Source organism: Papio anubis, chromosome 3 (genome assembly GCF_008728515.1).
Source record: "Papio anubis isolate 15944 chromosome 3, Panubis1.0, whole genome shotgun sequence".
NCBI classification, from domain to species: Eukaryota; Metazoa; Chordata; class Mammalia; order Primates; family Cercopithecidae; genus Papio; species Papio anubis.
The window spans coordinates 72,444,503-72,588,681 of record NC_044978.1 but is presented as its reverse complement, the minus strand read 5'-3'; positions in this window follow the sequence as shown (position 1 = coordinate 72,588,681).

Sequence of the window (144,179 nt, the reverse complement as noted above, 5' to 3'; positions counted from 1 at the left end):
CTAGGTGAGGTGGTGAGCAACTGTAGTCCCAGGTACTTGGGAGGCTGAGGCAGGAGGATCTCTTGAGGCCAGGAATTTGAGGCTGCAATGAGCTATGATAGTGCCACTGCACGGCAGCCTGGGGAAAAGAGTCAGACCCTGTCTCTTAAAAAAATAAAACTAAAAGAAAGGAAAAAGAAAACATTCTAGGACTAATCAGAATCTGGAACTGTTTTGTTTCACTTAGTTTCAGATTAACATTTTCATGATCAAATAAAATTCAGCATCAGAAAATGTTTTGTATAATTTTCAAACAGAAATTTCAACACTACTGCAACAAACGTTTACCTACTGTATGTAATACTGATAAATATCAACGTATATTCATTTTAGCTGTAGTATTTTAGAAAATCAAAAGAACTGTCCATGTACAATTTTAATAATATAAAATATAGAAATTCTACCCATTTGCTTTGATTCTTTAGAGGGAATTATAATTTTTATGATAAAATACAAATAAGAATATTTTTATTACAATGCCATCGTAACAGTATGCTATTCTATTTCATTATTTCCTTGGATGATCACTTTTCAAATACATTAATCACCTCGTAGCCCAAATCACAAAAAGGATTTTTACTCTCAACATTAAATAAAACTTTACCATAGTCTCGCTTCTATGTTGGATGTAGTAGGATGTCTAAAATCATCTTGAAATGAGAGCAGAGAATTATATAACTGAGTTTGGTAGACTGACAAGCTCAGTACAAATGATATTAGATGGACCATCTGGGAAGATCCGATAGTTGTTTTGGTTATGAATTTGGCAGATGATGGGCAAGAAGCAGTAATACAGAGTTCACTGGATGAGTGTGGGGAATGATGCAAGGGCTGTCAGTTCTAACTGTTGTTATTACATGTCAGAGACAGAATTTTAATCCCAGTTTAATAAATTGTACCAAATACAATACTAATAATATGCAGACTGCTTTCATGAGAAGGTCATGGTCCTTAGTGTGATATTAAGGCACAGTGTAGGAAATTTTTCTTCTTCCAACATTTTTTTTTTCCCAGCTTGTGGTGTGTGTTTGTGTGTGTATGTGTGTGTGTGTGTGTGTGTGTGTGTGTGTGTATTTCAAGTTGGTTAGAAAAGGCAAAAAGAAACATACTAACAATTGATTTAGCCCTATGCCAATAATTTCAATTTTTTTCTTTGTATGTGAACATTGAAAATAATGAGGCAAATAAATGGACAGCAACACTACTCACCTATCTGTATTTTTCTGCAATTATTTTTTTTTTAAATTCGACTTTTAAATTAGTATTCTATGAGGATTTGAGATATCTGGATAATTTCCAGTCTCTGCCACATATTATTTCCAGCCATTTTTTATTGATGTTAAATATCTCTAATACAAAAATAAAAGGCAATTAAATTTTAATTCTGTTTAAATTCTTCTCCAATCAGTTCTTTTGTTTCAATTACAGTACGATATAGAAACAGTTACTTGCCTATAGGACATCTCTACTTGTATACCCATAGACACTTAAAATCACACTTAATATATTCAAATTGAGTTTATCCCACTGAAATAGGCCCATCCCACTGAATGCTGCCTCACTCTTCCCATTTGCTTATCCTGAAACCTGGGAGTTAGAATTCATTCCTTCTTTCATATACCCCATAAGCAATCAAACTCTTAGTCACATATGTTATGTCGTTAAAATCTCTTTCAAATACATCTCATTTTATACAACCTGCCATTGTCTTGTTTAGGAAAGACTGAACTCTTCCTATGTAACTAGTCTCCCTGACTCCAGACTGTCTCCCCACTTCTCAACCCATTCTCATCTCTTCAGCCAGGGTGACTTTTTGAAAGCAATTTTTAAAATGATGTCCTTTAAAAAAAATCAGTCATCATTGCCCTTAGAATAATGTGTAAAATTTCATGTAGACCTGTTTACTTCTCCAGCTTGATCTCTGCTATCGCTTCCCTTATTATCTTTGTTTTCACTTTATAAATGTTTAAGTCATAGAAAAATGCTTTCGTATCTCTTACACTAGAGTGCTTCTTTTTCTCTCCTTCCTTCCTTCCTTCATTCCTTCCTTCCTTCCTCCTAAAAGAAAAACACATTTTAAAAATAATATCATTATTGTTTTTAACTATCTTTCTGTCAATTTCTTAGTTGAAATCTCTTCCTTCTGGAACTCTCTTCTATAAGAAGATGACCTATTTTGGGCTGAGTTCGGTTCTCCCCTAAAAGATATATTGAAGTCCCAACCCTCAGTTCCTCAGAATGTGCTTATTTAGAAATAAGGTTGTTACAAATGTAACTCATTAAGACAAGGTTATACTGGAGATGAGTAGGCTCTTAATCCAATTTGACTAGTGTCCCTATCAGAAGAGAAGAGAGACACACAGAGAGAGCACTGGTGAAGACATGTTCGGAGATTGAACTTCTGCATGGGCAAGTCAAGGAAAGCCTGGGACTATCACAAGCTGGGAGAGGCAAGAAAGCACGGTCTCACTGAGCTCACTGTGGCTTGAGAAGGGAGCATGACCTCATTAGCCGGTTATGGTGGCCTAGGAAACTAATGCATCTCTATCTTAGATCCTCTTTTGGCACTTGCCTTTAATTTTTTAACCTCTACCAGATTATAATTTCAGTTTAGAAGAGTTAGAATTTCTTTTTTAGTTATTCAATATAACTAGGGTAAAGACAGTATTTGCCAATCCCAAATAATAATTAAATAAAGATTCAAATATGATTCATTAAGACACAAACATTGGTACTGGTATTTTTGATTATATGAATGAATAACAGCATTACTAAGAATACATATCTATGAGTGTGTTTACTATGTGTATATGTATGTACCCGTGTTTGTATACATACATTTTTCACACTAGGTAACACATCATACATCCTGCAAGTAGAAATCAATTGTTATTTTCTCTCAGGAAATAAAAAGAAGGATATAAAAACAGTCACAAAACAAAATAGCTATTTAAAATTATTGGTCCCATAATATTGATGTTTCTAAATTCATTATAATATGATGGACAAACATAGTCTCATGTGGGGGGAAAAACAAGGTGAAAATAAGTAAAAAGTGAAAATGAAGCACCACTAAATGTTCTCCCAGAATAGCTAAAAATTGCAAAATCCAAGGAAGCTGAATGCTAGTAAGGATGCAGCAAAGTCACTTTCTTATGAGGCAACTACTCTGGAAAAGTTTAGTATTATGTTATACACATAGACTGTGACCCAGCCTTTTTACTCCTAGAAATATAATTTGGAGAGATGTATATATATTTTCACCAGGATATATATTCAAATATGTTTATAATAGCATTCTTTATAACAACTAAATAATGACCAATCTTGTCAGGGGTTTACTCATGTACCTGTAGTCAACGTTTAGGCAGTTGGGGACTCGCAGATGGGCCATTGGAATACACAATTTTCCACATGACCCCTCATCCCTGTGTGGACTGGCTCAAGTCTACTCACATGGTGGCCATGGGATTCTTAGGGTCAAGAGAAATCGGGCAAATCCTCTCCAGGCACAGGTCTCTGCCACTTCCACATTCAGGATATAAATAATTTTCTCACAGTGAAAAACATGTTTAATTTCATCATTTTATGTTGTTAAATTTTTTAAAATTATGGATGAGTACAAAATATTTTAAAATTTACTGGACTGTTTTAAGAGTAAGCATGTTTGTTGTCTTAGAACATTGTTAAACTTTTTAATTCTAGAAGACATTTTAAAATTACTTATAGCAATATCTTAGCATATGGAAATGTTATGCTAGATGAACAATTTTACTAGAATGTGTGATTTGATGTCACATATTAGATGAATAATATGTCTGCTGATAATTGTGTTCATTAATTCATTGTATAAGACACTTCTAATAGGAAGCAAAGCAAACATATATTATGAAAATTATTGTAGTTTTGTTTATTAAAAATACCAAAATAATAGTCAACATACATTTTGTCTACATTATAATTTCAATTAAAAATGATGTTTTTATTTTTAAAATTTATAAAATCATCTATTATTCAAAAACGAATGCTTATCCATGAGAAACAGGGTAGAACAATCTAAAAAAGCATATCCATGGATGTCCCATATTTAGCCATATTTGGTTTATTGGTCAGAGTTTGTTGATTTAGAAGAGAACCAATTGTTTTTTTATGGAGACAATTTATTTGTAAACAAAATTAGAGTGTACATAAATGTAAGAGGAGCTGGGGAAATTAAGTCCTGTGGAATAAAAGGAGTTTGGAGGATCAGAGAAAGTCATCAATGATGATATGCTAAAGCATCTGTGTGCATAGTTGGTTGGAGCTTACAGGAAAATTTTAGAACCTTTGCATTTTGGACCACAAAAGAGGTTACAACACTGGGGGAGCTCATGAAGATACGTGAGGAAACTGCCATCTCTGAGAAAACTGCAGCAAAATATTTGGGGAAAAAGTATCTGAGACAGGTCCCAATCAACATACAAATTTATTTTGCCAAGGTCAAAGAAATCTCCAGGAGACATTTTGAGGGTTTCATCAAAAAAGATGATTTTGAGAGCTTCAATATTTAGAGAAAAGCAAGTTAGATCAGAAATGGGGAAGGTATGGTCACATCACTGAATCTACATGTTGCAAGAGAAAAGGAGTGGGTAGGGGAATAGTAAATTATGTTTTCATCAGGTGTTCAGTAAATCGGTACTTCATATAAGATAAAGTAAATATTGAGTAGCTACATACTTCTCAGTCTTAGCCAAGTTGACATACACAATTCAACGCAAATGAGAGGGATACAGTTTCCAGTCTCTACAACACTCAGTATTGGAATTTGAGAATTTTTTTCATGAATAAGGCTCACAAAATATCATAAAACTCAGCATTCCTTGGACATAATATAGGTAATTCATTAAGCATTTTATTATTTGTTGCACTTTTAGCTATTCAACAAATATCTATTGAGCAGCCCAATGCCCCAGAAATGGTTTGACCTACTGGAAATACAACAATGAATGAAATAAGCAAAGTCCTCAAAGGCTAGTAAGATCTTCTTTTCTAGGAATTAAAGGGTGGTGAGTAGGGAACAAAGAGAAGGAAAATGTAGTAGTTTACTAGGACTGCCCTAACAAAGTACCATGAACTGGGAGGCTTAAACAACAGAAATTTATTTTCTCATTGTCTTGAAGGCTAGAAATCACAGATCAAAGTGTCAGCAGTGAACCAAACCAATCTTCAGAGGCCTCCCTCTTTGGCTGGTAGATGGCCATTTTCTCTGTGAGTCTTTACATGGTCTTCCCTCTATATGTGAGTCTGTGTCCTAATCTCCTCGTCTTATTGGAACATCGGTTATATTGAATTAGGTCCCATCCTAATGACCTCGTTTTAATTTAATTGCCTATTTGAAGACCCTGTCTCCAAATACAGTCACATTCTGAAGTACTAAGGATTACAACTTCAACATATACATTTTTTCAGGGGGTAGGGAAATAAATTTCAGCCCACGACACATGGCAAACCAAAGTTAAGTACATAATATAATATCAATTATATTGATAAGAGAAAAAATAAGTATGGAGAAAGCAATTTATCAATTATAAAAAGTGATCCAAAAAAGTTTCTAAACTAAGGGGCTGTTTAATAAGACACTTGAGGAAAGTAAAGGACTGAGCTCTGTGGATATTTGGTGATGAAGCATTTCAGGCAAAGGAGTAAGTGTGAAAGTAGAGGCAGGAGTTCGCTTATTGCTTTTAAGGAAAAACAAGTCCAGGGTAGCCAGACTGCAGTGTGTAGAAGACAAAGTGACTTCAGAGGCTTCAGATGACTGAAAGGGTTTCCATAACTAGATAATGCAGAGGGTGAAGTACAGAGCGTTTTAATCGGGGAAGTGGAGTTTTCAGGTTGCTTGGTTTTTGGCTACTGGGTGGGGAGCAAAATGAGATGGAGCATGCTGCTTCAGGGAGGCCAGTTAAAAGTATCTTAGATGAGTTCCATTTCTGAAGAAATGTGAAAAGGCCACGTTTTACAGATGCTTTATTTATCAGCATTGCATGAATAAAACACTTTCAATGAAAACTTGAAATCAGACATTAAAGGATCAAAATTATTTTTAAAAGATTCCAAACTTAAACTTCTATAAATGTCCGACAGTGTACATGATGAGGCTTTTCAATCCAGGGTTTTATTTCATTTCAATTTTTAAATGATGTAGCTACTCCTCTTTTTCTCTCCAAACTGAAGATAATAAAATACAAAAAGAAATAATTATATTGAAAAAATTCATGAATACTGTCACTTGTTATATAAATGATAGTATAAATACATAAACAAACTTGCAAATAAAGATACACATTAAAATATATGTTCTATTACTTTGTATATCAATCAATATAATATGAGCATAAAAGGACATTTTTTCTGTTGTACTTTTTAACATTAGTTAAAGTTTAGTACTAATAATTCAAGAAAACACAGTCTACATTTATTACTCATTTTTCTTTTGGAGTTGAAAATAAAGTGTGTGTGTGTGTGTGTGTGTGTGTGTGTGCGCGCGCGTGTAGATATACATTCTTGCTGGGGTTTTTGCTGTTGTTGTTATTTACTAATAACAGACCAATGTAGATTACTTACATCTTCATGAGTCTTTTCTGTATCTACTTATATCTGAGCTGCATATAACAATTTTTACAACAGCATACGATACAAATTCCTGAAGGTAAAATCCAATATTTTTATATTCTATTTTAAATATTCTGTAAATAATAGAAAAGCATGCAACTGTAATTTTCAATTCATTGCAGTCATAATAAAGTTTTATAAGTTTATGGCCAATTATGAGATAATATCCTTGCTTTGAATATATTTTCTGTAGTTCATTCAAGTACAATAAATTTGTGTAGTACTATAAGTTTGTTTGTAGATTAACATCATCACGTAATTAAAAATTATAAAATTCTGAAATACTGTATCAGATTGTTTGATCATTTAAAATTTATTACTTGAATTTAAAAAAACATAACAAGTATATCAGCTTATCACTAATGCTTATTAAAAGAAAGTAAGCAGCCTTATTCTATTCAGAATATGATGCTAATGAGGCATACTGAATGTGTTCCTCATCTGAGCGCACACTAGAGTTCACCCACCACCCACCTCATTAAGCTCAATATGCCATCAATATGAGAAATATGAGAAATAGAGTGGTGGATATATAAAATAAATATGAAGCGAAAATTGCCATATGAAGTCAATCTCATGTTTAACTCAAGGCTGTATTTCTTACTGTGCTTATCTTTTGTGATAAATTTCTCTACCCAAAGTCAAATTCTCAATAATAGTTCATTGAATCCACCTATTATTTTTGGACGTATCAGACCAATTAATTTAAATAAAAATTGTTTATTGCTCTTGCAAACACACACAAATAAAAGAGAAAAATTTGTAAAGGTGTGACAACTAATCATATCACTTAGAGTTCAAGAAAGAAAATCAAATTTAATGTGATTTCCTAATGGAAATTGGATGTAGATGGTGTTAACTATGCCCACTTCATTAATAATCTCCAAATGTAATTTACACTTCTGAAATATAATAAAAATCACACAGAAACAAATAAGAGATTGCTATTAAGTAGCTGTTAACAGTTAAGCTTTGAAATGAATCAGAAATTCAGAGAAAAGCTCAGGAATAGAGATACGAAATTTGAGGGTCATTGGATTGTAGACAGTTTCCTATACAAATGATTAAAGAAGATAATCTTAATAGCAAAATACTGTACTAAAAAAGAAGAAGAAAAAGACTCAGATGAAATATCATAAAACATCTCTCGATTTATTGGTTAGAAAAATTATACATATTTAACTTTTGAGACTTATAAGTAATAGTCATTTAGATGAGACAACTCCTGCAGGGTGTGATGCATCAAAAGTTGGGAAAGTAAGTGCAGAAAACGGGGTAGTCAGCTGGAACAAACATCGCTTAAAGGTCAACTTATATACGAACAAGAACTGACATTTGAATTTGGAAATGGAAGGTCATTGTTGACCTTGGCAGTAGAAATTCTCATTCAAGAGACAGATGTGAGAGCTCTTTTGAAATGTTGATTCCAGAGATGACAGGAGAAAAGGAAGTGGAGATACCAAATATAGACAACACTAGTGACATATTTATAATATGAGGTAAAAAATGAACCAGTACCTGGAGATGCCTGTTCTGTCAAGAGAATTTTGTTGTTGTTTTAAGATGGAATGTATTTTATCATATTTACATTCTAATTGGAAGAGCCCAGGAAACAAAGGAATATAGACAATGTAGAAGAAAGAAAGGGTGAGTATATAAGAAATGGCCTGAATTGGGAGAGTTTATAACTCTGGTGAACAAATGGAAAGACTGATTATAGACAGAGAGATCCAAGAAATATTCACTCTAATAGAGTTAGGTAGAAAGGCAGACTTTTTGGTCAAGGAATCTGTGACTAGTTTTCACATTTTCCTCATTTTCTTATAATAAATGTAAATGTCAGTTGAGAATGGGAGGAAAAGAAAGGGTAGTATATCTTCATTTGAAGGGTAGTAAAATAACTTGAGCAGTAAAGCATATTAGGAATTGTTGGAACCACTTAGGGTCCACTGAGGTTGAGCTATTGTATTCAGAATGAGACCATGCTGTGTGATTGAGTGCGTGCAATGACAATCAAGTGTTCACTTGCAGATACCGAAAGAGAGTTACACATAAACAGACTTGAGACTTTGAAAAGCAACAGATTATTGTGGGAGAGAGAGGCAGGGGAAATAGCTAGGTGAGCAAGCAGAGACTGTAATTGTGGATTAATATGGAGGAAAGTGAGAACATGACAGAAATAGATGGGCACTGGAAAGATGGTAAGCTCAACTAATTAAAAATACGTATATCAGATTATTTTTTAAATAATATATATTTGAACTGTTTTATCTACTCACCAATGATCTAACCCTGACATAGACATGCAACCTAGATTTAACCATTGACCTGAATTTTATGCTAATGATTTCTGAGTGTGTCTATGTAAGTTTACTAAACATACATATCCTTGTTTTTAGCCTTTTTACAAATATGTGTTATAGTATTTTTTGTATCCTTCTGCAGCTACTTGATTTTAAGCTCAGCTGTATAACAATTTTGGTTGGTGTTACTTTATTTAGTATTCCTAAATTTGAGAGTCTGATAAATATTTTTCTATATCATTCAGTCTACCATATTGACTTAATTATGATAAAAAATTATTTTAAAATTAGTACTCAACCATCAATTCCTAATTTAAATAATATTTCTTTCCTAGGAATCTTCTCAAATCCTTTGTCCAGGACTTCTGGCTACTTTTTATATCTATAGCATGTGGTTAATATCTCTCCTCCAGAATTTATGGTATTTTTTATTGTGGTATTTATGTGTATATATATATATATACACACAGAATGATTGCTTGCACTTGTATTCATAATATAAATTCTTATTCCAATTCTTATTCTTATCTCTAATATAGAATAATGCCACCATTGAACTGGATTCAGCTTTGTAACTGCAAAAGACAAAAGTCTAGGGGCCTATTGTCAAAGGGTGATTCTTGATCGTTGAGAGAATGGTATCTGTCGCTGAGGATTATCTGAAACTTGATGGCCTGAAGGTGAGAGGAGACAAATCAGGTTCTTAGATTTAGAACAATGTCAAAAGCAACTGTCAAAGTCTTACAGTTGATTATAAACCACGTTTTGAAGAGGATCAAAACAAAATAACAATTGTCTGTGGATGACAAAACATAGTACAACAGCTACAGTTAGACATAAGTGGCAGGAAATTTGTTACCTCTGTGGAACAAAATAATTTAACATAACAATAATAATGATTACTGATAATGTATACTAAGTTATATAAGAATTATAGGAGTTTCACATCATTTTGGAACATGTACCAATGACACATTTATAATGAACAGATTAATGCTTTAATAAAGTTCTAGTGTACTATTACTCCAGTGTTCAATTTACAAAATCCTGAATAATACCCCTTTGACTTTAGCTGATATGATTACACACAGAATTTCTTTTATGAGATAAACTTTTCACAAACCTTCCACAATGTGCTTAAAACTTCAGCTTTATCCTATCTAACTTATAACAATCCTTTAACCCTCTAAACTAGGCAAAAATATCTACATTCTCATGCCTTCTTAGAACCTTTTACCAAAAGCACATTTCACTTTCTGTACACATCTTCCATTTAAAACTACTTTTCCAGTAGTCTCAAGTACATGTTACACTGTTAATTCTTAGCAACTGTTACTTTTGGTGAAAAACCTGGTAAGTAAGTGATTCTAATTACATACTAGGTGTGAAGCCTAGGACACCAGACAGAAGTTCAGATAAGGTGTGAGTCTTTCCAGCATAGCTAGAGAGCATGGGTAGCTCTGTATGTCCCCAGTCCTCACTTAGAATTTGATGGCTTTAAAGAAGGAAACTTGTGCTGTTAAGAGTCATAGTAGCAGTTTATGACCTTAAAATATTTAGTAGACCTAATACGCTTTAAATTTGTATTACATTTCTTTCCTAAATTCACTTTCACAATTTTTTTACGATATAAACAGACCATCAACAACATGCTTGAACTTTCTTTTCAAACAACCAGTCATTTTACTTTAGGACAAGAGTTTATCATACAAGATTATTTTTTCATACAAAATATCTTTTCTTTATAAAATTCCTTATCCAAAATCCCTCTTTACCTATGCTTTTGATTAAAGAAGTCATTTTCCTTCTGTTAGAAAGTTAGGGCTTGTTGCCATGTGAGTCCTGTGAATGGGGAGCAGATAAGGAGGTCTATACACTGTAGGAGTTATCCCCCCTCAAGAGATTCCTTGGTTAGATTTTTGCTAGGGCTTGTTCAAATAAGTATGGGCTATTTCTAAACCTCTGAGGTAGGACTGTCCAGATTAAAGTCATTCACTAAAGATTTAAGTAGTTTTCCCAGGAGAAATAGGGCTGTTAGAGGGAAAGATGAATTTAGAGGTTGGATAAATATTATGTAAGCACCCATTTAAAAAGTATATTTTTGGCCCAAAGCAGTGTGAATCTTTTCTCTGGAGAGAGGGGGTGCCATTTGCCTCCATTACCCAACAGGATTTGGAGGAGAGTTGCTCAGGAAAGGAAATTAGCACAGAGTAGGTAGGTCTTGAAACGAAAAGGTAAAATTATACTTTTACCTGCTGCCTCCGAAGTTGCCCTTGGATTTGTACTTTTAATGACAATGTTTAATTTGGAAGCCACCAAGGGCAGAGAGTCCTTTCAGCTCAAGGCCATCAAGGGTTGGGATTCTATCCCAAAGGCCCTTCAGTTCTCAGGGCAGCCTTTTTTTTCCAGTGGCTGAGCTTGTGACAGAAGGGCAAGCCATGTGTGACTTCCTCTTATTAGTCTGCATTCTGCATTCCAGAAGTCTGGCTTCCCACATCAATTGTAATTACCTGAAGAAGTCTTCTTAGGGCAACATGGAGGGGGCTGGAGAGCTTGCAGAGCAGCCAGTAGGTGAGCCTGCCTCTTGTTGCAGCATTTTTATTCTCCTTAGCCCTGTCGTCTTTATTCTGCCCTCAGATAAAAAGGACTGAGAAGGCTAATTTGAGGATTTCCTGCATAAGCGCATTGGGTTCTAAGGCTGACTTTTGCATTTCCTCCCAGTTTATGTTTAGACCAAAGAGTATTACAAGGGAAAACTAGTTTGTGTTTTAAGCCTGGGGATTAAACTTCTCCCTGCTCTTGGGAATGCATCTGAGGGGTATGTTCTGTGCAATATGAAGACACAAGTACCCATTTGTGAAGAGAGAGCAGAGGAGAAAAACATGAAAAGGAAAAGGAAGGATTCTCTTCTTACTTTCCTGTTATCCTAAATAGGGCATCCTCCACTTATCCTTAGGGTTTCAAAATGAATAGTCTTACTGTGTACCTTTAACCTTGGTACCATCTGGTCACAATTACCCACTGGAGAACACAGGTGACACTAGAGTGAACAGGGGGTCCCTAGTTTGCCCTTGGAACTCTGGAATGAACCAGTCGTACTGGGTACCCTAGTCTTGCCTTCATCTCTATTCTGTGGTAATCTATTAGCCTGAAACCAATCTTCCTCTCTATCCTATGGGTCTTTTGCAGCTGCGGCCTTGGGCCAGCCTACAGTCTTGTCTCCATGACCTTATAGTGACTCTTACTTGGAGCATTCTAGCAAAAAAATGATTATCTCCTTTCTCAAATTTCCATTTCTCATGTTTTTTAAGTAGACAAGAAGCCAGTTTTTCAGCTAATGGCCACAAGGTGGCTGGACTTTCCTCCCATTGAATCTGACCTTGAAGGTCTTGATGCATAATGAGAAGGGTGTGGAAGTGATTAGAGAAATGGAGGCTACTGCAGGAAGTGGGAGGATGCAAGAAGAATAGTCATGGAAGCCCTCAGACGCTTGCAAAAACAGTAGCCTTGGATTCCAGAGGGCAAAATTTATTTGATCTCTCAACATAAAGGGGACTTGGGGCTTGGGGTAAGATCTCACAAATGGCAAAAGAAGAAGTTTCCTTTTCCCATAAGAGTGCTAACTCAAAAAAAGCAATTAAGTAGTGTATTAGTCCATTTTCATGCTGCTGATGAAAACATATCCAGGACTGGGTAATTTATAAAGAAAAAGAGGTTTAATGGACTCAGAGTTCCATGAGGGTGGGGAGGCCTCACAATCATGCCAGAAGGTAAAAGGTACATCATACACGGCAGCAGACAAGAGAGAATGAAAGCCATGCAAAAGGTGTTTCCCCTTATAAAACCATCAGATCTCAGGAGACTTATTCACTACAGTGAGAACAGTATGGGAGAAACTGCCCCCCTGAATCAATTTTCTCCCACTGTACCCCTCCCACAACATGTAGGAATTATGGAAGCTACCATTCAAGATGAGATTTGGGTGGGGAACAGCCAAACCAAATCATTCTGCCCCTGGTCCCTCCCAAATCTCATGTCCTCACATTTCAAAACTAATCATGCCTTCTGAACAGTCCCCCAAAGTCTTAAGTCCTTTCAGCATTAACTCAAAAGTCCACCATCCAATGTCTTATCCAAGACGAAGCAAGTCCTTTCTACCTATGATTCCAGTAAAATCAAAAGCAAGTTAGTTACTTCCTAGATACAATGAGGGTATAGGCATTAGATAAATACACCCATTCCAAATGGGAGAAATGGGCCAAAATGAAGGGGTCTAAAGGCCCCATGCAAATCCAAAACCCAGCGGCTTTTCCAGGTGTGCAGTGCAAGCTGTCTGTCAGTCTACCATTCCGGGGTCTGGAGTATGGTGACCCTCTTCTGACAGCTCCACTAGGCAGTGCCCCAGTGGGGACTCTATGTGGGGCCTTCAACCCCACATTTTCCTTCCCTACTACCCTAACAGAGGCTCTCCATGAGGGTCCTGTCCCTGCAGCAAACTTCTGCCTGGACATGCAGGCATTTCTAATTCTTGACTTCTGAGTAACCACAGGCTCAACACCAAGTGGAAGCTACCACAACTTGGGACTTGCACCCTCTGAGGCTATGTCCTGAGCTGTACCTTGGCTCTTTTTAGTTAGAAAGGCTGGGATGCAGGTCACCAAGTCCCTAGGCTGCACATAGAAGGGGGACCCTGGAACCTGCCCATGAAATCAAAGGTCTCTGACATGCCCTGGGAGACATTTTCCGCATTGTCTTGAGGATTAACATTTTGACTCCTCGTTATTTATGCAAATTTATGCAGTTGGCTTGAATTTCTTCTCAGAAAATGGGTTTTTCTTTTCTATTGCTTCATCATGCTGCAAATTGTCTGAAATGTTATATTCTATTTCCCTTTTAAAACTGAATGCTTTTAACAGCACCCAAGTCACCTCTTGACTGCTCTGCTGATTAGAAATTTCTTCTGCTGGATACCCTAAATCATCTCCTTCAAGTTCAAAGTTCCACAAATCTCTAGGACAGGGGCAAAATGCTACCAGTCTCTTTGCTAAAACATAGAGTCACCTTTACTCCAGTTTCCAACAAGTTCCTCATCTCCATCTGAAACCACTCAATTTGGATTTCATTGTCCATATCATTACCAGCATTTTGGTCAAAGGCATTCAACAAGTCTCTAGGAAGTTCCAAACTTTCCCACATTTTCCTATTTTCTGCTGAGCCCTCTAAACTCTTCCAACTTCTTTCTGTTGTCCAGTTCCAAAGTTGTTTCCACATGTTTGGGTATCTTTATAGCAGTGCCCCAGTTTACCGGTACCAATTTACTGTATTAGTCCATTTTCACACTGTTGATAAAGACATACCCAAGATTGGGTAATTTATAAAGAAAAAGGTTTAATGGACTCACAGTTCCATGAGGCTGGAGAGGCCCAACAATCAAGGTGGAAGGCAAAAGGCACATCCTACATGATGGCAGACAATAGAGAATGAAAGCTAAGTGAAGGGGGTTTCCCCTTATTAAACTATCATATTTCATGAGGCTTATTTACTACTATGAGAACCATATGGGGGAAACTGCACCCATGATTCAATTATCTCCCATTGGATCCCTCCCACAACATATGGGAATTATGGGAGCTACAATTAAAGATAAGATTTGGGAGCTACAATTCAAGATAAGATATGACAACCAAATCATATCAGGTGGAGTTCTTAAAGGGCCAGAGAGAGGTCCTATGGCAGGAGGACAAACTGCTTCAAAAACTTCCAAAACATATTTCCCTGGGACTTAACGAGATGAAAAGTGAAAAGCATATGGTAAGTCATAAGGAGTCGGCAGAGCCGGGATTCCAATTAGTGTCTGTCCCAGCAATAAACCAGCAGACAGGGGAAAGTTTTAGACATCATCACAGCCGGTAAGGTAGAAACACATATAAACCTCGGGAGATACCCGCAAGGGAGCCTGTGTCTTGGCTCCTGAAAAAATGCAGCAAGAGCTGTGGGTACACGAATAACAGGGAGTGTATGTATTCAAGGCAGGGAAGGAAGAGAAAAGGCATGTTAAGTGCAACCAGAGAAGAGACCGACTTGCCTCCGAGATGGATGGTCCAGCAGATGCACAAGGGTATTTCAGAATACACACAAAAGAAACAGGAGGATAAGTGTGCAGGTTTTGGAGAAAGAGCTGATTTTATTTGAAAAAGCAGAGGAAACCCTAGATATTGCATGGATTTAGGCTTTAGCCCTATCACTCTGACGAGCCTCCTGTCCAGGAGGGCCTTAAATGTCTCAGGTCATCTTGTCATGGACTCCAAGGTCCTATCCAACCCCAGCAAGCCACCTGTCAGTGTGAACTGAGAGATCAGCTTGGGGGAGTAGAGCCACTGTGGCTGAGAAGGATTGTTCTGATGTTCTGAGTGTTGGTTAGTAAGCAGGAGAATGAAAGAGAAGAAGGAATGTGCACATAGGGATTGAATGTCTCCAGCTGAAGAACGCAAAGCGTAGAGGTGTCTTACCTCTAGGGAACATATCCTAGTCACACTGTATGGCAAATCCATACAGGTCTGCAGCTACTTCATTTCTGGCCTCTTCAAAATAAAGAACTTTACTGAGGGGCGTAAGGCAGAGGGAGAGACTGAAGCAAGTTTTAGAGCAGGACTGAACATTAAAAAGTTTTAGGGCAGGGATAAAAGGAAGCAAACTACACTTGGAAAAGGGACAAGCAGGTGACTTGAGGGAGTCACATGTGTGTGATTTGACCTTTGACATGGGGTTTTATATGTTGGCATGCTTCCTTGGGGGTTGTGTCCCTTCTTCCCTGATTATTTTCTTGGTGTATGCTGCCTGCATGTGCGGTGGCCTGCTGGCACCGAGGAGGGGACACATGAGCAATGTGTTTATTGAAGTTGTACCCATGCTCTTCCTTTACCAATCAAGCGTTTCCATAAGATTAATATCAGTAAACTCCACCATTTTGCCTCTTAGTGAGCATGTTTGAATCTACTTTCCCAGCTCCTGAGATCTTATTGGGAAGCTGATCACCAGTTTCAGGTTTTTCTATTTATTGGGAGACTGCCTTTTCCCTAGTGCCAGTTGTGACCAATTATTATTTTAGAGAGACAGTTTAACAACCACCTGAACATCACTTGATGGTCGGCTGACATTCCTGGTTTGGGAGCCCTCTCCTGCCTGCTCATGTCTGCCTGCCTACTTACTGTAGCATTCTGATGCTGGAGCTTGAAGGCCAGATAACAGGAGACAGTCAGGAGAGGGAAACGGATGTAAGGTGGGGAAGGATAAACAAGTTTGTACCCACCAGCATCAACTGCCGTCAAAGAAGACAGAAATCTGTTTTACTTATTTCTGCCTCTGATGTTGATGGAAGGCAAGGAGGCCCTTCATTATAAAGGAAAACACATACACCTGGTTCAGGAGTCAGAGAAGCTGTAGGAGAACCCAACGGAATGTGGAGCCGTGGTATGACCATCTACTGTTTCACCACAGTGAGGTGCAGAAAGTTGCTGCTGTCTCACTTTTGCCCTCCAACTCTCAAATAAGTATCTCTCTCAAGTCCCATATGGAAAGAAATTCTGGAAAATGTAGTTTATAAGCTGACACACTGGAAAGCCCTCACAAATACAGATATCGCATTTCCTTTACTATTTTTCTAGATAAATTATTTTGCATACCAAGTTTCTAGGCTATGTCTACAAATAATTTTCATAACACTAGAGTCTAAAATGTTTTGTTGTTTTTCACTACATAGGGGTGATTCACTTCTATAAATGAATGCTTCAGTTTTAAATACATTGGAATATTGAAGAGGGAACATTTCTTGTGTTAACTCATTCAAATATTTATATTAGAAATTTTCAGTTATGATACAATGACAGAAACAAAAAAATAAAATCTCATAAAATAAAGATTATGATTTCTGTATATTTTCATCCAAGCTCCAAAAAGGTAAATTGGCTCATGTTTCCACTCTCTTTGTCACTTGGCCAGTGATTTATATTACAACGAGTGAAGATTTTAGAAGGCCCTTCTAGGACAGCACATTTCCTGCCTCTCTGGAGACAATATCCAACATGCCTGTTAAGTTACCAAAATGAGTTACTTATTTAATAATTCAGACCGAAACAAATACTGTCATCTTTTAACAGCACCACAATTTCCTCTGAAAACTTATGTTTTCTGTATTGAATGGAATTCACAAGAAAATCTGCCTTTTCCTATCAGACGGGAAGGTGTGTAGTTCAAGCTAAGCCAATCACATTCATATAATAATTCAAAAAACAATTAATGGTCATGAAAACTGCACTTATTTTTAATTCATAATAACTGGCAAAATAATAATATTAATATTCAAATAAAGCTTTATCAGGACAAGGTCTCCCAGGCCTTTGTATTAACTGATACTCTGCAGAAAATTTATTTTTACCCTGCCAATTCCAGCATTGTTACTGATAACAAAAGGCCAGTGCTGTAAAATAACTATGGTTGCACAAAAAAAATGAGCCAGAAAAAAATACATCCAAAGTGGCATAACATATTCTCAGAGATAGACAATAATCAAAACCAGTCTAATCTGGTCAAGAGGCTGAAAGCAATGCTATTTATCATTTAATTTCTTTCACAAATTTAAGTATGCCACATATTGTTTTGTTTTGTATGTAGTAATAGAGTTTGGCAGTTATATACAGTTAGAAGAATTAACAATATCATATAGGAAAAATAGATTCAGAAACTATTTCTATAGGACTGTATTTTGGAGAAAATGAAACTGAATATAAGAGCCTTGTAGAGCAGCTGTTTTCAAAGTGTGATCTGCAGACTTGCATGGGGATGCCACAAGGTTTTCAGGGGTCTATGAGAGCAGAATTGTTTTCATATTAATATTAGGATATCTTGTTTTTGTGTTAACATTTGCATTAATATGTTAAACTCAATGATGAGTGAAACTACTATTGGCTTAGCTTGAACCAAAATGGTGGTACCAAACCCTTCTAGTAGTCACTGTAGTTTTCACCAGGAAGTGCTTCTTGTAAGAAAACAGAAAGAAATAGAAGCCAGTTTTCATGGTCCATGAAGATATGAAGATTAATATTAATAAATATTGGCAATGGTATTCATACATTTAATATTATGTTTGAAAAATATAAGTATTAATAAAGTACTCATGGTACATAACAAAGTACAATTTTTGCCTTAAGTGAAAGCACTTGTGTGATGGATTTGATAATTGAACTAGTTACCTTTGTAAATGAACAACAACTTTTACTTGAGAGAATGAGATGACCTGCAGTTATGTAGATTTGTGTACTTGGTGGACATTTTCTTAAATACGAACTAAGTTAGTTTGACATTGTAAGGAAAACAACTTAAAATTTGAACTTAGGGCAAACATTAGAATTATGAAAACTTGTATCTGCCATTTTGAGCTTGACAATGTCCAATAAATTAGCATACTTTCTGATGAGAAAACTACTGAATGCAAATATCTTTATATTGTATGGTGCAATATGTCAACATTTGGATGCATTTTTATGATTCAAAGAACCAAACCCATAGTTTCCAAATGACCAATGTATTATGTTACAAAATCATGCATGGGTAAAATATTAATTTAAAATGCATATAAGTGCAGTGGACTTTAATGTGAAACACTGCAAAAAGCTCAATGATATGGTTTCAGATGCTACATTAAAATTAGCTTTTATGATACCATCATTGTTATGTTTAGTTGTAGTATCAAAGAAGAACATTCACAATTATCCAGAAAGACATACTTTAAAGATATCAAGAACTATTCTGTGTTTTTCACTAGTTTTTATGTTAAAAACATTTTTCACAAAAACATTAGTTTTGTTCACATGTAATAGGTTTCTCATTGTTCTAAAGATTACAGTAAATATGTATATTTTTAATATTATCCTTTACATTACAAATATTACATATGATCCACATAAATATAAATTTATTCAGGTCCTCAACAATTTTTTAAAGTTTAAAATATTAATAAGCCTAAAAAGTTTGAGAACCATTTTTTCTAGAAGGTAGAAATATACAACATATACATTCTTTGTGTTTGTAAAACTCCTCTACAATTCCATGCAATCTTTCATTTATTTTTTCAGTAAAGGTTTATTGAACAGCTACACTGTAGTAACCATTTTTGCAGGTGGTGAGATTAGAGAAGTAAAAAAAAATAAACTCTTCTGTTTTTAAGGATTTTATATATTGCTGCCTTTTTGTCTCTCCCGCATAGCTACAGTGACCACCATAACTGAGTCCCTTCCTCCTTCATCTGCTAATGTCTCATTTACTTTGTTTTCATTGTTTTAGAATTTTGAAAATGTATTTTTAAAATCCTTGGAAAAAATCTTGACTAGGCATAATGACCACGCTTGTAATCCCAGTGTTTGGGAGGCTGTGGAGAGAGGATCGTTTGAGTCCAGGAGTTTAAGACCAGCCTGGTTAACACAGAAAGATCCCTTCTCTACAAGAATTTTTAAAAATTAGCCAAGTGCTGTAGCCCATGCTTGTAGTCTTAGCTACTTGGGAGGCTGAGCTGGGAGGATTGCTTGAACCTAGGAGGTAGAAGCTGCAGTGAGCTATAATCATGACACTGCAATCCAACCAGGGTGACAGGAGATTCTGTCCCAAAAAACAAAAACAAAAACAAAACAAACAAACAAAAAACTTGAAATAAAATAAAATCTTGAAATTAAGAAAAATTAAAAAAAGACTGATCAAATTTATTTCATAGCCATAGTAGTTAAACAGAATCAGTCCTTCAATTCTGATAAACTTTATTTTTATTCAAATACATCTGACTTTATATATGCTCTCAAATTTTTATTACAAATATTTCCAGAGTTCTCTGCATATCTACATATGCCTTAGCAGGAGACCTGTCTTGTTTAGACTAAAGTCTGAATTGTGGAAAGTAGGTCAGTTAGGCAAATGGATACTGGAGAGTTTTTCGTAACCAATTTTGATTTCACATAGATGTATGCATTGTATTAAAAGTATATTGACATTTATCAAGAAGTAAGCCCATGATTCTCTAATTGGAGAGTAAAATGATAAAATTGTAAAAGGAACTGGGAAAAATATCAGCAGAATTATTAAATATCTAGAATTTAGAAACTTGTGAGAGAACATAGTGTCAGACACAAGAGAAAGTTCGTTTGTTTGTTTTGTTTTTGTTTTTGTTTTGAGACAGAGTCTGGCTCTGTCGCCCAGGCTGGAGTGCAGTGGCGAGATCCGGGTTCACTGCAAGCTCCGCCTCCCGGCTTCAGGCTATTATCCTGGCTCAGCCTCCCGAGTAGCTGGGACTGTGAGTAGCTGGGACTACAGGTGCCCGCCACCACGCCCGGCTAATTTTTTGTATTTTTAGTAGAGACTGGGTTGCACCATGTTAGCCAGGATGGTCTCGATCTCCTGACCTCGTGATCCGCCCGCCTCAGCCTCCCAAAGTGCTGGGATTACAGGCGCGAGCCACCGCGCCCGGCAGATACAAGAGAAAGTTTAAATGATATAATGCTGCTACAATTTGAGGGAAATATAGTTGCTCATATATATTAGCATAATTGTATCTAATTTGTAAGACTTTTTAATTGTTATTAATTGGACAGTTTCTTCAAGTTGGCTGTAAAACCCTTCCAGGAAAAGTGGTTCTGTAAAAGTAAAAATAACTCTAAGCTAGGAGAAGATCTGAGATAGCAATTCCTACTCTTCCACTCAACTTTCAGAAGTTGTACAGTATCTATTGATGTGTTTTGAATTTTTCAAAATTTTTGTAATGATACTCTATATACAAATTTGTGAAAGACAAATTGGTATTATATTAAATATACATTGTGAAATATTACACAATTTTAGGTAGACACTGTGTTTTTGAAAAATATAACCTTTTATATTTCTTTTATTCTGATTTTCTCTCCCCAGCTTATCTAGCCAATTTAAATGCAATTCTCATCAAATGATAATGACCTAATTTGCATCTTTAGTATGTTCCTTATCACAAATTTATAACCAAGAAAACGATCAACTATGTTGTAAAAATGTGACGGATATCTACACAAGGAAATAATCCTAAAGTAATCTGCTAAAAACTTGAGACTGAAAAAATAAATAAATAAATAATAGAAAGTTATAGGACAGGATAATATAACTAGAGAGTCAATTAAGAAAAAGCAGTGATGAACTTATAAGCATAATTTGACAAATTGTAATACAGATAACTTGTCTTTGAATTGGCAGCCCAAATTTTTACAGTATTTTGTGTTAAGGTCAATGAAGACCTACTGATATTTGTGAATATGAACTTGGATCACAATAATTTTTCCCAAAGGGGTGTGGAGAAACATTTCTTAGTCATTCCATTTAACTTTCAATCAAACCAAGTATTACTGTTTATTGAAAATAATGTATTTTGGAAATGAATCTGAAGAAGCAGTTTTTCTTATTAAACCAACATTTAGTAAATCAGCGTTAATTAATTTGAAAGAAAACAAGTTTTATAATCAACCATTGTATATATGTCTGTAATTGACTGGGATGCTTATTTGACAAAATAATTCTAAAAGCCCAAATAAATTCAAAATCTACTTGTTGACACATACATATTATATAAACAGTATATTTTGCATGTATAACATTTTGCTTTTGTTATTTCTCTGTTCTCAGCTTAGCCTCAAGTCTTTGCAGTTGCTATTCCCTTATCCTGCAGTGCCTGGATCGCCTAGATTTTTATATGGTTCACTACCTCACATTATATGTCTCTGATAAAAGGTCATTTTCTCAATCATTTCTTCTCTGACTGTCCTAGCAAAATCTCAAGTCAGCTTCCTCATGACAATTACTCACTTGATTAAAGACAACCATGAGTTATATCTTGTACCAGGTAAATATCCTTAATTCTATTACTCAGTCTTTGATGGTTTTGAATATTCTCACCATTCCTTGTTCTTCAAATTGTCATTGTGCCTCTTAAAATAAATATCTAAAATTGAATAAAGTATCATGTATGGCATGGCCAGCAAAGACAACTGTCACCTTCCTCATTTTAAATGCTTGACTTCTTTACTATATCTTGACATTTCATTAGCATGTTTGTCAAATATATCTTCTTGTCAAATATATCTTCTTGTTGACTCACACTCACTTAGAATATTGAAAATTATGTACCTAACTAATGCTATAATAATAAGCCACATTTTCCTATCTTGATTTACAATTTTAACTAAATTTTATTTTTTCTTTCAATGACTATTTTACATGTTGGTCAATGTATATAAAATAAAATAATATATAATTTGACATCAAATTAACAAGGAACATTAACTTTATCCTAATAACTAAGAACCCCTATCACATTTATTGTTTCCTTTGGTTCCTCAAGTGACATTTCTATATTCTCTTATCATAACAATTGTTTTATGACCTAATGAATAGAATAAATTTGCCAGAAACATTAGTTAAAAACTGAAATTAGTTAACAAATCTTGAATTATATGGTAACCAAGCTGTTGGAATAATGAGCTTTTCACACCCCAAAGCTCAGTGGGGAGTTTGGCTGCAGAGGAAAATAAATTCAGTACAAAATTATCTTCTAAGCATCTAGAAGCTGTTAAAAAACAAATCGTCATAGTATTTTCAGAACCATGAAGCTGCTCATGTAGTAGTGATGAAGTGAAAAATAATTGGCATTTATGCATGTTTCATACTCAAATGGGCTTTACCTGCTGTTTCAATTTTGATGTTAGAGAAACAAAAAATAATAATCAAAACAGCATAGTTTAACTATTGGAAACCACTTCGAGATGTTCTAAATATCCTAAAGAAAAGGTAACTCCTTAGTGAATTAAGGAGTTTTTGTTTTCCTTAGTGAAAAGTTAACTCCTTAGCTAAAATCTTAATCAATTCTAGGTTTATTTTTTAGATGCTAGGTTCCAATAGGTACACTCAGGTAAACAATTACATTAATATTGTTATGGAGAAATGACATTTGATGTCTTTACTGTCCACCTTGATTCCAGGACTCCGCATGCTTAACAGAATCTGTGTATTCGCTATCTCTCTTTCCTCTTTTTCAAAGTTCATTTGTTTCATACTCCACTTTCATGGTAATGGAGAAGAAAAAAACTTTATGACTCACAGCATGGTAGATAACATAAGCTTCATATTTACATCAATCCTCCTTCTTCTTCAAATATCAGAAAGGTAATATGTAGGCAGGCCCAGCTGAATGCTGCATACACACTAGGTCTATGGCACAGCTGAAGAAATTCGAGCTTAGGTAACTTTGATCTTTTAATGGGGGTTGCTAGCGAAACTGACCAATTATTTACCCTAGAGGAAGACTTGGTACAGCTGTTTAATTCACAAACATCCTTGAAAAGATAGTCTGGATATCTGACATAAGACTTGCAGCAACTGGAGGCACCTATTGAAAATTGTGTCCCAACACTCTTAGGAGTTAAGATTTAGCCAGAGACCTGAATGGCAAAAAAGATCCAGCCACTGATAATCAGAGAAAGCCTCATGGGGAATGAATGCAACTGTTGCAAAGATCCTATGAGAAAAACAAAACAAAACAAAACAAAACCCTGATGATTTAGGGAAACGGAAAGATATCATAGGCCACAGGTGAAGTCTAATACGTGAGTTCAAAGTGGTTGATAGGGGTCAGATTTTATACAAGACTTCTCAAATTTTAGTATGCACAATAATCACATGGGAAGAGATCTTGTTAAAATTCCGATTCTAATTAAGTAGATCTGGGACAGGGTCTAAAATTCTGCATTCTAACAATGTCTGATGAGAAATGATTGTGGTGTATGTTAGTAATCCAGGCACAGAATACTGGGCTGATACAATTTAGCACATATTACACAAACAGATATAATGAATGGAATACATATAGAAGGTAATGAATGAAATAGACAAAGATTGTGAAGGAACAAAATGGATATAGGGGATAAAGGAAAGAGAATCATAAAGGCGAATTCCTAGGTATTTTGATTTTAAAATTGTGTATATAATAGCATAATTCTTTGAGATAGGAAAAACAGGAAAAAAAGCATCCTGAGTGTATGTGGGTGAAGATGAGAATTAAGTGTTCTATTTTAAGAAGAAATTTGAACCTAGAAGAAATTCAAGTGTGTAGGTCAAGTAATCAAGTAGATGGTATACACATTTACAGTGATAAAGGTCATTAACATATAGGTACCTATAGATATTACATAAATGATAGAATTAAGTTAATCTAGGAAATTGAGGAGTAAAGAAGATCTAAACAATACTCAGAACTTTTAAAGTTTTAACAAAGAAGAAACCAGCAAAGGGGTCCCATATGAAGCAGAAAACAGTCTTCTTTGATGGCATTAACGAGAGCACTTGGTGCACTTTTTGAAGTAGGAAATTCAATGAAGTTAGTTAAGGAGAAAACAGGAGGGACACAAGAAGGAACAACAAGATATAGTTTTTTTCTTCAAGTTTTGTTCTAAAGGTTCACTGTAAGAAAATAATTGTAGTTAAAAGGGGATATGAACAAAAGTGAGAACTTCTTTACTCTTGTTTTATGATAGAAGACACTAAAGCATACTGGCACATGAGGGGATTGATCAAGAACCATGAGAGTATCTGATGCTCTTCAGAGGAGATAATAAGATTTAGGAAGTTTCTAGCATAGCAAAAGGGAATATGATGCTGATAAGGAGCATAGATTTGAAAGCAGAGGCAAAGGATTCGTTAGAAAGGAGGGCAAACCTTGATTGTTGTCACTTAAATGAGACATTGGTTTCTTGTGATTTTTCCTATCTTATTGAAGTATAGGGCAATTCCATCATTTGAGTAGAAGAATGGGGGCTATTTAATGGTTAAGGAAATACAAAACAGCTGCTTTGGAGACTGAGGAAGCAAAGTCATGAAAAAATATGTGATACCACTGGGTAACGTTTATTGATTTGACATTTTTGGTTGTTAATTTCAAGTAAGCCTGGTCAACTTTTGGTGTATCTGATTGTTTATTTTCCCAGAAATGTTGCTGCATGCATACATGAAGAAGGAAGTTAGAGGGGTTTTTACCAGGAGGAAGGTTACTGGATGAGAGAAAAGCAAAGGAATGAACACATTCACAAGATTCACTTTTGATAATAAACTATGGAGGCCATGGACTCCAAAGGGTGTAAGGGCAGAAGTTAGAACTTGAGAGAATTAAATTTACTGAGGGTGTTGAGTTGGAGAAATTAAAAGCAATGGAATTTGTTTAGTCAGTTAACTGTTACTTATGTCATTTCGTACTATTCCAGCTATGATAGATTAAACACTTGTCTTCTAACAGGAAAACATATAGCTACTTTTTTACAAGACTGTTGAGAAGATTCACTTTAAGTTAAAAGTCTATTATTTCTTATGTAATTTAGGACTACTGAAGGTCGTAAAGTTACCATGAGGAATTAGCATAATATCCAAATAATTTGTTAAAACTATACATTACTTTAATAGTATTGCCTTTATACTCAAGCAAGAAAGACCTGGAATTTTTGAGGACATAATTCATAAGCATAAACCAAAAATGTACTTATTAAGGAGGATAAAGGAATTTCTTTCATAGTTATGGCACTCAGTGCTTGGCAGAGCAACATCTATAAAATCTATACATCTACTGTAGTGATAACACCTTTCAGTCTCTAAGGAGACAGTCTTCCATATAGGACAAGAGTCCTATGACCTCATAACAAAATGCAACTGCTTCTGACTGTCATGAAGTTTGTGTATTGCATTCCTGCCAATGTTAGAGATAGATATTGATTCAGAGTGTATGTAGGATTTGAGTGATGGATGTGCTTAGATAGGAGGAAAGACAAATTAATTAACTTGTCAAATCCTTCTTCTCAGACGGCAAGAGTGCAATAGATTCTTGCATAATTAGGTATTGATTCCCAGTAGTTCCAAACATCTGTTTCCTTGCTTATCTTGATGTTCCCATTTGTGATTTCAGAGGAACTCATAAATTAGAAATGGTTTTCACAGCAATGGCAAATGGAGGCTGATGTACATTTGTAGTATTAAACAATTTATCTTACTCTTGAAATTGTCTATGCTCTTTAGACATAACATGCATGAAGTGCATCACCATTCTTTATACTGTCAGGTAGATGACTTTGAAACTTAGAATTGGAAGCAGTTTTACTTTAAAATGCTGTTGATGACATTTAAATGAATGTATACAGTAAAATTAATTTTATGTAAAAAATTTTCACATTTTAATTGTATTATATGGTCTTTTAATTTTAACAGATACATTTTACCAATTTCAAAGAAAAATGCCAATTAAAAGTACAAACAAAATACTCTTTATTAATGCAAACACTTGTAGTTAATTTACATATTTACAAAAGTAATTAAAAGTTGAAACATTGGACATACACTTTATTTTTAAGCATTCAGAAAATTGAGAGTAAGTCATGATAGAATACAGCTCATGATAGAATTGGAAAATACAAAAATGTACCTCAGGCAGGGGAAAATAAAGTTGAAATTAAAAAGTGAGATAATCTTTAAAGAGCAAGACATAAAAATTTGTGAACGAAATTAACAATTTCTCACTCTGTTACAAGCACTTTATCATTATCAGCAGAGCAACGTCTACAGATACCATATTGTCTTAGTTCATTTTGTGCTGCACTAACAGAGTATCAGAAACTGGGTAATTTATAGTGAATAACAATTTATTGGCTCACAGTTCTGGATGCTGTGAAGTCCAAGATCGAGGGACTGACATCTGGTGAAGGCCTTCCTGCTGCATCATCCCATAGTGGAATGGCAAGAGAGGGAAGGAGAAAGCAAGAGAGGGAAGGAGAAAGCAAGAGAGGGAAGGAGAAAGCAAGAGAGTGAACTCACAGCCTCAAGGCATTTTATAATTGTTATTAATTCATTCATAAGTGTAGAGGTTTCATGACCAAAATACTTCCCATTAGGCCCCATTTCCCAATACTGTTACATTAGAAATTAAGTTTCCAGCCCATGCTTCCTGGAGGACACATTCAAATCACAGAAATGGCATTGAATTCTCAGTATTAGGATTTTGTGGAATCATAAAAAAAAAAAAAAAAAAAAAAAGTGGGTTGGTTATCCAAGGAAATAAACAGTCCCTGAAGAAGAACCTACATTTATCTCACATTCAGAGAATGCAGCTAAATGTTTATCTTTTATTAAAGTTTATTTTTAAACTCATAAGAATCTAACACATTTTATAAAAATAATATCTATAATACTGAGGAGAAATATTTGACATAATTTACATCATGTAGTAACTTTGACTAGAAGTAAGAATAGACACTGTATCCTTTACACTAAAACATGGTAAGTAAAAGCTCTTTTTTATACTATTATTCTTGTTTTATTATACTTTAAATTTTAGGGCACATGTGCACAACGTGCAGGTTGTTACATATGTATACATGTGCCTTGTTGGTGTGCTGCACCCATTAACTCGTCATTACATTAGGTATATCTTCTAATGCTATCCCTCCTCCCTCCCACCACCCCATGACAGGTCCCAGTGTGTGATATTCCCCTTCCTGTGTCAAAGTGTTCTCATTGTTCAATTCCCACCTATAAGTGAGAATATGTGGTGTTCGGTTTTTTGTCCGTGTGATAGTTTGCTGAGAATGATGGTTTCTAGCTTCATCTATGTCCCTACAAAGGGCATGAACTCATCCTTTTTTATGACTGCATAGTATTCCATGGCGAATATATGCCACATTTTTTTAATCCAGTCTATGATTGATGAACATTTGGGTTCATTCCAAGTCTTTGCTATTGTGAATACTGCTGCAGTAAACATACGTGTGCATGTGTCTTTATAGCAGCATGATTTGTAATCCTTTGGGTATATACCCAGTAATGGGATGGTTGGGTCAAACGGTATTTCTAGTTCTAGGTCCTTGAGGAATCACCACAATGTCTTCCACAATGGTTGAACTAGTTTACAGTCCCACCAACAGTGTAAAATTCTTCTTATTTCTCCACATCCTCTCCAGCATCTATTGTTTCCTGACTTTTTGACGATCACCATTCTAACTGGTGTGAGATGGTATCTCATTGTGGTGAACAGGCAGCCTACAGAATGGGAGAAAATTTTTGCAATCTACTCATCTGACCTAGGGCTAATATCCAGAATCTACAAGGAACTCAAACAAATTTACAAGAAAAAAACAAACAACCCCATCAAAAACTGGGTGAAAGTTGTGAACAGACACTTCTCAAAAGAAGACATTTAAGCAGCCAACAGACACATGAAAAAATGCTCATCATCACTGGCCATCAGACAAATGCAAGTAAAAGCTTTTTTAAGCAAACACAATTTATTATTTGACTTAACAATATTGGTTTATTGGCAGGCATATGTAAAGTAGGCTCACTGTGTGCTGATAACCAACTTGTCTGAGTCTGCTGAAAAAGAAAACCCACCTATACGAGTTATATGAGGTAGGTCTATTACTTAGAGATAGACAGAAAGGGAAACAGAAGCCTCGGATTTGTTATGAGCTGGTCCTGCAAGTTTCCGGGAAGCCATATGAGGTGGCTGGAGTCTTCACTTGTGTATACCTCTCTTTCATCACAGTTGACGGTCCCCAGGAAACAGCCCATCCTGAGTTTTATACCCCGGGGACAGATCACAGAAATCAGCTTGCTCTGGGTTTTGTCCTCATAGGGCAACATGAGACACAGGATAGAGGGTTAAAGGACATTCTGTTTTTAGGGGAGGACTGAAACAGAGCTGAAATGATTTCAGCTGTTAATTTCCTATCTCAGGGTGTTGCATTCCAAGCACATCCTACAGTTATTCTTGAGAACTAAAAGTGAGAAAGGAGAAATAACTGGATTAGTCCAAGACTATTCAAAGAACTGACCTGCAGTACACCAACAGAAACACATTCTGGCCGGGCGTGGTGGCTCACACTTGTAATCCCAGCATTTTGGGAGGCCGAGGCAGATGGATCACCTGAAGTCAGGAGTTTGAGACCAGCCTGGTCAACATGGTGAAACACCAACTCTACTGAAAATACAAAAATTAGCTGGGCATGGTGGCAGGTGTCTCTAATCCCAGCTTCTTGGGAGACTGAGGCAGGAGAATCACTGAACCTGCAAGGCAGAAGTTGCAATGAGCAGAGATCACGCCGTTACACTTCAACCTGGGTGACAAGAGCAAAACTCAGTGTTAAAAATAAAATAAAATAAAATAAAATAAAATAAAATAAAATAAAATAAAATAAAAATGCATTCTAAAAAATGCTACTTTTTTGTTGAAACTCACCGCAGTTGAATAAATTCCCAGGTGGCAACACAGACTCTTGAGGCTAATTCCCTGCTCTTTCATAACTAATTGTATTGATAGGTGTTAGTTTCTACTTTACGACAATTTAAATCTTCCCAAATATTTATGGAGTTGACCTCACACCTTGAAGAAGCTTGAATGTTATCAAAATCCGTTGGGTCCTAACAGATGACTTTACTGTATGGCTTTGATATCAGCATTGTAGGGCAATATATGCAAAACAAAGGAACATTAGCCTGTGAAGTGAAGATGCAATGCCATTTGAATTAAGAGGCAGCGTGATTTGCAGACAAGCAACGCGTCAAATCCTGGATTTAAGCAGGAATATATTTTCAAACAAAAGTTATCTTTTTAAGACAAAGAATTTAAAAAATGCTAAACATATATACTGCAGATTTCCGCTGTCAGATTAAACCATATGTAACTTAAAAGATACCTATTTCTAAGCTCACTTGTTAATGCATAAAATCTTAAAAAGAAGCCATAACGTTTTACTTTAATGTATGATAAATAATATATTAATATGTATATGTTTTCGAAATATTATTACAGGCATTATTATCTATCTTATTGCACATGCAATCCTCAATAAAACAATGTATTTTTAATGTATAGTCAACTTTCTGTAAATTGTGAACATGTAAAATTAAATTCTAAAATAAGATGTACCAATGAAGGTCACAACTATCTGTGACAGGTGTATGCATTCATGCTGATATGGCCATTTCAGCACAAATTAGAATTAAACTTTCAAGTAAATAATACTGATCCTTTTTGATTTAATAGTTCATTCTTACCTTACTGATTTCTTAATCGTTTTACACAATACTGTGACACTATTTTAATTTACTTCCAGGTCTCCCTTTCTTCTCTCTTTAATCCTTCTCTTACTTTTTTTTTTTTTGTCAGAATTTCCTTCCCTAACACGGATCTGATTTTGTCATTTAACTTTTTAAAAATCCCCCATGATTCTCAACTGCTTAGAAGAGAGGTCAAATTTCCTAGCAAACAATTTAAAAACTTCCATAATTTGAACCTGATACTTTTTCCAGGATTATAACCAATTCAGTCCTCAAATATTGGATTTAAACTGCTCATCATCTACTGAAAGTGCCATGTATTTTTATAACTATATATATTGCTCTTGCTGTTATTTAATCCTTCTCACCTTGCTCAGGTTGATGATATCTTATTCCTGATTCAAATTTCAATTCAAATGTTACATCATATACAAATACTTCTCTGACCCTAACATTTAGAATAAAACTCTCCCACTGTTGTTCTTTGATGGAAACCTTCTGAGGTAAGTACTCCACTCACTTCTGCACTTCACCTTCTGTGTTCTCTCATTTTCTATTGTCCTCTTCACCAATGAGCACATAACTTTACAGGTACGCACATGGGAACCAACATAAAATGCAAATGTTATCTTATGATATTCTGCAGCAAAAAAAATTACTCTTATTTATTTTTCTTTCCACAGAAGCAAGCATAGTTCTCAGCCATGTTTACTGTATTTCTGAATCACTTGAATAGAAGAGAGAGGATGAAGAGGCCCAGGTCACAATAAGAATAGAAATATGGAAAAAATTTTGTTTATGATTGGAAATATAAACTTTATGATACAACAAAAGATATTTATCTCTGCATTTTTAACTGTCGGTAAAATCTTTAAAGATATTTTCATAATATTTTGGAAAATAGTATCTATAGATACTATAATAGCATGTAGTCAACCAAATAGTATCATTATCATTTGAATAATAGATCCATGAAAAATTATACACACTTCAATCCACCGATAAAATGTGACATTCTAATCTTATTAAAGATTTTCATTAAGGAAGACATTTCAAAACTAAAAGCAGGACGGGAAGAAAGGCATGGAGTAATGGTTAATACCAAGTGTCAACTTGATTCTATTGAAGTATTGGATTGCTAAGTATTGATCATGGTTGTATCTGTGAGGGTGTTGCCAAAGGAGATTAACATTTGAGTCAGTGGCCTGAGGAAGGCAGATCTATCCTTAATTTGGGTGGCGACCATCTAATCAGCTGCCAGCGAATATAAAGCAGGCTGAAAAATATTTAAAAAAGTAAGACTGGCTTAGCCTCCCAGCCTACATCTTTCTCCCATACTGGATGCTTCCTGCTGTCCAACATCAGACTCCAAGTTCTTCAGCTTTGAGACTTGGACTGGCTTCCTTGCTCCTCACCTTGCAGATGGCCTATTGTGGGACCTGTGGTCTTGTGATTTAATACTAGTTAATAAATTTCCCTTTATGTATATATCTATCTTTATATCCTATTAGTTCTGTTCCTCTGGAGAACTCTGACTCATACACATGGCCTTTATAATTTAAAGACTATCACAGACATTTTACATTTTAAATTTTAAATGCTTCATTGGAAACTGTTTTTTTTTTTTTTTTTTTTTTTCCTGTTGGTACTCCAACTATTCTCTTCACAATAAAATTAGAAAGATAGTATCAATAAATCATTTTAGTTGCACATAATACATGAATTGTTTTAAGGAATCATCCATTGTGTCTATCAATAAGCATATTTGCTTGTTAAAAGTTTTAAAAACTCATTGCCTGATTTAGAAGCATCAATATTTGCAATTGAGGAAGTCATATAGTTAGCATCAGAAATCCTACTTCAAGTCTGTATACCTATTACCATTATTATCTTTGTTTCTGCTCAGGCTTGTTTTATTTAACAGTTGATTTTATTGTTATAGTTTAGTAAAGTCAATTGTTTAGCCCACTCCCAAATTTCATATTTTAACTCTCTTTTGTATAATTCAGTCCACATTTTCATTACAATTTTTCAGTGCAAATAGAACATCAAACAGGCTAAAGAAAATCTAACAGTTTAGGTAAGATTTCCCAATCCTAGACAGTAACTAAAATTGAGCTTCTTAGAATAAAACAGGTAGATAAATCATAACATGTTAAAGTTGCTTGAAATTGTTATGATCAACTTTTTTATAAATGAGGAAACCAAGTTAACAGGCAACATAACTAACTTTCCTGAAATCCTAAACCTATAATCAAAATTTTAACCTTTTGTCTCTCTCTCTCAGTTGTCCTCATCTGGCACCGAACAAGCAATTTCTAAGAATCCATCTATTCTTGTTGTGCATAGCGCCAGTTATAAATTTCTGCAGAAAAATTTTCAACTTTATTAGCTGATCACACTTAAAAGTCATGACTGCAGCCGGGCGCAGTGACTCACGCCTGTAATCCTAGCACTTTGGGAGGCCAAGGCGGGCAGATACCTGAGGTCAGGAGTTCGAGACCAGCCTGGCCAACATGGCAAAACCCCTCTCTACTAAAAATACAAAAATTAGCCAGGCATGGTGGCATGCACCTGTAATCCCAGCTACTCAGAAGACTGAGGCAGGAGAATTGCCTGAACCCGGGAGGTGGAGGTTGCAATAAGCCGAGATGGCGCCATTGGCCATTGCACTCCAGCCTGGGTGACAGAGTGAGACTCCAACAAAAAAAAAAAAAAAAAAAAAAAAAAAAAAGAAAGAAAAGAAAAGCAAAGCCATGACTGCAAAACTGAAAATAATATATAACTTTCCTACAAGAATTCCACAGTAGCTCCCATTCCTGTATATTTTAAGGATAACGAAATTTCCTCTTCTGAATCTTACAATGTGCTTATCTTTTCCTCACACTATCAACTTGTCTTTATACCTTGATGATATAATAGAAGCAATTTAAGCAGAAGCTCACATAATCAAATTCATAAATATGCTAGAATTTGTTCCTGCATTTTCTCTCTTTCATCCTGTTAGAAAAGCGGAAATCACTATGGTCCTCTAAAAAGCCAACCCTTTTACATGTGCTCCTTCTCTATTCCCTTTCAATACGTGGCTATCAGCCAGTTATGTGTGTAGATATAAAAAACCTCACCATATCCTTGATTATTCTTATAATTATAAAATTCTAGTCTATTATCATATATTAAAAATAAATAAAAACAAACAAAAATCACTGCCCCTTGTCTACCAAAGCACTTCTAAGCTGCTTCTCCATTCCGCTGCTTTCCTTCAATCCAGTCTCTAAAAAAGATGTCTGCACTATTGACATTGCCACATTATAGTCACCTTTCAGCAAATATCACTCTGATTCATCTTTCCTCCATTCCACTAAAACTGCTATTTTCTAAGTTGAAAAATAATAGTTTTCCCAAATCAATTGACTACCTCTGTTTTTATTCTGCCCTAACACTCAGAAGCTTTCACGAAAATTTACATCTATTTCCTATTGACAGCATGTTTTACCTGTTTAATAAATTTGCATTTGTGTGTGCTTTCTCTGGTCCCCATAAATGCTTCTTTCTAAACTGCCAAATACACCGTGTCACCACTATGTTTTAGTGCCTGGTTCTTTAGTCTCGGGGTCTGTCCTTCATATCTTCAGTCTTTCCCAGAAGACTTCATCTGGTTCCATTGCTGAAACCATACCTGGTCTGAATACTAAAAATATTCCTAGCCTTGAATTGTTCTCTGATTTATAGGTTTTTATGTTTAAGTATGTAACTGATCATTATCTTAAATGTAACATGTCCAGATAGTACATTTCACATGGCTTCCAAAACTTATTTTTTTGAACATTATTTTTCTATCTCGGTAAATGCCACTATTAGCCACCCAATTGTTCAAGCTAAAAGTCTGTCACACTCAATTAATTCTTTTGTAGCCCTTCCTCTCATCCCTAAACCAGTTCTATTGTTTTCTATCTAGAAAACATATCTACTTGCACTCACTTCCCTTCATAATCAACTTCTCATGCCGGCATCATCTTTTGCCTAAACTGCTGAAATAGTTTTTCCTTCTAGCTTTTCCACAACTTATTTTCCAGCAGCTAGACCAGGTTTCACAAACTGGCTACAGCCCCACATTTATCCAACAGTAAGCCTATGTCATTCTTAAATGGTCCGTGCTTTATATTAATGGGACCTGGGTTTTAAATTCCTGATCTAGAGTAATATTTATATATATATATATGTGTTATTATATATATTATATATAAAAAATATATATATTTAGTTTTAAATAGTTTCTTCGACTTGGACATCATCCTCAGTTTCCCCCAGACTAATCTCAGTAAGATTTTTTTTCTCATGTCTTGCTGTCCTCATCTTGTACCTCTATTTAAAATTCATCAGTGACTTAATTAACCTCAAATACCACTCATAACCCAACTGTCACAGCCAAGAACTGAGAAGCATCTGGGAATACAAAAACAAAGCAAAACAGGCAGTGCAACCAAGCATTAAAAGGAATGGAATGGAGAATACCTCTAGGAGTAGGGGATTTATTACAAGAGAACAATAATTTGGTGGTGTACCTAACTCAGAAGTATTTTGCAAGATCAAATTCCACATGTAATTGTTTGGATGCTCTGGGAAATGCAGACAGCACTGTCTGGTGATCACAGCACGTATTTTAATGTCTTAAAGCTAATTAGGCAAGTTGGGCTGTATTGTTTTTCAGCACATATTATGCAGAAAAAACAGTGATAATAAGGCAATTTTATGTAAGCTGCATCCTTTAAATAATATATAACTTTATTTCCTGAAAGAAATGCCCCAAATATCAAACCATAACTCTATCATTAATTGTTATGGTTTCATGAGACATAGAAGAATGAAAAAAAAAATTGCCCTAGGTTCGATGAAAAATTTGAAGATAGACGTTGAATTTTAATCCAAAACACCATTAGCATTTTCAAAAAACCTCTGGCTTTGTAATACTTGAAGCTTAGACAATGATATGTGAAACCCTATTAATCAAACAAGAAGCATGTGTTTCTTATCTGCCGGACAGAACAAATCAATTTTGCACCCAGGGACAAAACTGTTTATCAACCAACAACCAATCTGTGAAGATAAAAATGTTGATTACAAAATAGTATTTTGGTGAGGAATTAGTTTTCTGGTAAAGGAAATTGTTTCCTAAAATGCTGTGTTACTTTTCTCATAAAATATTCCTAGATATTATATTGACCTCCAGCAGCGACAATAGAGCTCAACAGTAAAGAACACATACTCTGTCATTTACTAGCTGTGTGAATTTCAGCCAGTTACTTCCATACATGCCTCAGTTCCTCTTCTGTATAAGAAAAAGAGTAAACTATAATGACATTTGAATTGTAAGTTTTTTGAAAAGTAAAACTAGTTAATATATTTAAAAAGCTTATAAAAACATCAGGTAAAGAGTATTAATGAGTATTTACTAAAATTATTACTATTTATTATTGTGATCATTGTTACTATTGTTATCACTTAAATGGAGAATAAAATAATTTGATCCTGTTTCTTATTAATTAGTAATATAAACAACGTTTTTATCATTGTATATTTTCACTGATGTTACTGTCTCTTGGTAATTATACAATTAAATACAAATAAAATATATCAAGCGTTTTACATACTTTAGAAAATCTAGCTTACTCTAATTCTCTCAGTAACTCATGTTGTATGTAATATATCCATTTTCATCTTCAAATGAGTTTTCTAAATAAAAAAAAATTAACTAACCTGGTGGAAACATTCAGAATTTTGATACCAAACATGACAATTGTCTTCACTTAGTAAACTGTAAATTCTCAAGAACACACTGCAGTCCTAGCCCTCAGCTAAAGCTGGATTGCTCCTTCACTGTAGTGGAAAAGAAGATGATGATGAAAAACAAAATAGTAAAAAAAAAATTTTTTTCATTGTAGAATATATAATTCAATATGATTTTCTTTGTTTGATCTAATGATCTTTGTTGAAGTGTCAGATTTACAATGGAAATGTTCGTTTTATTTTTCAGATTTCAGAAAGGTATGTTCTCACATGAAATACATATATTAGATAATGGTAAAGTTTTTGCATGATACATATTTCTTTATATATGCATATATATATATATATATACACACACACACACACTCAGAAGGAGGAATGGGGGAAAAGGAGCAGTTATACTGAAGTTCTAATTAATTCAATTCAAATCGTGTAGCCAAGACTTTGTCATACACTTCACAAAATTTGTATTTATTTTGAGAGGTTTTTGGATTTCAAAATGGTGAACTATACACTTGGGCTCTGTGTCTCCACCCAAATATCATGTTGAATTATAATCCAGGGATCTGGTTGGAGGTGACTGGATCATGGGAGCGGATTTCCCCCTTACTGTTCTTATGACGGTGAGTGAGTTCTCACCAGAACTGGTTGTTTGAAAGTGTGCAGCACTTCCTCATTTGCTCTATCTCCTGCTGCCATACGAAGACATGTTTGGTTCCCCCTCAGCTTTCTACTATGATTTTCAGTTTCCTAAGGCCTCCCCAGCCATGCTTCCTGTATAGCTTACAGGAATGTGAATCAATTACACCGCTTCACTTTTCTTTATAAATTACCCAGTTTCAAGTAGTTCTTTATACCATTGTGAGAACGAACTAATACAGTGAACAAGAAATAGTTCACTTGATTTTTACTTACTATAACATTGAGTTGATTTTCTAATTAAGGGTGTTTATTCTTTGCCTTAGTAATTGGCTAAAAAAAACTTATAGCCATATATATTGCCTATAATATAGAATACATTTCTTGGCATTTACACCTTTAATTTTAGTTCTCAGTAATTGACTAATGAAGCAAAGTTGAGATGGCATAAAATAACATTAAGAATAAAAGTGACAAATTCAGACACCTATCTATTTAACAATTAAGTATCTATTTTTCTATCCACCTATTTATGTTTTTTATTTGAATGATAAAATTCCATGTAGAAAGTCAAAAACTTAAGTTTCAGTAATTCGGCATCTGTGTGCTTACACTCTGGGAAATTTGCAAACATCCTAACACAGCAAACTTATTTTTAAAAAGATGTGTGGGTCTTTCTTAGCCTAAATCAGATCCTTGAAATAATCCATAAACCAAAATCAAAAATTACAAAAAAATTACAAATTTTACAATTAAATTTTCTTATAAATAAAGGTAAATTCCAAAAGTATGTTATTGATGTACCCTCCCAGAAAATTTGCAAGTTTGAAATTACAGGAAGTGGAGTATTCTGCATACATCCATTCCTTGGATTCTGACACAATCTGTATCAACGCACCTGAGGCGGAATCTTGAAAAAAAGAGGAATAGTGAGCAAAGTACAAGCCATATTTGCAGCATAATCATTTCTTGTCCACTGTGCCTGAAGTTGAAGCTGTATCCAATGTGGTAATTGTTAGTTTAGTAGAAATTATTTGGTCCCATATTTTACAAAAGTGACATTAAAACCAAAGATGTATGTTTATGACAATTTGCTGTTGGTTTATAGTGAAGAAGATTAATAGAGTCTCTTAACATTAATATTCTCTAAGATATTGCTCCAGATCTCATGTATATAAAAGTGGAATAGAAAATCATTCCTCTGAGGATTTTACTGTGGCAGCTTCCAAATACAGTCATGTGTCACATAACTTTTCAGTTAATAATGGACCACATACATGAAGATGGTCCCATATGATTATAACATCATATTTTTACAGTACCTTTTCTATTCTTGGATATATTTAGTGTCATAAATATCACTGCATTAAAATTACCAATGGTAGTCAACACAGTAATCTGCTGTTCAGGTTTGTAGGCTAGAAGCAATAGGCTATACCACACAGCTAAGGTATATAGTAGGCTAGACCATCTAGGTTTGTGTGAGTACAGTCTATGCTGTTTGCATTGCAACAAAATTGCCTAATGACATATTTCTAAGAACGTATTCCCCTTGTCAAGTGATGCATGAATGTAGTACACAGGATTTTCATTTAAATATAATGAAAGGAAATGTCCATGTTTCAACTTTTGCCAATTCTGTTCAACACTCTACTGAGAGCAGCCAGATGCAGAGTGACTTCTGACAGTGGAAGGAGCTTTGGGCTCTGGTCCGACCCATAGGAGATGCAATATGAAATGAAAATGGACCTCTAAGACTCATATGTATAGAAATAATTTTCTTTCATGAAAGAAAACATTAAATGACATAGAATAAAACAAAACAAGTAAAATGCTGCCTAGAAAATGTTCAAAAAATACTGTAATTATATGACACATGGAAGTTATGTAATGGAAACATTTTATATTATTAAATATAAATTTCAAATTCCTCTATTGTTCACATAAGCTTGAATGTTTAGGGGCCATGCTTATATAAAGCTAAATTCTTTCTGTTAGCTCATTAAATAATGATGAAAATTTCAGCCTTGGGAAAATATTGAAAGTAAGTTATTTTATCTTACGTTTATACCTGTAAATTCTGCTGTAAGCTATAATTTTGAAGAATCTGAAAGCTATTATGGGAAACACTGTGATAAAAGTTCACACAAAACACTCTTGAATTGTTTTTTCAAGAGGAACCCATATTGTCTATGCATTTCCTTCTTTTGTGTACATAGACTGGATGCCGATGAAGGATGAATGCGGGAAAATGAGCAAGAAAAAGTGGGAGTCACTTAAAACTATTATCTGAATATGCATGGTCATTCGATTTAGAATTGAAATATGTGGCAATATTTAACTTTAATTTAATAATATCTGATACAATTTAAACAGAGTTTAAGAAAAGATTATCTGAATATCTGGCTGCAATTAGGCCATATTTGGAAACATTTGCAAAAACTAAAGGGATAGAAAATAAGTAGTATCATAAAGGATGAGCTGTTCATAAAGAATGAACCAAGCTCTGTCAAGTCTACAGGTAAGAGCTTAGAGGTAGGGGAAGAGCACAGATTTAAATTGCCACTTTCATTACATTATATTATGCTATGAACACTACTTACAGTTGGTGTTGACCTTAGTCATCTCCCTGAAATCATGATTTTCAGGTTTCTCCACTATAAAATTTCTCTTTTTATCCCCTTTCTGTGTTGTATTCTATGGAAGGAAGAATTGTATCTATGAATCGCCCACACTTAAAGCTTAAGAGTTATATTCCATTTGAGAGTAGCATATCTGCTTAATTATTTGGAATTTTTCTGCAAGAGAGAATTGTTTATTTTTCCTTATTTCTTTATATATCCAAGCACATATTCATATTGGTATGAATTCATGGTTATTTATATTATGTGTTACATTCTAGTATTACTGTATTTTCTTGCTCAAATTGTTCTAGGATTGACTACCAGAAGCTCTATCAGTTGATGTCTATGTTCCTTTGACATACACCCATTATTGTGGATGGGTGTGTGTGTGTGTGTGTGTGTGTGTTTCATTATTTTTTAAGTATTTTAAGTACTTCCTTGCTTTCTGGTATCACAAGAATACAACGTTTCATCAAGATGCTTCAGTTTCAACTTACATATTTTTGCCTCATTATTGTGTGTGTGTGTGTGTGTGTGTATATATATATATATAAAAATCCCTTCAAAAGGGACTACAATATTTATGCACACAATATTTATGCCTCCCATAAAACTAACTTAAACCCTTCATTGTAATACAAAAACCAAAAACTGTATGTACAGGACTTGGTAGTTGCTGTTTGACTCCATGTGGTGTTAAAGCACCTATAGCAAATGTTACTATTTATAATAGTCAACTTGTTTTTAACTCAATGTGGCAAAGTGTTATGAAATCTATAATATGTTTTAGAGAAAAATTACAAACATGTATTTATGAAAATGCCAAGAAACTGAGTTTTAGGGGATAGTATGGTCATATCATCAACAAATATTTGAAAGTAATTGTAAAATAATGTGCAATTAATTTTTATTGCTACATTGTGCATTTTTCCCTTCTGTATTACCTCCTTCTGTGCCTTAACAGTGAAGTCAGATGATTTGAGTTTCAAGGGCACCAAGGGTTTTTTAGTTACTCAAAAATGTTTAGATCTCATTTCAAAAACAAACAAGTTTTATTGTTGCATATAGTTATCACTACTGAAAATACAAAGAAAACCTAATGGAATAAATACACATGTTTATATACATCTATATCAAAATCCACACACATGCATATATAATAATAAATTTACACATGTATACATACATACATATGTGTGTGTGTATAGAGACAGACGTGTGTGTGTGTGTGGAGAGAGAGAGAGACTCAAATTCTACACCAAAAAAAAAAAAAAAAAAATCTCTATAAAAGAATGTCCAGTAAAGGCTGGGCAATTATTTGTCCCCCTTCAGAAGAAGAGTGAGTCACAGCAGACAAAATAAGGTAAATTCAGTTCCTCAAATATTTATTGACTGCTCAGTATATTCCAAACCTGGTGGTTAGCAATGGGGATGAAGTGAAAAATTATTTTACAATATTGAGAAATTTATAATATCTGTCTTGCTATAATCACATCGATTTCATAATAAAAAAATTTTCTTTGCTAATAATTTGGTTTATAAAGACTTAACCATCTCTGCATTATTTTGAGAAGAGTTTTAAATCACCAAAAATTATTATGGTTCCTTCATTTGGTATTTAACTTACGGTAAATTTTAACTCATATTCTAATAAGTTTGAAAAAGAAAAAATATATACAATCTAGATCTAGTATAAGGCTTTGGTGAAGGATTAATACTATAAATATTTATGAAATAAAGTTACTCACAAATAATTTTAAAACAATAACTTCTCTATTGTTACTAGTACTTTGATGTATGTATGTTGTTATCAACTAATGGAGATAACTTGTATGATAAAAATATTTTTATGCTTAAGGATATCAAGACCTATTAAATTTAATGGGCACTATTATAATGATAATGTTTACACTTTTCATTCAGTTGCCCTAAATCATTATAATACCACCCCTTTTCCCAAAATATCAGAGATAAATGAATATTGAAGCTAGTCCTGATTCCTGCTCTTACCCTCTGCTTATAGTTATCATTAAAATGACCATTTTGTTTCAGATTATGTATTTGCCTCTCTTTTTTTCCTAACCACATGGCAAACTGCACGGTTAGTGTCTATTTCTCCAATATTTGACACAGTAGAGAGCATATGAGGGAAATTTAACATACACTTATGCCACAGGTTCCCAACCTTTTTGTCACCAGGGACCAGTTTCATGAAAAACAATTTTTCCACAAACCAGGGGATGGGGGAGATGGTTTGGGGGATGATTCAAGCATATTACATTTATCTTGCACTTTATTTCTATTAATATTAGATTGTAATATATAATGAAATAATTATACAACTCACCATAATGTAGAATCAGTGGGACCCCTGAGCTTGCTTTCCTGCAACTAGATGGTCCCATCTGGGGGTGATGGGAGACAATGACAGATTGTCAGACATTAGATTCTCATAAGGAGCACACCATCTAGATTTCTCACATAAGCGGTTTGTAATAGGGTCCACACCCCCATGAGAGTCTAATGCCACTGCTGATCTGACAGGATGCAGACTTCAGGTTGTAATGTGAGCAATGCGGAGTGGTTCTAAATACAGATGAAGCTTTGTTTCCTTTCCCTCTGCTCACTTCCTTCTGTGCTGCCTGGCCAAGGGAGGTAGCAGTCCATGGCCTGGGGTTTGGCAACTCCTGATTTATGCAACTGAAAGTAAATAGATATGTTAATTTGCAAAATGCTTGATTTTCAAATTGGATAAGTTGGATTCTCATTTATTATGAAAAGATACTATTTACAGACCAAAAAAAAAAAAAAAAAAGAACTGAATTGGGGTTTGAAAAGAGAGGCATTTTTAGAGAGGCACTAGTACTAGGGTTTGTGCTTATTTTTTATTTTTATTTTTTTTTTTTGAGACGGAGTCTCGCTCTGTCACCCAGGCTGGAGTGCAGTGGCCGGATCTCAGCTCACTGCAAGCTCCGCCTCCCGGGTTCACGCCATTCTCCTGCCTCAGCCTCCCGAGTAGCTGGGACTACAGGCGCCCGCCACCTCGCCCGGCTAGTTTTTTGTATTTTTTAGTAGAGACGGGGTTTCACCGGGTTAACCAGGATGGTCTCGATCTCCTGACCTTGTGATCCGCCCGTCTCGGCCTCCCAAAGTGCTGGGATTCCAGGCTTGAGCCACCGCGCCCGGCCACTTAATTTTTTGTTTAATGATTTTCAGTATTTTGTATTTGGCAGTAAGTAAATGGCTTATTGTTCATTATCCTTGATAAGTTTATACCTTGTATGGTCAATATTAGACCATAAACTACATGAAGGCAGCAATGTAACACGTCACTGTATATCTAACATTTCTATAGCACCTTCTAAGTTGTCTTTTTCAAAGTAGAACTCAAATCATATATTCATCAGCTAAGACTGCTATAAAAAGTAATTCAACTTAGCAAATATCGAGTATTTGCTGAGTCCATCGCTGTGCTCAGTCTTGCATGTAAAGTTTAAAAGACAATTCCTTTTCTCACTGTTTATAGCCTGGTGGAGAAGTATACTGATTATTAGGGAATAAACATACAAATAAGCCATGTGATTGGGGAAACTAAACCAGGCATGCTTGGTGTAAGGGAATCTTCAAAGAACAGATGTCTATGCTGTGAACTAGAGAACAAGGGAGAATTGGATAATGTAAACAGTGGAAGAGAGTCTTCCCGACAGAAGATAGAGTATAGGAAACTTTTTTGCAAAATCAGGATGTGATCAAATTTGCATTTAAGAAAATATTATTGGCTATATTTTGGAGAATGTTGTGGTGAGGATCAGACAAAAATTGGTCAAATAGAAAACTGTTTTACAAAACTCCACAAGAGCATAAGATTTTCTATACTAAAGTAGTGACACCGAGAATGGAGGAAACACAGTTTTCAGAGACTAGTGACAAGATTGTCTTAATAGGACTTGGTCTTTTTACAAATGTGTAGTTAGAGAGAAAGTGTGTTAAACATTTACATCACTCACCTTTCTGCTTCAGCTATGTTGGAACTATTGGCACCTTTCTCTGAAATAGAAAACACAGGAGGAGAGGTTTGTGGGGCAAAATAAATTGAGTTTTACATATATTAAATGTGAGATGGCCTGGAGCTATTAAAATACAGGTAACTGATAGCAATTGTTTATATATGTCTTGAGATGGGGAGAAATATATCAGCTAAAGATGCTTTTTAGGGAGTAATCACCATACAGATAGACAATGACTGAAGATACAGCGGTAAGACATTTCTAAGGATGAAGATTTATGTGGATAAAATAGCCTGCAACAACCACCAAACAAACAATCATCAGCATTGCTAGAGATGGTTTAAGAAAAGCATTAAAACTAAAGAGAATCTTTGTGAAAGAATCTTTCTTCCCTATCATCCTAAGAGATCTCATCCTGAGATAAGAATAGGAAAAAATTAAATATCATTTAGCTGACAAAATTTTCACTAACATGTGTAGAAAACTTTATAAATCCTTTGTTCAAAATATCAAAAGCAAAATTGTGTGATCAATAGTCTTTACACTTAAAAACAAATTATTCTCCAAACTAAGGTTTTCAAATAATTTCAGAAGAACTTAAAAGATTTGAATTGCCTCCCTTGAAGATTATGAAGCTGGGAGAGCGCAATGTATGCATAGCCTTGAAGGATTACAATGTAGATTCTATACAGCTTTTCTATAGATTGAATTGGATACACAAATTACCCACTGACACAGAATTTCAAAATATATGTGTCTAACTAAAGTAAAATAGTTACTTTAAAAACACTTCTATATTATGTTTTTCAAATTATATATATTATATAAATTCATATCATGGTATTAAATACTTTTAAATGTATTTTATATGGTAAGAAAATAAAGTGTATAAAATAACCATATTGAATAGATATTTCAGAAAAGGCATAAAATGACTTGTTGGAAAATTTTAAAAAGTAATATGCTTTGTATTTATTTTGTTAAATAACTAGCTTTGTGAGCAATCGAGATCAATTAACCAAAAATAATATACTCATCTTGTTTCACGGAAAACATTAAAACTTACAAGTATGTCAGCAATAAGAAGCCTTTATTTTAAGTATACCTTTATTTAAAGTGAACAACTGTATTGTTCTCTCTTAAGTCTATGAGAGCTGCAATTTGCTCTTCTTGGAATGAGAGAAGAAAGTCACAGCCTCCCTCTGAATGCGCATGATCAACTTTCTCAATGTCTTAGAACACACCAGGACTATTGCCCTTGTCATTCCTTCTGCCTGGGATTTCCCCCTAAATACATGCATATTTTATTCCCTTATCTCCTCATGTTGCTTTTCAAATATCACCTTCTCTGTGAATTTTTCTCTGATCACCTCAACTTACAGACTTCAACTTCACTTCCAGTCTTTAGCACTGTCTACCTTGCTTACTTTTCTTATTTCTCCACAGTAGTAATCATCCTGTATATGATATCTATTTTATTCTATATTTTTCTATTGACCCATGCTAGTATGTGATCCTCTTAAATTATGCATTTTATTGACTGTTTTGCTCACTGCTACATCCTCAGATTGCAGGAAAATACTTTGTTAAATGACAAATGTCCTATATATTTATATTTGCTAAAATAATCATTTATGTGATTAAAATATATTATAAAAGAGAGTTAAAGGATGATTGTTAATGAGACATTTAAACAATGTCTTCAGATACACATCAGTTAGCATACTTCACAAATACTGTATTAATCTTTAGTCTATGAAATACATTATTAGAACATACGGAGAAGAAAAATGAAAGACTTAAGCAGCTTATATTTCAGTAAATCAGTGTTTGTTTCTTCAGGGGTTCTTTGTGAACTAACAATGTTCCTTGAAGTTGTTAGTATATTTTCTGAAATAAATAGTATTTTTTAAAAAAGACTTTCTATTCAAAATCTCCTCTGAGATAAACATTGAAACCAAAGTTATAATACAAGAAACAGTCAGATTAGTGTACCACAGTGGATAACATGGGAACAAACTGGCCACTGACACTGCTGCTAGGCACAGCTGCTGGGCACAGCTGCTGACACTTGGATGCCCTCAAGACTGCTGTAAGATCTGCCTTCAGGAATGGATTGTGTCCTCTCAATATGACCCAGAAATGGAACTCAAGAATTGTATAGACACATAGATACAATTTTATCTAAATGGTTACTCAATAAGGAAATTTCAAAGCACACATGCACACAAAATAAAATTTGCTTTTGCAAATAACAGGACAAAAGCTTCCTGTACAACTAGAGTACAAAACTAAAATAAACAATTTTTATGGAACTTACTACTCAGATGAATTTCTTTTCATGCCTAACTCCAAATGGGATTTCTGACTTATTGATTCATCTGCAGGGAAACTGGCTAAAATATTCTTAAATAATTAAAAGTATGGAATTCAATCTCCACAAAATTAGCAGATTGTCTTGCATTTTCTCCCACTTTTATTGAGCCAGTTTTCGTATGGCACACTGATGTTTTGGCCTGAAGTGATCATAACACATCAGCTGGCATTTGACAGGATGAGAGACAAGCTGATGGCCACTCTTCAAACAAGCATAGACTATTTCTAGTGCTCAGATGAATGTGACATTTAATTTTACAAGAATTTTATCATATGTTCATACATACAAGGACACACAAGACACACATACACACTCATGACCACACATACAGAGGCGGTTACAAAATCAATGTTATCTTTCTTGAGGCAAAAACTTCTAATGTCCAGAAGGCAGAGTTTTGTAAGATGTAGATTATTGTTCTAACTCCATGAATTTTGACAGGGTTAAGAATAATGTAGTCACTACTTTAGGATATTGGACTTACATCAGGAGTACAGTAAATAATTTTGATTAATTTAAACAAAATAAATTACTATAAATAAAGAATCCCTGTTTATCAGATCATGGAGCTTTTGAGCAGAGACTATAGAATTATTTAGATATGGAATCATATTATCTGAAAATAGGGATAGTTTTAGATCTTCTCTTACTATTTGGATTCCATTTACTTCTATCTCTTGCCTTATTTTTTTCTGGCCAGGATTTGTAGTCCTATGTTGAACAGGAGTAGTGTGAGAAGCTATCCTTGTCTTGTTCCAGTTTTCAATGGAAATGCTTTTATCTTTTGCTCATTCAGTATAATGTTGGCTGTGAGTTTGTCTTAGATAGCTCTTATTATTTTTAAGTATGTTCTTTTTGTGCACAGTTTTTTGAGGGTTTTTAACATGAAGGGATGTTGCATTTTATTGAATGCCTTTTCTGCATCTATTGAGATAATCTCGTGGCTTTTGTTTTTAGTTCTGTTTAAGTGATTAATCGTATTTGTAGATTTGTGTGTGTTGAACCAGCCTTGCATCAGAGAAATAAAGACTACTTGATCTTGGTGAATTAACTTTTTGATGTGCTGCTGGATTTGGTTTACTAATATTTTGTTGAGTATTTTTGCATCTATATTCATCAAGGATATTGGCCTGAAGTCTTTTTTTTTTTTTTTTTTATTGCAGGTCTGCCAGGTTTCGGTGTTAGGATGATGCTGCCTTCATAAAATGAGTTAGGGAGGAGTACCTCTTGGGACTGGAGAAGTGGCACCTACCATTCTTTATATATTTAGCCAAATTTTGCTGTGAATCCATTTGGTCCCAGGCTTTTTTTTTTTTTTTTTTTTTTTAAGCAAGTTATTACTGATTCACTTTTCAAACTCGTTATTAGTCTGTTAAGGTATTTAATTGCTTTCTGATTCAGTCTTGGGAGAGTGTATGTTTCCAGGAATTTATCCATCGATTGTAGTTTTTCTAGCTTGTGTACCTAAAGGTGTTCCTAGTAGTTTCTGTGGGTTTTTGTATTTCTGTGGGGTCAGTGGTAACACTCTCTTTGTCATTTGTGTTTATTTGAATCATCTGTCTCTTCTTCTTTATTGGCTGAACTAGTGATCTACATATCTTGCTAAATTTTTTTGGAAAAAAAAACCAATTCCTAGATTTGTTGGTCTTTTCTATAGTTTTTTTGTGTCTCAATTTCCTTCGATTCATTTTTGGTTTTGTTCATTTCTTGTCTTCTGCTAGCTCTGGGGTTAGTTTGCTCTTGTTTCCCTAGTTCCTCTAGTTGTGATGTTAAGTTGTTAATTTGAGATTGTTATATGTTGGGGTCCGCGTGTTTCCTAAACAAAGGAATGAACACACAAGACAACACAAGACAAAACAAACATGGCGGCCGCCTTGAAAGTCGAGCTCTGCTTTATTTTATACAGTCGTTTGTGGAATGTTACCAAGTCACAAGACACATTGTTGTTTTTCTGACCTTTCCCTGACTTTCTGGATTTTCAAGATGTTTACACATAAACAAGCCCCCAGGATCTGCTGTTAGCAGCTAGCTCCTTAGTTCTCCCTGTAAACAGGGAAGGAACGCCCTGCTTCGTTTGCAAGAGCAGGACTTATGGGGAACGCCCTGCTTCGTTTGCGAGAGCAGGACTTATTGGGAACACCCTGTTTGTGAGCACGTAGTCCTCTACAGTTATAACTTCCTGATGTGGATATTTAGTGCTATAAACTCCCATCTTAGCTTAATGGGATGACTTTAGCATGACTGTCTTATCCATGTCCCAGAGATTCTAGTGTGTTGTATCTTTGTTCTCAGTAGTTCCAAAGAACTTCTTGATTTCTGCTTTAATTTTATTATTTATCCGAAAGTCATTCAGGAGCAGTTTGTTTAATTTCCATGTAACTATATGCTTTTGAGTGACTCTTTTAGTTTGACTTTTATTTTTATTGTACTGTAGTCTAAGTGTGTTTGGTATGATTTTGTTTATTTTGAATTTTCAGAGGGCTGATTTATAGCCAACTGTGTGTTCGATTTTAGAGTGTGTGCTATTTACAGATAAGAAGCTTGTTCTACTGTTTTTTGGTGGAGTGTTCTTTAGATGTCTATTAGGTTCATTTGTTGAAGTGTTGAGTTCAGGTCCTGTATATCTTTGTTAGATTTCTACCTCAGGGATCTGTGTGGCTTGTAGGGTTTCTGCAGAAAGCTCCAGTGTTAGCTTGATAGGGTTCCCTTTGTAGGTGACTTGCACCTTCTCTCTAGCTGCCTTTAACATTTTAAATTTCGTTTTGACCTAGAAGAATATGATGATTATGTGTCCTGAGAATGATGTTTTTGAAATTCAGGAATAAGTCAAAACACAATCCAAGAATTTTCAGGAATAAGATACAATAATACACGTGAGGAAATAAAAAAATGAACATTTTAAGAATTAACCAAACTCAGCTGAAAGAGCTAATCAACTGACTTCAAAATTTTCAGAATACACTCACAAGTATTAACAGCAGAATCTACCAAACTAAGGAAAGAACCTCAGAGTTTGAAAACTGGCTGTCCAAAATAACCTAGAAAAAAAATAAAGAAAAAATCATAAAGAAGAATGAGCAAAACCATCAAGAAATATGGGACCTATTCATAATCTGAATTCTGTTTTTGTTTTTTCAGCCATTTCAGCCTGGTTAAGAACCGTTGCTGGGGAACTCGTGAGATCATTCGGAGTTAGAAAGACGCTCTGGTTTTTTGAGTTGTTAGAGTTACCCTGCTGTTTTTTTCTCATCTGTGTGGGTTGACATTACTTCAGTCTTTAAAGCTGCTGTCTTTGGTTGGGTTTTTATATTTTGCTTTTATTTTCTTTGATGTCCTTGGGATTTTGATTGTGGGATAAGGTGGGTTTAGATGATTGGCTTTGTTTATGGTAGATTTTTGTGGTGCCACGGCTTAGCTTAGTACTCCTTGGATGTGTGCTCTAATTCTAGGGGGCTGGTATCAGGCCCCTGGCTTTGTTCTTTAATCCCTCAAGGTTGGAAATCTGCTGCATTGGAGGGGCCGAGGTCTTCCCATAACACTGGTCATAACACTCTGAAGGGTGGCGCCAGCCAAAGCAGTTTTTCAGGCAAAGGCAGTGGGATCCATGCTCATGTGCTCATTTTCTCATGCCAGCAGCAGTGGCAGCACAGCAAGGTGCATGCTCATTCATGCCAGCAGCAGTCATGGTGCAGGATGGGAAGCAGAGACACTGGCATCTGTACATGTTAATGCCAGCAATGGCAGTACGGTAGTGCCGTGTTGGGGCAATGGGTGTGCTCATACCAGCAGCAATGTCAGGGCAGGGTGCATGCCCACCCTTACACCAGAAGGAGAGGCATGATCCACCCATGCACAGCATGCCAACAAAGCAATGAATGGTTGGTCATGGGTGAGTATGTGCCAGCAAAGTGGCACAAGGGAGGCTGTGGTGAGAGGAGGGCACAAGTGGGTTTGTATGTTTTGGCAGGGGCCACCCTGCTGGAACTCTCCAATGGTCAGGCATGGCCTGCCAGCATAGGGGCTATAATGCATATCCCCAGGAAGCATTCTAGTTGGGCATCCAAGGCACCACTGCAAGCAGGAAAGACAGACTGGAGCCTCAGGAGAGGTGAGCAGACAAAAGAGCTCTCAGATCAGACGGGCATTATCTCATGGGAAAATTGCCCTGCTCTGTTCAAATCCAACAGTTCCCCTAAGGCTAGAGTCTCCTAGGGGAGAGGGAGAAGCTTTGAGGGGTGGGTGTCTATCGCCTTACTCACCTGCAGACATTTTCATACTAAACCCTCTGGGCTCTGTATAGGCTGGAGTCCTGCCCCTACCACCCCTCTAAGCAGCTGTCTCTGCCAGCTTAAGCATCCATGGGGGTCATGGGCCCTCCCATTGTCAGAATTCTGAAGGTCCATGTTGAGAGTTGGTCGCTCTTCACCTGCTCAACTCATCCCTTACCCAGGACACATTGGGGGCCAGGAACGAGTCACAGTGTATGATAGATTTATGCAGGGTTTCCAGCTTCTCCTACTTCAGCCCAGCCCTTATTTCCTCCCTCTGTCTACCGTCAACGACCTTAAATGGAAGATCTCCTTGGAGTGCACCAGTCTTTCCTGTGCTTCCGCCCCTCAGTGGCAGATATTCCTCCTAACTTCATCTAGTCGGCAATCTTGCCTGCAGGCCCTGTCAATTCTTAATATAACATATTTAATGACAAATAAAATCATCTGCAATGGCACTGTGTTATCTACCTAGTTAAATAAATCATTTACTTAATTTATAAGTGCCAATTGATTCAAATACTTTTGGTAGATTAATAGAATTTTTCAGTAAACCATTCTTCAGTATTACATTTTGTTTGGAAATATTAAGAAAACTGACTTCTGAATTATCTCTTCAATTTCAAATTAGTTAATATAGTATGAGAATCTATACTAAAGTCAGAGTTGTGAAAGGAGAAAAACAACCAAAGCCTTAGCTCAAACTTTTGTTATATTTTGCAATTTGAGGGATGCTCAAAAAGACTCCTTTATGGTGAGTACGAAGCTGAAACATTTTATATGATACATTGGGGAAGGGCAGTCAAAGTTTGATTTCATTCCGAATATTGTTCAACCTCAAAATTCTTGAAACACATGGGAGAAACCAGGGTTGTGTTGATTACAGTACTAGAAGGATCATGACCAAGACTGGGACTGTAATTTAGCCTACAAAGAATAATTGAATATTTGTTGAATAAGTAAATAGCCATTAGTTACCCAACTGGAGTTTAGCAAGATGATTGGTAGAAAGTTAAGGGCTAAGATCTTTGCAGTGTCACCAGAAAACTGTCCCTCCATCAGCATATTTCAAAAATATGATTCAATTATTTTATTTCTGTAATATTAATTTCATTGTTTTTGAGGAAAAGAATCAAGTCCTGCTTAAAGAGCATCATCTCTTCTGTGCTGAATTACCAATAATCAACACCAGCTTTAGCAGTTCCCTATATGGATCTGAATTAAAATATGTATATTACGATGTCTCTCAAAAAATTTAGAAAGAAGATATTCACTCAAGAGGCTGTGGGAAGCAGATATCCCAACTGAGCATTCCAGCGATCTCTAGCTTTACTGCTACAGGCTGAGACAGTTGACTGTTATCTTTTCCAAGGCAATTTCCTGGCAACAGTTTTAGAACTACAGTTGGCCCTTGAACAATACAGGTTGAACTGGACGTATCGACTTACACTCAGATTATCTTTCCCCTCTGCCACTCATGAGAGGGCAAGCCCAACCCCTTCTCTTCCTCTTCCTCCTCAGCCTACTTAACATTAAAATGACAAGAATGGAGGGCTTTTTGATGATCCACTTCCAATTAATAAATAGTAAATGTATTTTCTCTTCCTCATAATTTTCTTAGTAACATTTACTTATCTCTTACTGTGCTGTAAGGGTATAGTATATAATACATAAATAGCATATGTGTTAATCAACAGTTTCTGTTATTGGTAAGACTTCCAGTCAAAAGTAGGCTATTAGTAGTTACATTTTTGGGGAGTGAAAAGTTATATGCAGATTTCTGTCTGCATAGGGTTTGACACTTCCAACCCTTGCATTGTTCAAGGGTCACCTATACTTGCTACAGGGCTCCTGGTGCTCCAGTGACTTTTCAGCTGACTTCACAGCTGTAGCCTTCCCTACCAACCTTCACTTTCATTACTTTTCTAAATATTGTATAGCCCTAATTTCTGTATTTAACCTGTTTATTCCCATAATACTTAAGATGGCTCAGTTATTCTGAGCAACCCAAAATGATACACTTGGACACAAACATGTAATCAACCCTATATATTAGAACCCTTTTCAATACATGCTACCTGTGTAATGTATCTTTTAAAGTAGGGCTGCCACAATATCCAGAACAACCCAACCAAATCCAGAAAACTATAAAATTAAAAAGTCCTTTTTTAGAAGTTAACGACTTCATCTCTCTAATGATAAAACTTTGTTTACTCATACTTAAGACTGCTTGTAGTGATAGGACTCAAAGTTATCAATCTAGCAAGTTAATGTAAATAAAACACCTAGGGCTGACTTCTCTCTGTTAAGATCATACCACTGTAATGAGTTTTAAGAACTTGAATTTGCATGCAGCCTTAAATACTTTCCCCAAAGACAGAAAAGTCTTTATCTTTTGGATGATAATATCTTAAAATTAAAAGTGAAAAAGGAGACAGAAAAACAGCAATGCACCATTTTTGAAAACTGAGGCTGATTTTTATTATATTCAGTTATTTTTTTAGCCTCTATTGTAACCAGTTTGAGGACAAAGACCCAACCTTATTCACCCATATAATCCCCTTCAGCCTACCCAATTGTAATTTATAGCATAGCATTTTGAACATAAATAATTGTTCTGTGAGTATTTATGAGATTTTTTTAAATTTAATGTTAAGAAGAAGAAGAAAGCAAAAGTTTAGCAGAATACCAAAATGAGGATATGGCAAAATTTAGAAGAGATCTTCGCTCACAGAATTACTAGCAAAGTTCAACAAATGGAGACAAAATACATGTTTTTAAATAAATGGAAGCCAAGAGTAAGTTGCCTTATTATAACACACGAACTCACACATATATTCATATACACATCTGTATGTTAAAAATATGTATTTACTTTTTCTCATTTGACAATGTGATTCTATAAGTACTATTACTTTTGATGCTTTCGATAATCTTATGTGAGAGAGATAACCCTTCTTATACCATCATATCCTACTAACATAATTTAGTAAGAAGAAAGCCTTTGTTTTATATTCCAATTAAAATTGCTTCCTTCATTAATTGTAACTTTATATATACATCTATCTATCTATCTATGTATCTATCTACTTTTTTTTTTTTTTTTTTTTTTGAGACAAAATCTCCCTTTGTCCCCCACGCTGGAGTGCAATGGCATGATCTTGGCTCACTGCAATCTCTCCTGAGTTCAAGCAATTCTCCTGCCTCAGCTTCCCGATTAGCTGGGATTACAGGCACCTGCCACCATGCCTGGCTAATTTTTATATTTTTAGTAGAGATGGGGTTTCACCAAGTTGGCCAAGCTGGTCTCAAACTCCTGACCTTAGGTGATCTGCCCGCCTCAGCCTCACAAAGTTCTGGGATTACAGGCGTGAGCCACTGTGCCCGGCCATTGTAACTTTATATTTTACAGAGACTTCTATCGTAAATATTTTAACATTTCATTTAACTGTATTCATTACTACATGTCTTTGCTTTTCCATCTTATGTTTCTTGGATATAGAAAATGAACCTCCAAAATATATACTTTGTATCCTGAGGCTTTGCTGAAGTTGCTTATCAGCTTAAGGAGATTTGGGGCTGAGACGATGGGGTTTTCTAAATATACAATCATGTCATCTGCAAACAGGGACAATTTGACTTCCTCCCTTTCTATTTGAATAGCCTTTATTTCTTTCTCTTGCCTGATTGCCCTGGCCAGAACTTGCTATGTTGAACAGATGTGGGGAGAGAGGGCATCCTTGTCTTGTGCCACTTTTCAAAGGGAATGCTTCCGGTTTTTGCCCATTCAGTGTGATGTTGGCTGTGGTTTGTCATAAATAGCTCTTATTATTTTGAGATACATTCCATTAATACCTAGTGTATTGAGAGTTTTTAGCATGAAGCGTTGTTGAGTTTTATCAATGGCCTTTTCTGCATCTATTGCGATAATCATGTGGTTTTTGTCATTGGTTCTGTTTATGTGATGGATTATGTTTACTGATATGCATGCATATGTTGAACCAGGCTTGTATCCCAAGGATGAAGCAACTTGATTGTGGTGGATAAGCTTTTTGATGTACTGCTGGATTTGATTTGCCAGTATTTTATTGAGGATTTTCGTTTCGAAGTTCATCAGGGATATTGGCCTGAAATTTTCTTTTTTCGTTGTATCTCTGCCAGGTTTTGGTATCAGGATGATGTTGACCTCATAAAAGTTAGGGAGGATTCCCTCTTTCTCTATTGTTTGGAACAGTTTCAGAAGCAATGGTACCAGCTACTCTTTGTACCTCTGGGAGAATTCGGATGTAAATCTGTCTAGCCCTGGACATTTTTTGGTTGGTAGGCTATTAATTACTGCCTCAATTTCAGACCTTGTCATTGGTCTTTTCAGAGATTCGACTTCTTCCTGGTTTCGTCTTAGGAGGGTGTTTGTGTCCAAAAATGTATCCATTTCTTTTAGATTTCCTACTTTATTTGCATAGAGGTATTTATAGTATTCTCTGATAGTAGTTTGTATTTCTGTGGGATCAGTGGTGATATCCTCTTTATCATTTTTTTATTGTGTTTATTTGATTCTTCTCTCTTTTCTTCTTCATTAGTCTGGCTAGTGGTTTATCTATTTTGTTAATCTTTTCCCAGCTCCTGGATTCAGTGATTTTTTAAAGGATTTTTCATGTCTCTATCTCCTTCAATTCTGCTCTGATCTTAGTTATTTCTTATCTTCTGCTTGCTTTTGAAATTGCTCTTGCTTCTCTAGTTCTTTTAATTGTGATGTTAGGGTGTTGATTTTAGATCTCCCCCACTTTCTCCTGTGGGTATTCAGTGCTATAAATTTCCCTCTAAACACTGTGTTAGCTGTGTCTCAGAGATTCTGGTATGTTGTGTCTCTTTGTTCTCTTTGTTATCAAAGAACTTATATATTTCTGCCTTAATTTTGTTATTTACCCAAAGGGCTAATATCCAGAGTCTCCAAAGAACTTAAACAAATTTACAATAAAAAAACACACAACCACATCAAAAAGTGGGCAAAGGATATGAACCGACACTTCTCAAAAGAAGACATTTATATGGTCTACAAACATATGAAAACAAGCTTATCATCACTTGTCTTTAGAGAAATGCAAATCAAAACCACAATAAACTACCAACTCACGCCAGTTAGAATGATGATCATTAAAAAGTCAGGAAACAACAGATGCTGGAGAAGATGTGGAGAAATAGAAATGGTTTTGCACTCTTCGTGGGAGTGTAAATTAGTTCAACCATTGTGGAAGGCAGTGTGGCAATTCCTGAAGGATATAGAACCAGAAATATCATTTGACCCAACAATTCCATTACTAGATATGTACATAACCCAAGGATTGTAAGTCATTCTACTATAATGACACATGCACACATATATTTATTGCAGCACTTTTCACAATAGCAAAGACTTGGAACCAACCCAATTGCCCATCAATGATAGGCTGGATAAAGAAAATGTAGCACATATATACCATGGAATACTATGCAACCATTAAAAAAGGATAAGTTTATGTCCTTTGCAGGAACATGGATGAAGCTGGAAACCATCATTCTCAGCAAACTAACAAAGGAACAGAAAAAAAAAAAAAAAAGAAAAACACTGCATGTTGTCACTCATAAATAGGAGTTGAACAATGAGAGCACATGGACACAGGGAGGGGAAGATCACAAACTGAGGCCTGTCAGGAGCTGGGAGACTGGGGGAAGGATAGCATTAGGAGAAACATCTAATGTAGACAACAGGTTGTTGGGTGCACCAAGTCACTATATCAAGAATATATCTATGTAACAAACCTGCGTTTTCTGCACATGCATCCCAGAACCTAAAGTATAATTTTAAAAAATACATAAATAAATTTTTAAAAAATTATTAGAATTGGAAAATTAAATGCTTATACTACCAGAGATGTTTTCACTACTGACACAGAATGATAAACATACTACAGCCACTACAAATGAACAGCTAAATATGAAAAAAATTATTATTTTAAATTTGATAAATAGGCCTTATTTAAAATAAACTTTGACTGATCGTGGTGGATCACACTTGTAATTCCAGCACTTTGCGAGGCCGAGGCGAGTAGTTCACTGGAGCCCAGGAGTTCAAGACCAGCCTGGACAATGTGGCAAAACCCGATGTCTACTCAAAATACAAAAATTATCCAGGGGTGGTGGTGCACACCTGTACTCACAGCTATTCAGAAGGCTGAGGTGGGTGGATCACTTAAGCCCAGGAGGTCCAGGTTGCAGTTACTCATAATCTCATTACTGCACTTCATCCTGGGAGACAGAGGAGACCCTATCTCAAAAAGAAAAAGACAAACAAACCAAAACCCCAAAACTTTACTGTTAGCAAAATTTCTGATTTTCATAGCTAATTTATTGAGTTAATTGACAGATGTTTGTTTTGGCCATTCTATACAGTGCTTACAACACCACTGAAAGGAATTAGAAAGTTTATTATATGCTTTCCAATTGTATGCATTACATACCTGTTCCTCAAAGTATATTAAGTTATTTCTCCAAAAGGCCAATTATCAAATATTCTAATATTTGAGGCAGATTGAATATGGATTCAGTGTTATTAGAAACATAGAGATTTATGTGTATCACAGGTAGATGAAGACATGATGAAAAAATGTTTTATTGCCTAGAATACATATTTTCTAGGTCTATTCAGGAAATTAGCTGCATCTGTGTGAAACTGTTATAATCTGCTTTCCATTTTTCCATCTGGGCCAAAGGATAGTGTCCGTCCAATCTATCTAAAACATAATGCACTATAATTTGCTATTCTCTATATCTACTAGTCTAGTAATTCTATTAAAATAGATATTTGGTTGGGCCAGATATCCATTCATTCATCTACTCACTCAATGATAATTTCTAAAGATACACAGTGATTTATTATTAGTGAATGTTTGCTGGAATTTAGTGACCATCGTTTTCTAAGTGCTCTCAAGGTGTCAGTTCCATAAGCATTCCATAAGTTTGCTGGTCTATGATTTTTGGAATTTAATGTTGAGCTTTTAAAATCTGCAATAATGTTTTCTCTATTTTTTTTTTTGATTGTTGAAAAGAATATTTTGTCCTGTGAGCAAGCAACTATGACTAAGCATAAAATATATAGTCAGAATTTGTCATAATCATAAGATATTCAACAAATAAAAATTAATTTTTCTTTAAAAATAAATATGTACATATTTCAAAATTACTAGTTAATTGCGTTTTGAATAAATGGTGGAATGTTTATTGAATAAATGAATGAATAGAATAATTATTTTTGTTCTTATGTGAGGTTAAAGTCAATATTATCAGCTTAGTAAGCAGAGCAGCCATGGGTATAAAAACCAAGAAGCTTAGATAGAGTCTCTATAGTCATATTATAAATTAAAAGTAAGATAAAGGGTGATTAGTATAGATAAGTATAACAACAGATATGTAATATTACTCTTGGTATAGATTAGACAACATGCTTCTATTTATACTTCTTTACATATTCTATATGTATTTTACCTTTATTAAAATCCAAGACATTTTCTCTTTTATATCTAGTAGTATATAAGAGATTTTGGCTGGGGACAGAACTAAGAGGAAAAGGAGAGAAATATGGGAAAGATGTTCCTTTATGGCACTATGGGTTAAATCTGAGCAGCTAAGATTAGGAAATGAAGGCTCCAAGCTCTCAGGATTCCATAAGGAAGACTGTATGAGTTTCCAGACATGGTGTTCAAGTAACTACATGTGACAGCGGGTTGACAAGAAGCCCTTTCGCTTAGTAGAGAACTCCTTATTATTCTGACTGTCCAGGGAAGAAATCCCCTCAGAGCATTGAGAGAAGCTTCCTTGGTGGCCCTTCAGAATAGTGAGTGGCTGTGGTAAAGTTTCTGTTAGCAACTAGAGAAGCAGGTGCAGGAAGTAAGAGTAATACCCGAGTAACACAGCTTGGAGACTGCAGTTTATAAGTTCACAAATGGGCATGAGTGAAGAGCTTCTCTGAGACACTAGAAATAAATACATAACGCTGTGAAGGGGAGAATTTGCTCACCATTTCATAGGTTATTGCTATCAAACAAAGAGTCATTTGAGTGGACAAGTAATGGAGTTGCCAAGCGATTTGGAGGACCCAACAGAAATTGAAAACCATAAATCTGCCCTGCTGGCAGAATTATGTAGTTTTGCCAGCAACGCTCAGGAAAGGGAAAAAGCTGTTGATTAGAGAGATCCAGTTTGGAAACGTGTTTAAATGAAAGCATCACAGAGCAGAAGAAGGGAATTGAAGATGAATGTGGGCTGACATGATGATGAATTTTGTGGGAAATATAGAGTCAAGAATCAAACGATAATTTAAAAATATATGGAGGGATTTAAAGTCAGAAGTGAATGAAAAAATGCGTTTATCAGAGATAAGTGTTTGTTATCAGATAGAGGAATTCCATATTAATGGTTTAGAACGCATTTCTGTTGAGGGAGATAATATATCCTGACTGAAGCCTCAGGCATGGAGTACTAAAGAAAAAATAAAGTGAAAGTTATTGCCATAGAAAAAATTATGAAACTGTGAGGAAACTAAAGTTACTCAGAACAAGGTAAGAGTGAAAATAGAAGAAAATAGTCAGGTGCTACATTCTCCTCAAAATTGTGGAATATGTAGGCAATGAGAAGATGTATTGATTGAGAAAACTTAGCCTTGACTGTTGTAAAGACATTCTAAAATCCCATTCATTATATCAATAAAACTTTACTGTTTTATTTATATTATTTTAATTAACAAATCATAATTGTATTACATTTATGAAGCACAATGTAATATTTTAATAGAGTATAAAATGTGAAAAGATTTAATCATGCTAATTAACATAGCTATTACCTCACTTACTTGCTTCGCTGAGTGGGACCTTCCAGCCAGGACCTCCAGCCATGCCCCCCACCTGCACATATTACTGACAAAGCTCTGATCTCTCTCCCAGGGATAGAGTGGCTGCGGGACTGGAGGGCTGCCTCCTGGGTTGATTGGACTACTCAGCCATTCCAGCCTGTGAGCATTGGACCGTTCAAGCAGAGAGTGGCAGAGGAGGTTCCCCACCATGACACAGCTGTTTTGTCAGGCATGTCCAAACTGCTTCTTTAAGCATGACACTGATCCAATCTTTCTCTTGGGGTTGTCCTCCCAATCGGTGCCTTCAGTCACCTCCACCCATGTTCTACAGGACCAGCAGAGCTGTAATTTCTCCCTGGGACAGAGTGCCTGAGGGGCAGGGCAGACTGCCACCATAGCCATTCAGGTTTCTCGGCCGGTCCAGCCTGTGGGTCTTGGAGAGCCCAAATCAATTGAGGGCTAAAGGGATCCCCAACACAAGACAGCTGCTCTACCATGAAGCAGCCAGACTGCTTCTTTAAGCAGTTCCCTGATTCTGTTCCTCCTGAATGGGTGATACCTCATAACTGGGGTCTCCAGACACTTCCTACAGGTGTCTTCAGGCCTGCAATAGGCCAGTACTCCCCTGGAATGGAGCTTCTAGAGGAAGGGGCAGGCTGCCATCCTTGCTGTTTCACAGCCGTCACTGGTGATACCTCCAGGTACAAGAAAAACTAAGGCAACTAGGGTCTGGAGCAGACCCTGAGCAAACTGCAGCCACCATATGGAAGTGTGGCCAGACTGTTGAAAGATAAACTAACAAACAGAAAACACAACCACCACCAAAACAACCCCATAAAAAGTCATCAAAGGTCAGCAGCCTCAAAGATCAAAGTTAAATATGCCCAAAGATGAGAAAAAATAAACATAAAAGTGCTGAAAATTCAAAAAGCCAGACTGCCCCTTTTCCTACAAAACTGAAACACCCCTACAGAAACGGCTCAGAACTGGGCTAAGGCTGAGATGACTGAAATGGCAGAAGCAGGCTTCAGAAAGTGGATAATAATGAACTTCACTGAGCTAAAGAAGAATGTTGTAACCCAATGTAAAGAAGCTAAAAATTATAAAACAGTACAGGAGCTAAAAGCCAAAATAGCCAGTTTAGAGAGGAACACAACTAACTTGTTACAGATGAAGAAAGAAAAACAAAACAAAATATACTACAAGAACTTCACAATGCAATCACAAGTATTAATAGCAGAATAAACCAAACAGAGGAAAGAATCATGAGCTTGAATAGTATCTTTCTGAAATGAAAGAGGAAGACAAAATTAGAGGAAAAAATAATGAAAAATAATGGACAAAACTTCTGAGAAACATGAGATTATGTGAAAAGACTGAATCTACAACAGATTGGAGTACCTGGAAGGGATGGGGATAATGGAACCAAGTTGGAAAACATACTTAGGGTATCATGCAGGAGAACTTCCCCAACCTAGAAAGTCAGAACAACATTCAAATTCAGGGAATGCAGAGAACCCTAGTAAGATACTTCATGAGAAAACCATCCCTAAGACATATAATCATCAAATTCTCCAAGGTCAAAATGCAAAAAAATCTCAGAGCAGCCAGAGAGAAAGGCCAGGACACCTACAAAGGGAAGCTCATCAGGCTAACAGTGGCCTCTAAGTGAAAACACTACAAGCCAGAAGAGATCGGAGGCCAAAATTCAACATTCTTAAAGAAAAGATTTTTCAACCCAGAATTTTATATCTGGCCAAACTAAGCTTCATAAGCAAAGGAGAAATAAGATCCTTTTTAGACAAGCAAATGCTGAGGAAATTCAATACTACCAAACCTGCCTTGAAAGAGCATCTGAAGGAAGCAGTAAATGTGGAAATGAAAAACCATTACCAGCCACTAAGAAAACACAAACCAGTGACACTATGAAGCAACCACATAAAAAGTCTGAAAAATAACCATCTAGCATCATGATGACAAGATCAAGTCTACACATAACAATACTAACCTTAAATGTAAATGGTCTGAATCCCTCAATTAAAATACAGAGAATGGCAAGCTGGAAAAGGAACAAAGACCCATCGGTACACTGTCTTCAAAAGACCCATCTCACATGCAAAGACACACATGCGCAAAAAAAAAAAAAAAAAAAAAAAAAAGGGAATTACATAATGGTAAAGGGTTAAATTCAACAAGAAAAGCTGACTATTCTAAATATATATGTACCCAATACAGGAGCACCCAGATTCATAAAGCAAATTCTTAGAGACCTTCAAAGAGACTTACGCGCCTCACAATAAGAGTGGGAGATTTTAAGATTTTAACACCCCACTGACAGTATTAGAAAGATCATCAAGATGGAAAATTAACAAAGATACTCAGGTCACAAACTCAGCTCTGGATCAAGTGGACTTGATCAATGTCTACAAAATTTTCCACCCCAAAACAACAGAATATACATTCTTGTCATTGCCACATGGTTCTTACTCTGTATTTGATCACATAATCAGAAGTAAAAGACTCCTCAGCAAATTCAAAATAAATGAAATGATGTAAACAGTTTCTCAGACCACAACACAATCAATTTAGAACTCAAGATTAAGGAATTCACTCAAAGTCACACAACTACATAAGCAATCTACTACTGAGTGACTCTTGGGTAAATAATGAAATTAATGCAGAAATCAAGAAGTTGTTTGAAACTAATGAGAACAAAGGTACAATGTACCAGAATCTCTGGGACGCAGTTAAAGCAGTATTAAGAGGGAAATTTATAGCACTAAATGCACACATCAAAAAGCTAGAAAGATCTCAGGTTAACAACCTAACATCACAACTAAAAGAACTAGAGAACCAAGAGCAAACAAACCTCCAAACTAGCAAAGACAAGAAATAACCAAGATCAGAGCTGAACTGAAGGAGACACACACACACACACACACACACACACACACACACACACACCCCTTCAAAAAATCAATGAATGCATGCATTAGTCTGTTTTCATGGCACTGATAAAGACATACCCATAACTGGATAATTTATTTAAAAAAAAAAACAAAAAGAAAGAAAGAAAAGGTATAAGGACTCACAGTTCCACAAGGCTGGAAAGGTCTCACAGTCATGGAGGAGGCAAATGACATGTCTTACATGGTGGCAGGCAAGAGAGAATGAGAACCAATCAAAAGGGAAAACTCTTTATAAAAACATCAGATCTCTTGTGAGACGCATTCTCTACCACAAGAACAGTATGGGGGTAAGTAATCACATGATTCAATTATCTCCCACTGGGTCCCTCCCACAACACGTGGGAATTATGGGAGTTACAATTCAACATAATATCTGGGTAGGGACATAGCGAAACCATATCAATCCAGGAGCTTTTTTTTTTTTTTTTTTTTTTTTTTTTTTTTTTTTTTTGAATTAAAAAAAAAAAAGGATCACTAGTGAGACTAATAAAGAACAAAAGAGAAGATTCAAATACACACAATTAGAAATGATAAGGGGGATATAATCACTGACCCCACAGAAATACAAATAAACATTAGAGAATGCTACAAACACCTCTATGCAAATAAACCACAAAATATAAAAGAAATAGGTACATTCCTGGACCCATACACCCTCACAAAACTTAACCAGGAAAAAATGAATTCCTGAATAGACCAATAACAAGTTCTGAAATTGAAGCAATAATAAGCAGCCTACCAGCAAAAAAATTGTGCAGGACCAGACAGATTCACAGCTGAATTCTAACACGGGTACAAAGAAGAGCTGGTACCATTTCTACGGAAACTATTCCAAAAAATTTAGTAGGAGGTACTCCTCCCTAACTCATTCTGTGAGGCCAGCATACTCCTGATACCAAAACCTGGCAGAAATACAACAAAAACCAAAACATCAGGCCAATATACTTGACAAACATAGATGTAAAAATGCTCAATAAAATACTGGCAAGCCAAATCCAGCAGCACATGAAAAAGCTTATCTGCCATGATAAGGTAGGCTTCATCCCTGGGAAGCAAGGCTGTTTCAACATGTGCAAATCAATAAATGTGACTCATCAAATAAACAGTGCTAAAGACAAAAAATGCATGATTTTCTCAATAGACGCATAAAAGGCCTTCAATAAAATTCAACATCCCTTCATTTTAAAAATGCTCAGTAAAATAGGTGTTGAAAGAACATACCTCAAAATAAAAAAGAGCCATATATTGACAGACCCGCAGCCAATATCATAATGCATGGGCAAAAGCTGGAAGCATTCACCTGGAAAACTGGCACAAGAAAAGGATGCCTTCATTCACCAATCCTATTCAACGTTGTTTTGGAAGTTCTGGCCAGTGCAATCAGGCAAGAGAGAGAAATAAAGTGTATTCAAATAGAAAGAGAGAAAGTAAGACTCTCTTTGTTTGAAGATGACATGATCCTATATCTAGAAAACTCCATTGTCTCAGCCCAAAAGCTTTTTAAACTGATAAGCAACTTCAGCAAATTCTTAGGATATAAAATCAATGTGTAAAAACTGCTAGCATTCTGATACACCAATGACAGGCAAGCCAAGAGCCAAATCATGAAGTAACTCCCATTCACAATTGTCACAAAAAGAATAAAATATCTAGGAATACAGTTAACAAGGGAAGTGAAGGACCTCTTCAAGAACTACAAACCATGCCTAAAAAAGTCAGAAAGTACACAAACAAATAGACAGGCATTCCATGTTCATGGATTGGAAGAATCTATATCATGAAAATGGGCATAGTGCCCAAAGCAGTTTATGGATTCAATGTTATTCCCATTGAAGTGTCATTGACATTCTCCAAGGAATTAGAAAAAAATTATTTTAAAACTCAAATGGAACCAAAAAAGAGCCCAAATAGCCAAGACAATCTTAAGCAAAAAGAACAATGCTGGAGGCATCGTGCTACCCAACTTCAAACTATACTACAAGGCTACAGTAACTAAAACAGCATGGTACTGGTGCAAGAGCAGACACATAGACTAATGGAACAAAATAGAGGACCCAGAAATAAGACTACACACCTACAACCATCTGATATTCAACAAATCTGACAAAAACAAACAATGCGGAAAGATTTTCCTATTTAATAAATGGTGCTGAGAAAACTGGCTAGCCACACGCAGACAACAGAAACCAGACCCCTTCCATATGCCTTATACAAAAACTAACTCAAGATGAATTAAAACTTAAATATAAAACCCCAAAACATAAAAACCATAGAAGAAAATCATGGCAATATCATTCAGGACATAGGCATGGGCAAAGCTTTTGTGACAAAGACTCCAAAAGCAAATGCAACAAAAGCAAAAATTGACAAATAGGATCTAATTAAACTAAAGAGCTTCTGTACAGCAAAAGAAACTATCATCAGAGTGAACAGACAACCTACAGAATGTAAGAAAAATTTTGAAATATATCCATCTGGGACAGGTCGAATATCAGTATTGACAAGGAATTTAAACAAATTTACAAGAATAAAACAGACAACCCCTTTGAAAAGTGGGCAAAGGACATCAACAGACACTTCTCAAAACAAAACAAAACAAAAAAGACACACATGCAGCCAACAAACATACAAAAAAAGCTCAACATCACTGATCACTAGGGAAATGCAAATCAAAACCATAATGAGATACCATCTCATACCAGTCAGAATGGCTATTATTAAGAAATGAAAGAACAACAGATGTTGGTGAGGTTGTGGAGAAAAATGAATGTTTTTACACTGTTGGTGGGAATGTAAATTAGTTCAACGATTGTGGAAGACAGTGTGGTGATTCCTCAAAGACATAGAGGCAGAAATACCATTTGACACAGCAATCCATTACTGGATATATACCCAATGTAATATAAATTATTCTATTATGAAGATTCATAGACACATATGTTCATTGCAGCACTATTCACAACAGTAAAGACATGGAATCAACCTGAATGCCCATTAATGATAGATTTGATAAAGAAAATGTGATACATATACACCATGGAATACTATACAGCCATAAATAAAAATGAGATCACGTCCTTTGCAGGGACATAGATGGAACTGGAAGCTGTTATTGTCAGCAAAGTAATGCAGAAACAGAAAACCAAGCATTGTATGTTCTCACTTATAAGTACGAGCTGAATGATGAGAAACATGAACACATGGCAGGGGAATAGCACAAACTGGGGCCTTTTGGAAAGTTGGGGATGAAAAGAGGGAGAGCATCAGGAAGAATAGCTAATGGATGCTAGGCTTAATACTTAGGTGATAAGATGATCTGTGCAGCAAACCACCATGGGACACGTTTACCTGTGTAAAAAATCTGCACATTATGCATACGTTCTCCCAAACTTAAATGTTGGAAATCAAAAAACAAACAAACAAACAAACAAACAAAATATAATAAAATGAGATCACTTGGACTCGGGAAGGGGGACATCACACACCGGGGCCTATCATGGGTGGGGAGGGGGGAGGGATTGCATTGGGAGTTATACCTGATGTAAATGACGAGTTGTTGGGTGCTGACAAGTTGATGGGTGCAGCACAGCAACATGGCACAAGTATACATATGTAACAAACCTGCACGTTATGCACATGTACCCTAGAACTTAAAGTATAATAATAATAATAATAATAATAATAATAAAAAAGAATTATAAAAAATAAAATAAAATAAAATAAGATAAAATAAAATAAAAAAGAATGTTGTGAAAATGTTGTCATGGGAACAAAGTTTATTCAAGCTGAGAGGTTTGACTATCCTTTGTGAAAATAATGAGGATAGATCAAAGTTGTATAAGACATGGTCCTAAAAGTAAGAATATGAGTTGGATGAGGGAGGACACTGTGAAAGTGTAGGTCAGCTGGATATTGACTTGGATGGAATAGATAAAGAATAGCTTTTACCAATGAAAACCATCATGTAGCGTGGAAATGGAAAAGAACAGGCTAATGGGGAAAAATAAGTGGCACATTTGCAAATAATTTCATAAAATTTTAGTGAAAAATTACGCATGAATACTCCTGCCACCAAATGTCTCTATATCTGCCTAGGGCAACAGAGAGTAAAATGAAATCTAACAGGCATCATCCATAGTTGTGTGAGGGGATAGATTTTTAGACTAAAAAAGTAAAACCATGTAACATATACATTTTAATTTGGCAGCTAGTTTCATGTTAGTGTAATAATTATTTTAGTCTCCTCAATCTTTACCCTTCACTCATTTGTTAAAATCATACGCTGTATTTGGTCTTTTGCTATCTACTGGCCAATGACAGAGAAATAAAAACTCAACTTCACAATTTCTGATGTCAACGTGCTTAAAAGGTAGTGGAGAAGAGATACTATCAGGATCTGCTTTGAGGTGCCACAAGTAGGATAAGTATGCTCATGGGGCACAAAAATGTGACAGGGTCAGAGAAGCTCTTCTGAGGTGACACACCAACTGAAAAAATAAAGACAACAATCACAATAAGGTAGCTTATTTGGTTGGCCAAGAAATGAAGTGTGTGTGTGTTTGTGTGTGCGTGTGTGTGCGCGTGTGTGATGATGACTACTACAGTAGTAGTCCCCCCCATTACCTTCAGGGATACATTCCAAGAACCCCAGTGGATATGTGAAACTGCAGATATTCTTGAAACCTGTATACACCAGGTTTTTTCCTATACATACGCACTTATGATAAAGTTTAACTTGTAACTTTGTCACAAGGACTGATTAACAAGAACAACTACAATAAAATAGAACAATTATAACAATATACCATAATAAAAGTTAGACAAATATGAACCATCTTTCTCTTGCTCTCCTTCTTTCAAAATAGCTTACTATATTGTATCCAGCACTTTTTGGACAGCAGTTGACCTCCAATAACTGAAACTGCAGAAAGCAAAATCATAGATAAATCGGGATTCTTATACTTCAGATAGAGAAAATAGCATTGAAGAATCATATACACTCCCCAATAATAGTGCTTTCCAGAGAAGGATGAAGAGTTTAGTGAAATGAGGAAGCATCTGAGGGACTGGCAGAAGACAAGTCTACAGGAGTTGGAGTTGGTGTCATTTGATGAAGCACAAGGATTACACTTATGAGGTGTCACTGAAAAACTGTAGGCAGAAAAATAGCTGTATGAGACTCATGGTTTGGAAAAATCATTCTCCTTATTACATGGGGAGTGGGTTTTAGAGAATAAAGAACACAGGTGAAATTCCAGTGATGCAGTGAAGTTGTTCCAGTGATGCAGCTATAAATTGATGAAGTGTGACCTAGGGTAATATGAGAGAGAAATGAGAGAAAGAAATAGATATGAGACACTAATAATGTAGAATTTTAGCTCTGTGTGTCTGTTTGAATGTAGGAGGGTAATGAAAGCATGACTTTGAGGAATGATATGGGTGGGATGGATGGTTTTACTTTCTGAGACATGGAAAACAGGAAGAAAAACAACTATGATTAGATCTTTAGATGTAGAGCTCAGGGAAGATGTCTTGTTTGGAATCTATTTATTTTCTCAAAGTATTACTTGAACATCTATGATGAGCTTTATATAAAAAGCAGAAAAAAGTCTGTAAAAAATCTAATATTTGCTTATTTGTTGCTCTGGTATTTCTTTTTTATTTTAATGATTTCACAGAAATTCTTGCCATTATTAACAGTTTAATTTGCACTTACTTCCAGTGACATGAAGTATAATTTTTCTCATGGAAAAAAAGAAATATTGAAAACTGGAATAATAAAGAGCTTCTAGGTGGCCCTTAGAATCACTTATCTCATGTTAGAGTTTACTATTTTCTTATGAATACTTCCTATATTATTTTCTGTCTGATGGTCTTTTGTCAGGACAGGTGACTGAAGCAAATACAAAGCAGTGGGCTCTGTTTTTTCAGTATTATTCCTCAATATTATGTCAACCAAGCAAGCCTTAATTCTATCATTCTTTGTTCACCTATTCTGACTACATTTAATACATCAATCATTGCAATTATCAAAAATTATTTATGTTCATCAAGTACAATCATTTTATTTGAAACTTTGACCCTGCTGATTTTATTTTTAATATCTGTAAACCAGGCACAAATATTATTTTTTCTCTTCTATGTCAACTGTTCATAAGAAATTCTTCATGAGGTCACAAGTGTGAATTGAGGGGAAAGTGGTAATGTAGAAGAAATTGTTGTAAAGGTCTAAGTAACTAGTCCATTAAACTAACTTGTGCCTTTTGGTCCTACTCAAAGGTAATGTGTTATAAAAGCATTTCCACTTAATGATATGTGTAATGATTGTCCATACTGCTCCAATATATGGCTTGGTAGAGTCCATTACATCTATGACATCCAGTCATCTGGTCACTTGGTATTTACAGTTAGGCATTCCATTTCCACCATGGCTTAAAAGAAAACCAGCAGTTGTTGCTTGTAAGAATTTTCTGAAAAGAAGGTGTTTTTCCTCAAACCTTAGACAGCTGAATTATGGTACTAATATTGGGATATTTCAAAGCCACCAAAGAACATTTCTGTCTTCCACAGAAAATTTGAGTAAAACTGAATGAGTTTGATTGTAATGTTGAAGTGTGAGATATACCTTATGGAACTCTGGAATTGCTGCAGAGCCTTTGTTGCTGTGGTCTCCTCTCACAAGTGCAAGTGCCATGGCTTACTTTGTAAATGGGTCAGAGTCGTGCACTCAAATGTCTCATGTTTTTTCCTTAAATATCAAATTGTTTTTACCAAGGTTTTGTAACAGCTTGTCTTTCATCCTAGGAAAAGTAGGACATCATTCTCTATATATTGCTGGATCCCCAGAAACTTAACTGAGGTAGCAGGTCCCTGAATTTCCTGGCATTTATCTTCTTTCTTGTCTATATGAGTCTTAATAAAGATTCTAAAATACATGCTAGTTTTTGCTCATCAGGTCCAATCACCTTAATGCCCGCAGCATTACAGACAAGAGTAACATTCTGTGGAATACTAGTATGATGTTCTGTGTAATGTCTGTCTTGATGGTAGGTGTCTTTGTAGTCTGTATTAGTTCATTGTCATTCTGCTGATAAAGACATACCCAAGACTGGGCAATTTACAAAAGAAAGAGGTTTAATGGACTTATAGTTCCATATGGTTGGGGAGGCTTCACACTTATGGCAGAATGCAAGAAGAAGCAAGTCATGTCTTACATGGATGGCAGTGGGCAAAGAGAGAGCTTGTGCAGGGAAACTCTCCTTATAATACCATCAGATCTCATGAGACTTATTTGCTATCATGAGAATAGCATGGAAAAGACCTGCCTCCATGATTCAATTACCTTCCACCAGGACCCTCCCACAACACGTGAAAATTCAAGATGAGATTTAGGTGGGAACAGAGCCAAATCATATAATTCTGCCCCAGCCCCTCTCAAATCTCATGTCCTCATATTTCAAAACCAATCATGCCTTCCCAACAATCCCTCAAAGTCTTAACTCATTTCAGCATTAACTCAAAGGTCCACAGTCCAACATCTCATCTGAGACAAGGCAAGTTCCTTTTGCCTATGAGCCTGTAAAATCAAAAGCAGATTGATTGATCTATCCAATGCCTGTACCCCACAATGATAGATACATTGTATTGTGTTGTATCTATCATTGTGGGGTACAGGCATTGGGTAAATACAGCCATTCCAAATGGGGAGAAATTGACCTAAACAAAGGGGCTATGGTCCCATGCAAGTCTGAAATCCAGCAGGGCAGTCAACTCTTAAATCTCCAAAATGATCTCCTTTGACTCCTTGACTAACATCCGGGTCACACTAATGCAAGAAGTGGGATCCCATGCTCTTGGGCAGCTCCACCCATGTGGCTTTGTGGGGTATAGCCTCCTTTCCAGTTGCTTTCATGGGCTGGCATTAAGTGTCTGTGGATTTTCCAGGTGCATGGTGCAAGCTGTAAGTGTATCTACTATTCTGGGGTCTGGAGGATGGTAGCACTCTTCTCATAGCTCCACTAGGCAGTGCCCCAGTAGGGATTCTCTATGGTGGCTCCAACATCCAGGAGTTTCTCTACATCCTTTGAAATCTAAGCAGGGGTTTCCAAACACCAGTTCTTGACCTCTGTGCACTCACAGGGTCAACATCACGTGGAAGCTGCCAATGCTTGGGGCTTACACCCTCGGAAGCCATGGCCCAAGTTCTATGTTGGCTCCTTTTGGCCTTGGCTAGAGTGGCTGGGACACAAGGGACCAAGTCCCTAGGCTGAACACAGCACAGAGGCCAGGGGCCAGCCCATAAAACCATTTTTTCCTCCTAGCCCTCTGGGCTTGTGATGGAAGGGGCTTCTCTGAAGACCTATGACATGCCCTGGAGAGACATTTCCCCCATTGTCTTGGGGATTAACATTTTGCTTCTTGTTACTTATGCAAATTTCTGCAGCCTGCTAGAATTTCTCCTTCAAAAATGGGACTTTCTGTTCTACCACATTGTCAGACAGCAAATTTTCTGAACATTTATACTCTGCTTCCCATATAAAATTGAATGCCTTTAACAGCACCCAAGTCACCTCTTGAATGTGTTGCTGCTTAGAAATTTCTTCCACCAGATACCCTAAATCATCTTTCTCAAGTTCAAAGTTCCCCAAATCTATAGGGTAGGAGCAAAATGCTTCCAGTCTCTTTGCTAAAATATAACAAGAGTCACCTTTGTTCCAGTTCCCGACAAGTTCTTCATCTCCATTTGGGACCAATTTAGCCTGTATTTCATTGTATGTATCATTATCAGCATTTTGGTCAAAGAAATTCAACAAGTCTCTAGAAAGTTCAAAACGTTCCCATAGTTTCCTGCCTCTTCTGAGCCCTCCAAACTGTTCCAATCCCTGCCTGTTACCCAGTTCTGAATTTGTTTCCACATTTTTGGGTATCTTTTCAGCAACACCCCACTCTACTGGTACCAATTTACTGTATTAGTCCATTTTCATCCTGCTAATAAAAACACACCCAAGACTGGACAGTTTAGAAAAGAAAGAAGTTTAATGGACTTACACTTCCACATGGCTGGGATGCTTCACAATCATGGCATAAGGCAAGGAGGAGCAAGTCACATCTTGTATGGATGGCAGCAGTGAAAGAGAGCTTGTGCAGGGAAACTCCCTTTATAATACCATCAGATCTCATGAGACCTATTTGCTATAATGAGAACAGTATGGGTAAGAGCTGCCCCCATGATTCAATTACCTCCCGTCGGGTCCCTCCCACAACAAATGGGAATTCAAGATGCAATTTGGGTGGGGACATATTCAAACCATATCATGGTCTATTGTGGCATTGATCATAAGATTTGAATTAATCCAAATGTAAAACTCTAGAGATATACTGCCGTATTTTCCATGTAAAAGTAAATGATTGTTAGTTGTATTTGGCATAGAGAGAGATCACTTACTAGTACTATAGCTGAATATCAGTAGGTAGAGTCTATGTTGAATTGTCCTCTGAAACAGGAGCAGTAACTGGAATCAGAACATAAATAAATTATAATAACTCAGAGCAATGTTTCAAGATCAGTCATTTTCCACACACAAGCCAAACAGGTAAGTTAAATAGAAATATGATAGGCATGACCATTCCAAAATCTTTCAAGGTCTTGATGGAGAAATTAATCTTTGAAATACCATAAGGAATGATGTATTCTACTATTGAGGCAGAGCTGAGATAAACTCCATTTATTCCCTTTACCACTATAAGTCTTACTGTGACTGGTTGACTATAGGAGCATTCTGATTCTTCAGGATTAATGTTATTTCAGAGATAGTGTCTGAATTACTAATTTTGTGAATTAAGTAATTCACAAAAAAATATTGTTTTACCTTCTTCATTGGTAAGACACCCAGATAAATGGCATCAAGTACCTTTAGAAAAGGGTGGGAGAAAAATTTACAGTTCAATTTTTTGATTGAATAACAGAATATTTTCTCAAGAAGAAAGGGATCTTTCATTTGAGGGGCTCTGGACTCATGAACAGTTTTATATCTAGAAATTTTGAGAGGCAATCTCTGTCTATTGTGGTTTAAAAAATTAGACTTATTTCAAATAATGTAGAGTAGTTCTGCTTACCCAACTCAAGTAATAATTTAGTAGGATGACTATCTCTTCCAGTTCTGGGAATGCTATGATGTATAAGCTCATGACAAAGATCTCTAAAAATAAAAACATTCAGATTATGACTTTCAATCTGTATCCAATTATAGTAACTATTCTTGCCTTATCTTTGGCATTTAAGTGCCACCACATGGTCCATGTAATCCCAGGACCCTATCTTTCTCGTTGAATTCAAGAAGTCTACTTTAATGACAGCAGTCCCCACAATTATTGTGTTGATATTCTTTCCACAGTTCTCTCCTAGAACGTTAGGCCTCCCCTCACCAATGTATTCTCACAACTTTGTTGATAAATGAGCATCTATAGTAAGGGTACATGTTAAACAGCTTACTGTGAACTGAGTTTTATTCCTCCAAATTCACATGTTGAAGCCCTAACTCCCAGTGTGAAAGTATTAGAAAGTGGGGTACTTGGGAGGCAATTAGGTTTAGATTAAGTCATGAGAGTGGGGTCCTCATGATGGGATTTGTCTGCTTTTAAAAAGAGACACCAAAGAAATTGCTTCCTTCCTTTGTCTCCATCAGAACAGACCATAAAACAAAAAACAAAAACAAAAACAAAAAAGCTTTGTGATAATACAGTGATAAGACAGAAACCAAAGGAAAGAGCCCCCACCAGATACCAACCATGCTAGCGCCTTGATTTTGGACTTGTCAAGAGTAAAGAACTAGTTAGGGAAATTTAAAAAGTTTATTGTTATACGATAAAAAAAAGTACAGATTGCAATCCTGAAAACTTCAAACCAATTAGTAAGAAGCGCTCCTTATAGCAGTTACAGCACAGTTTATAAAGCATAAAGGAGGAAGTAGTTTGACGTTTTTTGTGATTTTCTGTTATATATTAACAATCTTTCTAGGGAAAGTAGTAATGTTTAAGCTTATTTGTCTATTGCTGATGGGTCTGACTTCACAGAATCTCACTGACAAGTGTATAAACCTATGTTTTGTGTTTCATTTATGATTAAAGCTTGTGATTCCTGAAAATGAGGTTAAGTTTTAATTTGGTATTTATGGACAGTGGGCCTTGAAGTATACCTAAACTACGGCCTCTGCTTTTATTATTCTTTGACAGGCTTCCAGTTTCCAGAACTGTGAGAAATAAATCCCTGTTGTTTAAGACACCTAGTTTATGGTATTTTGTTATGGCAGTCAATCTTTGTTTCTAGGTTCCAGTTAATCAATCAAGCAAATCTAAGAAAACACTACCAACATGCTTAAGTTAACACACTGAGTACAGAATCTCTGATTATTGTACCATGTAAACAAACTTATCACAATTCAACATATATTATTTTCAACCCAATCCAGCTCTTAGGGGTCTTATGCGTTTTCCAGGTTTTGCTATATAAATTAACGTCTTGCAACTCTTTTTGTCATGATTAGCACCTCTTCCTAGGTCAAACTTATACCTGACCCCTTGAAGTCTGTGAGAGTTTGAGTTCAGCCTGGAGAAGTGGTAGTGGTAGGTCGCAAGGAACAACCTGATGCATAAAAACTATGGCAGACAAAAGATGCTGGGGCAAGAGGAAACGAACCACATTGGACAGGACATAAGGGCTACTTCTACACCAAAGGCTCACAGAAAACCTTTAAACACTCAAGGTCTTAAGTTTGTTCGAATTTTGCAATTATTATATGAAAATGAATTCTCTCTGAAACTACAGGTATGGATTAAGGGAGAGTTGACAATGTAGCATCGAATGCACCGGGAAGAAAAATATCGTATCAGGCAATCTGCTTTTGCTTCTAATACCTGTTTGAGTTCAAAATTATATGTACATTTGCCATAATGATGAGTATTTTTATATACTTTTCCTTGTTGGATCAGCTTACACTTACATAGTGCTTATAAAAGACATCTCTTGTTGCAAAGTCTCTTGAAGTTTCATACTCACATTGTCAGTCTCTTGGGGGCTGTTAATAAGCTAAGGGAATAAGGCATGTCTTTGTACCAAACCACAAAGGAAGGTATAATTTCCTAATTCAGAACTGCCTCAGCCTTCATGAGGTATTCTTGCCACACATACATTGAATACAATTAAATATGCTTATTTCTAAGGAAAAATCAGCACATCAACTTCTCTTCCTGCTTAGACCATTTAAGAAACTTTCTCTTTTCCTTTCTTTGGGCCTTACTCTAGATAGTCATTAAATACATGGTTCTGGCACTACTTAACTTATTTTCCTTACACCTTTCCTTAGTCCAGCATAATCAGAGTCTCTTTAAACATATATTACCTAAGGATCATCAGGATAAATAAGCAAAATCTTATAGTCCTTTTCATTCCTAAGCCTTTTTCTCCTGGCTTGATTTTGTAAATGAGTCAATGTGACAAGTTCGATTTTGGTTCTAATTGTTGGCAAAGAAGCAATGAGGATTGGAAGGAATGCAGCATAAGGAAATTTACATCTCTTTACAAAACAACCACTTCTATCAGTGCCAGAACAAGATTCTCCTGAAAATATAACCTCATATAATTCCATATTATGACTTGAACATAAACAAGATTATACCAACATTGAGCATTGAGGTTGTAATTACTGCATGGTGTGTGTGTGTAGAAAATAAATCATGACTTCATATAAAGTACAAATTCTGTTTTAGCACATCCATACTTTCCATGCAATATCAGAAGTACCATGACTTAAAGGAAATTTATATTTTAAGATGAACTAAAATAGTAAGCTCTCTAAACAAATGTCTTACAATATTTATATCTGGTTACAATGCATAGTCTTCTTTTCTTCAGGCTATATGCAATCATAGTGAGAGCACTAATAAACTCTTTCATGGATGGTAATTCAACAGATTACTTATAATATAGCTTTGAGAAGCATTTTAGTATAGAAATAAGTCATTAGAGGAGAAACTTAACCAGAAGACTGTTACTATTGAGCCTTACTTCTTAATGCCACATCATAAGAAGAGTCTGAATAAGTGTTACGTCTTGAAGAAGAAAGGCAGAGTTTTTAAAGAGTATTAAGAGTTTCAATTAGTAGTTTCAGCTATAGTTAGTTAAAGATGGACTTCAGAATGAGAGCAATTATTATTTCACTTCAGCAGTCCTTTGGCAATTTGGTTTTATTGAAGTGAAGAGAAAAGGAACAGATAGGTTTATGGTGAGGCAAAAAATAGGGAACGTGGCATTTTAAGGTCAGTGGCAATCTTTTAGTCTTTCAATTACCTTTTCACCCTAATCTTTGAAGTACAGTCAAAGTCTGTGCTTTTATGAAGGAGGAGAATTGGGTATCTATGAACTTTCTTTAAGGCATGATTCTGTTCTTCCTAAGAACCACTCACTGGATACTAATAGCACTGATAACTTTTTGTGTGTGTGTGATGTTAAAGAAGAGTAATATGTTTACATTTTAAAATATTAACTTATGTAGATTTTAAATTTGGGGTAATTTCTGATTTTTTGGGCTTTCCACCTGAGGTTCAATGAGGATGCAACTCAACAGAAAAACAAGAGCGAGTAAATTAACTTTGTCTTTCAAGATAGCTTTTTCAAAATAAACTTAGGAAACTCCTAAGCAAGGATGATACTCACAAATTGACTGCAAGAGCCATTCACTTAAGAGAAAAAGGAAGTTTTCAGATTTCCCCAAACTAAAGTCTTAAAACTCATTAGAAGTAGGGAATACAATGGTTGTTGCTGTAGACTGAGGGGAAGGGGAAAGGAGAGTTGCTGCTGTTCAATATGTATAAAGTTTTTGTTATGTGAGATAAAAAGTTTTAGAGATCTGCTGTACAACATTGTGCTTATGGGTTAACAATGATGTAGTTGTAAAATTCAAATTCGTTAACAGGGTAGATATCGTTATCTTTTATTAACTGCAATAAAAAATACGAGAAAAGTTTGAAGGAAAAGGGGAGCAAGTTGAATCCTTATTAGATAAACAAATATTCCCTATTTATAATTTGGAAACACTTTTCTAAGACTCGTTGAACAAGTGCATTCCCACTTCCCTTAAGGTTTCTTAGATAAGTTATAGATTATGGCAGAATGAAATGTCTTCTTTGTCATTTTGGCTTACCAGAGTAAATTTAAGGAGCCATCTTAAATTATGTGAGAGAGAGAAAGAGAAAGAAATGCCATTCTCCATGTCATATACCCTGAGTGAACAAATTGAGATAAGTTGGATAAGTTATAAAAAAGTGTGTTATTGTTACAAGAATGTGGGAAGTTCATATCTGGTGTATTCAAGCAGTATTTTTTTTTTTTTATGAGACAGAAGACAAGTCTCATTGATGAACTATTAAATAATACTAGTATTTTAAATAATTTTTTCATACTTTTCTCTATAATATTAATGAATTACTTCATATCTATAAAATAAAATAATTTATAACTTTTAATAAAGAAACATTATTTTAAAATGTTAGTGTATCTCTTGTCTGTTTTGACCATGTTTTCTAATGTGCTGTCAGCAACCCCAAACTAGAATGATGCAAACAATGCACAAAGCACATAATGGCAGCTTCTTATGCTGCATAATTCTCAGACAAAACAATCAAGAATCAGTGTAAGGTAAATCTAATCAATACCTGAACACATGATTAATTTTCAAGAAATTAATTTTAATTAATTCTATCAGTTTGAGATGTCTTTAAAAGTGTGTTACTCATGTGTCATAAATACTCATAAATAAAATTCTTTTTGTTTTGTAGTCACATATCGAAAGTTGTCAAGTTATCTTATAAATACTGAAATGTATCCTCTTTCTTTATTATGGATATTGCTATGATTGTGACATTTTCAGACAAGCAGAATGATAGTTATTTGTGTTTGGGTTCAGTCAACATAGAGTTCATACAAACTGATTGAAATTACAAATATATTTCCAGTTACAGATTATTTTTCACATATTAATATTATTAATTTTATTCACCTTGGAGGTAGTTTTGCAATTTTTAAGCATTTTGCCTCCTTTACTGAGTTGTTGTATGGTAATTTTCAGTGAATTATGTTTACTCTAGATATTTTTGGAAATTTTTAGATTTTTCTTTCTGTCTTTCAGAGAATCATCTGAAAGAAATTGATTGCCAACAATTGTTCACAAATTGTTTCTCCAGTATTAGTTTCCATCCAAATAGAGACGTTTAAGATTTTAAAAACTATTTAAAAAGAATTTCAACTTTTAAAAATACTTTTATTTTAAAGATGAATTTTATCTTTCATCAATGATATTTATATTATTTATTTAAACATGTTTTTAGCACTTGGTATGCACTTTTTATTTTGAAATTAAGGAAGATTTTACAGTGGCATTTTAAATACAATTTCTACCATTCCATTTCATTATAGTGCTACAATTTGAAACAATTTTTGCTTTCAAGGTTGAATCTATAGAAAATAGCATGTGCAATCTCAGTTTGTATTCAGTGACATATTTAGAAATAGGAAATGGAACCAAATGCTAAGAAACACATACAAAATTTCAAAGCTCTCTCAGAGGTTGCAAAAAACAAACCCGAATTCTGTTAAAAGAATGAAAAATGCTTACCTTTAAATGAAATTTGTAAAATCACATGTGTGATATAAAAATTATAAATAGCTGGAAACCTTTCTAGAAGTATTCACTTTTAAAAAAATTGTTATTCTGAATAATTTGTTATTTTGATAAATTTATAGAATGAACCAGATTGTTTAAAACTATTTCACCTATGTTTATGTAAGATAATTCTACATTTGCTGGTGTCAGTCCCGAATTTCAAAGTTATTAGGAGATAAAATACTGTTCAAGGTAATTTCTCATAAAATTACTTTTTTTCCCTCTAAACTTTATGTGGCAGAGAAGGACCTCAGAACACATATAAACAGTTTTCACAGTATACACTTTATCATTTACAAAAATTTAATTCCCTGTGAATAGGGAAGGTAGAAAAAAAAAAAAGAATATTTATTCCCCTGTGGTGGCAAAAGAAATAATTAAATCCACATTTATTAAATTATTTCTTTCTTTTGAAACATGTTCTTTCTTTTTACTACTGAACATTTAAAAATGATTTATCTTTCTGGAAATTGTTTGATCACTTCATCTTATAAAGCATAATCTATTGTGACATTTACAAAACTTTATGTCAGATAGTAAATTTTAAAATACATTATTACTAATGGAAAAACCTGTCAATTTTTCTTTCTAACTTGTATCACCTTGACAAACAGAGGTTCAGGGTAAGGGAGATTTGCAATTGCATAATGTTGAACAAAAGTCAGTTGTATCCATCTATTAAAATCACTCCTGTTTTTCTCTTTCTTTATTCTTTTCATCCCTTCCTTTTCCTCTTTCTACTCTTCTCTGCCTCTACCTTCTTCTCCTTCTCCTTCATAGCATGAGTTGTAATATTTGAATAATAAAAATTCATTTAGAAATGCTATTTGCCCAAAGAAGAACACATATCTCCATAACAAAGCAAAATATTATTATAAACAAATTCATCTTAACTTCAAGTAACTGACATTGCTCTCATTGCTCAAACAGCATCAACTTCAAATGAATGTCCTTCATAATCATTGAGTCACCATTATTCAGTGTCATTTGGTGATGAAGGCTGTAGTAAGTATCATGATGGAGTTGTAATATCAAAGTATTAGAATGGAGAAATATACATCATTTGTAAAGTAAGAGACAAAATTTGGAAAGCAAGGAAAACTATTTGTAGAAACGATATTTACATATAAAGAAAACAAAATTATAGACAATTGAAACCAGGGAAAATATTTCAGTGCTTCTCTGGAGCTTACTCTTTTTTTTCTTTTTTTGAAACCGAGTCTTTGTTCTGTCATCAGGCTGGAGTGCAGGTGCAGTGGTGCAGTCTTGGCTCACTGCAACCTCCGCCTCCCGGGTTCAAGTGATTCTCCTGCCTCAGCCTCCCAAGTAGCTGAGACTACAGGCACCTGCCACCACACCCAACTAATTTTTTGTATTTTTAGTAGAGACAGGGTTTCACCATGTTGGTCAGGATGGTCTCGATCTCTTCACCTCGTGATCCACCCGCCTCAGCCTCCCAGCCACCGTGCCCAGCCTGGAACTTACTCTTAAATTGTTAATTTTATCTATCTAGGTATTTCATCTATTTAATAGATATTTTGGCCTACATTTATATCTAAAATATTTTGTAGAGCTTTAAGATTTAATCTTATCAAGATTATATAAATATAACAAAATAAAAATATATTAAGAGCAAGATAAAAGAGACTGACCAGAATTGTGAAACCTCAGTGAGGAATGAATTCTGGCTTTTCTATCAAATGTGTTTTACAGTATATAATCTATACTTCAACTCTTTGTTTAATACTTCTAATCCTATTATATTTTTTTAAATTTTCCAATTATTTAATGTTACATCATATTTTACCTTTAAAGTATTTCATAATTATGTTATCTATCGCCTTCAAACATTTGTATATGTTATCCTTGTCTGATATTTCTAACATTTTGAATAATAATTATATCATAACTACAGATTAGTCTAAGAATGTCAAACCCATTTTCAATTTGAGCAAGTCAACTCCTAAGGTGAACTTTCGTCTTCTCACCTCTGAAGTCAATGTCACTTCAATGTCTCTTTGAACTCTCAAAGTTGACTGTGTAAACAAATGAAAGAAATAATACTATAAATATGTATTTCTTAGAGAGGAGTTGTGGAAACCGCTCTTTTCAGCAGTTTGGATATGATATCTCTGCGTGTGTGTGTGTATGTATGCACGTGTGTGTGCCTGTGCCTGTGTGGGGTGTTTTTTCATCTTGATTTTCTCTAACCTCCTCAGATCTGCGGTTAGATGCCTGACATTAATTTTGGAAAATTTTTGGCTATTTTTCTTTCCAATTTTTCTTCTCCACTTATCTTTCACTTTGAGATTTTAATTACACATTTGTTATGTAATTTGATATTATTCCATGGCTCCTGGATTCTTTGTGAAGATTTTTTATTTCATCATTTTTATCATTATGTTTTATTTCTATATTTTCTACTAACATCTTCAAATTTATTAATTCTTTTTATGACTTTGTAAAATCTACTGATCAACCCATAGAATACATTTTTTTTTATTATTTCGATTACTCTGTTTTGCATTTCTATCATTTACATGTGATTCTTTTTCAGTTTCCAGATTTCTGCTGAAATGATTGGTCTGATCTTGCATTTAGTTTATTTGATGATAACCTTTAAAATATTAATTATAGTTATTTTGAATTCACTTCTGATAGTCCCAATGTATATGTTAAAGTCTGCTTCTGTTATGCTTTTTTTATACATCATTTTGTAATGTTTCTTGCAATTTTTTATGACTCACAATTGTTTTTGTCAGAAGACATCTTATATAGCATAGTTGAAGCTTATTTAAACAGTATTTATGCCCTGAAATTGGCAAATTTTTCCCTTTGCTAGATCTTTAGTATGGGAGTTTGAGTCAGTAAGGTGAGCTTATTTATGTTACTGGGCTCAAATTCTTCTAAGATCACTATGTTTAAGTTGGAGCCTGAGTTACCAGAGTGCAATTCTCACTCTTTGGTGTATCTGCAATTTTAGATATCCCTTGTGCTGTGTCTCCACATTTGTTAGTGTCTTTGGGACTATGGGTGCTGCTCTAGTATTCTGATCCAACTTCTCTGTTGGACAATTACAATGTCCATCAGTGACAATGTTCTTGAAGGACATTGTCAGAGTTCTTGCTACTTTCCAGCTCTATTTCTTGACCAAGCACATATTCCCGCCCTGTCCTAGTGGTAGAAGATTTTTCTTTTTTCCTTTCTTCAACTGCAATGGGTTTTCACTGATACCCAAAAGAGGCAACGTTTTCTGCTGTACCTACAGAAGTTTAAGGATTTGTTCAGTAAGAGAGATTTGAGGAAAAGCATTTAGGCAGGATTCTGTGCCTTTACTTCAGCCACCAGTGTTTCCATCCCAGGGATTATAGCATTGTTAAGGTACACTGAAGGTCTAATAAATGTTAAACAGGCGATTTCCTTCTGACGAAAGTCTCTACATAGTGAGAAGTTTCGGAAATTTTTCAGACATCATTTACTACCACACAAACCTCCAATCCACTTTTCCACATAACCTGTTAAGTGAATTAATGTGTCTTCTAGTATTTTCTTTTGCCTATTTACCCCAAACTATCTTTTCTTACTAGCATTCATTTTTACATGATGACCTAATCTAGATTTCATAAGTTAAAAACTAAAATTATAATAATAAATTAAATGTCTTTAAAATCAGAAAAAAAAAAATGGGGGAAAGGGCTTTGAGAGTTATTGTTTCCTGCATTTTTAAGAGACAAACTACTAGGATCTGCTTAGATCAGAAGTGAAAATAAAACTCATTAAGCTTTCACATGACATCATGAAGTGAGCGCTGTTTTTTCCCACTTACATTGAACTTTTAATTTTTCTTTTACTCAGAAAAATTAAAATATTTCTGTTTTATGTGAAATTTTTAAGTGATGAAGATCCACTTATTTTTCAGGTTACAACTATGGTAAATATGAAATTATTTTAGCTGATAAATTTTAATAGCTAAAAATTATTTTGAAATTAGAGAATTAGTTAAGTTTTCAGTCATGAAGGACAATTTTCTATCAACAAACATAGATTTATCTGAAGTAATATTGAAATGTATACAAATTGTTTAAAACATCCAATGAATTACTTCTCAAAGCAGGAGTCATACTTTCTAACAGTATTGAAATAATCTGTCATAAATATTTATTGATATTTTAAGAAGTGTCACATTATACCTGTGCTAATTTTCAAATCAATCAACACATGTCCATTAGTGAACTCAATTGGGAATCACAAAGAATACAACCCTACAAATGTTCATAATAGAATTGCAAGAGCTGAGACAAATGAAAAATGAAATTTCTTCAACAAGAGCTCTTTCAAGAAAAAAATTCTTTCCACTCCGTTTTATAAAATAAATCTTCGAAAAAACCTTGATTATTCTTTAATTACATCAGCAATCTAGGAGACCTGTGTCTAAACGGAAGAAAGGCCTTGGACTTCCCCAGGCATTTAATGTATTCATCTCTGCTTCAGGACATGAAGCAACTGATGAGGGTTATAGTACATTACGCCAGAATCAATGACATTTGGCTCTTTCAGTTTCAGAAAATAAATTATATTTATTTTTTCAACTTAATTGCTAGTAGGGAGGACATAATTATAAATATTTTCAATTATATATGATATGCAATTCTATAAATACTTATTTTTATTCTAATATGATAATTATACAACTCCAAAACCTGGGTGATTGAATACGCTAAAACAAACAAACAAAAACAACCAACAAAAACTAGTCTGCCAACAACAGTATATTCTATTTTTTGTTCATTGGGAAATACTAACAAAAATATCCTCTAGTTCTACAAAGAATTCTACCTAGTGCTACAGTAAACACTCATAAATTCTTTGGGCAATGACATCTGGAAATGTTCCAGACAAAACCTTAACTAATATGCAATCCATATGGCATGTTCCTGGAAGCAAACCTTCAGAGAGAATGAGAATATAGTCCAGCTGCTCTTTAACAGAACATCCAATGAATCTTCTGCAAACTCAACTGCTATACTTGTGCTTGAGGGACAATTTTATTCAGCTTGATATCTATTAGTCTGTAATGACTTTCTTTTCTCTTTTTATTTTTAGGTATACCCTAATCATGGTATTTTAACTCTTGCTGTTTTTTAATTTTAAATTTTTGTCGGTACATAGTAGGTGCATATATTTGGTATTTTAACTTTTAACTTCATCTTTTAATCTGCTAAATTTTAGCCTCTATTTCCCCATTAAACCCAAACGTGACTTCTTTCCATTACCCACAATAGGGAGAAAATAATTGAAAGAATGAGATGCTTGAGTCTTGTTTCGTTTGTTTTTATTAAATTGTTTCCATCTCCTAAAACCTTGAGAGATGATATAGATAGATAGATAGATAGATAGATAGATAGATAGATAGATAGATAGATACTTAGAAATACTTAGAGATATTAATAATATAATATAATTACATATAATATTTATTATGTAAGTAATGTCTATTACTTATCTAATATGCTTATTTAACAGACATTTCCTAAATTCCTTTTATGGATTAATTCAATCAATTTTGAGGCTATATCTGTTGTATTTAATCTACATATAATGAAACTGAAGCTCTAGAGGTTATGTAATCTGTTCAAATTCACTCAAATAATAAATAATGAAACACAGACACAATACTATGCACAGGCTATCTGAAAAGTGACTCTTCTAGTTAATTGAAGAGTCCCTAGAATGGAGGACAATACATTTAGCCCATAGTATGTTCTGAAGACAAGGAATATGGTAAAGATACACACACATATATCACCGAGGAATAAACAAATCACATTCATACAGTTTACTTGACAAAAATAATTGTCCATCATATAAACATATGAAGTTGTATAATATGAAACTTTTGACCTAAAATCTGACAGGATAATAACTGCTTAAAATACAGTCTAAGAGTGATATCTTATGAGGTTTTACTGTCACCAATTTGAAAAAAAATAATTTATGTTAGCTATTATCCATGGTTAATATAAATAACATTTTTCTTCGTAATTAAAATAACTTATTCAGTACTTATATAATAGGCATTTTCTAAATTCCTTGCATGGATTAACTCATTCAATTTTGAGGCTAATTCTTTTATACCCAATCTACAGATAATGAAACTGAAGCTCCAACAGCTATGTAATCTGTTCAAATTCACCTAAATAATAAATAATGAAAGACAGACACAGTACTATGCACGGGCTATCTGAAAGGAGAACAACACAGTAAGCCCATAGTATGTTTTAAAGATAACAAATACGCTAGGGATATTTTAGAGAACATACTTATTGTAAGTCAAGCTCCTAGAGTTAATCTTGACAGTTTCAGACATTTTTGACAATAAAAGAATAACTAGACGTTTTCTTCTGGGATACATAAGTGTCACCCATTATTACAGAAATCTATGATTTCTAGTAGGAGTTGCAAAGCAGCAGCTGAAGTGCTCTGCTTCGGCAACCCATCTCAGTGAAGAGAGGTAAAGATCATGCCCCATATGAGGTTGAAAGCATGAATATTTTGCTACTGTGAGTGATGTGTCTTTAGTCTTTTCCCCATGCTGTGGCCTTCACAAGTAATTCTCAGCTTCTCTCTCTTATGTGAGATTGGAAGTTTAGAGGGACTTAGAGTTTGGTAATTTTTATTTTCTCACATCTAATAAAATATTGATAAGGTATTTTCCCTTACTGAGTAGGCCTTTGTTTTGGAGAATACGCTGGGTGTATTTCAAAAGGATTAGTTTTCCCCTCATCTTGTCATTAAATACCATGGTATTTTCTTGGCTCTTTACCATGAGAATCTAGTAGGCTTCTTAAAAGCATACCCATTAGAATGTGGGAGACCATTCTCATAAGACTGCAGCCTCAGGAGTTTCCCACTTTCAGGCTAGTCTACACCCAGTTTACAGAAATTTGTAATAATTACCATTTAGGTATTCCTACCAGTTGATAGCTTATGAGGCATTTCTTTTAGGCATGCAGGTATTAGCTGTGATTCTCTCTATTTGCCTCTTTTCGGATTTTAGGGTAGCATTTTACTCTGAAAACTCAATTCTGTGATGAATCCAAGAAGATCCCATAATTTTCAGTTTGTTCCTTTCTTTTTTTATTAGAAGTACAGGAATATTGACTTCCAAGTTTTTTAAAGAAGCTGGAGCTGCAGTCTAGAGGCAGAATTGCTTCTTGCTCTAGGAAACTTCAATTTTTCTAATAACTCAGAAGGTACATCTTCTTTCATTAAACCAACAATATTATATTAATCTTACCAAAGAGTTACATAAAGATCATTCTGATTTTAAGGCTTGTAGTTTTATGACCTTAAAACATCTAGCAGAGGCAACTATGATTCTGTCCAACCAGTAAACCCAGAAAAAAATATATGCTGACATTTCTAAAGGCATTTTTATTTTTATGGTATCAACAAAATTATAACCAGCTTATTTATCAAAGATTGATCTTAGCTATGTGAACTAAAAGACATTTGTGTTCATTACTATACATTTTAACTTTTTTTATTTTTGGGATAACCTCTTGCTATTGCCCAGGCTGGAGTTCAGTGACTGTTCACAGACATAATTATGGTACATTGCCACCTTGAGAGTTCCTAGGTTCAATTGATACCCTTGCCTCAACATCCTGAGTAGTGAATACCTGGGACTACAGGCACACACCACTGCACCTAGTTATTTTACCAATATTATGAGCACTCATTTATCGAAACCAACTTGGATAGAATTCCTTAAGCAATCTGTGGTCTACTATGCCAGCTTCTACCATGTAGACACAACATATAAAATAATACATGTACATCTGCATAAATACACCTAAACACATACACATACACAAAACAAATATCTTATCACTTTGATTTTATAATTTTAGTAATCAGACAAAGAATAATAACATAAATTTACCATTTTATAAATAATATTTAATCTAAATTATATTTTTTGAAAACTAGGACATGTTTACATGGCTAAAGTTTATTTGCCCCTACAGGTAATCTTACATAGGCTGTAGAACAATTTTCTGGATAGATGTTTTGTGTAGCAGTTTGATTTAAAAAAACAAACAATTTTTATCTTTTTTTTTCAGTATCAAATCATTTTAGAGTTATATTTTTTAATGTTTACATTTTAGTTCATGTTATGGGAAGTCAGGGACCCCCGAATGGAGGGACCGGCTGAAGCTGCAGCAGAAGAACATAAATTGTGAAGATTTCATGGACATTTATCAGTTCCCAAAATTAATACTTTTATAATTTCTTACGCCTGTCTTTAATGCAGTCTCTGAACATAAATTGTGAGGATTTCATGGACATTTATCACTTCCCTAATAATACTCTTATATAAATTTCTTATAACTGTCTTTAGTTTAATCTGTTAATCCTGTTATCTTTATACCCTGAGAATATACCTCACCTCAGGACCACAATTGTACAAGTTGATTGTAAAACATGTATATTTGAACACTATAAAATCAGTGCACCCTGAAAAAGAACAGAATAACAACAATTCTTAGGGAATGAGGGAAGATAACCATATGGTCTGACTGCCTGCAGGGTCGGGCAGAATAGAGCCATATTTTTCTTGCAGAAAGTCTATAAATGAATGTGCGAGTAGGAGAGATATCACTGAATTCTTCTCCCAGCAAGGAATAACCCTGGAGAAGGAATGCATTCCCAGGGGGAGGTCTATAGACGGCTGCTCTGGGAGTGTCTGTCTTATGTGGTTGAGATAAGGACTGAAATATGCCCTAGTCTCCTGCAGGACCCTCAGGCTTACTAGGATTGGGAAATTCCAGCCTGGCAAATTCTAGTCAGACCAGTTCTCTGCTCTTGAACCCTGTTTCCTGTTAAGATGTTTACCAAGACAATATGTGCACAGTGGGACATAGACCCTAATCAGTAATTCTAATTTTGCCTTTGCCTTGTGATCTTATTGCCCTTTGAAGCATGTGATCTTTGTGACTTGCTCCCTGTTTACACCCCCTCCCCTTTTAAAATCCCTAATAAAAATGTGCTGATCATCATCATGGTCCTATCAATATGTGATGTCACCCCGGAGGCCCAGCTGTAAAATTCCCCTCTTTGTACTCTTTCTCTTTATTTCTCAGACTGGCCAACACTTAGGGAAAATAGAAAAGAACCTACATTGAAATGTTGGGAGCTGGTTCCCCTGATAAGTTAGAACTGACTGAATTGTATAAGCAAAACAAAATACCCAAGCATGCTTGAATTTCAGCAATAAATCTGTCCCTTGTTTGCTGATCTGGTTTCCCTGACCAGTCAATATGGGAAGCATTTTTTAAAAACCAATTTTGTATGACTTTTTCTGGCTCATGTGTCCTAAAAAAAAGCATTTTTTATTCTGGAAAGAGTATCTTATATTATTACTCTGAGCTCAAGATTTTGACTTGTTTGTTCTGAGAGCTTAACTATAAAAAACATTTATCTGATTCTCTTTTTTTTAAGATTATCAATCTTTTACATAACTGTTCTATCACCCTAAGTGACAGCCAGGCAAATATAACTTTACATTTCCCAAAGGGATCCCGCTTATGTGTACAGGGGTGGGTTGTTTGTTGCCATGAAACTGCTATAATTTGAAAGCCCCTTTTTCTCCTTATCTTGGATGAAATGCCCTAAGGGGGAGGGGAAACATTTCTAAATGCCTTTTGAAATTAGCAACAATAGATCATCTTAATATAAGACAAAATTAGCATATTTAGAAGAATCAAGATTTTTTAAAAGAAGAGACTAGAAGCTTCTATATGTCAGTGTTTGTCAAACTCAAAAGTCATTACCTCTTTTCAAGGAAAAGAGATTCTACCATGGTATGTGTGTGTGTGTATATAGATATCCCATGGTGTGTGTGTGTATAGATATACGTGTGTGTGTGTGTATATATATTCTAAGAAAGTGAAAGGACGCAAAAGTGAAAATTTAAAAGGAATGGATATCTTGGAGAGGGCCAAGGTGGGAAGAAACAGATCATCATCATCAAGTTTGGTCTTCGGGTAGAGGTAGAGAATGTTGAGAGAAACATTGCATGGTCATCTTACTTTTGCAAAACTCTTTTCTCTAGCGACATGTTTTTTTGTTTGTTAGTTTGTTTTGTTTTGTTTTACAATACTGACAGAGACCAGGGAGTCTTCGTTTGGTGATTTATCTGGGAGCTTCCATCTACTACAATTGAAGCTTAAGAATTTTAATGATTTTCTTTTTTTTTTAGTGTTTTCAAGGGTGGAGGCAAGTTGTTTTGCAAAATTAATTAGATTAGGAGGGGGCATGATTTTCCATTCTGTGTGAGCTCTTTTAAAAGCTGGGAAAATTTTGATAGAAGGCTATTCACAAACATGGAATTAAAAGCTACTCTAGTGGAATCAACCTTTACAGGTCATCCAGAATTAGCTGGGGAAGTTTTAAGAGACATAAGTTTGGAGCATTTGAATGATTTATTTAGTGGACATAAATTATCCATGATGTAATTTGTCCATCTATTTAAAATGTACATGAGAATGGACCATACGTTTTGAATGTATAGTCTGTGAGAATCCCAAAAAGTTTTCCATGCCTTAGTATGCAAGTATTTTATTCCATTTCTTATTAATATTTTGCGAGCAAAGAAACTCTTATAAATCTAATCAGGGAAGGTCAACGGTTTGGACTGATGTTTTAGAGGATAGAGACCACCCTAGTGTCTTTTAATTGGCCATCTCATGCTCACTATTTGCAATGTCTTTTTGCCCTCAGAAAATTTTCAAAAACAAGAAAAGAAATTCCAAATTATTTACAAACACACATAATCAAATTGTAATGAAAGCAAAATCAGAGTACTCACAAAAATTTTAAGCCAGGCATGCAGATCAAACAAATGTTAAACCAGATACATAAAACCAAAAGTGAATTCACCAGAAAACATATGGTCCTCACAGTCAGATGTAAACTCTATAGGAACAAGAGCATTCTCTAAAAGAACTCTGTCTTTCTATTAAAAAGGGCTTGTCCAAAAAAAAAAAAAAAAAAAAAAAGACATTGTTAATCCCAAGAAGAATGCAAAGTCTTTTACATAAGGTAGACTTATTACAAAATCAGATTCTAAATAAAGTGAAAAAGAACTCACTAAAGGGAGGAAGCCTGAGAATCTGAGGGGAGATTCACCAGGACTGAAAAGGTGACTCAGGAAAGCAAAGAACACAAAGAGCTCAGTCCATCCCATTGTTGATTCCAGGACCTTCAGATCCATCTGAGGTGAGCTCCCATTGGTCCCACTTCTGAGACATCAATTTATGTCAACCCAAATAATGGACATAGGTAGGCTATCTGAAATAAAATAATATTTATTCAATAATAGGCATTGAAGTTGCAATATACATGCCTTAATAAACTGTGCATATTCAGGGAGGTAAAGAAAGACAAAAAGTCTTAAAGGAAAAATTGGAGAATTACATATTTCTTTTGAGATCATTTTTCTTGACCACAAGGATCCATTAAAAGGGTGGTACAGTCCAAAGTTGGACAGGCAGTTGCTGGGCAGATGTCCTTGCAGAAGTATTTTCTTTATGTGTGTGGGTGTGAGGTTGTGACGGTCTTTATGCAAGGCAGCTGTTTTTGCAGAGTCTTTTGTGATAAGTTTTTTTTTTAATCAGGCGTTCATGCACAAGAATCCTCCCTATATGGCCTTACCTGTCCCTGTTTGTCAAAAGTTTCAACACAGATGACTTTATTTTGATTCTGACAACTTTCCCATCATTGCTATCTTTGTACGAAATGAAACACACCTCCTTTCTTCCTTTCTCAACTCTGAATTCTAACACTGTACATGAAAAATATGCTGCTATTGATGACATATACTGTTATAATATTTTACTTATAATATTTTACTATAATATTTTAATGATATTCATTAGCCATTTTGAAGGCAGTAGAAAAGTGAAAATAAACACTGATTTTGGTAGGGAAAGAGAATATAGTTTAGAAACAGTCATTCTACCAAGTAGTTATTGTAAGTCATATTTGGGTGGTGTATTAGATTTATGTATTTCCTGTAACAAATTGCCACAAATTTAGTGGTTTAAAACAACACAGGTTTATTATGTTACAGTTCTAGAGGTGGAAAGTCCTAAAATTAAGGTGTCGGCTATGCCCTTCTGCAGCTATAAAGGAGGATCCATTCCCTTGTAAACACAAGGTTTGAGAGTCTGCCCACATTCCTTGGCTCCTCATCCTTTCCTCCATCTTCAACTCCAGCAGGGGAATACATTTACTTCACTCTCACTTCTGCTTTCATGGTAACCTTTTCTTCTCTGACGCTGCTTGCATCATGGCAATGTCTTCTCTCTCTTTCTGACCTTTCTGCCTTCTTCTAACTCTCTAATGTAATCCCTGTTAGACTACATTAGCACCATCTGGATAATCCAACATAATTTCCCAGTCCCAAGATCTTTAATTTAAGCACATCTGAAAAGCCCCATTTGCCATAAAGAATAACATACTAATAGACTCTGGAGATCAGAATATAGACATCTTTGAGAAGCTGTTATTCAGTCTAACCCACATGGTATTGATACAACTACCAACATGGACATACACATAAACACACATTTCAGCATAAATTTGGGGATTTTGACATTTCCCTCCCATTGATCCCAAATACAAATTATTTCTTTCTTTGGCTGGAATTTCTGTTTAAATTTTCTAGTCAAGGCATTAGAGAAGTTTCTAGCTTCACTGCAGCAGATCACAAGATAAAGATCTTGAGTTTTCAGTTGAAAGTAAGTCTAAAATTCAGTAATAATGAGATATGGCTGTGGAAAAATATGTTTAAAGAATTTTAAGCTTCAATAATAAAATTATGTCATCTAGTACAGCCGAGATGATATGCAGACTGTCCAGAAAAACCTATATTACTATACCCATATATATTTATTCCAGCAGCTTCAAATAGCCCTGTTCCTAGCTAGACCTAATCAAGAAGACAATAGAAGATTTGGCAAAATTGTTTGAAGTTCCTGAGGCTGTTGACAGAGAAAATAAATAATTTATTTAGAAAGTGAGATTAGAAAGACATATTTCTTTTCACAATATTTTAAAAATTAGAAGGATTCAAAGGAGGTATCTTACAAGGAAAAGGGGCTTTTTGTTGTTGTTGTTGTTGTTGTAGTAACTTTCAGTATCAAAGTCAAAACTCAAATACTGACTTTCTTATTCTAAGTCCTGTCTTCCGTGCATAACATCACAATGGTCTATAATGGTTTATGTAATATTACTGAAAGAATCAAATATGCAGACACCCATAGCAGAACCCGAGGAACAATGTAGTGGCTTGTGTAAATGCCTGGACTCGGGAGCCGGATTACCTCAGTACAAATACCAGTCCTACTAATTATTAGCAGGTTTCTTATTTGTAAAATGCTGTTAATTTTGCCCAACTCACAGGGTTTTTTACCTATGAGAAATAAACAAAAGTTTATATATTTAAAATATTTTGCAGTGGGTAAGAACTCTTTCAGTATTAATTAAGGCAATAATGAAAATTATTCTCTGGCACAAGAGAATAACTCAGTAATTTTAGTTTCTATTTTCCACATGAAAATGTTACTATGGAAATAAATTAACATATATTCTAACATTACAACAGGATTTCTAGAAATCCAGGGAGTGGAAAAATAAATTTGAGTAAGATATCTCTTTTATAATGTGAAATTTTCGTATTCACTTTTCAAGACAGAGCTCAATAGAAGTCAGTTCTCAAATCAGATATTTTCTTAACTTTTTATATAATCCTCAATTCCGGGTTCATCTAAATTAGGTCTTAAATAAAAACCTTTTCATTTTAATGTGAATAGGGATCTTAATGCTTCCATATGTCAAAGAAGGAGAGAAATGGAGGCTATAATTGTGTATTTTTTATGCCTTCGCATAACAGGTTTATATATAGCAAATGAATAGAAATATCTTTTAAAATCTTAATTGGTAGTTGTCTGAATAGTGCCAGAATAAAGAAATAATTTTACCAAAATGTTCCATTTTGCTCATTATTGTTTGCAGGGGGAATAATGCTATTTTGGTGACTGTCAATTCCCCATATTTGCCTTATTCACAGGTACTACAGTCCCACTAATATAACCCAATTAATATGTTTGACTCATACCCTCAATCAGGCTAAAGTGCTATAAAATATATATGATTTTATTAAAGTACAAATGTACATTGCAAATTTGTTACTAAAATTTTAATCTGATAAGACATAACATAAAAAAATGTGGATACACTATACATATATTACTCTCATATTATTATCTTCTGCATATTCACATCTTTATGAATCTTGGCTTTATCTAAGCTACTAATGTATTTCTCTCAAAAATACCAGAAAATAATTAGACTGGGTGAATGAAATACATTGATTCTTTGTAAACTAGCACTAAATATGCATTTAAATTTGGTGCTTTGAAATTTATATATTTTTTTACATTGGTTTAAGTATCTGAAGTTAATGTCCCTGTATTTTAAAATGGCATTTTTTTTCTCAGAAAGATTTCTCTTCACTTTTTTCTTCATGAGTAATTAGGGTAAATTGGATTAAAATGATCTATTTAAAAGTTTAACACTAATCTTGTATGGCTTAAGGAGGATCTTCAACTGATTAATAGATTTCATGTCAAGATGTATTTACTGGCTTTGTGTAATAATAGAACTGGTAGAAGGAAGGTGAAATTAAAACTTCACTAATACTCTCCTTATTCAAATTATTTATCTTCCACAAATTCTATCATAACTTATTTCCAATCCCTACATTATTTAATGTTATGAGTACCAGTTAGATTCCCTTTTTTTCCAGAGTCATTCTATATTCTATATTGAGCTTCACCTAGTTCCTTCTTTCAAAAACCAACCTGTTGAAATAAATCAACAAACCCATCTTTCCTCTGGATTCATGTTTGTTTCAGAAAATGGGAAGACCCAATGAGAGAACAAAGGAGTCAGTGATTTTTGTAACCAGGTTAAGTGTGCTAGATTGAGTTAATACATTTAAAACTCTCATTCACTGAATCATTGACTAGGAAGGTTGATTCTTAGTCCTGAGATAAGGAAGGTATACAATAAAGATGCTTTGGGACCTAATATAGGTGGCCAGGGTCACAAATATATCAAAAACAAAAAAGTGTGCAACAAAAGGACAAGAGTAGGGTGCTGTTTTGGAGGACAATGCTGTTAAATTATTAAAGATCATATTGGGTTTCTTCAGAATTTGGTGTGTGACTGATATGTAGATTTTTGACTTTCCATTGCAAAATTATTATTGGAATAAGTAGCATTCTTATTGCTGTAAATTGAATGTGTCCTCCTCCTGACCCACAAATCCATATGTTGAAGTTCTAATCAATCTAATCTAGATTTGGAGATAGGGCCTTCAAGAAGGAGGCAATGAAGGCTACATGAGTTAATAAGGTGGGATATGGATAAGACAGAGTTATTGTACGTACAAGAAGGGACATCAAAGTGTTATCTCTTTCTCTGTCATGTGAAGACAGAGCAAGAAGGCAACTGTTTGCAAGCCAGAAAGACAGACTTCATCAGAATTTCCACCATACTGGCACCGTGATCTTTTATTTCCAGCCTCCAGAACTGTTAGAAAATAAATGTCTCTTTAAGCCACCTAGTTTATAGTATTTTGTCATGTGAATTATGTATTAGCCTGACTAATATACCTGTATTGTATCAACTGTATTCTATTCCTTAATTTTAAACTGTGATTCTCTTCAAATACTGTGGTGTCAAAAAAAATTTTGATTGTATGTGTAATGCCTTATATATAAACACATTTTATTTGACATTTAAAACAATATAAATGAGAGGTTTCTGTAAAATAAGTTGATTCTCATAGGTTTTGCTTGATTTTTTGATGGTGCTGTGGAGAGACAAGCTCTTGGAGCTATCTACTCTGCCATTTTAACTAATGTCTTTGTTCTTTTTTAGATGCCCTAATTATTCTTCAATTACTCTTGCAAGGAAAATATTTGGAATCAGAAGCAACACAAGTTAACATGTTTTTCACAACCATAAATGTAGTTTACATTTTTTAGAACCTATATTTATTGAAATAGTGCCAGTAGCTCATTATCTTGACATTGTATTAGGAACCATACCAGTATTAAGAGAATCAGGAAACAAATGAGAAGCTATGTTGCTCATAGCACTTTGTGAGAAAGCTAATCCCTTTATGAGCTCTGCTATGAATGAGATAACAGAGCATTAACCTGTGGTAAGCATAAACATAGAGGAAATTAACCTTGATAGGCCAATAACAGATAGGCCATTGCATTCCTCTGATTAATCTACTATGGTTTTCTTAAAGGAAGTATTTATAATAAAATAAATGGGTTTTTCCTTTTCTCTGTAAATTATCATTGCTTTTCAAACAATTCCCCTTTAAGGGTACTTTATATGAGTGTCCTTTTAATGTGGTATTGACATTTTGCTGTGATTATCAGTCTTGTCCTATTATTTTCCGATTCCCATTATTTAAACCTTGATGATGATTATAATGAGAATGATGATTAATTTTTTTTATCAAAGCATTAGCGTAAAAAAAAAAAAATCTGTCACTTTGTTTTTGTCCCAATTCTAAAACTATCTATAGTCTTCTTAGAAATTTCCTGAAAAAGGCAACTGTCTCACCTTATCTGGTTACGTTCACATTTATAAAGTTGTTTCTTACATCAAATCTGCATGGTTAAAAATTGTATAATTTTGCTGTGTATCAGCAGAGAGATCAACAGCTAGTTGATATTATCTTTTAATGACAAGAGTAGAATGTTTTAGACAGCCATTTAATAGTGACAGGAGAAGCAAAATATGAATAAAATGTATGTTGAGAATTCATTGATATTTTTCAGGTCAACGTTGAAATCACTTCAGAAAGGTTTTTATGTTTTTTGGAGTGATATTCTCAAAACTCAGTAACCCATTGCAACATTGTTGCTAGGAAATTATGTACAATTTACTATATTGAGTTTATTATAGGATATAGCTCTCTAGTAGTTTTAAGATTAGCATTTCAGTGCACTCATCAGTCACTCTTTAATATAGTAATCACTTCCTTACACAAAAGAAACCTGGGAAACAAATCGTACATAGTATTAGAGATTTTTACAGTTTTATCCTATAATTTAAATGTCCTACTTACATTGAATATGTAGAGTTTTTGGAAATATTTGAAACCAGTTTTATTATCAAAATTATTTAATAAACATTAAATTATCACTCGTTAAGTTCTAAAAATAATTATAAAGTAAAATTAACTCATTTAATTCTCATATGTTCTTATTTTATATTTAAAGGAATTGAGAAGGGAGAGTATGTAATTTTCCCAAGGTTTTTCTCCCTGCAAATAAACACTGATAAAGTTGAATATCTGAGGCATGAACCCACATAGACTGGCTACTAGTCAGTAGTCTTAACCACTATGCAACATTGCTTTTCCAGGATGCATATATTGTTGTATATTTAAGGATATATATATATAGCTTAAGTTGTCCGGGCATGGTGGATCACACCTGTAAGCTCAGCACTTTGGGAGGCCAAGGTGGGTGTATCACTTAAAGCCAGGAGTTTAAGACCAGTCTGGCCAACATGGTGAAACCTCATCTCTACTAAAAATACAAAAATTAGGTGGTCGTACTGGTGCACGCCTGTAGTCCCAGCTATTCGGGATGCTGGGGCAGGAGAATGGCGTGAACCTGGGAGGCGGAGCATGCAGTGAGCTGAGATCGCACCACTACACTCCAGCCTAGGTGACAGAGCAAGGCTCTGTCCCAAAAAAAAAAAAAAAAAAACCTGAAAGCCTTTACCTAGCCACAAGCATACATTGTATCTATAACTGTATATTTCTCCCTGCATCCTGGCTAGCACAATAATTCATCTCTATTCTAAGCTTAGTATCTGAGAACCACATTAAATGCCACTTTCTTTTCAACCCAGATCTACTGAGTCTCCAAATTGTCTATTCTGCTTATTATGTTTATATGTCACCCCACTTCCAATTTGGCCAATCCATTACGTTTGCTTTGGTTTAGGTCTTTATTATTCTTCTACTGGTTGATAGGGGCAGCTTCCTAAGGCATCACTCTGGCTCTAGCTTAGTCCTTCCCCAACACACTCTTTATACTAGCACCATCATGGTGTGTCAAGGACTAAAATTGTGAAGTGATCATCTATAACTAGAAAGTCAAAGACAATTCAAGGTTGTCAGAATTAGGCACATATTTTGCTTTCCTTATGCATGAATAGCATTTTCTCAACTGTTAAATCAGTAGCATTTCCAGCAAGTTTGAATCTATTTTTATATAAAGTAATGTGAATGGATTAGATGAAGACAGAAATTGGGGAGGGATTTCAGGACTGGGTAGTAACTGAATCAACATCATTTGGATCACAGAACGTTCCACCTTTTAAGATTGCCAATAGTATTTGCTATCTTTGAAGCTGTCTACTTATGCTGAATGTCCTCAGAATTTTTAAGGTCGCTCACAGAATGCTACCTCTATCCAGATAGTCAGAGGAATGTCATATGAACTTCTCTGTTATTCCTCAAGATGACCTTGCGAGTTACAAGGAAGAATCTGTATTTCTTGAAGGTTCATACACAAAATTTATCTAGATTTGGGAAAAAAATATCTGTTATTATCCTTTTGAATAAACTGTCTACCCCTATCTCTTTTCCTACCTCTATTTTAAGGTCAATAACTCTTAGATTTGCCGTTTTGAGGCTATTTTCTAGATCCTGTAACTGTGTTTCATTGTTTTTCATTGTTTTCTCTTTTGTCTCCTCTATTTTCAAATCACCTGTCTTCAAGCTCACTAATTCTTTTTTCTGCTTGATCATTTCTGTTAAGTGACTGCTAAAAGACTATGATGCATTCTTCAGTATGCCAATAGCATTTTTGAGCTTCAGAATTTCTGCTTGATTCTTGTAAATTATTTTAATCTTTTTGTTATATCTGTCTGATATAATTCTAAATTCCTTCTCTGTGTTGACTTAAATTTCTTGAGTTTCCTCAAAACAGCTATTTTGAATTCTCTGTCAGAAAGGTCAGATATTTCTGTTTCTCCAAGATTGATTCCTGGTGCTTAAGTTAGTTCATTTATTGAGGTCATATTTTCCTGGGTGGTCTTGATACTTATAGATATTCGTCTGTTTCTGGACATTGTAGAGTTAGGTATTGTAGTCTTCTCAATCTGGGCTTGTTTGTATCCATCTTTGTTGAGAAAGCCTTCCATATATTCAAAGTACTTAAGTGTTGTGCTCTGAGCTGTATCTGCATTAGGGATTATCCAACCACAGTAACACTGTGGTTATTGAAGACCCACAGAGGCATTGCCATGATGGTCTTAGACAAAATCCAGGAGAATTCTCTGGATTCACAGCCAGAGATTCTTATTCTCTTTCTTCAGTTCCTACCTAACAAACGAAGTCTCTCTTTGTTCTGAGACACTTAGAACTGGTGGCGGAGTAACACAAGCACCTCTGTGGCCAACATCACTAGGAACGTGCTGGATCATACCTGAAACCAGCACAGCACTGGGTCTCACACAAGGCCTGCTGTAATCACTCAATGGCTACTCCTTATGTTCACTCTAGGCCCTGGAGCTCCACAGTCAGCCAATGGCGAAGCCAACCCAGCTTGTGTTCTTCTCTTCAAGATGACAGGATTCCCCAGGTCCTTAGACGTCTTCATGATGTTCTATTGTACTATGACTGAGCAGACACTCAAACCGTGAGACACAATCCTTCACATTTATCCCTCTCCTTTCCAAAGGCAGAGGAGTCTCAGCACATGGTCACCACCATCACAGCCCACAAACGGTAATGACAGATGACTGTCATCGTTCCTTTAAGGCTCAAGGTCTTAAACATTTAAACACAAGAATTTTGTGTTTAATGCTTCCTGTGCTGGTATTCACCATTCAGGGCAACAGACTCCACTGTAGTCCAGGGCAGGTCCAGAAATTGCTGACTGAGAGCCAACCCAAGAGCCTCCTTGGTGTTCTACTCCATTGTGGATGAGCTGGTAACTAAGAGGTAAGACAAAAAATCTTTACTCTTCCCTTTTCATTTCTAAAATGGGAGGAGTCTCACCCTATAGCTACCATAGCTAGGACTCTTCTGAGTCTCACTTGAAGTCAGAAAGTCTCAGAAACTCACCCAAGGCCCTCAAAATAGAACCTTGCTCTCATTGTTGGTTATCCATGGCCCAAAGGCTCTTCAGTTAGCAGGAGACAAATCCTGCCAGGACTGGGTCCTTCTTTTCAAGGCCAAGGCTGTCCTTCTGGCTCAGGGTGTTTCTAAAAGAGTTATCTGGGAGTTAAGGCTTGGAAACGGGCCTCATGACTCTGACTAGTGTCCTATCCTGCTGTGGCTGAGCTGGTATCTAAATCCAAGACAAAGTCCTCCCCATTCTTTCCACCCCTCTCCTTAAGTGGAAGGAAGGGGTCTGTTTTGGAGCCTGGGTTAGGACAGGGTTGATGCCAGTACTCCTTTGAGTCATCCTGGCTGGTATCTTAGTAGGTCATGTGCCTCCCAGTTCCCTGGCTCTGGGCCTAGTTCAGCACTAGGGCTCACCTAGGAATTTCAGTTCTTGTGGCCAAGGCTGACCTTCTATTTTATTTAGGTGCCCAAAGCCATGTTAGTCCACGGTGGTTAGGCTTGTAGAAATTCAAGTACCACTGGGAAGGGTGATTCCCCTCTGGTGAGGGCTGGCTTAAATACTTTCTCCGTGGGTGGGTGTCAGTTGTGTTTGGTCCAGTTTTGTTTTCTGCTATAACAGGGTAGCATTACATGTTTAATGCCTCACAATTGCTGAACTTTTCCTCTCACAGAACTGCTGTCTCTACCACACTGCCGCCGCTGGGGGCTGGAGGAAGGGTGTCATCAGTGATTCAAGACTGTTTTTCCTACCACTTCAGTGCCTCTTTCATCAATATGAATGTGAAACCAGATTCTTTGATTGCTCACTCGATTCTTGGTTTTTATAAAGTAGATTTGTGTGTGTGTATGTTTGCAGATAGTTGTTAACTCAGTGTACTTGCAGGAGGGACAATCCGTGGAGATTTCTATTCTGCCATCTTGCTCCACCTCCTCCGTCATCCACATTTTTTAACTCCTGCATATTTCACAATGATATGTTAGGTGGATGTATTAGTTTGTTCTCCCATTTCTTTAATAAATACCTGAGACTGAATAATTTATAAAGAAAAGAGGTTTAATTGACTCCCAGTTGTGCAGACTGTACAGGAAGCATGGCAGATTCTGCTTCTGAGGAGTCCTCAGGAAACTTACAGTCATCTTAAAACAAGAAGAAGAAGCAGGGCAGAACTTGACCAGAGCAGGAGAAAGAGAGAGGGGAGGTGTCACACACTTTTAAACAACCAGATCTCATGACAACTCACGCATTCACTATCAAGAGAACAGCACCTCAGGGATCATGCTAAACAATGAGAACTCTGTGCCCACGATCCAGTCAGCTCCCACCAAGCCCTACCTCCAACACAGGGGATTAAAATTTGACATGAGATTTGAGTAGGGGACAAACTCAAATCATATCAGTGGGATTAAAATAATAACTTTTTTCATTATCACCGTTTTTATTTCTGAATGAATACGTATATTTCACTCGTCTTAGATGGCTGTGACATGTTACCATAGATGGGGGGCTTACAAATAACACATTTGTTTCTCGTAATTTTGGTCTCTGGAATTCCTGAATCAGGCGGCCAGAAAGGTTGAGTTCTGGTGAGGGTCCTCTGCCAGGCTTCAGACTGCCGATTTCTTACTGTATCTTCACATGGTAGAGAGAAGAGAGGGGAAACAAGTTCTTTTGTAATGACTTTTTTTTTTTTTTTTTTTTGAGAAGGAGTCTCTCTGTGTCACCCAGGCTGGAGTGCAGTGGCGCTATCTGGGCTCACTGCAAGCTCCGCCTCCGGGCCTCAGGCCATTCTCCTGCCTCAGCCTCCCGAGTAGCTGGAACTACAGGCGCCCGTCACCACGCCCGGCTATATTGAAGTGCATCTCATTTAAAAATTACATATGTCTTTAAAATCTGTGCTTATTTTTTTATTTTATTTTATTTTTGTTTATTTATTTATTTATTTATTTATTTTTATTTATTTTTTTTTTTTTTGAGACATAGTCTCGCTCTGTCACCCAGGCTGGAGTGCAGTGGCCCGATCTCAGCTCACTGCAAGCTCCGCCTCCCGGGTTCACGCCATTCTCTTGCCTCAGACGCCCGAGTAGGTGGGTCTACAGGTGCCCGCCACCACGCCCCGCTAATTTTTTTTTGGAATTTTAGTAGAGACGGGGTTTCAGCGTGTTAGCCAGGATGGTCTCGATCTGCTGACCTCGTGATCCGCCCGCCTCGGCCTCCCGAAGTGCTGGGATTACAGACATGAGTTGTAATGACTTTTCTAAGGGCACTAATCTTGTTCATGAGGATCTGCCCTCATGACATCATCAAATCTTAATTACCTCCCAAAAGCCCTACCTCCTAATACCATCACAGTGGGGATTAGGGTTTTAACATGAATTTGGAAGGGCCATTCAGTCTATAACACCATGAACGTATGAAACTAACCCTAAACATGGCAATGAGAAAGTTTGATCTGAAGTTCCAGAAAGAAAGAATGTGGTTTTCCAAACACAATTATCACGAGACAGTGAGGTTAACTGTAGAAAGATTAAAATGACTAAGATTTCAAATGGGGATTTGGGGGCAATAGGAATAGTTTTCGACTTTCACAAGCATGTGGATCCTATGTTTTGACTTAATTCCACCTGGAGTAAGAATACCTTTGTTTGAAATGTTTGTTCCTCGGTGCCATAAAGAAATAGCACTTGAGCATAAATTTGTTTATTAAGGCCATTTTTACTTCCTGCAGAAGGGGTACATTCGCCAGCGGTTTTGCCGCAAGAGTATACCAAACAAAGGAGACAGGGCCATTTACAACCTGACCGTGTCCACCCTACTTCCACTGGCTGGAACGGGACCTCACATTCTCTATTTGTCCTGATTGGCTAGCAATTTACAACTTTTTAAAAGAGGCAAAGGTAGAGGGGAACAAAGGAAGGAAGAAGTAACTTGTGGAATGCTGAGAAAGGTAAAAACACTTTTAAATAAGGAAGAGGAACAGGCTATGACTTTGTGCTTGCTTGGAGCAGTATAAGCATACCAGGGCAAACATGTAGGAGCTAAGAACATAAATATATTGATTTCTTTATTATGACTAGCAGATATTTAAGAACGTCAGCACAGGCCTTGAATAAATTTAGCTTCTAAGAGAAGTTACTATTTATTCCTAATTAGATGGGAAGGAAAGTCTTTGAAGAGGAGCCTCTACTTTACTTTTTACACCTTTAAGATATAAAGTGGTTTATTGTTTGAAAAAGAATAAACTCATCATGATAATTCTCTATCCCACAATTTAGAATTTAGAATTGCATGATGGTAGAGCGTAGATCACAATAATTATATGGTCATTGGTGATATTCAGGTCATGCATTCAGGTTTAGACCATGACACATTTTTAATCATTTTACATATCTTTTGAGCAAAGACAAATTAAATAGTAAATTTCAAAGCTTGTAAAGAAAGGCAACTCAGTATTTGCTAAGGTTACTAACATTTTGTTTTACCAGTAAACTAGAAATTAAGGAGAGAAAATGTTCTGGTAAATAGTGTTATAAACGGACATGAGACCCGGGTGCCTTACTTGCTCCTCATGCAAGCCAAATCAATGTTCATTGGTTTTTTTGCCTTCAGTGAAGAAAATAAAAATAAAAATAAAGTATTTGGAGCAGCTCATGATATCTTCTTCACTTTATACCATTATAAGCTGGTGAAAGACAAATGCATCAAGGCAAATGAACAAAAAGGAGAGGAAAATAAGATTCCACTTCATTACAGAAAGGAATTATTCTTGACCATTATTAGATGATCCTCACTTTTTTGTGTTCGTGCATCCATATATTCTACCATATTTTTTAAAGGGATGTTTATAATAAAAAGTCCCACAAATGCCATCTAATAAAAGCCTGTGTTTTTGTGTTCATAAATGGTAAATCCCAACACATGAGATAGTTATAGTTGGCTGTTTTATGGGAAACACCATAAAATTTTTAATAAACTTTCTAAGCATGCTCCAGAAGGAAAGACATCTATCCATACTGATATAAATGTATTAGTGGTATTTTGATATTCAGTCATTTGGCAAATAAGAACATTGCAAAATAGTAGAGATACATTTTAAATGTATGTTATTATAACTGGATATGTGAACTTAATATGGAATATAAATACTAACATTATAATATTGTGTTTATCCTTGGTGGTCTATTAAGAGACATAAATGTTTTCATTGTGATTTAAAGTAATCTGTCACTTGTCAAATCTCAATATGATGTATTTGCCTTTTGGATAAGGTGGTACTTGAAAAGAAATTCAAGTTGGAGAAAATACATTTATTTTGTTAGAAGAAATTGTGATGGTTAACAAAGCTCCTAGAGTTAACGCCAGGAGAATGGCGTGAACTCGGGAGGCGGAGCTTGCAGTGAGCCGAGATCGCGCCACTGCACTCCAGCCTGAGCGAGACTCCATCTCAAAATAAAAATAAATAAATAAATAAACAATAAAAAACAAGCAATTCGCTAATAAGAGCTCTGATATATGTAACTTTTAATGTTACAGCTTCTTCAGAACAAGTAGACACACAAAAAGATCCAATGAAAAATGAGAGCACTAATCCCACATATTTGCCATAATTTACATCAATTTTATATTTCAAAGTGTTACTGATTTACTTCTTCTTCTAAAATTAAAATAAATTGAGAATAAGAACAAAATAATATTTGGATTTGTAATAAAATATTTCTTATTCATTTTATGTATGAAATGAGATACATGACTTACTTAATTTGAAATATAATTGCTGATATTAAACTTATATATAATCATATCTAAACTTTGCAATTGTTAGAGAGACTAAAACTTTTAATATGTTCTCCTCATCTTAGTTTTAATGGTGAGTTTTATTCTGTGCTAGTAATTGAAAAAGAATAAATGTGAACTGCATGCTCTCTGCTTTTATTGTATTAAACTATGATCATATATAAAATGAAAGGCTTCCCGCACCTATCAAGTTTTGAAAACTCTAGAAAACCATAGAGGTATGAAAGAGAAAAAAGTGGAAAGAAGGACACAGTCACAAAAATGATTTTCAGCCTTTAGTGACACAGGCTACAAGTCAGAGACATCAGCTAGCTGATGTGATGTTGGTTCACCTTACCCTGCTCAGTTAATCTTGTTAGCAATTAAAAATTCTGAGACTTATTGACTTATATACTCATGCCTTTTGAAATTTTCACGATATAGTGAGGAAGTTTAAGATATCAACATGGAAAATATTATGAAGCAGATGACAAACACTGGGGGGGAAATGATCAGATTTGCATCTTGCTTTTGACTACTCACTAGCTGTGCTTCCTTGGAAAAAATTTTTATAATCCTCTGTGCCTCAGATTTTTTATATGTAAAGTGAGGAAAATAATAGAAGCTAATACAGGGTTGTTGTGAGTGTTAAACGTTATAATCCACATAAAGTTATTAGAATAGTGAATATTTAATAAATCATTTATATTTATCATATGCATAGCAATGATAAACTATTCAGTAGAGTTAGAGTAATTCAATAAAATATACTTCTCTTCATTTTTGTTTCAGAGTTATGAATAAAACATCTGTGATAAATCTTTGGTAAATTGTATTAGATTCTAATAAGTTTACACCTACACTCATATATACACACACATATACCATAAAATAAGTGGAATAATTGTTAAATACTGCATGAACTGAATGTTTGTACCTTCCCCAAAATTCATATGTTGAAAATCTAATCTCTAGTTTGGTGGTATTTGGAGATAAGGTTTCTGGGAGGTAATGAGGGTTAGATTAGGAGTTGACTGTGGAGATCCCATAATGGGATTAAATGTCTTTATCAATAGAGGAAGAGATTTGAGATTTCTTTTTCTGCATGAAGATACCAAGGAAAGGCCATGTGAAGACATAACCAGGAAAAAGGCCCTCACCAAGAACTCCATCATGCTAGCACCCTGTTCTTGGACTTCCAGACTCCAGAATGAGAAGTAAATTTCTGTTGTCTGAGCCGCTAATTTACGCTAATTTGCTACAGCAGCCTGAGTTGACTAAAATGAACACTAAGTCAATCTTAATTAATTGTAGTTACAGTCAAGTAAAATATTTAAGTGATGAATCATGAATATCTACAAACGTAACAATTTAGATATTTATTTTCATGTGAGACAGTGGGTGTTATAATTACCATATTTATAAATTATGTTTGTATTTTTCCTCAGGTTCACTAAAAATAGAAATTCACCAAAATGTAGCAATTTTATGAAAAATCAATGTATATGAAAGTTTAACTCTGTATCATCTTTGCTATACAAATCATAAAATAGACACAGTGAGAAAGTTTTCATGGAAAAACCTATATAAATCTATGCATTTGGCCTTCATTATACCATATATTTTTACATGTGTAAAAAAAGATTTAAAAGTTTTTAAAGCTTAAATGAATTCAGAAATTTTCATATTTGTAAATATATATAGGAGTGATTCCTGAAATCACAAAGGAAATTAAAATTTAATTTCAAAGTCATAATCTAGTCTATTCTTTTATTTAAAAATGTAGATGTTATAATTTATTTATTATGTATATATTTATTTATTTCATAATAAATAGGGATTAATGCCTTTAAGTAATACAACTAATTGAGATTCGTTTTATATTTCTGTTTTTAGTAATTGATTCTAACTCCTCTTTAAGATTTATATCTGTAGAATGTTGTGTTTATCACTTCACATATGTATGTATATTTTCTAATCTCTTTGTTAACACTGCATTTCAGTGTATTTCTGTTGGGGTTTTGATTTATGTTTTGGTCTAACTACATATTTTTAAGAAGTGACCTTTTGATTTGTTTAGCTGACCTTAATGCTAATAAGATGGGGATGAGGTGTCTAATGAACTTGTGTATAGGAATAATGATAGATGGCTTATTTGGAATTCTACAGATGCAGCACTGCCAAGCCTGCTGAGGAGTCTTTGGATCCTAATTTGGAGAACGGTTTTATTGATTACAGAGACAGGGAACTTTTTAATCATCTGTATTTCCTGAGGTAACAAAAATCCATTAAACAAGGATTATAAACTTTGTTTTAAACTAGATCCTAAATTGTTTCTTGATATATAGTCAACATAGGCTCTGTAAGATCAATCACAGTTACTAAGGCATATTAATATCAATTTGTTAGATTTTAATTGCTCACATGCCTGACCCTCTGAGGTGTAGGTGTTCATAAGGCTAAATTACTTTTCTCCCAGATAGGAGTTTCATTTTAGGTTGGGGCTTTTTACCTGCTATACGGCATCCTAACTGCTCTAATATTTATTTGCTTTTAATTCTGATGTCTTTGTCTGCATAAAAGATAATTTACTAACAGTCAGAAATTTGTATTATGTTACGCAATTTTTAAAGGGTTAAGATTTTTCCAAACATTTATTTGAAGTGTTAAAACATCTTTGTGAGTGTGTATGTGCACACACATACACCCACATACACCAGAACACACAAACTCATATTCCACGTGGATGTATCTTTACAGAATTCTGACTGGTTTTAAGCATTCAAATTAGCTTTATGATATGTTGTTGATTATATTTATATTCTTATCAGGGCCTTACTATTTCTGAATCAACTCCTAATTGTAACATTATTCCTAAGAGAAAATAAGATAGGTTTTATCGTAATTTGATTTATAATGAGCTTTTAGAAAATAAACTGTATCTTTCTGTAAGTTAGGAGCAATATCAGAAGTTATACCAAGAGTGTGGTTCATGTGAATACAACTCTGTCATATTGTAATTCTCTGTAGCTATATCTCTAGTCTTCACTGTGTTTTAATTCTCAATTTATACCCACAGCACTCATTTGAGTCATTGGCCTTTTTGCAGGGAATATGTTTTATTTGCATTTAAGTCTCTAGAACTCAGCATCATTCCTGGCAAATGGTAGACATTTGATAGATTGATTGACTGGATGCATGAATGCACATCACGAATATTTGGGACAGATTAATCTGGCAGGTTGAGATAATTAAAAAGGAATAACAATTGTTGAGTTTTTTTATAGGAGACTGAGGCAAATTTCCAAACAGAAAATAATGGAAGATGGAAGGTGACCAACAAGAAGGTAGTCTAAATAGCAGTAGGACAAAGGGCAGATAAAAGGAGACATTATTGAAATAAATAATAAAAAGTCCATTTGTGTGACTTCACTTATGCTTGTTTCTATACCTAGACATGATAAAATCTTTTCATAGCCCCACCTAAAATATCCCTGTTCTGAAAGAGAAACTAACAGCTCATTTATTCCATTAAGGTTTCCTGCATACTAGTGGCAAACCTATTGAAATATTGATTTTATTGTAAGGTATACGTTCAATACTAGAAGGCAACGTTAAAATTTTAGTCGTAAAAGGTTATTTTAATGTGTCTAATGCATACCAATTAACTAGTAAACCTCAGATCTCCATCATGCTAGCACCCTGTACTTGGACTTCCAGACTCCAGAATGAGAAGTAAATTTCTGTTGTTTGAGCCACTCATTTGCGCTAATTTGCTACAGCAGCCTGAGTTAACTAAAATGAACACTAAGTCAATCTTAATTCAATTAATCTTAATTAATAAGATCATTATTTTCTGATTTTTTCACATAAATTGAAATAAGTGGCTAAAAACCACCAAATATTAATGTCTTGTTTCTTGCACACTTCTTTTAACTCTGATTTAGCTGCTGATCTAAGTAACTCAACCAAAAATATTTAAACATTAAATCAAATGCTACCCACAGTAACTAACTTATTAATGGTAATATTATGTGTATATTTTTAACTTCTTATAATTTTAGTATTCCTATAAACTGGTAAAATTCCATGTACTTACAATATTTCATATAAGATCAGAAATGCAAAACTATTGTATAGTAAATGTGTTTATTTGCTTCACATTTTGAATTGTTTTAAGATATTTAAGTTTCTAGGCTTTCTTAGAGGCATGTATGAACATAATTAATTAATACTGATTTACTATGAAAAGTCATGCCACCTATGTTTAAACAAAGGAAAATAAATTACTCACAAAGCTGTAAGAAATGAATATTGAATTTAATTTAGTTTTCTCATATGTCTCCATATGCTTATTATAAGTCAGTGCCATTCTATGATTCCTTTATGGAACATACACACACATACCCACAGCCCCCAGAGCCCCGCCAGCATCCACCACACACACACACTGCATGTCCACATGCACATGCATGAGCTTTAGTGAGTTGGAACCTAATGTTTCCACCAAACTTTGGTCAAGTTGTTGCCTACTATGTGTGTATAAGAAGTTTATCTTGACAGAGTACCTTTTAACAAGTTGATTATGATCATTGGAATTCATCAACTATAGTTATCTTTTCTTATAATTATCAGATTTTTATTCTATTTTACTCTATATTATTGAACTATTATTAAGGAAGGGGAAAAAGCACTTTGGGATGAGCTGTATGTTCCACATAATTCAATATTTAGAATTTGTTAGAGGAGTCTCCCAAGTGAATAATTGTCCTGCTTGTTACTGTCACATAACTTCCTTTTATCTATTCACCCGCTTATCTTTCAGTTGAACAATGTGACATTTCTATATACATCTTTTCTTCTTTTTTATTTTTTTTAAGAGAGGACTTCACTCTGCACCCAGGATGGAGTACAGTAGCACAATCCCAACTCACTGCAACGTCAGCCTTCCAGGCTCAAGCAATCCTCCCACTTCAGCCTCCTGAGTAACTGGGACCATAGTTGCACCACACCCGGCTAATTTTTGTATTTTTTTGTGGAGACGGGGTTTTGTCATGTTGCCCAGGCTGAACATTTCTATATATTTAATATCACATCTTCCTTAGATGTTAAGCTTTGCCTAAGTGTTGCATGGATTTGTGGAAAGAAAGTCCCTGAAAGGTCACACAGACTTTGACCAAAATGAAAACTTAGCAGAAGGTCACATATTCATTGGTGACCTGGGGACAGACTCATTTTCAAAGTCTGACAGACTCCAAAACTCAACCATTATCTTAAGTACAAAAGGACACAATCCTCAAGCACTGAATATTGGATATCCAGAAAAAATGTTACATGATTTAACCGGAAGTTCAATTTACGTATGTAAACTGTCTTCATAAAAATAAAAAAAAAAATTTAAAAAAATCTTGGATGCATAGAAAAGCTAAAACCTACTAGAAATACTAAATACTAAAATTATGTAATATATGTGTATTTTTAACGCTCCCTTATTATATCTTAATTCATATAAAGAGGGAATATTTATACACAATATTTTTTAATCTTTAAAAAGATATTAAAAGCACAAAACAGCCTTTTCACTTTTTTTTTTAATATTTCCCAAATATTGTTCAGTTTCTGGTGCCTTAAGGGTATTGTGATATATTTTGGGTGGTCGACAGGGTAGATACTCCCCTTGCCTTTCAGAACTTCCATTACTATACAGACATTTAAAAATTATTACAGGAAAGAGGCTTGAATGGGATAGGAGTGGGAAAGAGGAGGCTAACAAATTTATTATTACTTTGATTTTATAAAATTGACAATGAGAACATGTTTTTACTCAGAAGTTCAGAAAAAGCACACATTCTTAAGTGAGAAAGACACACCAGACTGGTTAGTCAGATCACACAAATAAACCCAGACCTCAAAAACTGGAAATTGTTACAGCCAGTATATACAGAGGTATGTAGGAAAACCAGAAGATGAAGTCAGTTTGGCATGAAAGGAGAAAAGTTCAGTTTTATTATGAAGTAATCTTGATTACGACATGAGCGAAGCAAATTTAAGTAAAAATATCCATGATACATTGATCAGTGTTGAGACAGGAAAGAATGGCTAAAGAAAGAATGCCAATATAGATGTGAATTTAAAAATCACTAATATATTTTGAACTCTCTTTGCACTTGCTGAATTAAAAAAGAAGAGAGATAAAAATTAAAGGACAGCGCTTATATACAACATAAGATATAGGAAAGGAACAGGGTTTCAACGTTATATTTAAAATGCGATAATGTTGGGTTCATACTTCATTAATTTATTAATACTACTGCATGCTATTTCATCAACTGTAAAATTTCAAAATATATTAAAGAACAAGATGAGTATAGAATTATTCTTTTTTATTAAAAAGACTATTAAAAATTCATTCTAAAACATCCCTTATTTTCTTTATATTGAGAAACCGTTAGGTAATAAAACAAACTATGTTTGTCAGATGTATGCAGAAAGTGGAACTTGAAAAATAAAGATATATATATATAAAAAAGAGACACACCAGGGTATTGACAACAATTCATTTGATTATATTTATTTCAGCAACCCAAATGAATAGTTGAAAGTATTTCTCATGAATAGGAACATATGAAAAGATGAATAGTGTGCATGAAAGAAGAAAGAAAGAAGAAAGAAAGAAAGAAAGAAAGAAAGAAAGAAAGAAAGAAAGAAAGAAAGAGAGAGAGAGAGAAAAAGAGAGAGAAAGAAAGAAAGAGAAAGAAAGAAAGAAAGAAAGAAAGAAAGAAAGAAAGAAAGAAAGAAAGAAAGAAAGAAAGAAAGAAAGAAAGAAAGAAAGAAAAGAAGGAAAGGGGAGGGAGGGAGGAAGGAAGGAGGGAAGGGAGGGAGGGAGGGAGGGAAGGAGGGAGGGAGGAAGGAAGTAAGGAAGTAAGGAAGGAAAGAAGGAAGGAAGGAAAGAATTGAGAAATAAAAAGAAAATGGAAGGGAGAAGGGAAGAAGAAAGGAAAGAGGGAACAAAGGAAGGAAGGAGGGAAAGAAGGAAGGAACAAAGCAAAGAAGGAACAAAGGAAGGAGGGAAGGAGGGAAGCAAAGACAGAAAGGAACCTACAAGGAAAAAATATAAGATAAAATAGAGGTAATTATAAATGAATGTACTTTACAAGATTAGGGAATGTACTAGTAAACACAGAACAACAGATACAATATTTTATAAATCATATATTAAACTTCATTATATGAATTTTTTTTTTTTTTTTTTTTTTTTTGAGACAAAGTTTCTCTCTGTTTCCCAGGCTGGAGTGTACTGGCACAATCTCAGATCTAGGCTCAGTGCAACCTCCTCATCCTGAGTTCAAGCGATTCTCCTGCCTCAGCCTACCTAGTAGCTGAGATTACAGGCACCTGCCACCACACCCGATTAATTTTTGTATTTTTAGTTAGGAGTTAGGACGGAGTTTCAACATGTTGGCCAGGCTGGTCTCCAACTCCTGACCTCAAGTGATCTGCCTGCCTCAGTCTCTCAAATTGCTGGGAGTACAAGCATGAGCCACCATGCCTGGCTTAAACTTAACTATATGAATCTATATTCTGGCACCTGAAATTGAGAAATATGTGGAGAATGAGGGAAGACATAAAAATAAGATAAGCATATCATCTTACATCAAGATGTGCATAATTATATTTAATTCTTGTTATTGAATATTAAAGAAAATAAGGTTGAAAAATTCTACACTAACATTAATAATTTATTCCAAATAATAGAAGGTAAAATATCAAAGTGCATATAGCAGATATTCAAAAATTTTTAAAACAGATGTAGAAATCTTAAAACTAAATGATGAAAGTAAGATTTACATGTTTGCCCTATCATAAAACCTCATATGACTGACTGAAATATGTACAGAGACTTTTAATGTGCAAAAGAAAACAGAACATGTCGTCATATAAAAAATTCATGGAACATTTACAGAAGTTCAGAGAGTTAACCCCAACAACATGTAAAACATGGACCACAGAGTAATATAATTAAGAAATACATAATTAAAGTTAAAAATGACTTATTTCCTTGGGAATTCAAACTTATTCTAAAAAAAAAAAAAAAAAAAAGATCAAACTGTCATAATCTCTGATTTACCAACAGTTTCTTATCATTATTTGTGTATTTTTACTGACATTGTGAATGACTGGAAAACACTCATCATCAAATAAAAGTGAGAAAGTTTAGCCCATTACATTCTTCTCACACTTTTCTTCCTGTCACAGATCTCAAAGTAAAATGCATTATTATTATTATGAAAGAAAATACGTATTTTAAAGCATAGAATGTACAAAGAATGTAAGCAATTTAAAATTAATTTCTGGTTAGGTATGTAAACGTAATAAACTTTTATTTTAAAAAGTATAAAAAGGAGATTTTTGTCATTAGTATTTCTAAGCAGATTTTGACACCAACAGTAACTAATGTCCTCATTTTTATTTAAATAATGTTTCCTATAGTGTGATTTTATGACTAATACTGTGTTAGTAAATGTAGACAAACTAGTTTTTTACTATTATACATGTGACTATACTTTCTAATTTTTTTCTAAGATAACTTCATTAGCAATGTTTGTGTAAATATTTTGTATAAATGCTAAAAATAAAGAGTTTATTCCCTAAAACAATTACATTGTATTTATTTGAAATCTTGTGCACAAAACTTCCACTATAAGCTTAAAGCTAAAGTCAAATGACCTAGGAATCTATATTGACTGTATCACTTACTAGTTTTACGAGTTTGGGAATTTAATTGTGACTCTTCTTATATATGTGAAAAAGGGTTAATAATACATACATTTGTAGGGTTGACACCCATTCTTGTTTTAATGGGTTGGCAAAGTTCAGATTACTATTGCGTATTATCTGGATTGCTCATTGATTCATTCGCTTAGTTACTCATTCATTTAATAACTATTTTCTAAAATCCTTCTTCCATGTTTGAAACTGTTCTATGTGTTTTGGATACATTAAGAACAGAAAAAAAAAAAAAACCTCTGGTCTCCAAGAGCTTACATTCTGGTGATTACCAGATCAAGTTGGGAAAATCATCTAAACATATTTATTGTCTCATAGAAAAAGCACAAAAAACATATGTTTATAGATTTTAAGTTTCTTAATTTTACATTATTATGACATTTCTTTAGTAATTAAATGAGAAATTCAGCCAAGTAGATTTCAATAAAGTGAATATGTGTGTATAATTATTTAGTATCCATTTATATTTATTAAATTTATCATTTACAATATTGCAAATCTGTTTTAATTACTCTTGTCCTTTATTAAAATTTTTTTATTTGATTCCGAGCCTTCCAATTCTTTTCTGTGTACTAGGTAAATGTTAACAATTTGTGTAATTAATAGGAGAGCTATTCTTTTACAATTACAAGTATTTTGGGCAATCTGCATTGAATAGTAGCTATTTTCACTTCTTTATGTTTTCCATCAAACTTACAATTTCTTGATTTGAAAAACACTGAAAGGATGAATATTAAGTATTTGTTTAAACCCTACTATCTGCGTGATGATTTAACGCCTTGAAATGCCCATAGCAACTGTGGGAAATATATATGACTATTACTAACATTCCATAGGTGAAAAATAGAGAATAATTTGGTAAATGGAAGCACGAAGGATTGAACACTGGTCTGTTTAACTCTACAGTTGATTTTTTTTTTTTACACAAAGTTGAATATGAACAAATTGTTAGAAAAAAATCAATGTTGTCTCTGTATACATAAGCAACACACACAAAAGACAAGGAAATTTACACAAGAATGCAACTGGTACGTTTTTAGGAGTAACTGAGAGTTATATGGATTTATACCTACTTCTCAGTCAATTGCGGAGCACACAGATGGTAGAATTGAACACTGGTCCTAAGTAAGTGCTTCACTGTGTGATCTTTAAATATCTGTGGACTAAGTTTATGAAAATGATTCAACTACAATGACCATCACACAGTCAAGGTATCACCAATTTAGAAGTAAATGTTTTCTGCTAAAAGTACTTTGTTTAGTCATACATGCCTCTCGATCCATGAGAACATTGACCAATAACTTTCACAGAACTTTTACTGCTTTTTTGTTCAAATACCCAGAAATCCATGTTTCTGAACCTTTCTAAGCATCAGTCTCATCAATCATTTTGACAGCCATGGGGCTGGATCAAAGACCCATAAAAAGTTGCATTATGGATGAAAAAATGACTCAGTAGAAAGCAGTTGAAAATGAAAACTTTTCATCATTCTTACTCAGTCTACCTTCTTGAATTTTCATGCTTCAACAGAAAAAAGAGAATGAAATTAGCAAGTACAATAACCAGTAAGAATTGAAAATATAACCTTAAAAACAGATTTGTCCGTCTTTTCCCAAACATGTTTTTGGAACGCTTAATTTTTTCTCTTTATTATTTGGATGCATATATAACACATATTTTAATTTCTTACTTGACTTCTACAATGGTGATTGATAAGCAATTCCTTCAAAACACTTTTCATTTCCTGCCAAGGAAACTTCTCATTGAAGTTACAAGCTTCATGGTTAAAAAGTAATTTTAGCTTATATAAAATTCTGAAAAACTGTCTGGGTTGTATTGTTTTGCCTGTTTGGGGGTGTGTGTGTTTGTGTGTATGTATGTTTTTGGTTGATTTGTTTTAGAAAATAAATAACATTTGGTTTTTTCTAAGAAAAAAAAAAAGTAGGGTGTTTGAATTATTTTGTGTTTGAAAGGTTTTGCTTTTGCAATTGAACTACGACCTGAACTAAACTATTTTACAGTCTGTCAGTTAATGTTGCCAAAGTATCCCGTAAGTAAAAATTAACTGATAATAAGGGAGGAGACCACCTTTCACATTGTCTTATGCCCAATCTCTGCCTCCAAAGAAAGAAGAAGTAAAAACTAAACGGTAGAAATGAAATCCACAGGCAGACAGCCCGGCACCACACCCTGGGCCTGGTAGTTAAAGATCGACCCCTGACCTAATCGGTTATGTTATCTATAGATTACAGACATTGTATAGAAAAGCACTGTGAAAATCCCTGTCCTGTTCTGTTCTGATCTGATTACCAATGCATGCAGCCCCCTGTCACGTACCCCCGGCTTGCTCAATCTATCACGACCCTCTCACGCGCACTTCCTTAGAGGTGTGAGCCCTTAAAACGGACAGGAATTGCTCACTCAGGGAGCTTGGTTGTTGGAGACGTGAGTCTTACCGAAGCTCCCGGCTGAATAAAGCCCTTCCGTCTTTAACTTGGTATCTGAGAAGTTTTGTCTGTGTCTTGTCCTGCTCCAATAAATTGAAATAAATTAAATTCAATAATATAGGAAAAGATACATTTGTCTGTCCTAATAACAGAAGAATAAAATCTATCTTTGCTTTCCCATAAAAAGTCTCTTTTAAAAACTTACTGAAATATTTCTTTATTATTCCAAATAAGAAAAATATTCTTTGTCTCTTTCCAACTATTAGGCTTAAACACTCTATTTCTGACAGAAAAATAGCATCTAAAGTATTTTTCCATGTATTGTCTTTCAAATTATCTAAATTTATTTTCTAATAAGTGCCATTAGTTGTAAAAATTTTCTTAGAAATAAATCTACCTAAAATACTTGAAACAGAGTTAGAGATCATTTTAAGATGACAAAACCTAGTGATGGCCCAAGATATTGAATTTATCTACTAAATTTTCAACTAGATCTAGCCATTAAGAATAATTTTACTAACAAAATTTTGATGGAGGAATCCCTAAATTTGCATGTTTGTGTTACATAATTTTAAAGGAAGTTGAAAATAATGATGCTTTCAAAAATTTATCAAAAAATTTAAAATTATTGACAATTATAACATTTATTGAATATTCTTATGGAGTGAAGCAAAAAGTTTAATTTTAAAAGTGACAGTTTCCCAATATATACTAATTCAAACAATTATCAAACTACAGAAAATAGAATAAAAAGGCCAGGCATGGTGGCTCATGCCTGTAATCCCAGCATTTTGGGAGGCTGACGCAGGCGGATCACCTGAGGTCGGGAGTTTGAGACCAGCCTGACCAACATGCAGAAATCTCATCTCTACTAAAAACACAAAAATTAGCCAGGCCTGGTGGCACATGCCTGCAATTCCAGCTACTTGGGAGGCTGAGGCAGGAGAATCACTTGAACCTGAGAGGCAGAGAGGTTGCAGTGAGCCAAGATTGCACCACTATCTGCCTGGGTGACAGAGCAAGACTCTGTCTCCATTAAAAAAAAAAAAAAAAAAAAAGAGCAAAAGAATATATTTAATAGTTGAAGGTAAATAACAAATTCCATTTCAGTGCTTATTTTCATTGTTTTCCTTGATAGCTTTCTGAAATGATGCAACTGATATTTGTGGAAGAAACACAATCTCCTTCCTTATTACATTCACAGTCATTGCTTGTGTGCTTTATCTATTTATTAATGGAGTCACTTCCCAAGCTCTGACTCTGCTACAAATATCGATCTTAGAATAAACTGCTGAAGGACAATGGCCCCATAAATTGCTAAGTGTCCTTAAAACAATTAGACTCTTTTGCTCTTGTACAAATGAATACTTGAGTCTGTCAGCCAGAGCAGATATAGTTCTATTGCCTATGGACCAATTAGACTCCTCAAATATGCCCTCCACGTATGTCCTTTTTCTACTTCTCATAATAAACACACATAATGCCTTTTATTTCTCTAGGCTTCTTTTCTAAGAAATCTTCATTTGTGGTTCTATATAAAAAAGAATAACATTGCATCAGGAGGCTTCCTTGATGAGTGTTCAATGAAAATCCAGGCTTCTGGCAAAAATTTTAAAATTCAGGAGCATAAAAAAAGATGCAATTCATAAATGAGTAAAAGGAGCACTGCGTTATAAAAGGAATAATTATTCCACAGTCACACTTGAAAGTCATTAGTGTATCTAAGCTCTGAATGAAAGGTATTGAACTATTCTAAAACCCTGCCCACTCATGTGTTCCCAGCTATGTGTAAAAACATAGCAATACCCATATGACCTTTAAATTAAACACACAAATATTTAATTAAAGTCTGGGTAATTATAAAATGCTTTTACATATGACAATATTTAAGTAATTCACATAAGTTCATTTTTATTAACTTAGTAAGTGCCAGCACTTACAACCATTTTCTACTTAGCTGTGAGATGAGTTAAGACACCTGACAATATAAACAGCAATATGATCTCATTCATGTGGATGATTTAAAATTTTATGTAAAGTTGTGATTTTTCAAGCCATCCTCAGTTTAGGGATGTCTCCTTGAGCTTGACTAGCTCAGTTTTAAGCAAAATATTAGAAACTGAATTATTACTACCTGTTTATAATCTGGATTTATTATTTGCTTAATGTTCATTTTATCTCATTGATGATAAAATGAAAACACAAAAATGATGTTTCTGTATATACATATACATGATAATGAATTATTTCCATGAAGACTATTCAAAAACAGACACAAGACTGTGATTCATTCATTCACCAATTCAACATCATTTCACATCCATCTAAAATAAGGCACTGTGTTAGCTGATGTTTCTTCCTGTTGAGTTCACAGTGGTAGACAAAAAAATACAACCGTACCTCACAGATCCACTTCAATGCAATAAATGTGCACTTAAAATGTATGTGTCCATGTGAAATTGCTCTTTTGAAACAAGCATATGACAGGAGTGCACAGCATGAAAGGAGCATGGGTCTGGGACTTGGAAAACTGTTAACTTGTCCTCTGGTTTTGATACTAATTAGTTGTTGGAACGTTAGAAATTCACTTACATTGTTTGTGTCTTTCTTGCCAAATACAGGTTTTTCACATCATATAAATAATTTTTCAAGCAAATTTCTCACTTAAGGATGTTCCTTAATTGAAAGTTCTGATTTGTTCATATCATCAAATGCAGGATATTTTGAAAACCGTTATTATGTTTAAACTACAACCTTAGAAAAAAAAGTTGAAATATCATGGAAGTCAAGAACAAAAAAAATTCCTCTTGTTAATTATAGTTGCTCTGTAATATTTGTGATTGTTTTTATTCAAAATGATAGGGTGACTCTCTGTATGTTGTCAAATAGCAAACCATGAGAGGTTTATTATTACTATGTATTATAAACATATTCCCCTGTGATCTCAGCTGGTGATTACAGAAACAATTTTTTTCCATTTTTGTAGCTTTGCGAATATAGACAAAATATATGAATTTATGCACACTTATTCTTGTTTTCCATTTAGTCATGGCATCACTTTTTCTCACTTAAGGCAACAACTTTCAGTAGTCAAAAATTTACCACAAGCAAGTGCTACTTTTTATATTTAAGTTTTTCTTAAAGCCTCGGTTAAATAAAGCAAAGGTATGATTTTCTAGCTCCTAAGATAATATTTTTTCTTTCTGAATTTATAGTATCAGGAAAGAGAGTTTATGGAGATCTCGGAGAGGAGGCACAGGTATGGCTACTCTGCAGTTACATTAAATCATTTAAACACAGAAGCCTCCATAGAGACTTGGGGAATGTTTTTTTTCTCACTCATATTATCTTTTCCATTTGAAAGTCATCCTTGAATTTTAGGCCCAGAATGTGTCTAAAACAAAAGGCATTGTTAATTTTATTAATTCTCATATAATAAAAGTTTGCTTTAAAGATCTTAAAATATGTTACATAACAGTAAATCTAATACTTCCCCATAGATTTAGAAAGTAATTTAGTGCATAAAACCCAACAGGCTCCACATTAAAGAAGTAATGTCCCGGGAAATTCTACATGCAAAACTCAGATGGTCAAGCTGTGTAAGTGGCGGAGATGAAGAGCACATGATGCCTTCTCATGGGATTAGCCAGATCAGTGAGAAATCTGCAGGGAAATATGAGCCAGAAAATGGGACACAAAGGTCTCATTAAGAAGAATTAACAAAACTTTTCTATTTAATCTAACTTTAAAAACCCATAAAAGTTACATTAGAAAATATATTCAAATAACTAGAAAAAAATGTTCATTAAATATCCAAACTATGTAATTAACAATTGAGTATTTACACCATTTTTACACCTTTCCCTACTTCTGTGACTTGCCATGATGGGTGACGCATGTCCCACCTTCACCAGCATGTGATGGAGAAAGAAGAAATATGGATATTTAGGAAAGAATATGCCCCATGAAACTTATGTCAGTCTGAACATAAATGGAATGTAATTTCCAGAAAGTGTCTTATATTTGAGAATCAGTCAGAAGGATTTGAAGTGTAATCATAACTTAATATAATTAATAGATTTTAATGGATTCTAATTCATGCATAAACAAACAAGAAGAGCTTAAGAAAAATGATTATAGTGGTAGACAAAAATAAGTTATCTTTGGGTAGATTACCTGGATGTAATTTTGCTTATCTTGTACAAACATTACAGCTTAAGAGTATCTGTCTGGGCCTGGCACAGTGGCTCACACCTGTAATCCCAGCACTTTGGGAGGCCAAGGCAGGCAGATCACCTGTGGGCAGGAGTTGCAGACCAGCCTGGCCAACATGGTGAAACCCCATCTCTACTAAAAATACAAAAATTAGCCTGGCATGGTGGCGGTCGGCTGTAATCCCAGCTACTCAGGAGGCTGAGACCGGAGAATTGCTTGAACCCGGCCGGCAGAGGTTGCAGTGAGCCGAGATCCTGCCACTGCACTCCAGCCTGGGTAACAGAGTGAGACTCCATCTCACAAAACTAAAAAATAAGAGTATCTACCTGACTGTCTAAGTATTATTGTGAGTGCTGATGTATTTTTTGCGGGTGTATTTATGAGAGCAAATTTATAGGTAACCTTGAACAAAAGGTAGCTCTTTTTGCTTTGTATTTTAAAAGGCAGTTAGGTCAACATTCCTCATTATCACACAAAAGTTCACATTTAACACTGGTCAATTTCTAGCAAGCCCTGCTACTTCAGTGGAATTAAGAGCCATTTTACTAGGCTCTCTAGTAAATAATGTGTGGGAGCCCATGTGGGAACACGGGCTCCCACACATTATTGAGTGAGACTTGGAACCTAAAATTTTAGCATAGATTTAACCAATGAGAGTCATAGTAATTGGGTTTATAATTCTCTACTTCCACAAAAGGAAACATTGATTTCTCAATTTCAGGAGAAAACAGATAATCATAAGAAAATGATTATAATTACTATCAACTAGATATCCCAAGATATTTTAAATACATTTAGAGAAATAAGTTGTTTCACTCTCTAAACTACATCATTAGTAGTATTTCCAAAAAGTGCTTATTTTGAAAAGTTAGGCACAGATTGGGCAGTTTAAAATATGAAAAAGATCCTTATTTATAGTTTTCCTTTTTCCTAGTACTTCTAATGCCTCCCCTTTACTTGTTACATCTTTTATCTTCTTTCCATAATTAAGAATGCCTAATTTCCTAGTTATGTTATTTGAATAATAATATTAATTTTCCACTCAAGCAGTCCCGAATTTACTTGTGAAATAACTTAACAAATTGCTATAATAAACCAATAGAATTGGACATTTGAATCTTAGTTGTGACATCATTTGAATATATGTACACTTGAGAATGTGTGTATGTTTTGTCATTCTCCTGTATTATTTAACTGTTTATTTTCAATATCATGTATTTCTCCTTTAATTCCTTTTGTTTCAAGTAGAATATATTATCAGGATTTTATTTGTTTTCTTCATAACAGCTAAAGCTATATGAGAGCTACAGTCCTTAAACACATAAATGTTATTTTATTCCACCTCCATATTGATCTATTTGATTATAAAATTGTATGTAACTAAGTCTTCAGATCATAGATATTTTAATTTGTTATATTTTTTCATTATTTTCCCCTTTATAAACACTATTTTCAGGAACAACAGTTATACATAAAGGTTATTACTTACCTAGCTCAATTGTGAACCTTGAAATATTTTTAATAATTGTATAGTCTTACTTTTTTTCATTACATTTTTAGATTTTTTTTATAATTTTATTTTTTAGATTACCAATTGGGCGCTCATCAATAATTGAGCCTTTAGCTTCCATTTTTCTAATATTTATCACTTTTATTCAATTCTTTACTTAAATATACTTTTTAAAAATTTCTAAGTATATTTATTCTTTCTTAGACTATTATTTATAGTGATTAGAGATATATGTATACACATATTATTCCCTTAACTCTATCTAAAGGCTACTAAATATTAGTTGAGTTTTGTTTTGAGACGGGGTCTTGCACTGTCTCCCAGGATGGAGTGCAGTCATGTGATCATGTCTCACTGTAGCCTCGATGTCCCAGGCACAAGCAATTCTCCCACCTCAGCCTTCCAAGTAGCTGAGACGACAGGCATGCATCACCATGCCTGGACTTTATACTTACTATTTTTTGTAGAGATAAGGTCTCACTATGTTGCCCAGGATGGTCTTGAACTCCTGGGCTCAAGTGATCCTCTTGCTTCGGCATCCCAAAGGCATGGCATTACAGGTGTGAGATGCCATGCCAAAATTTATTTTTTAATTTGTCTTCATTTTCATTCACTTTCTCTGTCTCCAAATAATATGTATTCATCTACTGTGACATAGACATGTCTTTAATTAACTAAACTAATTAGATAGAACCTCTTCTTACTTTTATTTTCATGACTCCACAGCTAGAATTTCCCTCAGGGATAGCTCTTATATCAATAGTTAACGTGCATGTAGTACTATGTTCCAGGCATCCCTTCTAAGGTTCAGTGTATGTTAATATATTTAGTTATTGTGGGATGCTAGATAACTTGCTCAAGGTCATAGTGCCAGTAAATGATGGAGTCAAAATGCAAACACTGGGACTGCAGTTACAAACATGTTGCTTGTAATCACTATATTGTATAGTCCTTCATAGAAAGTGCTTATGTTTTTGTTATTAGAAGAGTGTTTGATGACAAAAGTCAGGTCATATTACTAATCAAAAGATATCTTTCTATTAAGATACATGTCATCCTTCACACGCCAAGGAAAAAGTTTAAAAAAATCTGTATAGCTATTTCTTGATGTGTATTTTGATTGTTCATGCAGTTTTTCAATGATCAAAATATCAGATTTACAAAATGATTATATAAAATTTAGGAATTCGGGGTTTTTTTTCCCAAAAGGATAATTGTTATATTTCAGATAAGTGTTATATTTCAGTTCAAAATCTGTATACACTTTGGTTAACTAGGACCTGTCAGTTCACAACCAACTAGTTAGTTCCAGATAAAAATAGTAGCACTAGCAGTTTATAGACATCTTTTTTTTTTTTTTTAATTCCACTTTCATTCTAGTTTTAGGAGGTATCTGTGCAGTTTTGTTACAAGGATATATTGTGTGATGCTGAGTTTTACAGTATGATTGAACTCCTGGCACAGTTAGAGAGCATAGTACCCAACAGGTAGTTATTCAACTCTTGCCTCCCTCTCCACTTACCCATCTTGTATTCCCCAGCACCTATTGTTCCCATCTTTACATCCATGTATAACCAAAGTTTGAATCCCAGTTATAAGCAAGATCATGCAGTATTTGGTTTTCTATTTGTGTGTTAATTCATTTAGGATATTGGTCTCCAGCTGCATCCATGTTGCTGCAAAGCACATGATTTCATTTTTTCTTATGGCTATGTAGTATTCTGTGGTATATATATACCACATTTTAAAAATCTAATCCACTGTTGATAGGCACCTGGGTTGGTTCCATATCTTTGCTATTGTGAATGCTGCTATGATGAACATATAGGTACGCATGTCCTTTTGGTAGAAGGATTTATTTTCCTTTGGGTATGTACTCAGTATTGGGATTGCTGAGATTAACAGCAGTTCTGTTTTAAGTTATCCGAGAAATCTTCAAACTGTTTTTCACAGTAGCTGAACTAATTTACATTCCCACCAAGAGTGTGTAAGCATTCCCTTTTCCCTGCAGGCTCACTAACATCTGTTATTTTTCGACTGTTTAATAACAACCATTCTGACTGGTGAGATGGTGAGATGATATTTCATTGTGGTTTTCATTTGCATTTCTCAGATGATTAGTGATGCTGAGCATTTTTTCATACTTGCTGTCCTCTTCTGTATCTTCTTTTGAGAAGTATCTGTTTATAGCCTTTGCCCACTTTTTAATGGAGTTGTTTGTTTTCCTTGTTGATTTGTCAGTAATTTTTAATCTTAGCTTTTATTTGTAAGATAAATGGTGTGCTGTGTATATTTTTGTATGTGTGAATTATTGTTCTTCTATTATGTAGTGCATTTTACACGAGTGCATTATTATCAAGAAATAAAAAATTAAGATTATTTTCAAATTTTTGAGAAATTCAAATGTTGCACTTGTGATATGACTGCTGATTATATTATCAAACATAATGGAGTACACTTACAGTATATTTAATGCAAATTAATATAATCCTGAGAGGAATAGTTATCACAAGCAAACTGTAATATACTTTGTGTAAAATTAAGTAAAAACAAAATCTCTTAAATAATACCATCTCTCCTGCAGAGAGAATAAAAGGAATTCTTGAATAGAGAGGAAAGGGAATATGTGCTTTCTGTATCTTCCAACTGGACATAGATATTAAAGCTTAAAACTTACAATTCTGTTATGTATTCTAAATATGTGTTAAAATACCTGGTTAAGATCTGTCACCCATTAAGTAAACAAACTTTAGGCTAATGAAAAAACTGTCGACAATGGCACAATCTTTTCAGTTGCAAATAACTGTTAAGAACTCCTCTTGAAATGCCTGTCTTCACTGATAAGAGAGATATGACGCTTCAATTTTTATCTTAATACATCTACCTTTTTCTATTCTAAGCTATTAAAACAATCTAAATATAATTAATCAGAGCAGATTTATGAAAAGTGTTCAGTAACTTCACACTATTGGTAAGTGCAGAAGTGGAAAATAATTTTGTGATAAATTAAATATGACAAGATGGTTTGGGGATTTTGACAAGGAGTGATAAGATTTTGTGCAAGTGTCACTGACTCACAGTCTGCTCTGACATGTTGGGAGTGAAAACCTAATATAGGGCAGGTCTGTAAAGCTACTTGTGAAGAGAAATGACAGACATCTGCCAACAGTCATGGATGAAATAAGATGGTTAGTGTCTAGACAGAAAAGGAGAGAGAGCAGGAAAGAAAAGTAGTTCAGGCAATATTTTTAAATATGTTGGGTAAAGTACATTAGAAATGACTAGGAAAAGATACACAAAACTAAAATTGACTTCTGACTAAGGAAGTTTACTTATCTAGATCATAATCATTTACTTTTGTATACTTTCAGAGTTTTGACTGAAATAAATTCAGGTTAGATTAAGCGAAACACAGCTACATTTTCCTTATGAAAAACTCTAATAATTGACAGGAAAATATACCGTCTCTTGAGACTTCTATATTCCAGTAGGATCAAAGAGCTTCGAACAGAAAAATAGTTCCCATTAAAATAACTAGAAAAACATTTGTCCGTATCTATATCTCTATATGTATTCACATACATATGTATATGGACAAACACATATATATGTACATGTATATTTGTGTATTTGTGTAGATATAGAGATAGATTGGAAGATATTTAAGAAGTGATGAAGCAACCAGGACTTCAGAAGCCATAATCCTGAAGGAGAAAGAGCACAAAGAAATAAGTGAAAATGGCAAGACTGACACTTAAAATTTATTCGTATAGAAAAAAAAAAAAAACACATATAGGAGGCAGAATTAGAGAAAGGCAGAAATGAACATAGATTAAGGGACATATCATCTTCTCTCTGCATCCATCTCTTCCTCCTCCTGCATACCTTTATATACTGATCACCACCATCCTCCACACCTGTGTAGACTGTCCATCTGCTTTATATCTTTCTACTTTTACTATTCTTGGCTTGTGAATTTTTATTCATTCTTTATCCAAGAACCAATAAAAAATGCACCATTTTTTAAAATTTAGTTTTCCATACCGATTTTGCTCACACCTTCTCTCCTTTTCAGAGACAATTTCTCCATGTAAAATCCAACTGGAATGTGTCACAGAAGCTGTGACGTGTACCAGAAAGATCACTAGCATATTGAAAGTCAAAGGGAAGTCATTTTCAATCCCACTTTTCTATTTTTCAGTATGTGACCTTGGAGAAGGCATTTACCCCTTGAGAAATTGATACCTTTGGCTCCGTATCCTATAACATAGAAAGATCATATATTTTAGGTTAGTACAAGATTAAAGCTAGCATAAAGCATAAAATAAGTTAATATTTTATTTTATACATAAGTTAATATTTTTATTTTATTTACTTAATAAGCAAAATAGTCATCACAAAAACTAAAATACTTTTAGAACTTCTTAATATGCCATACCTTGTTAAAATGTACTGAAATCCTGGGAATATGCCATGCATTATTCTAAAATCTTATTCTAAGATATTATATTTAATATCTTTTCTAATCCTCACAGCTGTTTATAAAGCTGATAAGACTTTTACTCCCATTTTACTTTTAGAAAATAAGTATTGGCTGCGTGTGGTGGCTCACGCCTGTAATCCCAGCACTTTGGGAGGCCGGGGTGGGCATATCACGAGGCCAGGAGATCCAGACCAACCTGGCTAACACGGTGAAACTCAGTCTCTACTAAAAATACAAAAAATTATCCAGGTATGGTGGCAGGCACCTGTACCTGTAGTCCCAACTACTTGGGAGGCTGAGGCAAGAGAATGGCTTGAACCTGGGAGGCAGAGCTTGCAGTGAGGCGAGATCGCGCTACTGCACTCCAGCCTGGGTGACAGAGCAAGACTGTCAAAAAGAAAGAAAGAAAGAAACAAAACAAAACAAAAAATAATTATTTAAGGGTTATCCTGCCTGATTCCACAGAGCTGGTAAATACTCTAGTCAAAATTTAAACCTAGGTACTGTGACTACAGGACTCTATTTGGCTGTCAAACTTGAACTTGAAACATCCTTGGTGTTTGCAATTTTCCTAAAAACTTCTTCTTCTTTTCTTTGCAATCTGCTTTGATTTTTGCTGTTATGTTGGATGTTTTTTCCTGCTTTGACCCAGCTTTTGGAATTTAGATTTCATCTAAACCCTTCCATACTACCCAATATCAAAACCACTACCAATTACCGAAATGCTACAACTACCACTTTCTATTTCAAGTCTTGTGTTCCACCATATTTCCACCGATTTCAACCTTCACTTAGCCAATAGTCCTACCGATTCCTTCCATAGAAAGAGACGTTTCCCTGGGTCTTCAAAGGAACAAGATAGGTAGGACTATTCTTGTTTTTAAATAAATAAACCTTAAGATATATCTATTTAGAATTATTTAGCGCTTCAAAATAATATTAAGTGCCATAATGAAAATGACTTTGCCTTGCATAGTTTCATCATTGATTAACATAAAAACAATTTACATGCGTGGACTTTCCCAAGTTAGTTTTTTCTTATTTTCTAAATATCACTTCCTTACTTGCCATATCCATGGAATATGCACTTTTATATATATATACAAAATACTTTCTTCCAGAAAAAAAGTAATAATAAAAAAAATGTAGGGTGACAGTTCTAGTCCTATAGTAAGAGCTTTGAATCATTTGTGTAATTTTTATTTTTTAATTTATGATAGAGTGATATGATAAATCCAAATGCAAACTGAGTTTGAATTTTATTTTTACAAAATCAAGATTTTCTGTTTACAAGTTTTTTTCATCAAGATTCATAGTAAGCCATTGAGAATATAAAAATATGATGATTAAATAAATGTGTGAAGCAGAATTTGTTTTGCTCTTTTTGTCTGAGAATAAGTTTTCAGTGTAAAGCATTAACTTTGTAATTCAAATAAAAAGTTGAAGAGTTTTTAACTTAAGGTATGTAGTAAGCCTAAGGACACATAATAAAAAACAATCACTTACTTCGATTTGTGTAGAAGAACTATTAAAAAATAATGTAAAGGTGTAAATGCAAATATTCTTGCTAGCTTTGCTTTTGGCACCTAGAGTCCCAGTTGTAATATTCCAAAGATTAAACATCCTCAGTCAAACCAAACTAAACAGAATAGTTTCAGCAGAGGTATCTGTACTACCTGATATTCTGCTTCAATCCTCTAGTAACATAGAAAAGGTATGGAATTTTGTGGCTCTGATTTAATACTGGTTCTGTATGTAAAATGATCATAAAGCCCAAGGACAGACATAGAGCCTGAAGGAAGCACAGTGTTCTGAGAATCAGCATTTATTGCTTTATGAGGTCTGAATTGTAGTAGAAAGATGCTAAACTCACTATATTCATCTGTCATATGATAAAATGCCCTTTCAGCTATAAGTTATCAATCCTGGCAATGTTCTACCAAAAACGGGTTTTAGAGACTTTAACAGGACTTATTGTGAACTTCTTTACCTGGAAATATCTGAGCGTGAAACAAGTAAACTCATATATATGGCCACTGTGCTGGTATCAAATGTTCATAGTAGCATATTTTTCATGAATTATTGTTGAAATCTGTATAACAGTAAGGTTGTCCACCGATAAAGGCAATTGATAGTTTATTCTATAGTGGGGAGAAATAGATGTTCATAACTAGTCCAAAATATGTACATAAACTCTTGGTCTAAATTTAATCACTTGCCAGCATAATAGTATCATCATCCTGTTTACAGTTACTATCCCAGAGAGCAGAATGTGCATAATTTATTTTAGTTGGACAGAATTCAAACTGCATTTTTTTTTTTTAGAAAATGAGGTTTTGATTTTTTTTTTCTGTAACAAGAATGTCTTCCTCCAGTAATAAATCATTTTCCCAGAAGGTTCATTAAAGTAAAAGCTTCAAAGTAAACTGTGAGTGGACATTTCATAATAAGGACACTCCACTCTTGCCAGGTGTGTAATTAAAATATGACTCCCTTCTATTCTTTATCCATTAGTGGGCCAAACATATTCATTTATTAGATTAATAATTGGTGCTCTGAAAAGCACAAGGAATGTGGCTCTGAGCAAATAAGCAACAGCTGATTATAGGTTTAGATTAAAGATTGAGAAGTAAGGGGTTTGAGAGGAGGACGAGAATTCACTTAGGAGACTGAAAGCATCATGTGAGCAAGCTTTGGACAAAAGGTCGTGGGAATAGCTGCCAAAATGAGCAAAAATTAGGGAATGTGGGCAGAAATAAAGGAGGCCAAAGTGGAAAGATTCCTTGATTAGCATTTGCTAAACTTAGTTTTTAACCAGAAATAACAAAGGGGAGTTGTTTATGAATGGTAAATCTTTGGGAGGCCGAGACGGGCGGATCACGAGGTCAGGAGATCAAGACCATCCTGGCTAACACGGTGAAACCCCGTCTCTACAAAAAAACTAGCCGGGCAAGGTGGCGGGCGCCTGTAGTCCCACCTACTCGGGAGCCTGAGGCAGGAGAATGGCGTAAACCCGGGAGGCGGAGCTTGCAGTTAGCTGAGATTCTGCCACTGCACTCCAGCCTGGGCGACAGAGCGAGACTCCAGCACACCATCATAACTTAGTGTTAATGTTATTATTTTTTTGACTCATAACTATGCTTATTTCTGGATTTGGAAGCCATTGAATTAAGGAGTTCATGTACTACTTTATTCACTATATACATACGGGAAAATATTTACTGAAATGTAATGAAACTGGCAGCACATTTCTGCAGCTATTTCTTTGGAAGAATATCCAGACTTAAAGCACAGAAATAGGTGAAAAAGAACATTTCGAAGGATACCGATGTTATATTGAGGAAAAGTAGGAGATGTGGGGCACTCTGGGTGTGCTAGGGTCAATCATATTGAGAACTTAAACTAAATATTAAATGCCTTCGTTTCTCAGACAGTTTTATATCATTTATAATTCATATATTGAGATAAAAACGTTTATAATTGTAAAATACTAAAAAAAGCAGGGGTTCAATATTTCATATACAAGCTCCATAGTTTGGCTGCTGTTTTAAGTGTTGAAAGAAAATAATTAATATGTTAGAATAGTTTCTATTTTGGTAGTGGAGCAGAACAGTGACTCACTCCACAGGAGAAATTGTTAGAAATAAAGAAATATGAGGATCCAAGAACACTCTTCCTAGAGACAAATGCTCAGATATTACTTCCTTTATACAGACAAGATGACTATGATTTTCCACTGTGCAGAGATAAGAGACCAGACATCACTGGTAGAGCAGAGTCTGAAGAAATTAGGAGAATCACAAAGACCCAGAGAAAGAGCAGAGATAGAGTTGCTTAATGTAGAAATTGTGGTTAACAAAATATCCAGGAAAATCATGTGAATTGAGATTGTATAGGAAGAGAGGTCCTTGCTAGACCAGGAAATCTAAGACTTATTCTTGAGTTAGATAAGTTGGAAAAACTCGACTTTGTAAAGAATATATAAAAAGCAATACAATACAAAAATCACAAAATGACATGTCAGTAATTAGTTGCACAAATAATAGTCTAAACAGAATATATCATTATTAAAGGACAACAATGTAAGTTTCCTGACCAGACCATTTAGTATTTTAATGCACCACACATGAGATGATGATCAGTAATCATTTAAAGTGCCAAAAAACGCTGGAATCATCTACATTAGATCACTAACATATTAAAATCTAAGCCTAAAGAAATGACTTGTTTAAATGGTATCATTTACTCTTTTTACCCCTGTTTTAATGACAAGAAAATTGAGTCTTAGAAAAGTAAAGCAAGAAGGCCTTACATTTTGCAAATTTCACAAGGCCATAAATTTGCTGCACAAAACAACACAAAAACTTCACGAAGATAAGTATGTAAACCAAAAATAAGACAATACAAGTAAACGCACTGCTGACCAGTAACAAGGTTTGCTTCTTATGTCAAGATATCACAAAAGCATAGTGAGTAAATATTGAAATTTATAAAGAAATACATTTGTGTAATACAAACTATAGTTTGTTATACTTGTTGCTAAATTAATTATATTTTAAAAATCTGTTTAATTTTCTTATAAAGTCATTTGGATTTTTATTGAATTGTTCCCCTCCCGAGAATTTTTAATTAGAGACCTGAACAACCAGACCCACTTTATAACTGCTGGACAAGAATAACGCTCCAGAGTAACTTCCAAGTCACCATCTACAATGTCAAGAGTTACATAGTCTTTGCAAAATAACGAAGACTCCTGAGTTAAAACTTATCACATAACCCTTACTTCATGATGACCTAATGTATAACTGACAGGAAGGATCTAAAGTATATATTTGGGTAACCCAAAAATTATTTTTTAAATATCTTTATAAACATATTGACATTTCAGTTACATTTTTATTTCAAGATTCTACCTCATGTTACATTCCTTCAGTGCAATTGCATCAAATATACAGTAAATTTAAATTTATATATGAAATGTTATATTCCTTCAACAAAATTATAACTGATGACATATCTAGGGTTATCTTTCATCTAATTAACCCGGTTTTCATTTTTGCAAGCACCTAGAGTTTTACTTGTCATAAAAGCTTAAGATGAATAGCAGAGTTTGTGGAACTGAAAGAAAGAAGAATTTTAACTGCTTTTATTTATTTTTAATTTCAAGAACTCAAAATATTTTTTGCCTCAACCTTTTTAAATATAGAAAAATAAAAAAAGTTATTTTGCTTGTATGCTTAGCTTAATTAACAAAGTCATATTTACTTCGAATGCAAAAAATGTAGTTTTTACTCTGTTACATTTCTTGAGAACTCTGCCAATTGACTCAGGAAATATTTCTCTCAGAGATATCGAAAGGTTTATTTCAAGCTAATATTTTTTCTTTTGTCATATAAGAAAGCATATAAGTTGGTCATCAATTCTCGATAATGTGTGGTATAAGCAGTTTTACAATATACTGTAATTTGTGTCATCAAAATGATGTGAATTACTCAACTTCTTACTTTATATTTAAACACAAAATATATATTTAATAAATGATTAATTTACAGAGAAAGATAAGTTTAAACAATTCCCTTTTATTTATAAAGTACAAAAATATATGGCAGTGTATCTCATTTGAAAATTACATACATCTTTAAAATCTGTGTTTATTTTTATTTTTTATTTTTATTTATTTATCTATCTATCTATTGATTGATTGATTGATTGATTTTGAGACATAGTCTCGCTCTGTCGCCCAGGCTGGAGTGCAGCGGCGCGATCTCTGCTCACTGCAAGCTCCGCCTCCCGGGTTCACGCCATTCTCTTGCCTCAGCCACCTGAGTATCTGGGACTACAGGCGCCCACCACCATGCCCGGCTAATTTTTTTTGTATTTTTCGTAGAGACGGGGTTTCACCGTGTTAGCCAGGATGGTCTCGATCTGCTGACCTCGTGATCCGCCCGTGTCGGCCTCCCGAAGTGCTGGGATTACAGGCGTGAGCCACCACGCTCGGCCTAAAATCTGTGTTTAAATTAATTTGTTTATGATAATTTGAGTAATTTGAGTAGTTAAGAAGATATTCTTGTCAGTCTTGTTTTCTTGAAAATTGAGGAATTTTTCTATTGTGTGTCTAAATTTATATATTGTATTAAATAAAATTAATGTTCCCTGTTATCTAGAATGAAAGTCCATAGTAAGAAATTGTAATTAACTTGAATTTGTATATAATCACTATGAAGAAATTGGAATGTAAAATGAGATCTATTCTGTAATAACAAATTTATTCCCTCTTTACTCAATAATAACACTCTCAACCCCAATCCAAGCCAATTTCTAAACTATATCAAAGAAAATGTAAATACATTCAACTACACAACAAAATAATAAACTTTTAAATGAAGGTAATTCAAACCAAGAATCCAGATCAAGTACCAATAAACAAATAAACACAAATATTAGTCAAGTAAACCATATTCATAGATTGCAATTTTCATTCAGTACAGGGAAATGCCAATGGCATGTACACAAGCAGGATCATGGAAAATTTTCACGTGTGACTAAAGAGACCTAGTTATTTATTTCATATTATAAAGTATGATAAGAAGCTCCTTAAAAGGGCAGGATTACAAATAATAATTTTAAAACTGTAGAGAATCTTTGTTACCCAGTCCCTGCTGGCTCTACAGTAAACATAACAAAGAACTGAAGTTTAAATCCAGTTATAGAATTGTACTGTCACCTCATTACATTATAAATGGAGTGTGACCTCTTAATGCTCTGAGATAATGTAAGTATGATCTCACAGTTTTCAAGCCCTCAGAAAAATCTGCCCTGGTCCCTATTGCCCCTGCCCCTCTCACTCCCAAGGTTCTTTTTAACCATTAAAATTTCATATTGCATAACTTGATTTTATATTGCCTGTGATCAAATCTTCTGTCGATATTCTGTTTTATTACTAGTAGTCAATGGCCTTTCAAATAGCTATAAGAACAATAGAAAGCCATTTTAGTGGATGAAGATACCCTAAGTGCAATATATTAAAGGTTCAGAAAATGTTTTTTAGAAGCCTTAAGCCCTCTAACAACATTTTTAAATACCACAGATTCTCTAAATATGTATAATAGAAAAATACTCTTGATGGAAAAATAATTACGATGCTTATTTATGATTATAGTTGAAGATGTGTTTAAGATAAGATTAGAAAGCTCAGACAGGCTAGCACTATCTGTCAGGATAAAGGCAACATCAGATGAGAATCTAAACTTTTGTCAGATGTGCCATTTCAAGCTGCCAGTTTGGGAGCAGGTGCACATAAATAAGGTACAATATAGAAATGGCTTCCAATCAAGTTCCTGAAGAACTTATATTAAAGCCATTTAACTTTTCCATAGTTTTATTTCAGAGGTTGTCAGGAAAAATAGATTGGTTTCTGTCCCTTGCAACTGAAGAGGACCATCTATAGAGCCAATAACCCAAAAAGTAAAGACATTATATTCACCTTCAATTTAAAGAGGAAATCCAAGTAAAGCCAATATATAATAGGCATTCAAGGCAGAGAAAGGGGAAGTGAGAGTGAAACAGAGAGAGAATAATAGCTCTCATTCACCACGTGTTTGCTATCTGCTGGGCTGCAACTCTGGACTGTGTTATATAAATTAACGCAGTGAATCATCAGAAAAAAATGCTATGATGTAGAAAATATTATTATTTTCATCATCCTCATTATTAGTATGAAAAACCTAAGGTATAAGTAATTTAATAACTTGCCCAAGGTCATATAGCTGATGAGTGACAGAGCCAGAAAATGGCAAAAAGGCCATCTGACTCCAAATGTCATGCCTTTAGCAAAAGACTAAATTGCATGTGTTTAATGACATTTACCCAAAATACTCCTTCTTATTTTTCCCATTATTAGCTTCAGAAAAACAAACAAACAAACAAAAAACCATGTTACGCAGTTGTACTCTATTGTCTTATTTCTTTTTTCAAAAAGTGTTTAAGGTTCTCCTTCAAATATATTGTCTTGAATAAAATTCTCAAGTCTTGAACGTTCATTCTTTTCATTTATAGCTAATGTGTAATACAAATTACTTAGAGTTTATAATTATTAAGACGATTCATTTATCTTGACTAAAGTCAAAATCTGATGAAAAGATTTAACCTTTAGTTGAAATTTTTCTCTATAGTAGTATTACTTGAAAGAAGTATTACTTAAAGCAGTATAAACAGTAGTACTTGAAAGTTGTATTTAAAAGATTATGACAATTACGACATAGAAAAGAAGATGCAGAGAATGCATTACACTTAATTAATGACTGATCTCAATGTGATTGAAAAATGCATCCCATATATCTCCCATCTGTGGATGAGTCTGGGGCAGAGATGAAATTTATTATCTCTATCTGTTAGTCAAATAATTTCAATAATTTATTGATATTGTTGCACCCATAATATCTCCATTTGGGGTTTTAAAATTTCTGGATTTAATTAATTCATTAAGCATATATTCTTTGTGCACTTGCAAGGTAGAAAACCACACCTTAATTGTACAGGAGGAGAAAAATGAAAAGACAAGTCCTCAAAGAGATTGCAGTTTGCATAAGAAAACAAGCAGTATTTAGTTAGTGAATATGTGAACATAAGGAAACCTTTAGCAGAATGGTGCCATCTTCTCAACACAACTAGCATGCAAATATATGCGGATCACAGACTCCATGGTTGCTACTTTTTAAGTTTGAAATACTTTTAATACTTTTAATCCTCATTTCCATGGAGACAGATTTTAGGTTGTTAGGATTTCAAACACAATTCTGTAAGATATCAGGGAGTTCAAAGAAAAATAAAAGACCCTCATGTACATTAATCCAAATCTATTTATTAAAGAAATTGCATGTCTTCACCATATTTTTTGTGGTAAATTTAGCAGGTCCTTTCCCACAGGAAGCAAGCACTAAAGATTGGTGTAAAAACCATTAATTATTAAATATTCTCAGAAGTAACCCTGTGGTTAATTTTTTTAAAAAGCACAGTGGCCATCTATTAATTTTTATAGAGAAACATTCTACATTATTATACTTGTCTCTATATTGATTATATAATAAGTCTATCATTTTCCAATAAAATCACCTGGATTATCACTGAATGTATTTCTCCAAAAGTCCTGTGTTAAATATCTGCACCTCCCTTCACCCTCCATAGTTGTTGAGAAGACAAGGTCTGCAGAGGAACCGTTAAGTCCTTGTCTACACAGCCTAGGGCTCTGCAGGGGTTATGTTTTCTTGGGAGGCAGAGCCAAACTGCTAAGATGAGGCTGTCTGTCCTCAGACATATGAGACTTGAAGATTTAAAGCTTTGATGTCACAAGTATTTCCAATCACTTATTTGCAATAACCCTTCCTAATGCTAGCTATATTTAAAATGTTAATGTCCTCGTTAAGATTCTGTCTAAAGGAAATTTTAGCAAAAATGTTGAAGTTTTAAAACAACAAGCTTTATAAATTTGATTGGAGTATTATGACTAGGAATTATACAAATTTCAAAAGAAACTAGAAAAATTTTGGTTGAAAATAATTTTAAAATACTTTTAGGATTCAAGAATGCAAAAAGTTACCATAATTATTATCCTATTGTCCCAGCATCCCTTCCTCCCAGGGGAAGATGATTATTAGATCTAAGGGGCACACACATCCATTGTCTGGTCCACCCTTAGTAGAACTGTCTGATGAAAGAAGCATAGAAAATGTCTATCAGCAGTCAAAAATCATTTTCATTTTCACTTGACACAGCAACTGAATCATTTATGTTGAGAGTACAACATTGTTTTTGACACCATTTTCTCTGTCAGCATCTGGTGTCTCTTAATTTCTTAGAGTGAAATCGGAGGGCAGCATTATTAGTGGCTGTCCACAAATTATATCAGAAAAAACATAGAAGCAGAGAAGGGTCATCTACCCTTACCTATGTTCCTATAACTACAAAATGAGCACTTTAATGAACTTTGTTTCATCTTTGGATTCATAACTTATGATAGGTACATATGCATCTTATATAAAATGAGTATATGTTAAGAAATTCAACTACTACTGCAATAATGATAATTATCTTTACTATTTTCATAGTTCAACAAATTATTTAGACTTTACAGCTAGTATATATCTGTTAAGCTTGCAGCAATCCTTTATTTTGGAAATATGCATCGTTTTCTATGGAATAATTATTGCCTAATGTTTACTTGTTACAATCTTGATTTTAGTCTCGCAGTAACCTTTAGAAATCCAGTCTCATGATAATATGGTATTGCTTATCACACTTTTCCTGCTAACATTAGTCTCAGTGAATGAATACCATTCTCTTTTTCCTTTCAGCTATACACACGTATTTTCAGATCTTTTTATAAAATCTCTCTGTAGAAGTTTGAGGACCAAAAAGGCCACATTTTTCACAAATTTATGTCTTCAAAATTCAAGGCCAATTGATTATGCCGTATTCATATTGATGTTGCAGTAACAGGTATCTATGGTCTCTCACCTCTATGAAAATGACATGTAATTTTATTTTATAGTACACTGAATTTCTTCATTTTGAAAGTCCTCAAATTATCCATTTCTTTGTTTCTATAGGCACCAAGAAAAGAAATGCCTAACACAGTTTGTGGTATATGGCAACACAACCACTAGAGAGTTCCCCTGTTTTCTTGGTAATGTTGGAAAAACTTTGATAACTTTATAGCAAATTTGTAGTTTTATATATACGTAATTTTAAAAAAATTATATAACCTGTTATATATCTACAGAATAGTAATATTTTTAAAATAATATTTTTAGAGATAGAAAATAAAACTCCTTCATTAAACAGTATTTAAAAAATATTTTCCCAATTTTATTGTGTCTCTATAGTCATCCATCTTAGTTATAATAATAATAGAAGGTCTTACCCAAAATGCATTAAGATATAAAAATGTAAGGTTAATACATGGCATTATTTTTTGTTCGTTTGTTTACTCACATCTTATCTCTTTTCAAAAAAGTTTTAAAATAGATTAAAACAAATGAAAGCCACAATTAGATTATAAAGCTTATTAGAGATAAAAACAGTGCTCAAGATGAAAATACAATTATAGGGGTCAAAATATTTACTTTGTTTGATTTTAAATTTGTCTCTTAATGTTCTAGTAATTAAGACAAGAAAAGGCGGGAGAAACAAGATCAATCACAAAGACCTTGTGAATTTGAGAAGAATAACATTTCCCTGTGAGAAGCAAGGATTTTCTTAATATTTTACTTAAAAATATTTTATTACAGACCATGGAATAGTGTAATCGAAAATGTCTTTAAAAGCATTTTGACTTTGTTTTTAGGGCAAACATAAAAAGATATTTTATTCTTCCTTGGAGATATAGTTGGACATGTCTTTAAACACTATTCAGAAATGTATTTATAATTTAGATTCTTCACCAAGCTTGGTAGTGTGCTGAGTCTTCTGCCTCACTCTGAAATGCTTGTTGAAATGATTAGAACTCTAGAGACTGGCATCTCAAAGTTATCAGTGGAAAGGACCCCTGATAAAAGACGTTTTGACAGAAGAAAATAAAAGTAGATCCATTGGTTCATAAAAAATTCCTTTTTGATCTTTCCCTTTATTTGGATTCTGAGCATACTGTAGGTCACCCACCAGCACCATCTGATATAAAAATAGCAGCCTGTGTCCTTCCTGTTCAGAGAACAGAATGTGAAATATGAGAACAGATAAAAATACATATTCATAATATTGCTACAATGCACGTACTTCATAAGTGATTTTTTCCCTAGAAGGAGCCAATCAATACTATACAGCATTAATTTTATTTTGATACGTAAAGTTTACTTTTTAATGTGTGATAACCTATTGGTTAGCTACAATGAGAAGAAACCAGTAAGCTATACAGAAGGAGTGGGCCAATGTGGAGCTTGACCACAGTGAATAAAAAGCTCATAGGGAATATGAATGATCAAGATATACTACATAATTTGAATGTGTTGATTATTTGAATCAAACAAATTGCATTTAACAACTGCTTTCAATGTGTCTGGGAAATATTCACTTTCCCACTTAATCTGTGGTAAATTGTGCCAATAATATTTTTACCTCAGAGTGAGAAATTAAAAAAAAAAACAAAACACACATACACACACAGTATATTCTAAATAGAAACAGCTAAGTGACCAAACTTGAATTCAATAATTTTAAAAGACCTATCTTTATAGAATTGCTTTCTGAAACTTACCTCTGTTGTTAAAGATGTTTCACTTCAAAACATAATTATTACTCAATTTATTTTACCTATAAAAATATTCTGATTTACAGGTTTCAGTGCTTATTATGGATATATTCAATTTGTTTTTAGCTAAGCTTTCATTACATTTTAAATGTATTTTAAAGTAATAATTTAATTAAAATATAATTATTTTATGGCAAGTAAAACCATTTTTATTTGTATAAGCATTACATAACATGTGTTATTCATTTTGTAGATATGTTAAATAAAGGAAAGAAAGAAAATAGCTAAGAAAAATGAAAATACAGATGCATAGCATTATTAGGAAACCTAGACTTTCAAGGCAGAAAAACTTATGCGTAAATCCACACTTTGTATATCTAGCATGTGTAAAAGAAAATAAAGTTTGCCAAATATCCACTTTATTTTTCTGTAAAATTTTGTAGTTTATTCTAAAATATTAGAAATATCACAATGATAAATAAATATTTATTAACATAAGTGGAGAGTGTGTGAAATAAAACTGACATTGTCTCTGAAACTTTCATTTCCACTTAAAAACCAGTGCACCATCTCAAAGTGATGAGACACAGTAGTTGACATGAGAGATTAGCTTCAAAATTCCTGAAACAGAAAAATAAGGTTGACTACCAGATATTAAAATATAATTAATACATAAAACATACAGAGTCTAGGTGTTATCAATACATAAATACAATCCTTTGAGCATCAATATAATACAATCCTTTGAGTGTCATGTCAGTGGTCAAAAAGTTTCAGATATTGGATCCTTTTAAATTTTGAACTTTGAGGTTTAAGAGTTCAATCTTTAATATAAAAACTGAAAATAAACTAATATTTAACATGAAGTGATTCATTAAATACAGATGATTTGTTTATGAATACATTTTATGTATTTTATAATAAAAAGTAGTATTTCTTATAATATCAATATAAAATAATGAACATTTTTAATATTTTAAATTGATACCCTAGTGTGTATATACTATATTTAATATATATGCATATACTTTAGAAAAATATATATTAAAATCTTAATATAAATAATTTGTAAACAACAGAAATACATCAAATTTTTATTTTTATGAGATTCTGTGATGTAGTTAGTTTACTTCTTATTAAGCATGTATTACACTCGTAAAAATACATAGGTTAATACAAATATTCTCTTCAAATTTCTAAAGTATTAGATCATAGTGAAGTTATAGATCCAATCTATACCATGAAGGTAAGTCAAATAAAATCACAAATAGATAATAATATTTATTTGTTATTATTAGTGAAACAAATAATAATAATTGTTTGCAGGGAGTGAAAGCCTGCAGACAAATCCTTATTATACATAGCCTAAATATTTTTCAAAACTGTAGTAACTAGCCATATGACTAAAATCCAGAAAACTAACAACATTAATGCTGATAAACATGTGAGGCAGCAGGAACTCTCATTCATTACTTACAGGTACAGAATGGTGCAGCCACTTTGCAAGATAGTTTGGCATTTACTTGCAAAATAAAATACACTTTTATCATATGATCCAGCAATTTGTATGTATCCAAAGGAGCTGAAAACTTACATGAACACAAAATCTTGCATCTTGATGTTCATAGCAGCTTTGTTCGTAATTGCCAAAACTTGAAAGCAACCAAGAGATGTCCTCCAGTAGGCAAGTGAGTAAACTGTGATACATCCAAAAAATGGAATACTATTTAGCACTAAAATATAACAAGCTATTTCATTATTTACTATTATTCCAAAAGAACATTGATAAATCATAAATACATATCACTAAACAAAATAAGCCTATCTGAAAAGTCAGCCAACCTACCATATGATTTCAACTATATGACATTCTGGAAAAGGCAAAACTGTGAAGATAGTAAAAGGATCAGTGATTGCCAAGGATTGGAAGTGGAAAGGAACGAGCAGACAGAGTACAGAGGATTGTGGGAGACATAAAAATAGTTTGTAAGATGCTCTAATGCTGGATACATAACATTATACATTGTACACAGAGTACACAACACCAAGAGTAAACCCTAATGTAAACTTTGGACTTTGAGTGATTATGATGTGTCAATATACGTTCATCAATTGTAACAAATGTACCACTCAGGTTGGGGATGCTGATGATGAAGGAGTCTATGCATGTGTGGAGGCAGGGGTTGTATGGGAAATCTCTGTACCCTTTCAATTTTTCTGTGAAACAAAAACTGCTATAAGAAAATAAGTCTTTAAAATATTTCTTAAAAACAAAAGTAAAAACGCAGAGATTTATACTGTTTTTGATAGGGCTACTTGGATTCAGGCATGTCAAAGTGGCCTGGTTTTGACACTGTTCTGTGTCTCTTTGCCCTGATATGCTCTCTGCCTGTGTCTTCCTTTGTCCTTTATTTTTCTGTTTTCTTTATAGCCAAATCATGGCCCTGCCCATTCCACCTCTACCTGGCTTTCTATGAAACCCCTCGCTGGGTCTTCTTTCTCTGATTTGTCCTGCACCTAATCATTCTACACCAGACAGTCCAAATGTGGATAACATAATTGTGAACTATACTGTATATATTTTAGGTTAAATTTTGTAATGTTTAGACTTATTTTAGTGTTGTTACATATCTTTGTTAGTAGAGAGTGGTGATGGAAATTCCATTATCTTTTATTCTGGTTTACCCCTTGATATTTTGCCCCTGTGGATTCAGTGCTCTTGAGAGTAAAAAATTATGAGTATTTGCTGTTCACAGACTTATACTGGATATTAGATTTCTGAATTCCACAGTAGGCTTAAATAGATAAATTATAAAATTAAAAAAAAAAAAAACTTTTGAACAACATGGTTATAATTGATCATTTTATACCAGCCAGTTGCTGATTCCTTTTGGCACACTGCAGAAAACTCATTAAAAAATGACTGCAGGAGGCACCATATAACACTTATAAAACCATCAGATCTTATGATAATTAACTCGCTATCATAAAAACTGTGTGGGGGAAACTGCCCCCACGATTCAATTACCTTCACCTGGTCTCTCCCTATACACATGGGGATTATGGGAGTTGTGGGGATTACAATTCAAGATGAGAGTTGGGGTAGGGACACAGCCAAAACAAATCAACTGTCTTAGTCTGTTTGGACAGCTAAAACACTGTAAACTGGATAGTTTATAAACAATAACAATTTATTTCCCTTAGGTCTGAAGGATGAGATGTTCAAGATCAAGGTGCTGGCAGATTCAATGTCTGGTGATTGCCTCTTCTCACTGTGTTCTCACATGGTAAATCCTTGAAGCCTCCTTTATGGGGTACTAATCCTATTCATGAGATCTCTGCCCTCATAATCTAATCGTATTGCAAAGTTCCTGCTTCCTAATACCATCACCTTGGATGTTAGTATTTCAATATATGAATTTTGTGGGGAACATCAATATTCAGACCATAGCAAATATCAAATGAAAAATAGGTTGAGATACCATTTCTTATATCAGATTAAAAATATGAATAAAATAAAAGCTTGACAATAGAATCTGTTGAGTCTATGGAGAAACAGGCATCCCAAATATTGGAATTGAGAGTGTATGGTGTTCGAAACTGTATGGAGTAGAATTTGGCAAAGCCAGTATGTGTTTAGGCTTTCAACTGGTAGTTCCAATTTTTAGGAACTCCTTCTGAAGATACGCATCCAACCATGAAAACAACATATGTAGGCGACTATTCGTCACAGTATTACTCATAATATTTTTTTTTTTTTTTTTTTTTTTTTTGAGACGGAGTCTCGCTCTGTCGCCCAGGCTGGAGTGCAGTGGCCGGATCTCAGCTCACTGCAAACTCCGCCTCCCAGGTTTACGCCATTCTCCTGCCTCAGCCTCCTGAGTAGCTGGGACTACAGGCGCCCGCCACCTCGCCCGGCTAGTTTTTTGTTATTTTTTAGTAGAGACGGGGTTTCACCATGTTAGCCAGGATGGTCTCGATCTCCTGACCTCGTGATCCACCCGTCTCGGCCTCCCAAAGTGCTGGGATTACAAGCTTGAGCCACCGCGCCCGGCCTACTCATAATATTAAAATAAGTTTGGGGAAAATACCATGCCTAGGTATAGGTTGAATACCATAGGATACATCCACATATTGGTGTACTAGACAGTTATAAAAAATAAACAGTGCAGTCTCTCTGAAATGGCACACATGATTCAGAGTACATTGTGAAACCAAATGTTCTAGGAGCAAAAGTGTGTGTGTGTGTGTGTGTGTGTAGTAGGATATCTTTTGTGCAAGAAAGAATATGTGTGTTTATATATATACAAATGCATATGCATATGAATATATATATGCTAACATATATGTATATATGTATAGCTATATCTATCTATACATATCTATGAATCTCTTCAACAATATTCTGTATCACCTCCAATTGTCCCTTTAAGATCTGCACAATATCATTTATCTCTTTTACCCGTAAAAGAAATGTTTCACTTTTTGTTGGAATGTTTACTTGTGTATATGATTAGGTAAAATACTTATACAAAGATCTCAAAGGAATTCTTATTTAATGGTCCAGTATATATATATATATATTTCTTCAAATCAAGCCATCACTACTGTTCTCCACTCACTCCTTGAGAATTAGCAAGCCAGCACCTACTACTGTCACTTTATCCCCAAATCACCACTAGCTACTTAATGGCTAAACTCTTCACTATTAAGTTCAATTCACAGTTGCAAGTCATTATTCCCAAACATGTGAAACTGCTAACCATGTAGCGCTCAAAATGTGTGTATGATATGCATCCACAGAATTTCTTTTCTTTATTTTGTGCCTTTTTGCTTACAGTTTCTGATTTATTTTTGGTAATCCTCTGAAACATTGATAGTGTTAACCAGGAATCCACACTTGGTCCTTCTTTAATTCCATGTTCTCTGTATGGTAAATAAATCATTTCTCAAGGTTTTATCTATCAGTGTGATGCACACAATTCCTAAATCTAAACCCGAAGTCCAGACAAAATTGGTGTCTTAAATTCCAAAACAGTAAATGCAGTTGCATACTGAACATTTCTGCATTAATATCTTTCAAATATTAAGGTAGTCTCAGACTACTTATTTTCTCTCTTTCCCCAAAGGAAAAAACATAGGAGAAACACACACACACATGCACACACACACACACACACACACACACACCTGCCATAGTCGTTGTGTTCTGTTTTTAATTTGCCAGTGAATGCAGCATTTTCTCACTACTTGCAAAACAAGACATCTGGAAATTATTTTAGAACATTTCCTCACTGAACACATCTGGTCAGTTAATCCTGGAAAATTCTGTCTTCCTTAATCCATTGCCCTCACTCTATGTTTGCTCGCACTGCCATTTTTCAGATTGGGTTACGGAAATAGTTCAAGTGGGCCTTTCTAAATCTAGTCTCATTGCACTCCAATACGTTCCAGCTTGGGGAGGAGGAGACTGCAGTGAGCCAAGATTGTGCCAATGCACTCTAGCCTGGGCAACAGAGTGAGACTACTTAAAAAAAAAAAAAAAAAAAAAAACACACACACACACACAAGAATATACCCTCCAGAACAATAACTTAATATCAGTGCTGACCCTGACAATATTAGGTTGTTATTAATCACTGCTGGGATAAAATCCAAACTATCTGTGATGGCATAAAAGGACTTTTATATTCTAATATTTTCCTATCTCTTTATTTTTTATCTCTCACATCACTCTTACATGTGGTCAATGGTATAATAATATTAATCCACTTGTAGTTACAAAAAGTATCCTGTTATTTACACATGTACAGCCAAACTTTGTATAACGCTTTCCTCTTGTGTCCAGTCACTCTAATTCTGTTTCATTTGGTAATTTATTTCTCTACTCTTTGAACCTAGGCCCAGAGGTCACTCTTATTGAGTTAACTGGAATACAATTTAAATAAATCCTCCTGGATATACATGCATAATGCTAGCACTTATCACACAATATGGTATCTTTTTATTGTTTGCTTTCTTCATTAGACTATGACCCTTGGAGGCAGTGTCATATTTTTATCTACCATAACTAAGTACATAGAATAATGTAGCAATTTAAGAAATATTTGTGAACAACTAGGAGAATGAAAGAGAATATATACAAAAAGAAAAATGGGGAACCAAAGCAGTACCTTAGTGAATGCCAACCTGTAAAGAGTGTATCCCAGCAGGAAAGTTGACTGAAAAGTGGCATTTGATGATTTAGGTACAGAAGTAGTAAAGAATGGCAGAGTAGCATGATATCATAGAGTTTCCAAAGAAAATAATTAATGTCACCATATGTTAAAGACAGGAAGAGAGAGTGAGGGAATGAGGGAGGGACAGAGAGAGATAAAGAGAAAGAGAGAGACAGTCCCTGCCTATCTGAGCTAGACGTTACTGGTGACCTTGGTGAGAACAGGTCTACAGAAGTTGCAGAGTCACCTATCAGACCACAGAATGTGGAAAATCATCAGGAATAGGGCATAAAGGACTTGCTACTATTTCTGAAAGCTGAGAGGGGAATCATGAGATGAAGAGGTAGCAGCTCTGGTGTCTTGGGGCCCAGAGGCCAATTATAAAAGAGGCTTCAGAGAGGACATTTCAGGGACAGAGATGGACAGTTGGACTCCAGAGTAAGAAGATAAGGAGTTGAAATAGAGGCTGAAAAAGAAAAGAAGGTGTAGAAAAATAGTTGACAAAAGAAATAATGCCAGCCAGAGATTTCCTGTTTTCTTTTCTCCTTCATGGATAATAGGTATGTGAACAGGCTTTGGCATCAATCTATCTACCATGACATCTATACACACTCCATATAAAAAGGGTTTTCTATTTCAAAAAATGCATTTTACCTATAACAAGTATCAAACCATAAACTAAAACATGATTCATGTATTAGAAATATAGCAAATTGCAGGCTTTCGATGAAGGCTGAGAGAGTAATATCTCCAAGGAGCTTACATAAATATGAATTTGTCTAAAACACTTATTTTCTTGTTCACATGGTAAAAAAAAAATGTACCTCTATAGTTACAAAATGTTGTTTTGTTGGTGTGACTTAAATGGACAGAAAGAGATATTTCTGCATTTTTCTTATCTCTTTGCAGTTAAAATAACCCCACCAGCAAAAGAAGACAATCCAACACAGAAAGTATATCTCTGGTCAAATAAATCCATTCTGAAAGCAAAATGCAATATCATTCTCTCTAATAATCAAGCTGTATGTTACAGCTTATATCAAATGAATCTCCATAATAAGAGTAGTTCTGTAACTACCTTTGAAAATCTGACATCTGTTTACATTTATAACAAATTTTAAAAACACAGTCACATGATAAAAAAATGCATTACTATTTAAAGAACCATAGCTTAGTCATAAATTTTTATTTACTTTTATAGCAAAAAAGCAATTACCAGTTAGTATTATGAACTTATAACGCCATCATACATTTTCTGTGAAACACATTATTCTATGTACTGATCAGGTTAGGTATGTTGTAGTTATTTAAAATATATAAGTATAAGTCTTAAATGTCTTAAGTACTTCATATCTATAATTTAACATCTGTCAAATATTAAATATTTCAGATCATATAAGAATAAATTAATTGAAATGGACATATTTATAAAAGATTTTTATTTTTAAACATGTATTTACCAAAAATTATAAAACAAACAAGTACACAATTATACAGACATTGCAAAGCAAAGCAATTTTGATTCAAAAGTTGGTTTGTGTGTCTTAGGTTACTTTAGCTTGTTTTATGTCCACACCCTACAGATATTTAAATATGATAACAATGACAATAATTGAGAGAATGAAAATTTTGAGACAGATATCACCATTTTTTTCTGAAGCAGTAGACAGAGTTGTCTAGGTATTCAAATTTTTTGTTATTTCCTAATTCACATTTAATAGTTATTATGCTATTCTTGTGATAATGTAATGGCCTGGAATTTTTTCTTTCTAGCTCAGGACAGTTTCAAAATTTTGCTCTCGTTAAAGAAAATGGGTTAATTTATTCTTTTCTAATCCACAAGTAGGAATGTTA